Source organism: Anabrus simplex, chromosome 14 (genome assembly GCF_040414725.1).
Source record: "Anabrus simplex isolate iqAnaSimp1 chromosome 14, ASM4041472v1, whole genome shotgun sequence".
NCBI lineage: Eukaryota > Metazoa > Arthropoda > Insecta > Orthoptera > Tettigoniidae > Anabrus > Anabrus simplex.
Genome location: NC_090278.1, coordinates 57664390 through 57808568, shown reverse-complemented (window position 1 = coordinate 57808568; position 144179 = coordinate 57664390).

The following is a 144179-nucleotide window of genomic DNA, read 5'->3' as shown; positions in this document are numbered from 1 at the left end:
ATTTTTACTGCTGATCTGATAATCTAATATAAATTTACAATTACCCTCATCACTGAACACACCTCAATGCTTCATACTTCCAGCTCTGATTGCTTTGTCAAGCCTGGGACATGTTTAAGTGATACACCCTAACTGGAAATACACAAATAATTATTCAAATTCAATCAATTTATTCCATTAATACAAGAACTATAACTTATTGAAATCGAGGCTGATGGCCTAATGAACACCATAAAATATCACAGCAACGGTGGCACTCTGTAACATATTAGATTGATTTACGGAGAAAACAAGGCAAGAATGTTGTTAAAACATCCAAGCCAGATTGGAAGTAGGCTTACATATGTTTATTTACCAACTGAAACAAACATGGAAGCAGATGACAAAGTCCTGCTTCCACTAAAATGCAAGTTATCTAATGAAACACTACCGTATGTTCCCACTTGTGGACCTACTAATGGCATTAATTAACAACAACCACTACATTGCACGTTATACATTTCATATTAAAGCCCGTATTGTCAAAGTATCAACTTGTGAAAATTTAGATTTTATAATTCCACCTTTGCAATACTGTAATTGTCTTTATTATAAAGATTACATTAAATTACACTCGTGAAACATGTTTCGTCCTCTTATAGGACATCTTAAGTCACAAATACATAACATTAAGGCGAGGACACATTAAAATAAGTAAATGCAAAGTCTTTGTGTCCAGTGATGCGACGTGATAGCGTCTTGTCAATCTTCAATGTTAAAATGGTGCGGTGTGAACGTGATGTGAAGCATGAAGTCCAATTAAAATCATATGTTAAAACTGTTGTTCAAAACAACGAATTGTCAATTATAAAACACCGTATGCGAATAAAATTATGTGCATATTGTACATAAAACAGTGTTGTGGTGATGCCACATTATAATAGATTTCTTGATTAGGAGGTGGAGTTATACTGATGCAAGTTGAACCTGATTGTGTGTTGACAGGGGCCTATGTACAATATGCACATAATTTTATTTGCATAGCCACTTACGGTGTTTTATAATTGACAGTTCGTTGTTTTGAACAACAGTTTTAACATATGATTTTAATTGGACTTCATGCTTCACATCACGTTCACACCGCACCATTTTAACATTGAAGATCGACAAGACGCTATCACGCCGCGTCACAGGATACAAAGACTTTGCATTTACTTATTTTAATGTGTCCTCGCCTTATTTTTAATGTTATGTATTTGTATTTGTGACTGAAGATGTCCTATAAGAGGACGACACATGTTTCACGAGTGTAATTTAATGTAATCTTTATAATAAAGACAATTACAGTATTGTAAAGGTGGAATTATAAAATGTAAATTTTCACAAGTTAAAAAACAATCACTACAGCACAGGACGATGGTAAGCACACAGTCACATGTCTGCACAATATCCCATACTAAATGCATCAACGATTCACAGGAATATCACAAATATCAGCATCATCCATATTATTATTAATCTAATTATTAGCCATTCACTGTCAAATGAATTATTCATTAATGTGATTATATTCATTGTTAGAGATCAGAGACTTCACCTTCACAAGTTACATGTGGCTAATTATTATTATTTATTTAGCGTATGGCAACACATTGAAATATACAACAATATATAAATCATATACTAAAAAGCTATGGCCTTATTACTATTAGACATGAAACAGAGCATACAATGACAGTGTATGCACTTATATAGTGAGAAACAATTTGTCTATCCAGTTAACAGCATCTGGAGTCGACGATAGAAAGTCCTTCAGATCTACCGAGTATACAGCTGCACAATGTGTTGGATGGTCTGGGGAGTCGCTCCACAAACACAAGATGGATCAGGAATTTTGTTCCATCTGTAGAGGAAGTCATTACATACTCCATGGTTTGTACGAATCCTGTTGGCAGTTTTCCATGTACGGTACGTCGAGGCAGATCAAAACCAGCTGGTTTAGTTTGGGTATTTAAAACAGTTATAATGTCTAGTGGTGCATGTTGAATCCATTTTTTTCCCCAATGATCATTTATATTGAAGCCTGTATTGAAAAGTTCAACAGCAGATTTAATTGTTGGATGTCTAGATTTTAACCTGCCAGATATTGCACTTGGAATGTAGTCATGAATTGGAAGGTCTGGGTGATCCAATATTTTCTTATATTCACGTAACAAAGCATCCTGTCTTCTCAGTGCAGGTGGATGAATGTGACTTAAAGTTGGGAGCCAAAATGTTGGTGTAGTTTTTAGACAACCTGTAATTGTACGCCTTGTAGTATTGAGCTGGATGTCAAGTTTGCTGGTATGGTTGCTGTTCAGCCAGACTGGAGCACAATATTCTGCTGTGCTATAGACTAGTCCCAGTGCAGAGCAACGAAGTGTTGCAGCTGTTGATCCCCATGTAGTACCACACAGCTTTTGAAGGATATTGTTCCTGGAACGGATTTTGGCTCTTGTATTATTCAGGTGTTGTCGATAAGTCAGGGATCTGTCAAGTGTGACACCCAAATACTTTGGAGTAGGATTATATTTAACTGGATTTTCAGTTGTCGATTTGCCTGTTTGTTATGAAGATGAAAACATGAAGATTCTGTTTTACTTGGGCTTGGTGTGAGTCGCCATTATGGTAATACTGCCATAGGACTGAAAGATCGTCTGTCAATATCCTTTCAGTTTCCTCTATGCATTTTCTACTGATTGCAATGGCTAGATCATCTGCATAAGCAAATTTCCTGCTTACAGTATGAGGGATGTCTGCAATATATAGATTGGAAAGGATTGGTGCGAGTACAGAGCTCTGTGGAAGACCATTTTTAAAAGTTCTTTGCTTACTGATTTCCTCGCCCAGTATAACTTGGAAATATGTATCACATAGCATGTTATTTATTAATTGGGCTAGAGTTCTGCAGGGGATCACTCTTAAGAATTTTAAAAGGAGGCCCTCTCTCCATACTGTGTCATAGGCTGCTGTCAAATCAATAAATACTACAGACGTCTTCATACCATCTTGAAAGCCTGCCTCGATATAAGTCGTAAGACTAAGGACTTGATCTGTACAGCCCCTCCCTGTTGGGAAACCAGCTTGTTCATGTGGGATATGATCCATTATTTTACTGTTAATTCGGTTTAGAATCAATCTTTCCGGTAGTTTATAGCAAGCACTGAGGAGAGCTACAGGGCGATAGTTTTCTACCTTATTTGTTTCCTTTCCTGGTTTAGGAATTGCTATTATTTTTGTTCCCTTTAGCTCTTTAGGAATGCGACCAGTCTTCAGGATATCACTAAAGAACCTTGCTAACCATAGTTTGGCATATGGACCAGTATTCAATAGGAATTCATTATGTATACCATCAAACCCACAGGCTTTCCCAGCTTTTATGCTTTTAAGTGCTGTACTAACCTCTGTATGAGTTTGGCAATTAGCTTTGACTTTTTTAAGTTCCTGTTTTACCATTCTTGTATGTATTTTATCTCTAGGAGATCTTGATAAAGAGACGATTCGATCAGCAACTTGGTTAGATGATACCAGGGTTTCCCTTCTCTGAACATGTGGGCTAGCTCCAAGCTTCTTCAATAAGTTCCAAGCTTTTCTACTGGAATGTTTGAAGTCAAGATTTTTTGTAGCTTTCATCCATTTCTCCCGACGAGCTACATCAAGTGTTCTGAGCAGTTCCTCTCCAATTTCATTGTCACCACTTCTGAGAAATTCTTTATAAAGGTCCTGACTTTCTTTATTCCAACCAGGTATATACTACTTTCGATAACCTCTTGGGATATGTTTTTTAGCTGTTGATATTAGAGCGCCTACAAACCGCTTATAATTAGATCATATGGCTGGTATCCATCACAAGCACTTGTCAAGATCTTCGGAAAAATTCTGCCAATCAGCTTTCTGGAAGTTCCATCTTGGTCTAGGAAAAGATGAGATGATAGGGACCTGGATACCAAGTTCAAGGAGAACAGGTCTGTGTTGGCTTTTGGGGAAACCTTGAAGAACCTTTCTGTTGGCGTGAAGAGGTTGATTTGTAGTATCATTAGAGACAAAAATAAGGTCAGTATTGTAATCTTTGTTCCAAGCAGCTGATCGGAAGGTGGATGGATCTTTGGCATCAAAAATTAGGTGAAGGTTGTTTTCATCTGCCCAGTTTGACAAGTGTTCTCCATTTATATCATTTGAGTTGTACTTCCAGTCAGTATGATGGCTATTGAAATCACCACAGCAAGCTGATGGATGTTGATAAACTTCCAGGACATGTGATGGCCAAAGGATTGGAGGAGGTTTGTATACATTAACACTTATTAATTCACCAACTTTGATTGTAATTTTATGGATGTCATCATCTGTTGATGTTGTTAATAGACAGGTATCTGCAATATTACTACGAACATATTTTATATTACCATAATGACGATGATAGGTTATCCCTATCACATCATATCCAGGAATCCTTGCTCTCCTTCTGGCTTGATCTTCATTCTCTATATGAGATTCTTGTACAAGAAGGACGTCTATTTTATATTTTTGTAAGAGCCTTGAGATATATTGACATTTAGATGTACTGAAGCCTTCTACAGTATGTTTATCTGACAAATACGGATGTTCTGTCCTAGTTTCAATGTCTGATGGTCCTCAAAGGGACCGATATTTACTTCTGAAGAATTATCCATGTGCATTATGGCCAGGAGATCAACAACTGTTGATAGTTTGGCCGCCAATGAGTTACTGTTGCTCGCTTAGCACCACCCAGGGGACACGTGTAGGGTATTGAAGAGGTAAAGTCCTACGGAATATATTATTATGAGCATGGTGGTGAGGAATCAGAACAAATATGATTTATTATTACAGTTGGTTAGTTACCATCCAGCGATCAGCTGACATACTTGTGAACTTGTAACCAAAGCATAACTCAACTAGAGAATGTACTAACACTAGTATTTACGTGGAAATAAATCACAATACCCTAGCATGGTGAGTGGTCTGGCATAACTTTCACAAAAACTGTGCATCTCACTACACAGAAATAAGCTAACCTACAAGCTCCAAATTGCTTTAGGACCACAATACAACAAGATTTCCAAACTACACATGCGAAAGTTGATTGTCGAAATTCTTCAAATAATGTAGTATGTTTGACACTGAACTAGTCGGTGTCTGGGGACATGCCAACAAGATTTTCACCCTATCCACAGTCTAATTTAAATAACCTCTCAGTAATGACAAATCATGTACTTGGAATAATACTTATTCAAGAACACATAAAACCTGCCCTGAGGTAAAACAGTAAACATCTGGATGATGTGCAGGGACTTATACCTTAAAAGGGCAGGCTCGTCATCATCACTGGTGCCTGTGAACAATCTTATAAACCTCATTAGAGTGCCCTTTACACGAAGCATTATTTAGTTATCATCATTACTGACCTCAACAGGGTTTAATACATCATCACAAATTCATATTACTAGCCTCACATCAAGGACTCACTAACATCACTGCAGATTCATATTACTAGCCTCACATCAAGGACACACTAACATCATTGCAGATTCATATTACTAGCTTCACATCAAGGACTCTCTAACATAAGTATTTACGCAGTTACAGTTTATGATGAATAGACATAGGATTTATGTGTAAATGCCGATATGTAGAGCTCCAAAACCAATAAGGAAGTGCGTTTGAAGGCGAAATACAGCCAATTATTGAGGTTAATAATGTATTTATATACATATTTGAATATATTTGAGATTAGTGCGTACATTCTAAATTTCGTACTTATTGTGTATTTTTTCTTTTTATTATGTATATTTTAACCTGTTTTACAAGCAATCTTAAAAAATGGTAAGTAATTAATACCGTGAACTCTTTCGTCAATGAAACAGTTGAGAGGGAACAGGCACCGATCAAGACACATTTCCAAATCATACCAGAATCAGTCAAGAAGCTAAAAGCCCGTGGATTGAGTCTTGAGCGTGAAGTGTAAGGTTTCTAGTAAACCTCGGATAATGAAGATCTACCGGAATGTTCAACCCCTACATTCACTCCCGAATTTAAGTACTCTCCTGTCACATCCGTACATGTAGAGAGATCATTCTCCGCAGTGAAGATAGTTTTAAAAAACAAACGTCACGGGTTTAAAATATAAAACTTAGGAAAGACTGTTGTGCGCCCTGCAAAGCAAATTATGGTGTGCAGTGGCTCAAACGATTGAGGGACTGGCCCTTTGGTCTCAACTTTGCAACTTCCATCCAGGCTCAGTCCAGTGGTGTGTGAAGGTGCTCAATACGTCAATCTCGTGTCGGTAGATTTACTGGCACGTAAAAGAAACCCTGTGGAACTAAATTCTGGTACTTCGGCGTCTCCGAGAACCGGAAAAGTAGTTCGTGGGACGTAAAACAAATAAGACTATTACATTTAATATCTGATGAATTTAGTTCCATACTGTATCTTGATCAGGAGGTAAAAGCTTTACGTCTGATCACCTGATTGTTGTTGCTCCTTTAGCACCATCAAGGGTCACGTGTAGGGCACTTTTAGGTTAAACCTTCGGATGCGAGGACGGATACCACTTACACATTAAGCTTATGAAGGATTTGTAGAAGCTATGACATCTGCGCCAAAGAAAAGTATCCTTAGATGCAATGGGTAAAGTGAAAACTGTACAAGCAATTTCTTCAGGACAGTGACAATGAAACTGCAGATTAACTTACTCTTGCACAGTCTGCTTTTCAGTTTTTTTTCCGTTTATTCCCGTTGCATGCCAAGACCTATGGATCAATAACAAGGTTTAATCATGGGCCATACGACGTTGCATATGGGGAATGATTGCCTTTTATTTTGATGTTTTTATTTTATGTTGTTTTACTATATTCGAATTTACTGTTCTTTTGCATCCTGTAATTGGCTTAGGCTATTCCAAATTTGAACCATGTATTGGGTGGAAACCTGTGGGGTCCAATCAATCTAAATCTACTTGCTTTGTAAAAATCTTACACTGAAATGAACAATACAAGGGCCACAAGAGAAATATCCAATTGAATAAGGTGTATTTAGTTCTTGAAAAATCCTATTTTTTCAATACATTGGGCTAGAAGATACTAAGTGCTTTCACACTGGGACACCGAGTTTGTTTCTTCCCAATAGCAAAGCTGCTATTGCTATAGGTTATACAGTAACTTGTTTCTAAATATTTTCGGTAATAATAATAATAATAATAATAATAATAATAATAATAATAATAATAATAATAATAATAATAATAATCATGGGCCATACGACGTTGCATATGGGGAATGATTGCCTTTTATTTTGATGTTTTTATTTTATGTTGTTTTACTATATTCGAATTTACTGTTCTTTTGCATCCTGTAATTGGCTTAGGCTATTCCAAATTTGAACCATGTATTGGGTGGACCAGATGGGAAGATAGCCTATAATGACACTGACAATTGCCACCTTCTCGCCAAGTACTTCGAGGATCTCCTTAATTGTGAATCACCTGATACCTGTTTTGTTTACCAAGACAACATCAAGCAACCAAACTCGCAACCACCATCCAAAGAAGAAGTAATACAAATCATCCAGTCTCTGAAAAACAACAAAGCATCCGGAGAAGATTCGATAGTAGCCGAACTATGGAAGCAGGCTGGAGACAAGACTGTAAGCAAGCTGACAGAAATTCTACAAAACATCTGGGAGACCGAAACATTACCTAGTGACTGGACCACTGCACTGATTCATCCCTTGCACAAGAAAGGAGACTTGACTGACATCAATAATTATCGAGGAATCTCATTGGTACCAGTCACATACAAAATTTTCTCTAAAGCCTTATTAAATAGAGCCGAACCTCAACTAGACCCACAATTAGGAGAGTACCAGGCAGGATTTAGAAAAGGACGCTCTTGTACAGAACAGATACTCAATCTGCAATCAGTATTACATCAAGCAAAAATGGCCGGTAAGAAATACGTTGTCATTTTCGTCGACTTTACAAAGGCGTATGACTCGGTAGACAGACCTACTCTTATGAAGATTTTGCAGGAACTAGGACTTGATGAGAAGACCCATAACCTAATCAAACAGACTTTAAGCAACACCAGGTCACGAGTAAAGTTCAGAGGAGTCATATCAGAAAGTTTTGAAATTAAATCAGGAGTGAGACAGGGAGATGGTCTGTCCCCTCTCCTCTTTAACTGTGCCTTGGAGAAAGTAATAAGAGAGTGGCGAAAGGAGTTAGCTAGAATGGAGATTCCAAGTGGCATTTATTTGGGACATAAGCGCAATGAGCTCAATGTTGACTGTCTGGCGTATGCCGATGATCTGGCCCTGATATCTAATTCAATAGAAACTTCAGTGAAACAACTAAATGTTCTCAGACAACAAGCAGCAAAGGTTGGGCTACATGTGTCTCTCGAAAAAACACAATTCATCACGAACATCGGTGAATCTCCTTGTACGTTGCATCTGGAACAGGGAGAGATCAGGAAAACCAATAGGTTTAAGTACTTGGGAGAATGGTTGGAATCCAATCTCTCTGAAGGAACAGCTTTGTCAACTCGAGTTAACAGGCTTGAAATGGCCTACCAACTGACCAAGAATACGTATAATAAAAAGTGTCTCTCTCGTAATACTAAGATGAAGCACTACCAGACAGTCATCCGCCCTGAAGCCTTATATGCTTCAGAATGTCTAACATTCAACAGGAAGGGACTCATGGAAAAACTTGAAATCCAGGAAAGAAAGATAATGAGGAAGATACTGGGGCCAGTCAAGGAAGGGGACAGTTATAAAAGACGGCCTAACCAAGAGCTCTACAAGTACTGTGAAAGAATAACGAATGTAGCAAGGAAGAGACGCCTAGCATTCTATGGGCACGTCTACAGGATGCATCCTACCAGGTTGACCAACCGGATTCTCAGCTACTGGCAAAATAGGAAGACCAAGTCACCATGGTTGATGGAAGTGAATAAAGATCTACAGGAACTGGGAATAACAGAAGGAATCTTAAAGGATCGTACAGCACTCAGGAAGATGCTTAAACATAAGAAGTTCCAGGACAGATTATCAACAAAGAAGACTGGCGCCCTTTGGACAAAGGAGAGGAAGGAGCAACACAGCCTGAGGATGCGCAACTACTGGGCAAACATCAAAGCCCATTCCAAAATGCAATAGTTGAATGTCGTGGTCCTTAGCTGGCCTATACGAAACAAGAAGAAGAATAATAATAATCGTATGGCCTCAGCTACCGTGTGCAGACATTTCGATTTGACGCCATCTGGCTGTCTGCTCGTCAATTTCGATGTTCCGTTTTACTCTAGGCCCACTAGATGGCAGACCGAGTAAACCGGATCCCTCTTGGGCGTCTATGGCTGAGATTTAATGAATTTTGTCGGGTAAATGCCAAACGTATCACCAGAGATCTTTTACATGCCGACATCGTACGACATGGAGTATCGAATGGACTATTTTCCGCCCTTCAAAAATCCGACTACCGCTGTCGGGTTTGAACCCGCTATCTTGGGATCCGGAGGCCGACACTCTACCACGGATCCACAGAGGCAGCTAATAGGTAGTTTACTAACAATATCTGCCTGGAAATAAATTTTTCTCTGTATGTAAATTTTAGACATAAATATTTAAAATGGAGTGGAATAAATAATAATCACGAAAGTTTCTGTTATGTTCTATAGCACTTCTGAGGTATCCAGTTTATAGACGTGCAATTCATAATTGTCACGCATGGATTATATTGCACTACACTACAGGTGATATTTACAGTACTTATAGTCTGCACAATGTGGTTTCTCTTACAGTTGTTCATTATAATACACACAGAAGCAGATCATGTTAGATACCCTGTCTCGGCCTCACATATGTATGATTCCATTCCGAATCGCGATCGTTTTCTTGGTTTGTAAATTTTCCACCCTAGCCACCCTTTCGGTAACAAGTGGTACTCATCAATTGACACTTTGCATCAGTGGTATAAGATTCCGAAATTTTTGCTATGAGGTACTGGCTTCATCTTGCATGCCATGGGAGGAATTTGTCCATTACAAGCTTCATTTCAGATAAAAGTAAAAAAGATGCGGAGGAAAATCAAATAATATTATTATTAACTTTACGTTCCACTGACTAACATTACGGTTTTCAGAAACGTGGAGGTGCCAGAATTTAGTCCCGCAGGAGATCCCTTGCATGCCAGTAATTCTACCGACATGAGACTGATGTATTAGACCACCGACAAATACCACGCGAACGAATGGGATAGTTTGTAATGCGAGTTCGATACCTTCGCAGGTTACGGGAAGTTGATCCTGGTTCAATCCCCCGAAGGGTCTTGACCTACCAACCGGGGCCATCCGAATTACAGACTACTACGCTTACTATTTATCCGAAGCACCCTCTATACACAATCTGATGTGATCTATACTCTCTGTTTCTAGGGATAAGAGTGCGTCAGCCTCCGGATACAGTGCCCTATAGGCATGCAGTTTGCGACTACAGGGCACATAGACCAGGCAAACGCTGGGATGAGTATGGAAGCAGCTTTGATAAGAGCACTGGTCTGTGATTCAGAGGGCTGCGGGTACAAAGTTTGACCCGGAGACCAGGTGTTTTTCTCTCATTTCAGTTCTCTTCGTACCCGCACTGTTGAATACATCTAGGAAGAGCATCCACTCATGCAATGTACACAGTTCGATTCTAGTGATGTGAACATCACAGTGGGCAATTAAAGGTCTCTAGCAATAAAATCTATACACTTCAAATGTTACAACCAATCATTCAATGTTCTAAACACCTGTTGTAAGAGTCAACTAAAATCTTTACTGAAGGATAACAACAGTGTGTTCCATGTCCTCTGTAACAGGATTGAACCTAAAGATATTCGTTTTATTCATGGCTAGGAGGTTGCTTTTGTGAGGGCCGCTAGTTCTATCAGACCGAACATTTAGCTCGGAGACTGCACATTTTTTATCTCATCCCTAAAGATGGTTTCCTATTATCACATCAGGAAAATGCTGAGGATGACTATGGAAGCAGCTTTGGTAAGCGTACTGGTCTGTGATTCAGAGGGCTGCGGGTTCTATGTTTAGCACGGCGACTTCTCTTATGTCTAGGAAAGGTATCCGGTCATACAACGTATACAGTTCGATTCTAGTGATGTGAACATTACAATAGGCAATTAAATGTCTCCAGTAATCAAATCTTAAACTTCAAATGTTAAAATCAAATATTCAGTGTTCTAAACACTTGTTGTAAGAGTCGACTAAAATCTTTACTGAGACATAACAACAGTATGTATTATGTCCTCTGTAACGGGATTGAACCTAAATGAGATTAGGTCTATTCATGGCTAAGAGGTTGCTTTGGTGACGGCCGCGAGTTCTATCACACCAAAAGATTAGCTCGGGGACTGCATATTTTTTAACTCATCCCTAAATATGGTTTCCTATTAAGTAGTATAATAGGGGGATTCGGCCGCCTCCTCCTCCGCCCGCGGCGCGGGAAATTTGAATTCTGGCGGGATATTTGAATTTTTGGCGGGGAATTTGAAATTTGGCGGGAGATTTGAATTTGTAAACAAAGCCACGTGCTTTCTGACAGCTGTCATCGACAACAACGCATCGCTAACCTCACTGCTGCCATCTTGACGGGCCTAAACCTCAGTAGTGCCAACTTAACCTAACTAGCATGAGGTAAACAAAGCCACGTGTTTTTTGACAGCCACGTGATTTTTGACAGACAACAACGCATCGCTAACCTCAGTACTGCCATCTTGACGGGCCTAAACCTCAGTAGTGCCAACTTAACCTCACTAGCGTGAGGTAAACAAAGCCATGTGTTTTTTGACAGCCACGTGCTTTTTGACAGATTTGTAAACAAAGCCACGTGCTTTTTGACGGACAACAACGCATCGCTAACCTCAGTACTGCCATCTTGACGGGAATAAACCTCGGTGGTACCAACTTAACCTAACTAGCGTGAGGTAAACAAAGCCACGTGTTTTTTGACAGCCACGTGCTTTTTGACAGACAACAACGCATCGCTAACCTCAGTACTGCCATCTTGACGGGCCTAAACCTCAGTAGTACCAACTTAACCTAACTAGCGCGAGATAAACAAATCCACGTGTTTTTTGACAGCCACGTGCTTTTTTGACAGCTGTCATCCGCCATCTTTAAACTACAGAGCACCGTGCTGCCCTCTTTATCGCAGTAGCTGCAAATTCGTCACCCGTCATCGGCAGTGCTGCCATCTTGGCGGGCTTAAACCTTAGTGCTACCAACTTAACCTCACTAGCGTGAGATAAACAAATCCACGTGCTTTTTGACAGCTGTCATCCGCCATCTTTAATCTATAGAGCACAGTGCTGCCCTCTTTAGCTACTTACCTTTGAAATGTGGTGGCGGATAATTTGAAAAAATGCTTTTTGACACCAGCCATCTTGCATCGCAAACCTCAGTGCTGCCCTCTTTAGCTAGATACCTGTGGTGGCAGACAATTCCACGTGACAGCAGCCATCTTTGAGCACCGTGCTGCCCTCTATGTGGTGGCGGCAAATTGAAAAATTTCACGTGCTGGGGCTGTACCTTAATTAAGGCCACGGCCGCTTCCTTCCAACTCCTTGTCCTTTCCTATCCCATCGTCGCCATAAGACCTATCTGTGTCGGTGCGACGTAAAGCCCTCTAGCAAAGCAGCAAAATGGGAAACCACGGAAAACCATTTTCAGGGCTGCCGATAGTGGGATTCGAACCTGCTATCTCCCGGATGCAAGCTCACAGCCGCGCGCCTCTACGCGCACGGCCAACTCGCCCGGTCTGCTGCCATCTTTAGCTAGATACATTTGAAATGTGGTGGCGGCAAATTGAAAAATTCCACGTGCTCTTGTTTGGAAACAAACTCACGTGCTTTTTTTGACAGCTACCATCCGCCATCTTTAATCAACAGAGCATAGTGCTGCCCTCTTTAGTTTGAAATGTGGTGGCGGCAAATTCTACGTGCTCTTGTTTGGTAAACATAGGCACGTGCTTTTTTTGACAGCTGTCATCCGCCATCTTTAATCCAGAGAGCACCGTGCTGCTCTCTTAATCGTAGTAGATGTAAATTCGTCTCCTGTCATCCGCAGTGCTGCCAACTTTAGCTAGATACCTTTGAAATGTGGTGGTGGATAATTTAAAAAGAGAAATTCTACAGCAGCCCTCTCTCGACGCTAATTGCATAAGATGGCGGCTATACATGACTCCTTAAGGGTGCTTACGCAAGATGGCTGCTATACACAGGTTCTTATGAGACTCCTTTGGGATGCTTGCGCAGGATGGAAGGTATACATGGCTCCTTATGAGATGCCCTAGGGATGCTTGCTCAAGATAGCGACTGCTCTTATGGGACGGCTTAAGTGTCCTTGCACAAGATGGCTTGAGACGCCCTAAGGATGCTTGCGCAAGATGGCGGACACAAGATGGCGGCTATACACGTCTCCTTATGAGACGCCTTAAGGGTGCTTGCGCAAGATGGCTGCTGCTCTTAGCTTAGAGGCTAACGCGCCGTGCTAGTTCGATTCATTAAATTTGGGGCTTAAATGCAAAATGTTAAATATCTCGAAAGCGATGCATCGTAGAGCAAAACGGACAAAAATTTTTCTGCCCAGTACCTCGGTTCGCAGTACGAGGAATAAGAAAACATAGTCTAATGATGAGATCAACGGTTCGGTTCCTACTTAGGCCCTTTGGCATTCGCTCTGTTTTAGCTTGTATTGAAGCAAGAATTCGTAACATGATCAGGTTTAGCTATGGTAGAAAGTATAACGTGCCGTGCAGGTTCGATTCATTAAATTTGGGGCTTAAATGCAAAATGTTAAATATCTCGAAAACGGTGCATCGTAGAGCAAAACCTGATACCTAGGTTTGCATTATCAGGAACAAGAAAAAAAACATAGTCTAATGATGAGATCGACGGTTCGATCCCTACTTAGGCCCTTTGGCATTGGCAGCTATCTAATTCTACAAGATGGGGGCTATACATAGCTTCTTATTAGGCAGCTTAAGAGCGCTTGCACAAGATGGCTGCTGCTCTTATGAGACGCCCTAGGGGTGCTTGCGCAAGGTAGCAGCGACAAGACGGTGACTATACACAGCTCCTTATGATACGGTCTAGAGGTGCTCACACAAGATGGTGGCTGCTCTGATGAAGAAAGCTAGCTTTGCATCGTGCAGGTATCTTTACAGCACTAAACCTCATACCTTTGAAATGTAATTTGAAAAATTCTACGTGCTTTTTCTTAACAGCGGCTATCTTTAAACAATAGCGGCTATACATAAGCTGTTAAGGCCTCCTCTTATGTCAAGGCATAAACCTGCATCGGGATAGCTAGAGTGAGCACGTGCTGCAGTGATGACGTCATTATGCATGTTTAGACTTGCAAATCACTAAAGAAACATAACAAGACTAGAATCGAACACTGCACTCTATGCTGTTAACTTTATCATGTGATCGGAACATTGATTGAAGTGTTTAGAACACTAAATAAGTAGAACAGAACACTGTACTCGATACAACATGTCAGGGGATACCTTTGTTCTAAGAAGATTAGATTACCGCACATTCCTTGTAGGGCTAATAGGCTAAAGGGCTAATGGGCAAAAGGGCTAATGGGCTAAAGGGTTAGGGTGCCTCTCCTCTCTTTTCCGGGCTTGAGACCGGCTCTACAACTAGAGGCGGAGTTAACACCCTAAGGAAGGGAGAATGTTGGGAAATAATCTATACGAATATAGCTACTCGATCGACTATATACTACAGATGGATGACTTAGGTGAGGGTAAGCGCTTACTTAATAATACCAACACGACGTAATTCATGCTCTATTTCAAAAATATCTTCTTTGTACTGTGTGTAACCAGCATCATGATAGGCTCTTAGCAGTTGTAAACGTTTTACCAGTACGTTGGGGTCTTTACAGTAGCTTATATCTACATAGGGTAACAGAGGCTTGTTGTGAACTTTGAGTCTATATGCAGACAGTTGATGTGCAGGGACTTGTTTTGATATAATACGTGCTTCAGCAGTAGCGTTTCTAGGTACAAACATAACTTGTTTCGATAGCGATGAAGCGTTGAAATTTCCTTCTTCTTTACCTTGCATCTCTTCTTGAGATGTTTGCACTTCGACAGAACGTGTAGTAGGCTTAGGAAATGAAGTAAAATCATCAAGCTGTAATGGCAATGAATTTTCTTCTTCTTCTACTTTCCCTTTACTACTGTTTTGATCAACATCATTATCCTTATTATCATAATCATGATCTTACCTCTCTTTATCTTGAAGTTTGAGCTCAGTAACAGAACTTGCAGCAGGCCTAGACAACAAGGGAGAATTAAAAATCTCTCGCAGAGGTGTACTTTTTAAACATAAATCAGTGTTCGCTGGAATATGGTCGAGCTCTTTGTATTTTGTTCCCGATGAAGCTACATTACACGCGGCTTCATGACGTTGAGCGTTGTATGCGTTCTTGAACTCTCTTCTACAATGCTTGCATTGAAAAATCGTCCTACATGATATCTCATGACGTCTCCTGTGATAGCTTCGGGAAAATGCTTTTCCACACTCTTCGCAAATATACCTAGAAATAGGTTTTTCCATGACGGACTTTTATCTTCTGCTAACAGATTCTTCTTTAAATCTACTCGACATTTGTTACTCTCAACTTCGATGATGCGAACAGCTTAGCGATTAACAGTAAACTAACACAAAAGCGTATAACCAAGGTAGCAACAGTAAGGTTTAAGCCCATCAAGATGGCAAGAGTGAGGTTAGCGACGTTCTGCTGTTGGATTTTAAATTCCGCGCTATAACATGCATAAGGTGGCAGCCTTGAGGTTTACTGCCGTAAAGATGGCAGCAGTGAGGTTAGCGTCGCTCTATTGTCCTTCAAAGTGAGGTTAGGGTTCGTCAAGAAGACAGCTGTCAAAAAAGCACGTGGCTATGTTTACCAAACAAGAGCAATATTTTTTGTAGAGGACTCATTGCTACTGCGGTAGAGCTCTAAGGAGAGAGAGAGAGAGAGAGAGAGAGAGAGAGAGAGAGAGAGAGAGAGAGAATATCGCTCACTCACTCATCCCTTAATTTTGGTAAGGGGAGCTGGTTAAAGAGAGGTATCGCTCTACGTTCCCCCCGAATTCAACAAAGCATGAAAATTCTCTGAGCTTAGTCTTGCACTCTTGCGCGCGTTGGCTCGCGGTTAACTCCCGGCTATGAGGTTAGCAATGCTCACTTTTTAATTCCGCGCGCCCCTACGTCATTAAGGTGGCGACAGTGAGGTTAGGCCCTATTAAAATGGCAGTCGTGTGGTTAGCTGATTATTCAACAAGTGAACGTGGTCAGGACTTGACAGCTGTCAAAAAGCACATCGATTTAAAATCCGCGCACACGTGGTTAACACATTGCGGACCGGTCCCGAGAAAACTCGTGTTTGCCTAGCCGAGCGTTGCGGACCGGTCCCGAGTTATCTCGTGTTAGCAGCAGACCCAGCAGATTGAACTTTAGCGCTATCTTTTGAGATATACGGGAACTATTTGGAGGTCAAGGGTGATAGAACTCTGTTACGTATGGTTTTACACAATCGATTGTCGCATTTGTTTTCGAGTATTCTTCATATCGTAGATTTTCTTTGCATTTCTTGACAACATGTTTACAAAGTTCGAAGAGCCATGCAAGATGGCAGCGCCTAGCGATCGCACGTGTTTACACAAAGATGAAATTATTCGCGAATTATGTGCTGATACAGGCTCCGAATATTAAGTGATGCTGTGTATTTAGAGTTCGACGATGAAATATCTTCTAACGGAAATGTTTCAAGTGATGACGAGGCAAGGTGTGGAACTCACGTAGCGCAGAACGAGTCGTAGGTTATATTTGTGTTACAGGTGTAAATATTCTAAATATTGTAAATAATGCAGTGTTTTATGACGACTGGGTTATGGACAACAGTGAACCTAGGTTAGAGGATTTTGAAGGTGCTCCTGGTATAAAGGTATGGCCTAATGAATCTGGAAACATAGGACACGTAGCAGGACTTATGTTTGGTGAGGAATTTTTTCAGTATGTAGCTGAAAAGACAAACTTACACTATGAGCAGAAATCACATTCTCATAACTTATCCCCTAAAACACTAAAGTGGACTAATGTCACTAGCAGGGAAATTGAAATATCAATCCTCTGTGTATATTGATACGGCAGGTGAAGAAATCATGTCTGAAAGATTACTGGCCAACCGATCCCCTAATAAAAAGGCCAATATTTCCGAAAACTATGAGCCGAAATAGATTTCAAGAAATACCCTGCATTTCAACAATTATTCAGGAAGGCAAATAGAAAAATACACAATAGTCCTTCAAAAGCTATTGAAGTTCTGACAGTTTATTTGTATGCATGCACTCCAGCTTAGAGGTAGTTAGAAAGTGGCCGGGAACAGGGCTGTGCATGGGGCGAACGGCACCCGGTCCGCAATGTGTTAAGGATGGCAGCTGCCACTTGACATTTGCCAAAAGCACGTGGATTTTAAATTCCGCGCCACTATGTGCATAAGGTGGTAGCAATGAGAATTACCCTCGTCAAGATGGAAGAAGTGAGGTTAGCGATGATCTGTTGTCCTTAAATGCGAGGTTATGGCCCGTCCGGGTGACGGCTGTCAAGGCACGTGGATTTGCCTGTAAACAACAGCACGCGGTCGTGACGTCACGATCACGTGATCACGACGTCATGTGGTCAATTACCTCGTGTGTTTGGTCAACACAAAAAGCTGACGAGGTGGCTTAGAACTCTAATAGCCCTACTACTGGGTGTGTATTATGGAACATTTATGTGCGATAATAAATGCTGTGTAACTCGCAGTAAACACACTTCTAAAGTGTGATCCGAGAGGTCTGTTGAGTATCATGAAGTCCAGAAATACCTTCTACAGCAATGTTATTTCATTCAAACGGGAGATTAGGCGATGAGCTAAAGCTTCAGCGCGAGGTCATTGGGCTTTACGTAGTTCTTGCCCGAACGTATGTGGCGTCCCTCTTATGGTGCAACTTCTGGATGACACATTGGAATTTTGAGAATAGTCAAAAAATGCTCATCACAGGGCAGACTCACCAAGAATACGCTGCTTAAAAAGTAATACACCTCTGTAGGCAAGTAATTGAGGAAGAAATTATAAGCGGTGGATATATCCACGTTCCCCGGCGAGCATGAGATTTGAAGCCGCGGATCTTGATGCACTGCCCACCCAACAGTTTTTTTAAATATGATACTCTGAATATTTTATAGCATTTCTGAGAACGCGTTTGCTTTCATACCCATGTTCGTTCGCATGTGAATTTTTACACTGACACTCTGGCTGAAGGATTTGTCACAGACACTTCCAGCGTATCGTTTCTCGCCTATGAGATCGCGTGTGAAATGTTAGATCGACATTCTGCCTGAAGGATTTGCAGCAGACAATGCAGCAGTGTGGTTTCTCGACTGTCCGCATATGGACTGTTTGATTGAGTTCGTCGCAGAAGGATTTGTAATGGACATTGCCACAGTTTGGTTTCATGTCTGAGTCAGAACGCATGTACTTCAACAGTGCGCGTCTATAAGATAAGACTTGAATAGAGATAATGCAATCGTGAGGCCTCTCACTTGTCAGAGTCCCCTTGTGATCTGTTAGACTGCCTTTCTGGCTAAAGAATTTTCCTGAGAAATTGCAGCATTATGAATTCCTCCTGCATGAGTCCGCACGTGAGCTACTAGGTAGGCTTTAATACTGAAGAATTTGCCACAGACATTGCAGCAGTTTGGCTTCTCGCCTGTGTGAATCGGCACGTGCTTAGCTAGGTATCCTTTAATGCTGAAGGATTTGCCACAGACATCGCAACAGTATAGCTTCTTTCTATTATGAGTTTGCATATGAACGGTATGACTGCTTTTGTGCCTGAAGGATTTACCACAAACATTGCAACAGTATGGTTTCACATCGGTGTGTGTTTTGATATGAACTGTAAGACACCGTTTTTGACTGAAGGATTTCCCACAGACATTGCAACAGATTGGCTTCGGGTCTGTGTGAGTCTTCATGTGCTTCGAGAGTTCACTTGTAGATATGAAGAATCGTCGACAGGTGCTACAGCTATAAGGCTTCTCACCTGTGTGAGTCCGCACATGATCTGTTAGACTTATTTTCCGGGTGAAGAATTTGCCACAGAATTGACAACAGTGTGACTTTTCGTTTGTGTGAGTCCGTATATGGACAGTTAGTAACGTTTTCTGAGTGAAAGATTTGCCACAGATATTGCAACCATACGGTTTCTCGCCTGTGTGAGATCGCGTATGTGCTGTCAGATGCCCTTTCTGCCTGTAGGATTTACCACAAAGAAAGCAAGTGTATGGCTTGAAGGGTGTGTGAGTCAGCATATGCTTCGATAATGCACTTCTATCACTGAAAACTCGACTACAGGTAGTGCAGCAGTGTGGCTTCTCACCTGTGTGAGTCCGTATGTGAACAGAAAGACTGCCTTTCTGGCTGAAGAGTTTGCCACACACATGGCAGCAGTGTGACTTCATGGCCTGGCGTGTCTGTAGGTGAGCTGCTACGTCGGATGTAATGCTGGAGGACTTGCCACTGACATTGGAATGGCGTGACTTCAGGTCTGTGTGATTCTTCAAGTGTATCCACAATCCACTTGCCGATGTGAAGAAAAGGCCACAGGTACTGCAACAGTATGGCTTCTCACGTGTGTGAGTCCGCATATGATCATTAAGTGTTGCTTTCCGGCTCAAGTATTTACCACAGAGAGTGCAAATATATGGCTTCTTGCCTGTGTGAATCTGCATGTGATTCGAGAGTGCACTTCTAAGAGTGAAGGGTCGACTACAAATATTGCAACGGTGTGACTTCTCACCTGTGTGAGTCAAAATATGATCTCTGAGGTTGCCTTTCTGGCTGAAGAATTTGCCACAGACATGGCAACAGTGTGGCTTCTCGTTTGTGTGAGTGCGCATGTGGACCGATAATGTGCTCCTTCCCCTCAGAATTTTTCCACATACATTGCATAAATGTGGCTTTCGTCCTGTGTGAGTCAGCATGTGATCTTGTAGTGTTCCCTTCTGACGAAACCGCTTGGTACACACATTGCAGGAGTAGGGCTTCTCGCCAGTGTGAGAGAGCATGTGAACTGTACGGCTGCTTTTCTGGCTGAAAGATTTGCCACAGACACTGCAGGTGTATGGCTTCTCGCCTGTATGCGTTCGCATGTGAACTGTTAGATTACATTTCTGCCTGAAGGTGTTGCCGCAGATATTGCAGCTGTGTGGCTTCTGACTGAAGAACTTGACAAGGGGAATGTTTGTAGAAAAAGGTTCCGGAGGTTGATAGTTTGCGTAGCTCACCTCGCGTCTCGATCTACAGTGAAAAAATTAAAACGATGTTACCAATAGATGAACAGTCAACCCCACTACAACATGCTACTCCACTGACCGACATCTCATGCAGAGAGCTTGTTACTCAAATCATTACATTTCTTAGGGTAAACATCATATGATGTCAAATGCAGAGTGTAATTTTAAATTCGAAAACTCTCCCTTTTTACGAGGAAGTGTTGCGTCTGTTGTCTCCAATCACGATATCACGCGCAAGAAACTTCTGATGATTTAGGAGTGTGCAAGCTCATAGTCAATCTCATTTATAGAAAGCATGATAAGTGGTACAACGTGATAGGAGAAACAAAAGCTCTTTAATCCAGCAAACATTAGCCTATTGAAATCCGTATACGTGTGTGTTCTCCTACATAAAGGACAGCATTTTCTTTGGAGATTTGACCTTGTTCAAAACAACATACTTCGGTATGTGGCGGGCGAGTAATAATTTTTGTAAAAGGCCCTACTGAAATCCATATATGACTCTTCTCCTTTATAAAGGAGAGCATATGCTTTGGAGATTTGACCTTGTTCAAACAAATACATTGCGGTTTGTGGCAGACGAGTAATGAGTTTTGTAAAAGGCCCTTGTCCTTCAGGTTATTTGGGAGAATCTCAGTGTTGTGAACAGGCTTTTCCGATATTCAGCAAGATGTGCCGAACAAGGCAATTCATTTATAAATATTCATTACTGTCGCGCAGAAAAATCGTATTGTATTTCTACACTGTCACCATACCAGTGTTGCATTCTACTGTACGTAGGAGTGTGGTTACCTCTAATTACATAGCTTTGATGTGCAAACAAACATAGCCAAAATGCATATAGGCGGACGATAGGTGTAACAAGGAAGGTCATACTTAGTATTTGTACTACATCATTCTACGTCTAAATTACTGTCTTCAACAGCAACATGGAAACAAGTAATCCTGATGAAATCCTCGAAAAGCTGAAAGATAGCGTGCAATTGAGGGCTTTTTCCTTATCAATAATGCTTTCATTTTCACCTCCAAATACTGCTGTCATAGATATTACGATGGCGACAAGAAATATGACTTTGGTAGTAGTGTTTTATAACAATGTTCTGATCTCCTGAAATATCTGAAGCCAAATGCAGGCAGGCTATCACGCCTTGAGTATTCTTACAAGTGTACTTTCAACACTACAGCAAAAAGGAGCAAGAAAATCAGGGCCTGAGCTAAAATTAAAGATGACAAGACGTTGAACTGCACCGTAGTGGATATTGCTGCTATGTACAGGAAGGAAGGGTATACCTCTTATTTCAAAAACTTCAAGGACAAAGTGATTATATTTAGTGGAATAACAACATCGTTGGATAGTGTAGCACTCCTTCTCCAGAGGTGCGCCTGCAAAAGGCGTCTGATCGCCATTTCCGGAGCGGGGTAACTGCCTGTTGTCATGAGCTCTAACATGTTTCATAGCAAGCCACCGTAATATAACACCATCACATCATTATAGAAATGTCTCATCAAATCAGAACCAAGGAAAGGGAATCCCCTGGAAGGTACGCGCATTAGCAGCACACAGTCAGCGTGAAAAGTTTGCAGCGGTTTCCTTCGCACGGGCTGTGACGGCTAAACAAGCGAATTCCCCATCCTGTATGGCATCACTGAACTATGTCTGGACGAAGACGCGAATTAGCCACAGCCCTTGGGAGAAGGCATATAAGCATCTGTAATGTGCAAAAAAACATGGAGTGAGGAAAAGTAATGCGAAATGGGGTACAGTTTATAACTTACGTACAACGGAACTAAATGCACTATTAAGCTGGCATTGTTATTTCAGCAAAATTCGACGTTTCAGTCTCCGAGGTTCAAAGGTATGACAGTCGCTTGAAGTAATTCACCTACGTTGGCGATAGGAGGAATTACAACTTTTTCAATGCTATACTCCATAAACTGGCCTGAGCACGGAAACTAAAGATGCCTTCTGTGCAGCACATGACAAGAAGACCGCTGACTACGTTCTTGTTGCCGGTGATCTGAATGGACACGTCGGATGAAGGAAAGAATACCACACAGCCCATGGAGTACATGGATATGAACATAAGAAGGACGACGGCCAATGAATTCCCGATTATGCGGAAACTGATCATCGCGAACACATAGTTCAAAAAGCGCGATCACGTATTCCAGTGGCTCCCATCAAACTCACATTGACTACATCCTTGTGAGACGAAGGGATCTCAAACATGTTCTAGAGACCGTTGCAATGCAACATCGACCAGTCACCGGTAAGTAGCAAATAAAGTCACCAAGAGCCCAACACTTCGCAAGAAATGGACCAAAAGGACCAAATGGTGACGCCTGAAGGAGGTCGACGTTGTTGCAAAAGATATAGTGCTACAAATCACCATAGCTGAAGTGAGCCGGGCTAAACTGAAAGAATCCGCGTGCTCTGTTCTCTGAAAAACTAAGTCAGGGCGACGACAACAAAGCATTAACTATGACACGTGGCCTCGGAGTGGCGATGTTAAGGATGCAGTATGGTTGAACGAACAGTTGTACCACGCGTTTCTTCCTCGTTGGAATGCCTACAAAGCAGCCGACAAAGAGTGAAGGAGGTCTTTGTCATAACTAAAGGAAACCGGTAGGCAGGTTTATATGTGAAAGTTGACACGCACGAGGATGAGCGGGATATTTAACCAAATCACCTCCGCTGTTGAAGGTCCAATGACGGATATTGACATCACCGAAGTCCAGGCCATGCTGAAGGAAAGAAACCAGGGAAAGCCATTGGCCCCGAAGATTTTCCGGCAGAGTTCTGTTTCTCTCAACTATGGGATGCAACAGGCTGGGTAGAATAACCTTTTCAACCTGATCATCAAAGAAGGTCGGAGACCAAAGTATTGGTAACGGAATATCCATTTAAAATAAAGGAAGCAATGCCGAATTTTCTGAGCACAGCCCGATATGACTCGAGAGCCACGCAATGACAATTTTCGAACAAGTCGTCGACAATAGGATTAGCGATTCAGGCAAAAGTAGAATGAGTTATACGGGATGTAAGCCACTGGCGTTAGCATCCGTTCTCCTGCGTCAGTACCCGAGGTCATTGACCCCGGCCAAGGTCAATGATCCCATGGGAATGTGACCGTCCACGTGCTATTGTTTGTAAACAAAGCACGTGCTTTTGACAGCTGTCGAGATGACAGACACTAACATCACTTTTTTGGAGAAGAGAACATCGCTAACGGCATTTCTGCCATCCTGACAAGCCATATCCTCACTGCTACCATCCTAACCACGTGGGCGCGGAATTTAAACAGCTCTCAAGCTGACAGGTGCCAACTTGACAGGTCCTAACCACGTGCAATAGTTTAGCGCGGATTTTGAACATGTGAACGTGGCTAAACTCACTGCTGCCGTCTTGACAGGTACTAACCTCACTGCTGCCATCTTAACAACATGCGGCGCGGAATTTAAACAGCTGTGAAGATGAAAGCAGCCATCTTGAGAGATCCCAAACACGTGCACCTGTTTTGGCGCGGAGTTTGAACAAGTAAACGTGGCTAACATCACTTAAGCACGTGGGGCGCAGAATTGGAATAAGTAACAGCTGTCAAGATGACAGATGCCATCTTGACAGATCGTAACCACGTGCTCTTACTTGGTGCGGATTTTGAACAAGTGAACCTGGCTAACCTGAGTGCTGCCTTCTTTACAGGTCCTAACCTCATTGTTGGTATCTTAAACACGTGGGCGCGAATTCGAATAAGTAGCAGCTGTAAGATGACAGGTGCCATCTTGACAGGTCCCAACCACGTGCTCTTGTTTGACGCGGAATTTGAACAAGTAAACGTGGCTAACCTCACTGTTGCCATCTTAACCACTAGGACGCGGAATTTAATCAGCTGTCAAGATGACAGCTGCCGCCATCTTGACCAGCCCCAACCACGTGCTCTTGTCTGGCGCGGATTTTGAACAATTCTATGTGGCCAACCTCCCTGATGCCGTCTGGACAGGTCCTAACCTTACTGTTGCCATCCTAACCACGTGGACGCAGGATTTAATCAGCTGTCAAGATGACAGCTGCCATCTTGACACGTCCTAAGGCCGTTCACTCGTTTGGTGTAGATTTTGAACAAGGGAACGTGGCTAACATCGCTTCTGCCATCTTGACTGTTCTTAATCTCACTGCTGGTATCTTAACCACGCTAGGCGTGAGATTTTAATAAGTAACAGCTGCCAAGATGGCAGCTGTCATCATGGCATGCCCTGATCACGTGCACGTGTTCGGCGCCAATTTGCAGCAAGTAAACGTGGCTAACCTCACCGCCGCCATCTTAACTACATGGGGCGCCTAATTGGAATACCTTGACAGTTTTTAACCACGTTCACTTGTTTTGTGCGGATTTTGAACAAGTGCCCTTCGCGACCTCCTCTTTCCCCGGCACCATCTTGGGGTGTCTAACCTAAGAGGATTATAGTTTTAAGGCTAGCTGCCCATCTCGACGTATCCTTCCCGAATCTTGGAGGGCTCATTTCTTTGTGTCTCTATCCGACATAAACGAACAAGTCTAAACATTCATAACTATGACGATGTGATCTTATGCTTAAGGCTCTACACCCGCTATCCGACAGACTATCTCTGACAGGACTGAGCCCATGCGATATGAATATTATTCTGCTTTAATCATGCAGCAATGACGTTGACATTGTTATACATGTTTTGACTTATTTGTTAATCAAGATCACTCTCCAGTAAACTCAAGACTTTATAGATAGGATGAGCGTGAATATTTTCGATAGGTGCAAGTAGGCAAAGGGAATACAGTAAGTAGTACATTTTGAATTTAATGAAATCTGTATTGTACAATTATTTACAAAATTAAACTAACTACTACCGGTTATACATAAGTCTTGGTTATGCTATCGACAAGTTTGTTGTACTACTGTATTAACAACTTACTGCAAAGACGTAGCATGCTTCCAAAATTGTTATTCCCCCTGCAATATTCACATTAAACAAAACATTTATTGTTTATATAATTTATTGTTAAAATACTTATACAAAGTATGTTATGCTTTGAAAATAATTTTAATGGTGTTATTACCTTGTTGTTATTCATGTGTTTTCTTCCTTTCTAATCATTATCAGGTACTGTAATGAAGAGAAAAATTTCATTCGTACACTACCTATTTGGTCCATCCCAATCATCCGAACCATTTTCACTCGATACTATAATCATGTTGACAGGGTCTGCATAAAGCTACATCGATTGACATCTTCCTGTGGAGAGGAAGGATGTCCCAAAAAATCTACGACAGGAGCAGCGTACTGTATGTAGATAAAAATCCTGGCGGTAAACATTCAATCAGATGTTTTGGCATCTGATATAAGGTTCTATGTTTTTTTACAACATCTTAATAGCCTCACGTGCGTGAGATAAATAACAAGTTGCATGTTAGCATGCGAACAGCATGCACACTGACAGTGTTGTTGTTTTGTAGATGATTGTCTGTAAGAGTGTAACCTTATCCTTTCTGTTCCATAGTGTGCGATGTAGAATGACAAAATAATGTTCATGATAAAGGGCTATTCTTATTTATAATTTTGTAACAATATTCGTTAGCTGATGATAAGTAACATCACTCATACGAATAAAGAGACAATAGGATGTTGTGTTAGCAGGAATATTTTCAGATGTTTCAAATTCTAAGCGAATAGATTATTCATGATTAGAGCAGTCTATAACTATAAGCAGTGCTTTATTTTTAAATTCTTCAGTCGAAAATAGCGGACGATCTTCCTTCTGATAATACAATGATTGGAATTTACAAAACATGTCATAGAGCAAACCAAATTTATGTTTCTCAAAATTAATGTCTATGTTTTCGTAGAGATACGTAATTCCGTTGAGATATAATCTAATATTCCTTAATTTACAGTGATCAAACAGTGAACTACTTTTTTCATGGTTGAATTTACGATAGGTTTGAAATCCAAAAATACACTTAAGAAAACGGAAATTGCAACGCCATGAAGGCATTGGTCGTTTGTATTGATTTTCAAGATATGGAACGGTGCCGTGCAGATACGTAAACGATCAAAGTTTCAGACCCATTGCATTGTTGGTACAGGTCTCCCAACGTGATTGGTCACGGAGGAATCAACTCCAGTATACGGAATCTGGTGCAGCGTAGTTGACTTGCAGTCTGTGCAGCGAAGTGTTCCCTGTCAAACATGCCTCGACGACAGAGAAGAGCACGCTATCAACAATTGTCGCCGTTTGAGAGGACTCGGATAATTGGGCTGTCTGAGGCTGGATAATCGCTAAGGACTGTTGCTGCACGTGTTGGCCAACAGACATCTACGATACAAAGTGTATGGCAGCAGTGGTCAAATTAAGGTACCCACACTCGTAGACCTGGCAGAGGCCCAGCGCGACAGGCAACTGTGAGAGAGGATCGCCGCATCATTTGGATGACCCGGATGGAACCCCATGCAACAGCAGCGCAATTTCGAGCAGCTGTGGCACTCCACGTTACACAACATCAGTTGATAATCGCCTGCGTGCAGGTGGCTTACGAGCCCGTGTCCCTGCAGAAGGTGTTCCATTGACCCCACAACAGCGACGTGTAAGGCTGGCCTGGTGTCGAGGAAGATCGACGTGGGTCGACGAATGGTATATGGTCGTCTTTAGTGATGAATCGTGGTTCTGTCTTGCCCGCAGTGATCGCCGGAATCGTGTGCGCCGACGTACCGGGGAGAGGGGCCGCACAGATCTTATTGCCGAGTGGCACACAGGGCCAGCACCAAGCAGTATGGTCTGGGGAGCTATTGGCTTTAATGTGAAATCACAATTAGTGCTTGTTGAGGGCACTATGACTGGTCGACAGCACGTTGACAGGGTACTCAATCCAGTGGTTGTCCCTATGATGGCGAACATTGCTAATGGGATGTTTCAGCAGGACAATGCCCGGGTTCACGCTGCACGCATCTTCAGAGAAGCTCTCCACATCACAACCTTAGAATCGCCCGCCAGATCCCCGAACCTCAGTTCTATTGAGCATGTGTGGATATGATGGGTCGACAACTGGCCAACCGTCCTCAGCCACCCACAACTCTGGAACAACTGACCCGTGCAGTGCAGCAAGCAGGGGCCATAATTCCTCAGGAAGCGATCCAGGGCCTTATTGACTCCATGCCTCGACGAATTCACCAATGTATTGCAGCTCGTGGTGGGCACATCCTGTATTGATTGTTGTCCAAACTTGCGGTCAGAGGGACCTGAAAGTGTAATCATCGAATCACAATCGAACACTCGTCCTGCATATTCAGTTACAGCAATGTAGCAATTTCCATTTTCCTCAGTGTAATATACAAAGGCTTTTCAGTAAAATGTGATGTTTTAACAGTCCAGCTATGCTTGTTTCTAGGTGGTAACACTGGATATTCATGCAGCTCCCATTTTCGAGAAGGTATAGATAATGGTATGTCATTTTCTACAATCTTAGGCAACCGAAGTTTTTCTCGATCAGATAATGTTACATGTGGAATCCTCCACAATATACGATTAAGTGTAAATTTATAGCCTACTGGTATTTCTGCTGCATTAAGAGAATTGTATACACATCGATTGCGGATCAGAATTAGCTCTTGTTCTGCGTTGATTATAATACGTTTAAAGTTTTCTGCGAAGCCAAAAATATGTTTCAATGATGGCATACCTGTCAGAGATCCATCCTCATTAATCATGCAGCTGTTAGTAGCTTTTGGACACCATCGTGCCATCCCTAAAAGATTACTTTCTTCATTTCTAAAAGAAGGGTAGAGTTTCATAGCACTTGTAATATCAATATTCTTCGATCTATCTATTTCCGCATTATTTACTTCATGTCGCGCTTCAGGAGAGAGTAAAACTAAGCCTAATGGTGATGTTTTACAGACACAGGACGATTAAGATTTACTAAATAGCATAACCACTTTCCTATTTAAAAATAAAGACGTGAAGGACGTGTAAAGTTTGTAGATTACTACTCAATCTGTAATAATATTACTAGTAATGTTCACATGATGATCATCGAAGAGTGTTATAAGTTGATCAGACTGGTAACGTACGTTCGGTATGACTTCCCTTGGTGAAAATCCAAGCGAATCAGGTTGTGATTTGAAATCAATCTTAAATGATGACTCAATAACACATTTATGTGTGATGTTACTTACAGTAATTGATAACATGCAATTATTATTACTAAAACTCTCTTCAGTAAACTGTTCATTTAAAGTACGTTTAATGTAGTCACGAATATCCCTTACTGAATAACTGCCTGATGGTAGCGTTAGCACATACTCACCGCAATAGAACTTGTTTACACCATCACGCACATTATAGATTTTATTGTAGCTTTCAAACGACACACGTCCAAGACTATGTAGCTAATAATAATAATAATAATAATAATAATAATAATAATAATAATAATAATAATAATAATAATAATAATAATAATAATAATAATAATAATAATAATAATCGTATGGCCTCAGCTACCGTGTGCAGACATTTCAATTTGACGCCATCTGGCTGTCTGCTCGTCAATTGCGACGTTCCGTTCTACTCTAGGCCCACTAGATGGCAGACCGAGTAAACCGAAACTCTCTTGGGCGTCTGTGGCTGAGATTTAATTAATTTTGTCGGATAAGCACCAAATGTGTCACCAGAGATCTTTTACATGCCGACATCATACGACATGGAGTGTCGAATGGACTTTTTACCGCCCTTGAAAAATCCGACTACTTCTGCCGGGTTTGAACCCGCTATCTTGGGATCCGGAGGCCGACACTCTACCACTGATCCACAGAGGCAGCTTACTATGTAGCTGATAATCGAGTTCGATTGAAGTAGACGGTTTTTTCAGGTCCTTCTCCGCGTATGGTGTATGTTCCACACCAATGTTTTTAGTCCGCTCTCTGGGTTTGATATAAGAACATAAGATATAATCGTCCGCACATGCATTCATTGAATTTTTGCACAGAGTTTTTATTGGAAATAGTGTGTGCACTGCTTCTGAAATAACGTATGAGCTCAAAAGGAGGAGGTAATTCTCCATAGCTATCGAAATACCATACTTCAGATGTACGTTTTACGTAGGCAACGTAATGAGATCCTGGCCCGTTCACCTGGGCATGATGGTAGTTAATCGCACTTATACATGCCTCGAAAATAATGAATTCCAAGTTGTTTAGCAAACGTAAGAACTTCTTCGTGGGTTAGAGCTAGATGTAGCAGTGCATTGAGTAGACTTTTTTTGGAGATATGTAGATGACAAGCCCTTTTTATGGCGCTAGTTTCATGTGTACGAATTCGCCTCGTAATACAATTGCCTCTATTGTCTTGTTATGAAGTTCATTCTCTTTCAACTGTTGCTTCGCTTCTTCTACAGCCTTAACAGTTCTTGCTACAGCACTAGCACCACCCAGCAAAGAACCTAAAACTGTTAGTCCAGCAAGCATCGCGGGAAGAAATCCTCCTCGTTTTGGTACAGGAATAATTCGTGCATATTTACAAAACATTCCTCTGCACTTTGAAGAAATTTTCGCTCTTGCTGCGCGAAGTGCCTTAGTAATAACTACACGCGGATTTTATTCCACGGATAGCTATTCGTGCAGCCGCTACAACATCTTTCCATCCAACAATCTAAGTTTTCTTCTTCATTTCGGTTTGGATATCGTTGTTTCACCATTCTGGACACGACTTTACTAGCGAAGAGCAAATTATAAACTGACAGTTACTTGTTGTTTCGTTTGATATTTATATACATTGCTATCGTCTAATTTATTATTAAGTTACCATGAAGATTTTAAAGCACGTGACATTGTGGCACATCTCCTACCTAGTTCTGGTAAAACTACAAAAAGACGCCATGGAACTTTGTTTCCTTCTACTACTCGAAGTATTATATCAGGTCCATCGGGATGTAGAAGGAAAAATATTTTACTTACACTCATTACCTGTTTAAATGACGTACGCCTCGAGAATATTCATGTTTTCGCCAAATCACTCTATCAAGCGCTATACACTATTTTACAAATTGTAATGCATGATCTGGTTAAAGCTTGTTTAAATTATTTTCATTTTAATTCATATGAGCAAGTACCATCACCGGATGATGTGCTTCCCAATTCTCTTATGATCTTTGACGATGTCGAAACAGAATAGCTAAACGTTATTCGTGAATACTTTAGTACGGGGCGACATGAATATGTGGATTACATCTATTTGTGTCAAACACATTCTCGTGTGCCTAAGCAGTTGATACGCGACAAGGCAAATATTATTGAGCTTATTCGGCAAAATGAGCGCAACATGCAGCATGTTAACACTGATGTGACTTTAAACGAATGCGTGCTACATGTTCTTCATCACGTCGTTACGGCTTTTTAGTTATTGATAAAGGAAGCGACTTTCAGTATGGACGATATCGCATGTGTTTTGATCATTTTATATGCATTAACACAGTGTTACAGTCACCACGTGATCAAAAACCATCATCGTGTCAATATCCAGCAAAGTGATTACACAACATATAACCCGTGCTCGCAACAATGTACGACGAGAATTTAAAGAGCTTAAACGTATTCATGCAGACACTGATTTAATTTTGAAAACGCAACTGGGTACATCACTGAAAGAAATTTAAAATTTTACTTCATTGCCGCAGTCTACTACAAGTTTTGTTTCTATGCAAACATCATATCATAAAGAGAAGCATGAACAAGAAAGGCATGAAGAAGAAGAGAAGCCAAAACAAGAAAATCATAAAGAAGAGAAGCAGGATGAATAAGAAGATGAGGAGGAAGAACTTAACGAAACTTCACAATCTATGCGCGTTAAGTTTTTAACTACAGATGTTGCCATATGTAGACGTGAGATACTGGAATGACCCTAACTTACTGGTTGAACGATTACAACTTCTAAGAGCTTCGCAGGATGCTGGTTAGACAGGCCATGAATCAGAAATTCCAGAAATAGAGAGAATTACGACATGCGTGTATTTTTCAGTAACAGCTCGTCAAGATAAGACTTCGCCTGTAAAGATAAGCATCGCACACCTGTTACACAAACCAGTACGTCGCATTCACTGTCGAAGATGCGTTATTACACATGGAAAAGATTATCTCTGGCAAGCAGACTTAGTAGAGATGATTCCATATGCCTCTAGCAATAAGGGATATAAGTATCTACTTACAGTCATCGAAGTGCACTCTAAATTTGCGTTTGCACAACGCGTGCGTTCTATGACAGCAGTTCAAGTCACAAAGACGCATTTAAACGTATCGTTGAACAATCGAAACGCTGCCAAGGATTCTTCAAACCGATCAAGCTAAAGAGTTTTACAGCTAGGATTTTTCTTCTTACCTCAAGTTACTTGGCACTTACCACGACTACGTACAACAATAGTGTAAATACAGGAGTTCAGCGGCGTCCTCTTCCTCCAGAACCTGGACAAGGCCTGTTTCTGACTGACTAGACCGACTGCAAGCTTAACCTCACAGATGCTATCTTGGAGCGGCTTGACCTTAATTTTTACGCGCAAGAGAGCAAGCCTAACCTCAGAGCCGCCATCTCGCAGGGGCCTAAACTGATTTATACGGCGAAATGCCCTTCCCGGAGCCATCTTGCTAGATGCCTTTCCCGGCGCGGCTTTTGCATAACGGAGCATGCCTAAGTTTACAGTCGCTATATTGGAGCAGCCTAACCTCACTTTTGATACCCGGGCTGCAGGTCTAACGTTACGTTGACCACGCGTTACCCTCTCAAGACTTGGAGTAGAACTTGGAACAAGATGGTGGCCATACGTAGGCTCTTTTGGAGAAAGCTGATCTAGGGGAGACATAGGACTTCAGGAGACGGCCGTATACACGGGCTCTTATGGAGAAAGCTGGCTTCGGGGAGACACAGAACTTAAGAAGACGGCCCAGAGGCTACTGCGCAAGATGGCGGCTATACATGGGCTTTTATGGAGAAGGCTGGCCCAGGGCTACTGCACAAGATGGCGGCTATAATCAGGCTCTTATGGAGAAAGCTGGCTTCGGGGAGACGCAGAACTTAAGGAGACGGCCCAGGGGCTTCCGCGCAAGATGACGGCTATACATGGGTTCTTATGGATTTTTTTATTTCGTGTGGCTATTTCTAGCCGAGTGCAGCCCTTGCCAGGCAGACCCTCCGATGAGGGTGGGCGGCATCTGCCATGTGTAGGTAACTGCGTGTTATTGTGGTGGAGGATAGTGTTATGTGTGGTGTGAGAGTTGCAGGGATGTTGGGGACAGCACGAACACCCAGCCCTCGGGCCATTGGAATTAAACAATTAAGGTTAGAATCCCCGACCCCGCCGGGAATCGAACCCGGGACCCTCTAAACCGAAGGCCAGTACGCTGATCATTCAGCCAAACAGTCGGACGGCTCTCATGGAGAAAGCTGGCTTCGGGGAGACACAGAACTTAAGGAGACGGCCCAGGGGCTACTGCGCAAGATGGCGGGTATAAACAGGCTCTTATGGAGAAAGCTGGCCCAGGGCTACTGCGCAAGATGGCGGCTATAAACAAGCTCTTATGGAGAAAGCTGGCCCAGGGCTACTGTGCAAGATGGCGGCTATAATCAGGCTCTTATGGAGAATGCCGGCTTCGGGGAGAGACAGAACTTAAGGAAACGGCCCAGGGGCTAATGCGCAAGATGGCGGCTATAAACAGGCTCTTATGGAGAAAGCTGGCTTCGGGGAGACAGAGAACTTAAGAAGACGGCCCAGGAGCGATTGCGCAAGATGGCGGCCGCATACAACTTCCTAGAGCTAGGGCCCCCGAGACAAGAAGGTTGCTGTACATTGCTTATATAAGACTAACTAAGCAGATGGACCAGGAGCTAATGGGCTAATGGCGATATTTCTCTTCTAGGGCTAACGCTGCACAGCTGCCTCAGGGGCTCACAATTTGTAACTTATAACCTATTAGTTTTACCAGCCTAACTTTCGAGGACTGAGGTAAGGGCTACCATGCAAGATTGCTGCAATACTATGACATGGACATGTCACTGTGTTATTCCTCTTCCTAACTACATTTTCAAAGTAGCCTAAGGGCATGGAAATTGTGTCAAGATTAACTCTACCCTGGCGGTGTCGTTTTCAATTCTGTTTCGTGGTATATCAGGGTTCACTTTTCCGCTACTAATCTGTGTAGGCGCTCAAGTCTGAGCTCCTCGTACGTACTGACATCTGAACTGTGAGCTAGAACTACGAGACTCCGCCCATTAACCAATTAGAGCTCACTGCCGAACGAACTCTACCTTGTCGATTCTTGTTTTGGCGAGCCGGCCATTATTGTCTGGAGTGTGGTTTGAGATGGACGAGGATTTGGCGTGTCTCATCTGTGTGAAGTTTGCGGCGTTCGCAATGGACGTAACTTGAAGGAAGGAGTAAGAGGATTTCTCCCTTGCCCTCATTATGTGTTTCTGTTTCAACCAACGCGGGATATTCTTCTCTAGTTTGTATGCTTAATGCATTTGTTTGGTCGGCCTCTTCAGCCTGTAAGTAATCTTTTAAAAATGGCGATGGCGTCATTGCTTCGGTGAAGATTTTCGGCATTTTTAAGTATGTTATCCTCTTCAACTTCGGACAATTTAAGTATTTGTTTGGTGACGTTTGTGAACTCTAAATTTCTGGGAAAGCGAGATCTCGAAGCTCCTTTAAAAAAAATTATTATTATCATCTTTTCGTAATGTAACTTTTGTGTTGTTAATGATGAAAATTAAGATGTATTGGGGGAAGTTGAGTACTTTATGCTAATGTGAAATATCTTTGGTACGTCTTGAAATGTCTTACAGTATTGCTACCGTATCTAACACCCCAAGTAAGTTTGTTTTAACCATGTGAGTTCTGACCAAGCGGACAGCATTAATTTATTTTTCTCTGTTTCTTAATTTTGCTTGTGTTCCTAGTTCTTCGTTTTTTTCTTTCTTTTCCCTTGTTTGTGCGGACTTTCGTTTCCGTGGTTACCTGTTACCATACCTTTCTTTCTTGGGGTTTGTTGGTTTCCTTGCCAACGGCTTTTGTTTGATGATTGTTAAGTTTTGAAGGGAGAGACTTGACCCTGATCGTTGATGCTGTTGGATGTTTTGCCAAGTTCTTCGTCTTGATGTGATGATATTTAATTCCGTTTAATTTTCCTTACTATGTGTCCTTGTGATCGCGTCGGGATGATTTTAATTTTTAATATCCGGTCACTTTCTTTTCTTCCGGGTATAAAGTGTTGTGTTTAATTTTTAATTTCTATTATTTATTCCTTGGTGAGAACTCTGTGGTTCAGAGAAGTCTTTTTCTTTTTTAAAAAAATTGGTACATTGTAATGTGATGCTAATTTGAAACTGTCATTTTCTCTGGAATGTTGAGGCCTCGCTTAATTAAGAGTTTTTTTCAATTTTCTAGTGATCGATCACCGTAGATTTTAAATCAAGTTTAACTTAGTTTCCTAATTTAAGTAACTTTTCCTTATTAATTGTTCCTGCGTTGATGATTCCTTTTCCTAACATTTTAAAAATTTATTTAACTAAATAAATCCCTTGTTTTAAATTTCCTAAGAATGTGTTCTTCTTTCTTAAAGTAATTGATACCAGGTATGAATTTCTTAGTACGAGTTCTTGGTTACACTTCTTCGCCTTTTATGGTAAGTTTTCTGTTCTTGTCTAGTAATTTGTCTGTTTTGGGTGACCCTAGTTACGCTTCCTGTTTGAACTTTTCAACTAGCTTATTTGTGTACCAACTAGTTGACCCCTTTGCTGCCCTTATCGTAGTGTTCGGGTTTGACCTACGTTACGGGACAACTATATTCGTATAGACCTTAGCTAAAGGGTCGCCTCAGGGGTCAAAACTTATAACTTATAACCTATTAGTTTTATCAGCCTGAAATTCGAGAAATGAGGCAAGGGTTACCATGCAAGAGAACTGCTATACTCTATTCGTATAGACCTTAACCAGAGGGCTGCCTCAGGGGGTCACAACCTTTTACTTATGACCTATTAGTTTGATCGGCCTGACATTCGAGAAATGCAAGATGGCTGCTACACTGTATTCATTTAGACTTAACTAGTGGGCTGCCTCAGGGACTCACAACTTGTAACTTATGATATTAGATTTATCAGCCTAATATTCAAGAAATGAGGAAAAGGGCTAATATGCAAGATGGCTGTTATACTGTATTCTCATGACCCGAACTCCAGAGAGCTAACATAGGGGCTCGCAACTTGTAAGTTATGACCCATTGGTGTTATCACCTAACTTTTGGGAACTGAGGCAGGGACTACTAGGCAAGATTGCCGTTGCACATTGTTATTATTCGACTAATTTGAGGAGCTGGGCAATCGCTCATCCTTCTCACCAGCTGCCCTTCATAACGTCAGTCTAGCTAGTGGTGGTACATAAGCTTTATGGCACTAGGGCTGTGCTAGGGCTTTTCAAGTATTGGGCTAATGCGGGGGTTCATTCCTTCTAACAGCATACCCTTCCTAACATCAGTCTAGTGCAGGGGCTCTTGCGTATACGTAGACTCTTATGGGACTAACCCTAGGGGGGAGCTGCACTAGGACTCTCGAGGAAGGATAGTCGCTCAAAGCTAAAAGCATAATCAGAATGATGAGATGTAGATAAACGTATAATGTTGTTATAACCTAACTTTGTAGTCTGATAGCAGTGATAAAAGTTTATTCAGATTAGGATTTCAAAATGCTGAACCGAAAATATTCCGTGTTACACACATCATAGGGAATGGAACCCAGTGGTTACTTCTTATCAGAAGGGCAAACGGACGAAAGACTTATCCTCCTCACCGCGCACTCGACCTCTTCCTCTTCCTCCTAGAGATAAAGGGCGAATGGGCAAAAGGGCTATAGCGTTAATGGGCTAATGGGCAAGAGTGCTTATATTTTTGTAGTATTTAGGTACGTCTCATCTCTTTATCCGGGATTGAGATGGCTCTACATCTAGAGGCGGAATTAACACCCTAAGGAAGGTAGAATGCTGGAAAATAGTTTGTACCAATATAGCAACTCGATTCACTATATGCTACAGAAAGATGACTTAGGTGAGGGTAAGGGCTGGGAATGTAGGAAGGTGTTTAGGCTGTAGTCCCGTCGAGAAAAAGCTTCCAGGTAAGGTCTTTACTTTGAGGAGCTATTACTCAATAATACCCACACAACGCAATTATTGCTCTATTTCAAAAATATCTGCTTTATACTCTGTGTAACCAGCATCTTGTTAGGCTCTTAGCAGTTGCAAACGTTTTACGAGTACGTTGGGGTCTTTACAGTTTATTACGTCTACATGGGGTAACAGAGGCTTGTTGTGAACTTTGAGCCTATAGGGACTTGTTTAGATGCAATACATGATTCTGCAGTAGCTTTCCAGGTAAAAAACTTAACTTGTTTCGATAGCAAAGAAGCGCTGAAATTTTCTTTTACTTCATCTTGCATCTCTTCCTGAGATGTTTGCACGGCGACAGAACGTGTTTTAGGTTTAGAAAATGAATTAAAATCATAAAGCTCTAATGGTAAAGAAACATTGATATTTTCTTTCCCACCTTCTTCTCCTTGTCCTTTATTATCACTACTATCATCAGCCAACTCCTCATCATCATCTTGCTTCTCTTTATTTCGAAATGTGTGGTTAGTAACAGAACTTGTAGTAGGCCTAAACAACAAGGGGGAATTAAAAATCTCTCACAGAAGTGTACTTTTTAAAAACGAATCAGTATTTGCTTGAATACGGTTGAGCTCTTTGTATTTTGTTCTCGATGAAGCTACATTACCCGCGGCTTCGTTGTAAGCATCCTTGAAATCTCTTCTACAATGTTTGCATTGAAAAACTGTCCTAAAGGATATCTCATGGCATCTCTTATGATAGCGTCGAGGAAATTTTTTCCACGCTCTTTGCAAAAAAGTTATCTTGTGCTAACAGATTCTTCTTTAAAAGATACAAGTTAAATCTACTAGACTCTTGCTACTCTCTCTTTCCAAGATATGAACAGCTTAACGATTAACAGCAAACTAACACAAAAGCGTATAACTTATCTTACACTACTTATACAGGGTAGGTGTGGAGATAAGAAGGGATAGTCAAGGAAGGGGGAAGGAAGCGGCCGAGGCGTGGTTCATATGACCAGTATGTTAATATATATCCGACGAAATCAAGGTCCACGAACGGTATGAAAATGAAAGACTCTCTACGATTCACAACCTAGTGGCATCAGGGTCGGAAGGAATAAGAACTGACCAAGGGAGGTCGGATAGAACAGATGAAAGTAAGGAGCCTGGGACGAGTAAGTTGTCGCAATGCCAGTACTCAGCTAAGGAACCTGTTGTCGCTAACCCACGCTCCCGAGTTTCGAACCCCCTAGGGCCACTTTTAGCTGCCTCTTATAACTTGCACGGGGTATACAGAAAAGGGCAGCAAGCCTTAAAACTATAATTGTGTGAGGTTAGGCCCCCTCTAAGGTGGTGTCGGGGAAGAGGATATCGCGAAGGGCACTTGTTCAAAATCAGCACAAAACAAGTGCATGTGGTTAGAAACTGTCAAGATGGCAGCAGTCATCTAGACAGCTGTCCTTTTTAAAATTCCGCACCCAACGTGGTTAAGATGGCAGCAGTAAGGTTAGGACCTGTCAAGATGGCAGCAGTGAGGTTAGCCACGTTTACTTGTTCAAAACTCGCGCCAAACAAGTGCACATGTTTAGGACCTGTCAAGATGGCATCTGTCACCTTGACAGCTGTTAATAATTCAAATTCTGCGCCCCACGTGGTTAAGATGACAGTGTTGATGTCAGGACTTCTTCTCAAAAGGGCAGCAGTGAGGTTAGCCACGTTCTCTTGTCCAAAAAAGTGAAGTTAAGGTCTGTCATGAAGGACCATCTGAAATCTAAGATCTACAAAAGTGTTATCTGTCCTGTCGTATGCTACGGCAATGAATGCTGGCCAGCTACGAAGGAGGTAGAACGCCAACTAAGCAGCATGGATACGAAGATGTTTACATGAGGGGTCATTAAGTATGATCTTAAAATTCCCGAATATTTTAGATAATTTTAACCAATAGAATTTTGAGGTAATATTGTTTAAACGTAACCTTTTAAATAATGGATTAAACTGACGAAAACGGTCAGTTTTCGGACATAAAACATCCACTACTGAACACAACTGTGAATAGGTACTTCTATACTGAATAGAGTATGTGGTGTACGTACTTTGTTTCTTCTTTGATGTTCGGTACCAGCTGGTAAATTGTATCAGGTTCTGTGAATATTTCCTCCTTATTACCTTCGGAAGGCTATAAGAAAGAAATAAGAAAATTAGGATAAATGTAAGGGAATAAACTTTATAGGGCCAAACAAGAAACAGCTGAGAAAATACATTTCATATTGGAACAATAAGAGTATAATTAATATATCTCCAAATTTAAAATTATAAGAATGAAAGGAACAGTCAAATCAAATTCAAATCTTAATCACTTTATTTTCAAAAGAGAAGTCTACTCGGTGGCAAATGGTACACAAAAATACATTGTTATCAAGCACTAAATTTTAAATGAACAAGAGAAGACATTTTTCTAAAAAACCGTATTAAAGATTTTAAACCAAGAGCTCGTGCTTAAAGATTTGCATTATTTACAACATTCTACACATATCTGCTGTACTCACAAACATAATCAACTCATATGCATTATGTGGACTTACTTCGAATAATACTATACAACTGCTATAAGATTGAAATATCATTGAAATATATATTCCTTTTTACTCATTTTGGAATCTAAAAAGTATAAGGACTTCCTGCATCTTAATCAGAGTCCGTTTTGCCACCGGTAGTGATAAGAGAGATAAGAAAATAAAAATGAACACATAATTGGATAGACGTAGGCAAGGTAGCAATAGAAAAGGAGGAAATTAAAAGGACAAATACTATCTCCAAATCCTTTCCCATTACCATTCCTTGCTTCTCTTTCGCTTTCTGATGATCCCTATTTCCACGCTGACTAGGTATTTCCTTTATCCTATTATATTAACATTCCCCTGCTCCCAACTTGCTATACATGACTTGTTCCCTTTTTGTTCATTCCCATGTTCCTATATACTTTCTTTCCCAAAACGCCTCCCTGTAATATTAAATACTCGTCGCCATAAGACCTATCTGTGTCGGTGCGACGTAAAACCCCTAGCAAAAAAAATATTAAATACCCCCACATCATTCTTACCACTTTCCCAACAAGCGGACAATACTTAAATCATAACTACAGAAGTATCCATCAACCCTCTCTGCACAACACATTAAAACCATCAAGCAAAAATCAATCAATCAATCAATCAATCAATCAATCAATCAATCAATCAATCAATCAATCAATCAATCAATCAATCAATCAATCAATCAATCAATCAATCAATCAATCAATCAATCAATCAATCAATCAATCAATCAATCAATCAATCAATCAATCAATCAATCAATCAATCAATCAATCAATCAATCAATCAATCAATCAATCAATCAATCAATCAATCAATCAATCAATCAATCAATCAATCAATCAATCAATCAATCAATCAATCAATCAATCAATCAATCAATCAATCAATCAATCAATCAATCAATCAATCAATCAATCAATCAATCAATCAATCAATCAATCAATTTATATATAAAAAATAAAATCCATCCACCACCACTGATCAGCATTTAGAGCTGTCACGAAAGTGCCAGATTATTTATCGCTTGTATGTAGAAAAAGATTGTGGAAATTTATGAAGCAACTCCATTGGTAAATTATTAAAATATTAAATCCTCTTCATTTAACCCTGGAACCGGCAGACGTCGCGATCGCGACTCATTTCCATGTTACTCAACCGGCAGAGTCACTATCGAGATAGCGTCTTGACATTCAACATCATCATGTTGAAGAAGAAACTCTACTCTATAAACAGAGCACAATTCTGAAGTAGTTTAGTGCGGTATACACGTGGAAAAACGAGAACGCTTTGCAGGCGGTCATTCTGTTGTGGTTGCTGTGGTTGTCCGATGTGAATTAGCTTTCGTGGCGCAAAATGAGTGAATTGTCAGGAAGTAGTGAAATTCGTAACTGTTTGTTTGATCTGGACGGCGAAGGTCATAGTGACGTATTTTTAGAAGGAACTGACGATGATTTTGACAATGATTCGTCAGGTAGTGACGAGTTATATGAGCATAGGCTAAGTGATTTCGACACTGATACTGACGATGATGTGGAACACAATGAACCAGCCAATGATGATAATAATGATAATGACGGTAATGCAGTTGACAAAACAGAACCGAAGTGAACAAGAGTTTATCCCCCAGAGCCAGAAATAAAAGTGGAAGAGAAGTTCAAGGTTCGAAACGCAGGTATACGAAATTGCCCTCCGAGAAACAGTCCTCCTCTTACATATTTCTATTTGTTTTTCTCCAATGCTATCTGGAATATTTTAGTGACTGAAACTAATAAATGTACACAGGAAATTATTCGAAATAAAACGAATTCCGGAAATATGGGCCCGTATTCTCGTCTGCAAAGATGGGTTGACGTTACAGTATCAAAAATGAAAAAAAATCATTTCTCTAGATATGAATACGGGTCTGAACCCTAATAACAACAATGAAAAATAGTGGTGCACTTCAAAATCGCAAATATTTTCATATTTTTCTAAAGTCATGTCACAAAAACGTTTCGACTGGAAAGAAATATTCTATAACCTGTTGGTAATGGTAATTTTTGATGCCTACATACTTTCTAGTTTGAACACCGAAAAACCCATTGAACATGAGGAATTTATGGTTAGTATTGTCTAAGGTCTTGTAGATGAAGAAACTCTTCAAAACATTCCACCTGGTCCTTCAGGAGAAATGGGACATCAACTGGTACGCCTCCCGGGAAAGAAACTGCGGTTGTGCCGTGTTTGTTCGACTGCAGAAGGAAAGTCATGCACCCACTTCTGGTGCCAAGGATGTAATTGTGGTGTCCACCAACAGTACTACCATAAATAAGAACATTTTGGAGGCCTATGAAACCAGGAACAAAGAGGAGCCACCCCGAAGGTAGCGAGGATGAAGTAGACTCACGTGTTGGTGCGATGTGCTTGTGTTATTTCAGTTCTATTTTACTTTACAATGCTTCAATGTAGTGAAACCTTTCTACGTATTTTTAATCAGCATAAAATTGTGCAAATTTTGTATATAGTAAAATCGTCATATAATATTACTTTTTACGTACACGTTGCCCAGAACTTTCGGATTATTTTGGAATACTTAGCGTGTGTTGGATACTTCACCCATACTGCTTCGGGATACTAAATTGGTAAGTTTAATTTCCTACTATAGTATTCTTCGTCCTTTTCTGAATAAAATGACTAGTTATACATACAAATAAATTGAAAAACAACATTTTTTTATGAATTTTTTAAAAGTTGTTTGCAAAACTCGCCTAAATGCTTGCCGCTTTAAGTAAACCGCTTGCCGGTTCCAGGGTTAAACGAACATTTGCCAAAATTTGTGCCTTTGATTTCCAACTTATCTTCATGTTGTGACCTTTCCTACATTTAAAGAACACGACTTAAATTTATTGATCAACTAACGTCATTCCAAGCCATCTCTCCAATGACATCCGAGAATATATTGCTCAGTAAACAGTCTCTCTCCTTTATCCAAGTCTTCCCAGCACACACTTCGCAACACCTCCGTAATACAACTCTTTTGTCAGAAATCACTCACGAGGAATGGAGCTGTTTCTGTGGATCATTTCCCGTTCTGTAACCAAGTAATTCTGGTGACAGTCTAACACTATAATTGAGGCCTTGCTGAAGATTTATATGCCCCCTCCTTAAGAACCTCTAAACAACTTCATAATTACCTTAAGAGATCCGTAAACTTTAATTTCGATCTTATTTAGGAGAATACCTCAATGAAGATCTATCCTTATTACAAATACCTAGGTAGTTACAAACATCCCCACGAGGAACTTCCACCCCTCTACACAATAATAAAAAACAGAGAGGACTACTCCTATTTGGGAAACACACTACCTGACATTCCACCACATTTGCCACCATACCATTGCCCAATGTCCATCTCACAATATTGTCAAGGTCTTTTGCAGTCGTCCATAATTCTGAAATTTACAAATAGCCTTATCTCTGATTCCATTTCGTTATTCATATATATAAGAAAATAAAGGCATCATTATACTGCCCTATGATACTAAGTCCCATACCCGTTACAGGACAAAACAAGGCTCCAACGCCTCTAATGCTCTGAACTATAATTTTTAGAAAAATAGCCACCCATTTAGCCACTATTTTATCTAGCCCAATGGCACTAATTTTTGTCAGTAATTTCCCAATATCTATTCTACCAAAAGCCTTACATATCCCAATCGTGATATATCTGACCTGCTGAATCTAAAATGTCTGCTCTATCTTGCTGGAATCTACAATATGAGCTTCAGTGGAGTAATGTTTCCTAAACCAGAAACCACTTCTATCGAAACGGTTAGTAATTTTGTAAAGGTGTGTAACTTAATCAAGAAGAATTAATACCAAGAGCTTGCACCCAACACCAGTCAAGATTACTAGTGTGTAATTATTGGCTGTAAGTTTATGAAAATTTTCTTTATACGCAGAGGGTTACTACACTAAAACTTCATTCATTTGGTAGAGCTGCTGCATACATACTGTAATCAATTAAGCACTATAGATTTGGTTCTATATCTCAACCAACTGTCTTTATTACATGCCCAGAAATTTTACCAATCCCAGCAGCATTTCTCGTTTTAATTTTTTGCATCTTATTACAATGTCTCTTTCGTACGACCATGTGGATACCTCAAATTAATTTCAAGGGACTGGATGAAACTGCCATCTGGGTCAGGTACTGCAAAAGGACATGACCATACCATTCGTGACACGCCCTATGCCTCACGAGTGATAGATACAAAGCCCATTTGCTGGTGAATGACGTCTTTCAGGACTGCGATACCCATCGACTAAAGGAGTATATATATTCCCATGCTCCATAATTGATACTCCACACTGTGCCATTCCACTATTCCAGAAATTAAGCTCAACAGAATTATGACGAACGCGATTCTATGTAATGAAGTTAGACACAATGAATAAATTATATAAAATGTCAGGGAAGTTGAGAGTAACGCGAAGTCGGAATGAATGAGACCAGTGACCAAGAAAAAATTGATGTTCCGGTTGTTAAAACCAACACTGTTTCACAACTGAAAAGCTCACTCAAGGTACTGGACGTGTTCGGAGCAAGAAGCTGCATGAAGCACATGAGATATTAATGACGAGAGAAGGATTCAGGAAAAGAGATATATTTATAAAGTCTAAATAAGACTATAAGGAGGAAAATGTAAAAATATATGAAATAATACGCGTAAAATACTGAAATATAAGACTTGTAGTTATATTATGTTAGAATGCTTTGAAAACGATAACATGTCACAGCTGATTTCATAAATATATTTTGTCTTTTCAACCGAGCTTCTGAATGAAACCATGGCTTTCTAAGGAGATCTGGGTTTGACTATCTGGATGATTCCCAGCTGTACCGACATGATCCGATGACATTACGATAACCGGCCAAGCAGGGTGACCAAAACAGATATCATTCCGGAAAGCGACGGAAAAAGATGAGTCTCTTTAATAAAACAGATATGTCGATAAATATAAAAAAGGTTAGTATTTTTGTACTTAAATACCAGAGTAACAGATATGTGTTTAGAGCCTTCACAATGATTCAACTTTCTTTCAAAATGGCGCCCGGTAATGACGACGTAGTGTTTTATTCTCCGAGTAAATTAACCGTAAAATGTGACGAAAAGTGCAGAAAATATCGAAAATTAGTGAAAAATGGAATGTTGTGTGATTCATGTGATCGATGGTGGCATTATAAGTGCGGAAATTGCCCTAAAGACGTAAAAACTAATGAAAATGTTGACTGGATTTGTGAGCAGTGTGTTCGGAATGTTGTTGTTGGGGACGGCGTTGACGAAGCACCGAAAACAGTCGATGAGGAATATAAAAGTGCATTAGAAATTATAAACATTCTAAAAAAGGACAATGAGACTCTTAAAGTCGAAAATCAAGAATTAAAAGAAAGACTGCGATCGCTAGAATTTGGGACTGACCATTTTTCGAGTGATATACCGGTACAAGTAACAAACTCGAGCACGTGGTGTCAAGTAGTTCGTGGATGGCCGGCTAAGAAGAAATCTACAACTGAATTTCCGGAAATAAACATCAGAAATAGGTTTTCTGCCCTAAATAATTTAATTCTGGAAGAAAGTGATCGCGCGCGTGAAACCAAATCATCGCGATCAGTTGCCGTGCCGAGTTTAAAATTTAGGCCTAGAATTCAGATTCAAGACCCAGTTAGGCCTAAATCAGCGAAGGTAGCTGTGTTTGGTGATAGCCAAGGAAGGGGAATTGCGGGAGTGATTAACGACGAGAATATAGCAGCAACCGGAGAAATATATCCAGGAGCTTCTATCAGCAGTATTGTGGAAAACGTAGAAGCAGCAACTAGGAACTTCGGGAGCGGCGATGCAGTGCTTATCATCGGTGGGACGAACGACGTAGCTCGCGACGACGCCAAGAATGTAAGATTACAACTTAAACATACACTAGGGAAGCTGACCCACACTAACGTTTTTGTAGTGAACGTGCCCCACAGGCATGATTTGAGTAGAGACTCGTGTGTGAACATTGAAGTGGACAAGGTCAATACAGATATTGTTAAAATTTGTAAACATTTTCGGAATACTCAGGTTATTGAATGCAGCAGTTTTGAGAGATACTGTTATACAAAACATGGCCTCCATCTAAACAATTCAGGTAAACGAAAGATAGCAAATATTGTTCTAGATTTTATTAATCTTAAGATATGTACTGTAAAACAGGCAACTCCCTTGAGTTATAATACTGACCAGGAAAACTAGTAGAAAGAGCCAGCTGTACTTCAAGCTGGCTCAGTCAACTAGAAAAAGAAACTCAGGATAGTAAGGAATTTCAAGTTACCCAATTACAACAGTCAAGTTTTAGGGAGGAAGGGGGTCTGAGATTGCTCTTGGTAAACTGTCAAAGTGTAGTAAATAAACAATTAAAATTCGGTACATTGATGGAATCTTATGAGACTGATGTGGTGATAGGAGTGGAATCGTGGTTGAAAGAAGGGGTGGGTAATAGAGAAGTATTTCCAGAAGGGTACACAGTCTATCGTAGAGACCGAGGAGATAAAAAGGGAGGGGGGTGTTTATTCTGGTGAAGGAAACTTACTGTTCACATGAATGGTTTACCGATGAAAGGGATGAAATATTAGGGATAAAATTAGTTTGTGATAATATGAAGGAGGTGGGAATTATAGGAACATACAGGCCTGGAAGAGAGGAAAGAGACATGGAAATCTTTGAAAAAATAATAGATTATACTCGTAAAAACAATAATAATGATATGGTAATAATTGGGGGAGATCTAAATTTGCCTGAAATTGAATGGAAAGGAGCTGCAAGTGAAGCCCATGAACAGAAACTGGCAAATAAGTTAATTTGGGAGGGAGGATTTACACAAGTAGTACAAGAACCGACTCGTCTCAATAACTTACTAGATGTATTCTTGGTTAAACCATGGGAAATTGTTGATAAAACTGAGGTAATTGAAGGAACAGGAGACCATAAGGCTGTAATAATGGATGTAGGACTCGTACCAAAAAGGCTTAATAAGAGGGTTACACAAGACAAGAAACTGTACAGAAAAACTAAAGTTGATGAATTCGGGACTTACCTTAAACCACAATTCAGTTGTTGGATAAGTGAAGGGAGTAACGTGGATACACTTTGGGCTAAATTTAAAGGAATTATTTGGGAAGGAGAGAAGAGATTTGTACCTGTTAAGAAGGGTAAAATGACCTCAGACCCTGTTTATTATACAAGGGAAATAAGAAAATTAAAAAGAAAATGTAGAATAGTAAACAGGAAAATCAAAGAGGGTAGGGAGAGTAGAGAAACTAGAAAACAGCTAATGAGGGAACTGAATAGAGTGAAAAAGGAAGCAAAAGAGAATTATATGAATGGCATACTTCAAGAGGGTAATGACCACAAAGGGAAATGGAAAAAACTGTATTCATATATCAGGAATCAAAAAGGAAAAGGAATCCAAATTCCTACAATGGTGGGAGAAGGGGGTGAACACTATTTAACAGATACTCAGAAAGCAAACCTATTTAGTAGGGAATTTAGAGATTCAGTAGATGATTGTCAAGAGTTGGAAACCGAAACAGAAGATAGAGAGGGAGAGAGACAGAGGGAAACAAGAAGCTTCTCATTCACAAACGAAGATATTTTCAGAGAAATCCAACTGCTTAGCAAGGAAAAGCAGCAGGAAGTGATCAAATTACTGGGGAGGTATTAAAGACAATGGGGTGGTACATAGTGCCTTATTTAAAATTTCTCTTGACTATGTCATAAATAATAGTGTAATACCAAAGGAATGGAAGGAATCTATAATAATACCAATTTATAAAGGAAAGGGTGATAAAAGGAAACCAGAGAACTACAGACCAATCAGCCTGACCAGTATAGTTTGTAAAATTCTGGAGAGTTTAATATCAAAGTACATCAGAGGGATATGTGATGATAAAAATTGGTTCATGAGGAGCCAGTATGGATTTAGAAAGAAATTTTCTTGTGAGGCAGAACTGGTGAGATTTCAGCAGGACATATCAGATCAGTTGGATTCAGGAGGTCAGTTAGATTGCATAGCCATAGATGTTTCCAAAGCCTTTGATAGAGTGGAACATGGAATATTATTAAAGAAATTGGAGGGAATAGGATTGGACATAAGGGTTACACGTTGGATAAAAGCATTTCTAAATTCAAGGGTTCAGAAAGTCAAAGTAGGAAATAATGTATCTCAGGAAGAGAAAGTTTGGAAGGGAATTGCACAGGGTAGTATAATCGGTCCGTTACTTTTCATAATATACGCAAATGATTTAGGGAACAATATAACATCAAAAATAAGATTGTATGCAGATGACATAATTGTTTATAGGGAAATAAACAACACTGAGGATTGTTCATAATTACAAAGGGACGTTGAAAGTATCCAACAATGGGTTGAAGAAAATAATATGAAGGTTAATGGAGGCAAATCAACTGTTACAACTTTTACAAACAGGAGCTTTAAAACTGAATTTGAATATACTTTGGATGAGGTAGTTATCCCAAAAGATGGCAAGTGCAAATACTTAGGTGTGAGATTTGAAAGTAATTTGCACTGGAAGGGTCATATTGATGACATTGTTGGGAAAGCATACAGATCATTACATGTCATAATGAGGCTACTTAAAGGATGCAACAAAGAATTAAAAGAAAAAAGTTACTTTAGTATGGTTCGTCCATTATTGGAATATGCAAACAGTGTTTGGGATCCTCACCAAGAATACCTAATAAAAGAAATAGATAGTGTGCAGAGGAAAGCAGCAAGATTTGTAACAGGGGATTTCAGGAGAAACAGTAGTGTATCAGAAATGTTAAAGGAACTTGGGTGGGAAACTTTAAGTAAGAGAAGGGAGAAAACTAGACTTATAGGATTATATAGAGCCTATACAGGAGAAGAAGCATGGGGAGATATCCGTGAGAGGCTTCAGTTGGAAAATAATTATATCGGCAGGACTGACCACAAATATAAAATTAGAAGGAATTTTAGCAGAAGCGATTGGGGTAAATTTTCATTCATTGGGAAGGGTGTGAAGGAGTGGAACAGTTTACCAGGGGTAGTGTTTGATCCTTTTCCAAAATCTGTACAGATATTCAAGAAGAGAATAAACAGCAACAGAGAAAATAAATGAAGTGTTAGAGGGCATTCGACCAGTGCAGGTTATTGTAAATTTAAAAAATGTGTGTGAATAAATTAATTCCATCCCCTGGTCTAAGGAGTTTGGACAGCCAAAGTACGGGACTGCCTGTAGGGGTGAAGTACAGTGGGGACTTCGAGGGCCCTGGCACCGCTACGGTAGCTGTGAAGGCCCTTCAGGAACTCTGAAAAGTGGTGGCAAAAGGGGCTCTGGTTCAGACGCAGCAGGTCGTTATGCTACTTAGGATCCAGAACGGGTAAAAAACAAAAACAAAAAAATAGTAAATAAATAAATGCAATGTAAATATTAATGTTATACCAGTTGTATAGTATCATTTGAAGTAATTCCACATACTGTATATTAGTTGACTATATTTGTAAGTAGTACAGGAGATATTATAAGTAGAATTTTGTAAACAATATAAATTTATGAAGGATGAGCTGTGTGTTTAATAGAAAACATTGTTAGCGTAAATTGTATAATATTGTATTATAGGAAAAATTTTCTTCTCTTGTTATTTTAATATTTAGTGCTTGACAATAATGTATTTTAGTGTACCATTTGCCACCGAGGTAGACACCTCATTTGCAAATAAAGAGATTTTGATTTGATTTGAATTCCTCGCGTGTGATTTATTTGTGCCGAGGATATAAAGGAATAGGTGGTCTTCATCAGAAATAAAATGAACCCCTTTTTGGGAGAGTAATAACGTGCTAATAATGTTGCAATGAGATCAAAGAATTCCAATTAGCCATGTTATACTTTGTCATATGTGAGGATCTTCGATACGTAATGTCAACTGATATTGCAAGTACAGGTTATATGTTACCATAATAAGTTAGGATATATGTTAGATATGGATATTATGGCCGACTGAGGACATGTGAATGTTATTTAAGAAGATATTGATCCGATACGACGAGTACGTGAAAATGAGGTTATTTGAGCGTCAAGTGAGGTACATGTGCGAAATGTATGAAAAATATGAAGAGATACGTGATTAAAGGAGTTATGATGAAGATATTATGATGTTAAATATAGAAAGTGGAGAATATATTGAAGGAATAAGTAACACTACGACAAAATATGAGATGTAAATGTTTTATTTGAAATGTTAGGAAAATAAATATTGATGCAGAGTAGGATCATATGTTCATTATGCAATGATAATGTATTGTCCGAGAATCCATATTATATGTTAATAGTAACGTGGTAATACATACACGAAATGTTGCTATAGATTAAGATCGTCTAACGGAATCCTTATAAGATTTATTTGATTACTCACTTGGATGTTTTAACTTGATTCTTCTACTTTGAATTCACATTTTTCCTAAATAATGATGACATACGTAGGTTAACATGAATAGTTATTACTATACTGTATAACAAATATAACTGAGAGTAGACATTACATAGTGTCTTCAAATATGACATTCCCTAGGGAAAATACTGAGAATAACGTGCATATTAGGTCATTAATTGATATATTTGTGCATATTGAGAATATTATTACCTTGTTATATACGTCCTATGATGATTTGCATTTAATAGTGAATTAATGTCAAGTATAACGATGGTTATTATAATAATTTAATTTGAATAGAAGCAGGTTTGTGTTGTCGATTGAAAAACTTATCATATTCCAGAAACTTATCTGGAAATGCTGCGAAATCAAAATACTATTTTCCGGAAAAACTTGCTCTGAAGAAAATTTAACAAACCTGCTGTATAAAATGATCCTTGAGATAAATGTAACCAATAACTTGCCAAGCTTAAAATGCATTTGATAATTTTCTTTCTTAATGTTTAATTATATATAGACAATAACTAATTTCAACTGTGGTAACAACATGATCAATGAAAATAATATGAGCCTACATGGTTAATACATTCCAGAAGAACAAATATCAATCAAATTCCAAACTTAGTTCCACAATTTATCGTTCATTTGGAAGACGGGAAAAAGCTCCACATTAGCTCACCTAATGAACTGAACTTGCATATGAGGCGGTTAGGTGGATTATCGGAGTGATATGACAATTGTGATGTGCCCAGTAAATGTTATTATTATTATTATTATTATTATTATTATTATTATTATTAGATATACGTGTGTGATTGTGTGTGTGTGTGGTGCCTTAACCAGTCAGCAGTCCATTTCTTCAGGAAATCCAGGTAAGATATTTTTGTCTCAGTTAAAGTATGCCCATTAGTCAGGTAGCTTCGGTATTTCCTCATGACAATGACCTCTCTAAGAATAGCACACCCCTCACTCCTTCACAGAACATAGATGCCGGTAACCTTTTGAAACAAGAACTTTCACTATATCCTCATACTCTCCAGTGTTGTCACTTGAACAGCCTAAGCTTGCCCGCACACATTGACGAAATTCAGGCTATATTTAACAAAAATAGAGTCCATTTGATAGGTATTAGTGAAAGCTGGTCATCGCCATCAATTCCAAACAACATGGTTCGTCTTGATGGCTATAACCTCTACCGCCATGATCGTACAAATAAGAGGGTGGAGGTATTGTTCTCTACTGTAGAAATGACCTGAAGAGCCGTGTCATTTGTACCTCATCGACCGGTGAATTTCCGAGAACGGAGTTTATGTTCGTTGAAGTAGTTGCTAGTGGACAGAAAATACTTATGGGAGTGGTTTACCGACCACCTAAAGTATCTTACTTGACCGAGTTTGAAACGCACCTACTTAACTTGCTACCAGCCTATCTACATATCATTATATTAGGCGACTTCAATACGAAGAAATACGATACTAAGAAACTAGAAGACTTGTTTTCCTCATGTGACTTGACTATCCTTCCCTCTGACCCTACAAACCATGTACGTACTGCCAAAAACATTTCCCACACCTTAATAGATCTCAAAGTAACAAACAATCCTCAGAAAGTGTTATCTAACGGACAAATTTCAGTACCGGGAGTGTCCACCCGCGTACTCACTTCGCGTTCCAAAATATAAACCTAGGTATATAACGTGCAGGAATATGAAAGATATCGACATCTATGAATTAAGACACGATGCCTACAATCTTCCATGGAATAGCATTTTAAATCTGACAGACATTGATGAAAAAATAAATACATTTAATTCGTTAATACACAAACTATACAACAAAAATGCACCGAAAAGACAGATCAGAACATCCCGCAAACCTAGTCCATGGCTAACCCCTGCAGTTAAAAATATGTCTCAACGTGATGCTCTTTACCGACATTTCAAACGTACTCAGGACCCAAATGACTATGAACAGTATAGAATAATTAGGAATAAAACTAAACAAATCATCCGTAATCTTAAATTTAAATATGTTCGCGAATCAGTAAGTAACCTAAATACGGCTAGTGCCTGGAGGCATCTCCGAGCCATGGGCATAGGAAAAACACATGAACAGCTTCAGGTACCTGACATTCCACTCGACGATTTAAATGAGTATTTCACGGAAGAGAGAGCTCAGTCTAATCCGCTTAACAGACCACACGTAAATAACGTCCGAACACCTGTCCCACAAAATCGCCCCTGCTTTGCCTTTCGTATCGTCAGTACTAATGAAGTTAAGAAAGTCTTGTATTCTATTAAATCCAAAGCAAGCGGTGTCGACGAAATTCCTATTACTTTCATACATAATATTATTGGCGCTATTCTACCCATTCTCACCCATATTTTTAATTACTGTCTCAAAAACGGCACATTACCGACAATTTGGAAGTACGCCCATGTAATTCCACTTCCTAAAAACTCAGGTTCGAAACTCCTATCCGATTACCGTCCCATTTCGATTCTCCCTGCTCTCTCCAAAGCGTTATAACGGTTGGTACATGCGCAAATATTGGAATACCTTCAGGCTCACTCTCTTCTTGACCCCCTGCAATCTGGCTTCAGGAAGGGTCATAGCACAGCCACTGCCTTACTCAAAGTGACTGAGGACATCAGACAAGCAATGGACGAAAGACAAGTGACAATACTCACACTCCTTGACTTCAGCAGTGCTTTTGACACGATAAACATCCAGACATTGCTGATGAAGCTCAAATCGTTCTTCGGTAATATTGCTTTCAATTTTTTCACCGCATATCTCACAGATCCTATGCAACGTGTTACAGTACAAGATACTGCTTCTCAGTGGCGACTCCGGAAGGCAGGAACCCCCCAAGGTTCTGTTCTTGGCCCCCTTTTGTTTGTCCTCTATATAAATGATATCTCCTCTAAAATAAAGTATAATAGATATCACCTCTTTGCCGACGACCTCCAGATTTACTGCCACGTTAATATAAATGATATATCGAATGCAATAAGAGATATTAACTCCGACCTTCAACAACTCAGTGTGTACGCCAGTGAAAACTCTCTCCTCCTCAACCCCCCAAAAAACTCAAACAATTATTATCGGTTCTCAGAAATTATTAAACATCATGTATAAAAATTATGCTATTCCTCCGGTGACATTAAATGCCACCGTAATCCCGTTCAGTAAGGAAGTGAAGAACCTAGGTATGACCCTGACTGAAACTCTCGAATGGTCTGCACATGTAAGAAATACATGTAGAAAGATGTACGCGACCTTACACTAAAACGACATAAGGACATTTTGCCACAAGACGTAAAGATAAAAATACTCCAAACTTTGATACTGCCAATACTTGACTACTGCGACATTGTCCTCATTGATGCAACCCGTGAACAAACTATGAAACTTCAACGAGCATTGAACTCTGGTCTTCGATTTGTTTTTAACTTTAGTTACGATGCTCACATAACCCCTTGCGACACATTTCTTTCCTGGCTGAAACCCGAGAGGCGACGGAAATCCCATGTACGTACGTTGATATATCGAACTCAGAAAGAAAATCTACCCAAATACATCTCTTCAAAATTCCATTTATTATCCTCATTCCATAATTGTAACACTAGATCTGGCACTTCCCTCGCTATTCCCGTCAACCACTCTTCAATATATAACAGATCCTTCGTTGCGGCTGGGTCACGACTTTGGAATTCACTCCCAGCTGCTGTCAGGACCTCAAACTCAATATCGAAATTTAAGACTGCATGTAGAGATTACCTGTTGAATACCGCTGATAGTCTCGTGTGATTGTTTCGTGTGTATGATGACGTATGATAGGTTGTGTGATTGTGATTTTTATTATTATTATTATTTATTATTATCATAATTATTATTATTATTATAGTGTAATGTACATAATTTTAGCTTCTTACTCATGTACATAGATCACTTTTATGGCCATACTTATATTTCCATTTACTTTATTTCTTATTGTGTTCTCTTTTTGCATTGCTTTTTTGTTCAGTTTGTATCTTACTTTTTCATTATGACTGTCTCTCATTATCTATATGCTCCGAATTTTATTCTATTTTGTTTGTTGAAGTCTGCTTTCTTTCTTCATTATATGTTGTCCAAATCTGTAATTTTTAGCTTATGTTTGATTTTATGATAGAATAGTACATTTCTTTTATATATGTATTATCTGTAGATTAATTATGTGGTTAAGTGTAAGAGAGGGCCACGAGCCCTAACTTCGCCACTGCTAACGTAAATAAATAAATAAATAAATAAATAAATAAATAAATAAATAAATAAATAAATAAATAAATAAATAAATAAATACTTATTTCTTGAACAAATGTTAATAGTTAAGATTTGTATGATGTGATATTAGAAGTTTTCTGGTATAACAAAGTCAACTTGGAGTTAAATACTTGGATTATCGGTTCTACTGCAATTTAATGACACGTCAGATGGAGACGTCCATTAATCCTGAGCAGAGATATGAATATTTAGCGTATCAGCGTTGTCTGGATCCCACGTTTAAAATGTTAATGAATATTGAAATAATGAACCATGAAACATGGTCGGGATATCTTTGCGGAACGTATGGTGGACGCGGGAAGGGCGTAATACCTTTCTGAGTCTGTCAACAGCGTACATAGCAACAGGACGTAGTAAAATGCAGTATATTCTGGACTTCAGATGTAATGGCATCCTTCAGTCACAGAGTATGCCTGTCACTTCCCTTCATCTCAATTCGCACTTCTACAACTACCCCACTATCAGTCTGTGGGCGAGATCCTAGATACCCGAATCAACTTGGATCGAGCAATTAGACGATTCGAACGACTCCAAGTATTCACTCTTCTTTTTGTTCATTCTAAGGTAGTAATGTGAGAAACAGATATCCCGAACTTCACCTTGATGCCACAGTGTTGTTCCTGGTCTATCAGCAAGCAGTGCAACATCATCTGCATATAAGAAAGTCCTAGGAACACTCCACTACAGGTCCCATGTGGTGGTGTACATGCTGAGAAGAACGGGCAATGTAGACAGAGCCGAACATTGGTGTACACACCAACTTTCACTGAGCAGCTCTCCGTGACGTAGTACGACAGCATCTTGATCCAAATTATAAGCATTTCTGGTACAGATGAGTGCAGACCAAATCACACGGTGTGGAACACGGTCGAAAGCCGTTTCAAGGTCAAGGAAGGCAATATACACTGGCTGCTGATTCTCTCAGTGCTTTACAATTTCCATTCTGGCAGCGAAAACTGCATGAGTTGCTCCAGCACTCTTAATGAAGATGCATTGCTTAGCAATAATAGTAGTAGGGCAGTGGGGTTCACAGCGAGTTGCGTCAGCACCCGAGTTCATTGACCCCGGGTAACGTCACAACCACGTGCTCTTATTTGTACACAAAGCCACGTGCTTTTTTGACAGCTGTCAAGATGGCAGCTGCCATCTTTAAACAACAGAGCATTGCTAACCTCAGTGCTACCATCTTGACAGGGCTAAACTTCAATGCTGCCACCTTATGCACATTGTGGCGGGCAGTTTAAAAACCAGTGCATTTTGACAGATGTTAACTTGACAGCTGCCATTTTCAACCACGTAGGCGCGGAATTTTAAACAGGTAAACATAGCTAACTTTAGTGCTGCTATCTCATTGCTGGCACGTTATGCATGTGGTGGCACACAATTTGAAATCGATGTGCTTTTTTGACAGCTGCCTTTAACTTCGTAGGCATGGACTTTAAACAAATAAACATGGCTACCCTCAGTGCTGCTATTATAACAAACCTAAACCTTACTGCTGCCACATTATGCATGTGGTGTGGCGGGCGATTTAAAAAACTACATGCATTTTTGACATCTGTCAAGATAACAGCCGCCACCTTTAACCACGTGCACTTACCTTGAACATCACTTACTTCAGTGCTGTTATCTTGCCGGAGCTAAACCTCATTGTTGCAACCGTATGCACGTAATGGTGCGGAATTGAAATTGATCTTGACGGGAGTTAGCTACGCCGCGGAATTTTGAGAACATAGCGAGGCAGCCTCACTACAAGCAAGCTGCCCCTTCTCGACACGCTGCTCTGCGCGAAAAACTGCAGATTACGAGGTGCCGTGTAGCTAGCACGACGAATCCTCTCTGCCGTTATTATTGGCTTTGTAGGCCGAGGCTGCTAGATAGCTCCTGGGTTCTCATTACGTAACCTGAGTAGACCTTAATAATTAGAACAGAGTTAGGGAACGAACCTAACCTTATCTTGACAGAACATAGTCAGGGAAAGTCCTTGGCCTACTAAGCGACCACTGCTCATCTTGAAGGCCTGCAGATTTGTAACGTGTCGTATAGTTAGCACGACGAATCCTTTCTGCTATTATTCTTGGCATTCTAGACCGGGGCCGCTACATAGCTCCTAAGTAGACCTCGCACCGACCCTGAGGGCTAAGTAAAAAAAACCGACCTGGGTAAGCTGAGAAGACCTCGAATCATCCGTCAGGTCTACGTAGAAATCTATAACTTGGCCGGGAATGGAACCTAGATCTTCCAGAAAAGAGGCCGAAGTTAACAGAATTTTAATATACAGAATATTTCTCTGTATGGTACACAGTGAGAGAGTGCAAACAGCAAGTTAGCATACACAGGTAAGGAATCCTTTCGTTATCAGTAATTGTATACAGCACTTCCTCTAGACACAGTGACTTTGTGTAGGCAGTTCGCTGCGCAGACCTCTCTGCCAGAGTTGGTAAGCTGGAATAATAATAATAATAATAATAATAATAATAATAATAATAATAATAATAATTGTACCGGGCGGTACACCTCCACACCGTTTATTTAAAAGTTGCGCCAGTTGAAACTCCTCTTCTGGAGGAAGTCTGAACTTTATCTACGGTCTTAATTTCCAAATTTCTCAGAAGATGTCACTACCTGGAAATTTTTGAGTTTGTGAACTGTGTCATTTTCGACGTACTTTTGTCTTGCTTGTATTAAGAAGTGTGAACTTTCTCTTCTAGAGGACACTACTGAAGATCAACAATAGTGCACCCTAGTGCGGAGTCAAAGAACTATTTTGTTGGAGAAAATTTAATTTCAGGAGTTTGTTCTTTGTTAAATTTCTTTCTGTCATTGTTTAAGTTGGCAATATTTACCCCTTTCTTCCCCTTGTTTTGAATGTATCCAATCACGAATTTTTTCAATTAATTTCTGACCAATCTGGTGTATCTTTCCCCAACTTGTATCTGTTGCGGGGTCCTACCCAATAAAATCTTTGTGGGAGGGTGTTTTCTTTCCCCTAACGCCTAGAACTTTCTGCGAGAGTATTTAAACTGCTGATTTTAGGGTCTCCGGGCCACTTCTGTTCCATCTTTCAGTGTATTAAGTACATAGCAGGAGGCGGGAAGCGCCTCTTTCCTCGGCAGCGGTCAACAATAAGGTAATGGCCGATTAATAAATTTTTTTTCTTTGCCAGCTCAGCAGTTTAACTTTCGGGGCAGGTTCTAAGCGTTCCCCTATGTAACCTTTTCCTAAAATGTAACTTCTCTTTTCTTCTATTCTCTTGTAAAGCGACATACTGGGATAGAGAGTGTTAACCCTCTCGAGCTCCCACTCACATTGTTTGAGGTGAACTTATTTTTCGCAACCTATTCTTCAGTAATGTAAGTTAGTAGTTTCTTAAGTCACCTCTGTAGTATGGGATTAGCCCTTGCATCAGTGGCCTTAGAGCCAAAATAGGTCTTAAAGACAAAGTGTATTAGGAGTGCAAGTTCGCCTCCTCTCAAATTGTGATTTTAGAGGTCATGTATTAACTTTCTTGTCATTTAACAGACCTCAGTAGATTGGGTATTTTGCTCCTGTGTATATGTCCTTTGAGGACGGCTTAAAGGTGGAGTTCGGAGTGGCCTATGATAGGCTTGTATTTTAAGGGGAAGTTGCCCTTTTTGAAAATTGTGTTTCTGCCTCAAGGAGGCTTTTGGATGTAATTGGAAGCCGGTGTTTCTGGCATGTTTGGGGGTTTTCGGCCCCTTTGTTGTATGGTGTTCATTGTAAGGTTGGGCTCATGGCTCAAGAATTATGTTTCTGACTTTTTGAAGCCCCAAATGGGGTACCTATGTAAATGTAATTGTCAATCGTGTTTCGGCTACTAAGTACCTGTTCAATTTGTTGTTACCTAATTTTGAAAAGAAAATATAACCTTGTTAAATTTTAAAATTAATTTCACTTTAGTAGCTTGAGACCCCTTCACCACCCAGCACCTTCTTTCATGCATAACTACCACCAAAACACGGTAACAAGTGGTAGCAGAGCGTGGTTGAATGGGTCTCAATTTAGCCCCTTTTGACGGCTAAACTCTGTTTTGATCCGAACTCTAACCATTTTCTCAGTTGCTGGAAATTTTTTATTGAGGTTTTTCAAAATTTTTCTGTTATCATGCCCGGCCCTCGCGATGTTCTCCTCCTTAACTACTTGCGCAAAGAGGAGTTGATCTACGAATTAACTATTAGAAACGTGCAATCTGGAGGCACGGTTGCTATCGATACTAACAAGCTTAGAGACTCCATTGATTTGCCCATTTCCATCCCCAATTTGGGAGAGAAAGAAATTGATGACTCTCTTTCCACGATCGTCGAGAACATTACTGGGCTAGCATCGGTCGTTAGTTTTTTTGATGAAAATGATCCGTCTCCTAATCAAATTAAGCGTGTGCAAGGCAGGCTATATCATTTTTCAAATAGAGTTAATGATCTGTTGTCTCTAAAGGTGAATGACGTTCAGAGGAAGGAAGCTAATACGCTCCTTGAAACTATTTCTGAATTGTCTAGTAAAGTCACTCAATTGTTAACTGGGGAAATTCCTCCCAAATCTGATCAACCCACCATAGTGAATGTAGGTAGCGAGGAAGAGTCTCCTAAGGGAGAAGTAAATAGGAAAACCCCCACTGCTCAAACTATCTCTGCCCCATTGGACAACGAGCCTGAACGCCGTGCATCGTTGAGTAACATCCGTTCTGAATTAACTTCTTTGCCCCTGAAACCTCTACCTACTATGTCACCCGGGTTTAGCAGCTTGCCTCATCCATTGGCAATGTTGCTAAGAGGTATCTCTAAGTTTTCTGTCAACACCACCAGTGAAGTTATTTCATTTTTAAGATTTTTAGTTGAATTTCAGGATCACGCCCTTGTGTTTTCTCTTTCCCCTTGTCAAATTTTACAAATAATCTATCCTTATGCTATTGGTGTTCTCTCAGATAAGATAGTAAGAGCTATTGCTGAACAGTCATCTATTGAAGATTTTCACGCACACTTGCTTGCAAATTTCATTCCTGCCCGCGCGAGGTCATCTCTGATTCAGAAATACTATTATCGGGTACAGCGCTTGGATGAAAACTTGGCTGATTTCATACAGGACATTAAGTTTTATACTAGGGTGTTTGCCCTTCATTTTCCTGAAGATCAGATTGTGCAGGCTATTGTAGAGGGAATTTCACCTCCCTATAGGTCATATTTGTGTTTCGCGGCGTGCCCGCAAACCTTCTCGGAACTTGAAGCGTTGGCCGTCTCGGCGGAAGGAGTTAGATACGCCGATTCTTTGCGTGTCGCGAAAGAACCCCCGCCTTCCTTTAGTAACACTCGGCCTCCACCTCGCCGACCAGTCAATCCCCGTAAATGTTATGCGTGCGGGGCGCCTGACCATCTGCGCAATAAGTGTCCTCTGATCAAGTCTAGCAGGGCAAATAATGAAGCTGGTTCATCACAAGGCTGTTTTAAATGTGGGGCTTTCTCACATATCGCCAAGAATTGTCCCAATTCGAATAGCACCCCCTCCTGCTCAACTTCTGGGGTAACTTCCAACAACAATCAAAAGTGACTAGTGGCTTCGGCTGAGTCAACTAATTCATCTTCCCGAGGCTCAGCCCCTGGTAAGCAGATCGAAAATTCTGGGAACGTTCAATCTGCTAATCTGTCCTTTGAATGCCCCAAAGAGTGTCTTAAGATTGCGGCGGATACCCCCGCACCTGTTCCTTTCCTTAAGATTGAGGTAAATAACGAACCTATAACAGCTCTATTAGATTCAGGCAGTGTTTGTTCCATTATTTCGGCTGAATGGTACTCGAAATTGAAGTCTGTTTGTAACCTACCTGTCTATGACTCTTCTCCTGTGAAATGTGTTTCTGCTAATACATCTCCATTAGAAATTCTAGGTTCCTTACTGGTCAAAATTCGTATTTTTAAATTTACATGGAAAATTAAATTGTTTGTGGCCAAGCAATTGTCTTGCCCCATTATATTGGGAGCTGACTTTATTTCTCACACTGGTCTTGTGCTCGATCTCCAGTCTAGGTCGTGCACATTCAAATTTGCTTCTAGTTGTAAAATTCCACTATTAAAGTGTAATTCTGTGTCATGTTCTTCTATTTCGCCTACCCAGGATGAGATGTTGTTAGACCTTAGACATCTACCTGAGGAGCAGGCTGATAGTATTCGCAAACTGTGTCAGTCGTTTCCCGAGGTATTCTCTGATACTCTTGGCGTTACTGACCTGATCGAATACAAAATTGAGGTCACGGATTCGATTCCTGTCCGTTTTCCACCGTATAGGCTATCTCCACCTAAAATGAAGGCTCTGAAAGAAATCATCGATCAGATGTTGAAGGATGGTATTATTAGGCCCTCTAAGTCAGCGTATTCTTCGCCTATTTTTCTAGTCCCGAAACCCCAAGGGGGCTTCAGGCCTGTAATTGACTACAGGGCTCTCAATCGGAAGGTGGTGTTACAATCTGTGCCCCTTCCCGACCTTCATTCTTGCTTTTCATGGTTTCGTAAGGCCAAGTTCTTTACTATCTTGGACTTGAATCAGGCCTATAATCAAATTCCCCTTGCTGAAGAGTCTAAACACCTTACAGCGTTTGCCACGGACTGGAATTTATACGAATACAACCGCGTGCCTTTCGGGCTCCCCACGGGGGCAGCTGTGCTCACTAGGCTACTAGATAGGGTCTTCTCCGACATCAAATTCGAGTACTTATATCACTACTTGGATGATGTCGTCGTGTTTTCGGAGACCTTCGAAGAACATCTAGATCATCTGCGAGAAGTTCTGAATCGCCTTCGTAAGGCTGGGTTAACTGTCAAGTTGTCCAAGGTCGCTTTTGCTAAGCCCTCTATGTCATTCCTAGGGCATATTGTGTCACCTGATGGTGTAGCAGTCGATCATTCTAGAACACAGGCCATCCGTGATTTTAAACCTCCCAAGGACATTAAAGGTATCGCCAGGTTCATTGGTATGGTGAATTTCTTCAGAAAGTTCATTCCTAACTTTGCTAATAGAGCGGCGCCATTGAACCTTCTTCGTAGGAAAGGCATCAAATTCGAGTGGGGACCTTCTCAACAAGCCGCTTTTGAAGATCTGAAATTAGCTCTCTGTAATGCCCCTATCCTTGCTATGCCTGATTTCTCAAAGAAATTCATCGTCCAAACGGACGCGTCGTCGTCGGCGGTAGCGGCAGTCCTTCTTCAAGAGACTGAACTAGGGAGGCGACCCATCGCCTATGCATCTAGGACTCTATCGGCTCAAGAAGCCAAGTATTCCATCTATGAGCTCGAAGGGTTGGCAGTCTTATTTGCCTTAGAAAAGTTCCGTCTCTATCTGGAACATGTCAAATTCGACCTGGAGACAGATAATCAAGCATTAAGCTGGGTCTTAGGTAGGCCGCGTCGTACTGGTCGTATAGCCCGTTGGGCCATCCGTATTTCTGCCTTCCAATTCAATGTCAGGCATATCCGAGGTACCGAAAATGTTGTCGCTGATGGACTCAGCCGTATGTTTTCAGGCGACGTTGAGAACCATGAACAGGTCGACAGCCCATCACCTCCCGAGTCCATGCTATCTGAGGTTAATGCCATCCTAACAGATGTTCCCATGCTGTTTAGGGATATCGAGAAATACCAACGTGAAGATCCGACGCTGGCTCCGATAATGGAAACCCTTTCTTCTGGGGAACATGTTGTCCCTTATGTTCTGAGGAATGGAGTTCTATGTTGCCCTTCGAGGCATGATAAGATGATGAAAGTTGTTGTTCCAGCGGTTCTTGTACCTATGATCTTCAAGTATTATCATGAGACCCCATTAGGAGGGCATCTTGGTATCTTTAAAACTCGTGAAAAGATTCGTGATATGTTCATCTGGAAGGGTATGGACGGTGAAATCCGTGAATTAGTAAAGGCATGTAAATCCTGTTTGCTTAGTAAACCGACCATGTCCACTAAGGTAGGTCTTTTGTCTTCTCATCAAGCGTCGCGCCCCATGGAGCGCCTGTATATTGATTATGTGGGACCCTTCCCCCAGTCAAAGGGGAATGCCAACAAGTTCATCTTTGTATGTGTAGATGGTTTTACTAGATTTTCCTGGTTATTTCCGACTAAGCTGGCTACCGCTCAGTCCACCATTTCTTGTCTTAATACTATCTTTGCTTCTTTTGGTCCTTGTCAATACATAGTTTCCGATAATGCTAAGGCTTTTACATCTAATTTATTTCATAAATTCTGTTTTGACTTATCCATCTCTCATGTAACTACTTCTGCTTATTACCCTCAACCATCTCTGGCTGAACGGGTTAACCGTAATCTCAGGTCCGCACTCATTGCCTATCATCATGAAGATCCTTCCAGGTGGGACACGTCCCTGCATTGGATAGCTTTTGCTTTGAATTCAGCGGTTCATGAATCTCACAAGTTCACTCCAGCTTCTTTAATGTTCAAGTTTGTTCCCAACTCGCCGCTCTCTAACCTCTGGTCTCTGAATGACATTCTACCCGAGATAATAGATCCGGACAACATTAAAGATCTTTGGAAGAAGGCTAAAGCCAATCTTAAAGTGTCTCATGAAAAGGTTAGGGAAAGGTATGATCGTGGACGGAGACCCACCCCTTTGAAGGTAGGTGACCAGGTTATGGTCAAAAATTTTGTTCCCGCGGGCAAGCTTGCCCCCAGATTTCACGGGCCTTGTATCATTCTCGATTTTCTTACGCCGGTTACCTTATTGTTAAGTAATCCAGCCACCGAGAGGATATTTAGGGTTCACCTGTCCCAGGTGAAACCGGTGTAATTTTGTGTTAACTTGCTTCATATTATTTTGAAAGGATATGAAGGTTATATTTTTTTTGAGTTTCACTTTTATGGCATTCTGCCCCTTCTATAATATTTTGGTTTTAGATGTAAGCCTTTTGTAAAACCCGCCCCGATCCGTTAAACTGCCATCCTGTTCTTGCCACGGCCATTACCACGCTCCCGTCTCCTGCTCCACCTTACACTGTGGCTTAATAAGATTAAATGCCACGGATATCTACACGCCGCTGGCCCCTCAACCTCTCCATAATGCCTGTGCCTTCAAAAAGACGATGGTCCAACACAATTCTGCCGCCTAGCCTTAATGTTTCAGTGCCCCCGCAGCCGCGCAGCGCCGTGCAGCAACTGGGGAGGGGGATGGGCCCCCTCCTCTCCAGCGAGGACGACATGTGCACGGCGAGCCGGAGCTCTCCTCCCGGCCAAGGCTGATGTGCGGCGCACGACCTGCTACTGGCCCGCAGCCTGTATATGTTCACCGCGGGCGCGGCGTGTTTCAACACTCTGCTCCCCTCATAGTGCGGGCGAGCGGTATCTCAGGGTACTTAAGGGGTCCGAGCGGCCTCCTTTTGGACGCAAGCTGCAACGGCCGGTCCGGCCATCCAACTTCATCAACATCAACTACATGGACAGTTACTATAAGAGATAACTACATTTGGGAATTCAACCGCAATATCTGATGGACATTGCAAATTTTTCCTTCACTTTTAAGTAGTAAAAGCTTATCTTCAGAAATTCAACTTCTATAAACCTAAAGACTTCACTTCACCTCCAACAACAAAATTTTGGAACCGAATTAAGAAATTTCTCAAATACTTCTGCAAGTTATCTTAATATCAACATCAAAACTTGGAACTTATTTTCAAACTAAAGTTTATGTTCTTCTGTGTTACCCCGTGGAGGAACTTTTGGGGGGGGGGAGGTCTGTACCGGGCGGTACACCTCCACACCGTTTATTTAAAAGTTGCGCCAGTTGAAACTCCTCTTCTGGAGGAAGTCTGAACTTTATCTACGGTCTTAATTTCCAAATTTCTCAGAAGATGTCACTACCTGGAAATTTTTGAGTTTGTGAACTGTGTCATTTTCGACGTACTTTTGTCTTGCTTGTATTAAGAAGTGTGAACTTTCTCTTCTAGAGGACACTACTGAAGATCAACAATAGTGCACCCTAGTGCGGAGTCAAAGAACTATTTTGTTGGAGAAAATTTAATTTCAGGAGTTTGTTCTTTGTTAAATTTCTTTCTGTCATTGTTTAAGTTGGCAATATTTACCCCTTTCTTCCCCTTGTTTTGAATGTATCCAATCACGAATTTTTTCAATTAATTTCTGACCAATCTGGTGTATCTTTCCCCAACTTGTATCTGTTGCGGGGTCCTACCCAATAAAATCTTTGTGGGAGGGTGTTTTCTTTCCCCTAACGCCTAGAACTTTCTGCGAGAGTATTTAAACTGCTGATTTTAGGGTCTCCGGGCCACTTCTGTTCCATTTTTCAGTGTATTAAGTACATAGCAGGAGGCGGGAAGCGCCTCTTTCCTCGGCAGCGGTCAACAATAAGGTAATGGCCGATTAATAAATTTTTTTTCTTTGCCAGCTCAGCAGTTTAACTTTCGGGGCAGGTTCTAAGCGTTCCCCTATGTAACCTTTTCCTAAAATGTAACTTCTCTTTTCTTCTATTCTCTTGTAAAGCGACATACTGGGATAGAGAGTGTTAACCCTCTCGAGCTCCCACTCACATTGTTTGAGGTGAACTTATTTTTCGCAACCTATTCTTCAGTAATGTAAGTTAGTAGTTTCTTAAGTCACCTCTGTAGTATGGGATTAGCCCTTGCATCAGTGGCCTTAGAGCCAAAATAGGTCTTAAAGACAAAGTGTATTAGGAGTGCAAGTTCGCCTCCTCTCAAATTGTGATTTTAGAGGTCATGTATTAACTTTCTTGTCATTTAACAGACCTCAGTAGATTGGGTATTTTGCTCCTGTGTATATGTCCTTTGAGGACGGCTTAAAGGTGGAGTTCGGAGTGGCCTATGATAGGCTTGTATTTTAAGGGGAAGTTGCCCTTTTTGAAAATTGTGTTTCTGCCTCAAGGAGGCTTTTGGATGTAATTGGAAGCCGGTGTTTCTGGCATGTTTGGGGGTTTTCGGCCCCTTTGTTGTATGGTGTTCATTGTAAGGTTGGGCTCATGGCTCAAGAATTATGTTTCTGACTTTTTGAAGCCCCAAATGGGGTACCTATGTAAATGTAATTGTCAATCGTGTTTCGGCTACTAAGTACCTGTTCAATTTGTTGTTACCTAATTTTGAAAAGAAAATATAACCTTGTTAAATTTTAAAATTAATTTCACTTTAGTAGCTTGAGACCCCTTCACCACCCAGCACCTTCTTTCATGCATAACTACCACCAAAACACGGTAACAATAATAATAATAATAATAATGTTATTTGCTTTACGTCCCACTAACTACTTTTACGGTCTTCGGAGACGCCGAGGTGCCGGAATTTAGTCCCGCAGGAGTTCTTTTACGTGCCAGTAAATCTACCGACACGAGGCTGTCGTATTTGAGCACCTTCAAATACCACCGGACTGAGCCAGGATCGAAGCTGCCAAGATGGGGTTAGAAGGCCAGCGCCTTAACCGTCTGAGCCACTCAGCCCGGCTTGGTAAGCTGGAACTTTTCTCTCAACTGAATAAATTCGCAGAGATTAGGGATAGAAATTATTAGAATAGTTCGTAAAGCCGAGTTCGCAGGTTAATACTAGCTTAGGCTCTAATAGGCAGCGGCTTATTATTAAAAGAGTCTGTGTAACTGAGGCGTCAGTACCCTAGGCTAAGGGACTCTCAACTTAAGATTACACCCTCCCTGTCGAGCGAAGTAACTAAAAAGGACTATCTATGGGCAAAGTATCTCCTGCTGGTCGTAAGAGGTGAATTTTAGGTAAGGATAGAGATTTCTACTTAAGGGCTGCTTCGTGCAGGCCTTCGGGCTAAGCAGCGGTAGACAGTAACCCGGGTTCGATTCCCGGTAAGGACACTGTACCGGGCGGTACACCTCTACGACGCAAGTTCAAATCTTGCGCCAAATGAAACTCCTCTACAGGAGAAGCTCTAACTTTAAAAACTGAACTAACTCTACTGTTTATTAGAAGATATCACTGCGTGTTTTTGATTTGCTCTTGTTTTTCATTGATCATGAAGTGTGGACATTCTCTAACTGATGTCTCTACCAAAAACTATGATAACGCACTCTGGTATAAAGGAATGAACCTTCTTGGAGAAATGTTGGATTCATAAGTTTTGTCTTTACTAAATTTTGTTCTGTGCTTTGTAGGTTGGCAACATTAATCATTTCTTTCCGCCTGTTTTGAATTTAGCCAATCAGTAATTTCTGTAATTAATTTTCCTCCAATCATAGCTTTCTTCTTCAAATTTCCATGTGTAATTCTTAGTCAACCAATAAATATTGAGTGGGTGTGTCTACTCATTCCTGAAAGGTCTCAAATTTTCCACGAGGGTATAAAACTGATGATTTTCTTGTCTCCGGGCCACTTCTGTAACATCTAGCGTAGTGTGTGAATATTTAGCAGGGGGCGGGAAGCGCCTCGTTCTTCAGGCAGCAGCTCTTCAACAAGGTAATGGCCTTGTAACATCTTTATGTCTTGCTAGCTCAGCAGTTTAACTCTCGGGGAGGGTTCGAAACCTTTAATATGTAAACTATTAAACATGTAAACCCTTTTCCTGGTAAACTTCAGTTTCCTTGAACTTTAATTCGGGGATAGAGAGTGCTTTACCCTCTCGAGCTCCCCTTCATTTGAAATTGAGGTGACTACGTTTTCATAACCGTTTCTTCTCTTCCTTAATGTATTAAAGTTTTCTCATACGGGTCACCTCCCTAGCCTGGGATTAGCCCCTATGTATCGGCCTAGAGCCACTTAGGTTTTAAAATGTATATTTAGGAGTGCAAGTTCACGCCTCCAGTCCTTTCTGTACTTTCGGCCAGTAACTTAACATGATTTTTTTTCTTCATGCGAAGGCCCTGTAGGTTGGGTACATGATACCCCTGTTTCTTTGTAAGTGTGCCTTGAGGGCAGTTAGTAGTAAAGTTTGTTGTGGCCTTGGATAGGCTTGTAAAATTGAGAGCAGGTCAGCTCTTTCTGGTATTTTGGAAGGTGCCTCTAGGAGGCCTGATATTACTAAGCGGGAGCAAGAGCTCCATGTAATGAAGGGGTTTTCTGCCCTTTGGTAATTTGTGGTTGTGAACTGAGAGCCCAGACTTTGGGGCTCGTAGCCCAGAATTTGTAAAGTTGCATTGTACCTGATTTTGTTATTTCCCCTAGTGGAAACTGGTTAAATTTTTCTCTAATTTTGGACTTCTTGATCGTGTATCTGATTCAACTGGTTGTTATTTGATGTACGCTCAAAATTCTATGTCACCATTGTTAAGTTTTGGAAATATAACCTTGATTTAAATTTTAAATCCATCTTTTGGACTTATACTTAGACCCATTCCAGCCCGCACCTTCTTTCACCTCTGACTTCCACGGGTAACTCCGTAACAAGTGGTAACAGAGCGTGGTTGAATGGGCCTCAATTTAGTCCCTTTTGACGGCTAAACATTGCTTTTGATTCGAACTCTAACAATTTTCTCCGTCGCTGGAATTTTTCGTCTTTTCTAAATTTGTAAATTGTCTGTCATCATGCCCGGCCCTCGCGATGTCCTCCATCCTGGCTATTTGCCCAAGGAAGAATTAATCTATGAATTAACAATTAGAAATGTTCAATCTGGAGGCATGCTTGCGGCCGATACCTCTAAGCTTAAAGATTCCCTTGATTTGCCGATTACCACCCCAACTTTGGGAGAGAAAGAGATTGATGACTCTCTCTCCACGATCACTGACAATACTACTGAGCTAGCATCCGTAGTTATTTTTTTTGAAGGAGGGGATCCATCCTCAAATCAACTCAAAAGAGTACAGGCCAGATTGTACCATTTTTCTAATAGAGTTAACGATCTGTTGTCTCTAAAGTTGAATGACATGCAAGGGAAGGAGGCTAGTGCTCTTCTCGAAAACCTGTCTGAACTGTCCAGTAAGGTTACCCTATTGTTAACTGGAGCTGTACTCCCCAAAACCGACCAACCCACTCTGGTAAACGTAGTCAGCGAGGAAAAGCCTTCTAAAGGAGAAAAAATAGGAAATCTGTAGGAGCTCAACAAACCTCTGCCCCATTAGACAACCAATCCGAACGTCGTAACTCGTTCAATAATGCACCTTCTGAATCTGCTTCTCCGCCACTTAGGCCTCTTCCTACTATGTCACCTGGCTTCAGCAGTTTGCCCCATCCTTTAGCAATGTTGCTCAGAGGTATTTCTAAGTTTTCTGTTAACTCTACCATTGACGTTATTTCATTCTTAAGGTTTTTTGTTGAATTCCAAGATCATGCTCTTGTTTTTTCTCTTTCTGCGTGTCAAATTCTGCAGATTATTTATCCCTATTCCGTTGGTGTTCTCTCGGACAAAATAGTATGAGCCATTGCTGAACAATCATCTATCGAAGACTTCCACGCCAATTTGTTAGCTAACTTTATTCCGGCTAGGGCAAGGTCATCTCTAATACAGAAGTACTATTATAGAGTACAGCGGTTGGATGAAAACTTGGCAGACTTCATCCCAGATATTAAGTTCTACACTAGGGTATTTGCTCTACATTTCCCTGAAGATCAAATTGTACAGGCCAAATTGGAAGGAATTTCACCATCTTACAGGTCATATTTGTGCTTTGCGTCGCGTCCGCAAACCTCTGCCGAGTTGGAAGCTATGGCGGTCTCAGCGGAAGGAGTTAGATACGCCGACACCTTACGTGTCGCGAAAGAACCCCCTCCATCTTCTAGTAATTTTCGGCCTCCACCTCGCCGAACCGTAACACCCCGCAAATGTTATGCTTGCGGGTCCCCTGACCATCTTCGGAACAAGTGCACTTTAGTTAAATCTAGCGGGACAAAGAATGGAGCAGGGTCATCTCAAGGCTGTTTTAAATGCGGAGCGTTTTCCCATATTGCCAAGAATTGTCCAAATACTAATAGCACCCCCTCCTGCTCAACTTCTGGAGCACATTCCAACATCACCAATAATCAAAAGTGACTAGTGGCATCGGCTGAGTCGGCGCACCCACCTTCTTCAGGCTCAGCCCCGGTTAAATCCGATCAAATCTCAGGGAAAACTCAGTCCTCTAATTTATTGTTTGAAGGTCCCAACGACCCCTTACTTAAATGTAGTTCTGTGTCATGTTCATCTATTTCGCCTACCCAGGATGAGATGTTGTTAGACCTTAGACATCTACCTGAGGAGCAGGCAGAGAGTATTCGTAAGTTGTGTCAGTCGTTTCCAGATGTTTTCTCTGATACTCTCGGTGTTACTGACCTCATTGAATACAAGATTGAGGTTACGGATTCGATTCCAGTCCGTTTTCCACCGTATAGGCTATCTCCACCTAAAATGAAGGCTTTGAAGGAAATCATAGATCAGATGTTGAAGGATGGTATTATTCGAGCCTCTAAGTCGGCGTATTCTTCGCCTATTTTTCTAGTCCCGAAACCCCAAGGTGGCTTCAGGCCTGTGATTGATTATAGGGCTCTCAATCGGAAGGTGGTGTTACAATCTGTGCCCCTTCCCGACCTTCACTCTTGTTTTTCATGGTTTCGAAAACCTAAGTTCTTTACCATCTTAGACCTTAATCAGGCTTATAATCAGATACCTCTGGCGGAAGAATCTAAACATCTGACAGCGTTTGCCACTGATTGGAACTTGTACGAATACAACCGCGTGCCTTTCGTGCTCCCCACGGGAGCAGCTGTTCTTACACGATTGCTAGATAGGGTCTTCTCCGTCATCAAATTTGAGTATCTATACCATTATCTTGATGATGTCGTCGTATTTTCTGAGACCTTTGAAGAACATCTAGATCATCTGAAAGAGGTCCTTAATCGCCTTCGTAAGGCTGGGTTAACTGTGAAGTTATCTAAGGTTGCCTTCGCTAAACCTTCCATGTCATTCCTAGGGCATATTGTGTCGCCCGATGGTGTCGAAGTGGACCATTCTAGAACACAGGCCATCCGTGATTTCAAACCTCCCAAGGACATCAAAGGTATTGCCAGGTTCATAGGCACGGTGAACTTCTTCCGGAAATTTATTCCAAATTTCGCCAATAGAGCCGCGCCCTTGAACTTGCTACATAGGAAAGGTGTCAAATTTGAGTGGGGGCCTTCTCAACAAGCCGCTTTCGAAGACCTCAAATTAGCCCTTTGTAATGCCCCTGTCCTTGCTATGCCGGATTTCTCGAAGAAATTCATCGGCCAAACCGACGCGTCATCGTCGGCGGTGGCTGCAGTCCTTCTTCAAGAGACTGAACTAGGGAGGCGACCCATCGCCTATGCGTCTAGGACATTATCGACTCAAGAAGCCAAGTATTCCATCTATGAACTTGAGGGTTCGGCTGTCTTATTTGCATTAGAGAAGTTGCGCCTCTATCTGGAACATGTCAAGTTCGACTTGGAAACAGATAACCAAGCATTAAGCTGGGTCTTAGCTAGGCCGCGTCGTACGGGTCGTATAGCCCGCTGGGCCATCAGAATTTCTGCCTTCCAGTTTTACGTTAGGCATATTAGAGGTACTGAAAATGTTGTGGCAGATTGACTTAGCCGTATGTTTTCTAATGATGTAGAGACCTCTGAACAGGAAGACAGTTCTTCACCTCCCGAGTCCATATCGCCTGGTGTAAATGCCATTCTAACGGATGCTCCCATGTTATTTAGGGATATTGAAAAATATCAACGCGAAGATCCAGTGCTGGCTCCTATCATGGAAACCCTTTCTTCTGGGGAACATGTCGTTCCTTATGTATTGAGGAATGGTGTTTTGTGTTGCCCGTCGGGGCATGATAAGATGATGAAAGTTGTGGTTCCAGCTGTTCTTGTGCCTATGATCTTCATGTACTATCATGAGACCCCATTAGGGGGCATTTAGGCATCTTTAAAACTCGAGAAAAGATCAGAGAGAGGTTCATTTGGAAGGGTATGGACGGAGAAATCCGTGAATTGGTAAAGGCTTGTAAATCTTGTTGGCTTAGTAAACCCACCATATCCACTAAGCTAGGTCCATTGTCGTCTCACCAAGCGTCGCGCCCCATGGTACGTCTTTATATCGACAACGTAGGACCCATCCCCCAATCTAAGGGGAACGCCAACAAATTCATTCTTGTGTGTGTAGATGGTTTTACAAGATTTTCTTGGTTATTTCCGACTAAGCTGGCTACCGCTCAGTCTACTATTTCTTGTTTAAATTCCATATTCGCTTCTTTTGGTCCGTGTCAATATATTGTTTCTGACAATGCTAAAGCTTTCACCTTTAATCTCTTCCGTAAATTCTGTTTTGATCTGTCCATCTCTCATGTGACTATTTCTGCTTACTGTCCTCAACTATCTCTAGCTGAACGGGTCAATCGTAATCTGAGGTCGGCTCTGATTGCCTATCAGCACGACAATCACTCCAGGTGGGATACGTCCCTGCATTGGTTAGCCTTCGCTTTGAACTCGGCGGTTCACGAATCTCATAAATTCACCCCTGCTTCATTGATGTTCAAGTTTGTACCCAACACGACGCTCTCTAACCTTTGGTCTCTTAGTGATATTCTACCTGAGACAATAGATCCAGATAATATTAAAGATCTTTGGAAAAAGGCTAAGGCCAATCTTAAAATTTCTCATGAAAAGGTTAGGGAAAGATATGATCGTGGACGGAGGCCCACCAATTTAAAGGTAGGAGACCAAGTTATGGTCAAGAACTTTGTTCCCGCGGGCAAACTTGCCCCCAGATTTCATGGGCCGTGCATTATTTTAGATTTTCTTACGCCGGTCACATTGTTAGTGAGCAATCCAGCCACCGAGAGGATTTTTAGGGTTCACCTGTCTCAGGTGAAACCTGTGTAATTTACATGCTCATTGGATCTTTAGCATCTTGTAAGAACCCCAAAGGTTATATATATATATATTTTTTTTAAGGCCTTCTGCTCTGTGTTTGTTCATTTACCTTGTAAAACCTTCCCCATAGTTACTCTGCTGTCCTGTCAATTCGGCCATTACCACGCTCCCGTCTCCTGTTAAACCACACCAGTGGCAAATAAATAAAGTTTCCACGCCGCTGGCCCCTCAGCCCCACCACAAAGACAGTACCCTAAAACATTAATGTCCAGCACAAATTCTGCCGCCGAGATCTTACTGTTTCAGTGCGCCCGCAGCCGTGCGGCGCCGTACCGCCAGTGAGGTGGGGGTACGGGCCCACTCCACTCCAGTGAGGTCAACCAGTATACGGCGAGCCGGAACCCTCCTTCCGGCCAAGACTGATGTGCGGCGCACCACCCGCAAGCTACTCGAGGACTGTAAACAAACTTCGTATCTGCGGCGTGCTTCACCACGACTACCCCTCTCACAGTAGCGGGAGAGGTGTATCTCAGGGTACTTGAGGGGTCCGAGCGGCCTCCTCTGGATACAGGCAGCGGCGGCGGGTCTTGCCGTCAAAAGTAATCAGCAGCTAATGTACTTCTTCAGCTACATGGACACTCTATTTCTGCAATTAATAATTTTTTGCTTCAATCAACCTTTGGTGGACTTAGAAAAATATTACTTCCATGAATTAATGTTTTTGTTTCGCAATTCTACTACTACAAAGAAACTCTAAAGCTGGACTTAAACTAGTCCTACCCATCTATATCAAACAACTTAAGAGACCTCCGATTAAAAAAATTGTATTTTCCCTTCTAATCAGCAACAAACTTGGACTTTGTTTTGGGGAAAAAAAAATTCTTCTTCTGTGTCACCCCTTGGGAGGACTTTTGGGGGGTCTGTACCGGGAGGTACACCTCTACGACGCAAGTTCAAATCTTGCGCCAATTCAAACTCCTCTACAGGAGAAGCTGTGAACTTTAAAAACTGAACTAACTCTACTGTTTATCAGAAGATGTCACTGCGTGTTTTTGATTTGCTCTTGTTTTTCATTGATCAAGAAGTGTGGATCATTCCTGAAAGGTCTCGAATTTTCCACGAGGGTATAAAACTGCTCCTGTTCTTGTTTCCGGGCCACTTCTGTAACATCTAGCGTAATGTGTGAATATGTAGCAGGGGGCGGGAAGCGCCTCGTTCTTCAGGCAGCAGTTCTTCAACAAGGCAATGGCCTTTTAACATTTTTATTTCTTGCTAGCTCAGTAGTTTAACTCTCGGGGAGGGTTCGAAACCTTTAATATGTAAACTATTAAACGTGTAAACCCTTTTCCTGGTAAACTTCAGTTTCCTTGAACTTTAATTCGGGGATAGAGAGTGCTTTATCCTCTCGAGCTCCCCTTCATTTGAAATTGACTACGTTTTCATAACCGATTCTTCTCTTCCTTAATATATTAAAGTTTTCTCATACGGGTCACCTCCCTAGCCTGGGATTAGCCCCTGTGTATCGGCCTAGAGCCACTTAGGTTTTAAAATGTATATTTAGGAGTGCAAGTTCACGCCTCCAGTCCTTTCTGTACTTTGGGTCAGTAACTTAAGCTGATTTTTTTTCTTCATGCGAAGGCCCTGTAGGTTGGGTACATGATACCCCTGTTTCTTTGTAAGTGTACCTTGAGGGCAGTTAGTAGTAAAGTTTGTTGTGGCCTTGGATAGGCTTGTAAAATTGAGAGCAGGTCAGCTCTTTCCGGTATTTTGGAAGGTGCCTCTAGGAGGCCTGATATTACTAAGCGGGAGCAAGAGCTCCATGTAATGAAGGGGTTTTCTTCCCTTTGGTAATTTGTGGTTGTGAACTGAGAACCCAGACTTTGGGGCTCGTAGCCCAGAATTTGTAAAGTTGCATTGTACCTGATTTTGTTATATCCCCTAGTGGAAACTGGTTAAATTTTTCTCTACTTTTGGACTTCTTGACCGTGTATCTGATTTAACTGGTTGTTATTTGTTGAACGCTCAAAATTCTATGTCACCATTGTTAAGTTTTGGAAATATAACCTTGATTTAAATTTTAAATCCATCTTTCGGACTTATACTTAGACCCATTCCAGCCCACACCTTCTTTCACCGCTGACTTCCACGGATAACTCCGTAACGGACACGGAACCTATTCTTAGTCACTCACGGTATCCCTTGTCTGACGTAAGTAAATGTATCCTCTATGAGCTCTGAACCTACAGTATCCTTTGCTTGTTGTAAAAGGCAACTAAAAGGCACTCTTAACTTAAGAGTATGCCCCCTGTCGTACGAAGTAACTAAAAAAGGACTATCTATAGGCACGGTATCCCTTGCTGGTCGTAAGAGGCAAATTTTCGGTAACGATAGGGATTTCTACTTAAGAGCTGTAGACAGTAACACCGGTTCGATTCCCAGTAAGTACAAGGAGCCTATTCCTAGTCAACACTTACGGTATCCCTTGTCTGACGTAATAAAATGCATCACCTATGAGCTCTGCACCTACATTATCCTTTGCTTGTTGTCAAAGGCGACTAAAAAGCACTTTTAACTTGAGAGTACACCCTCCCTGTCGTACGAAGTAACCAAAAAAGGACTATCTACAGGCACGGTATCTCCTACTGGTTGTAAGAAGTAAATTCCCGGTAAGGATAGAGATTTCTACTTAAGAGCTGCTTCGTGCAGACCTTCGGGCTAAGCAGCAGTAGACATTAACCCGGGTTCGATTCTCAGTAAGGACAGAGAGCCTCTTCCTAGTCAACACACACAGTATCCCTTGTCTGACGTAAGAAAATGCATTATCTATGTGCTCTGCACCTACAGTATCTTTCGCTTGTTGTAAGAGGCGACTAAAAGGCACTCCCAACTTTGGAGCCAATTCCCAGTCAACACTCACGTTAGCCCTTATCTGATGGAACAAAATGCATCATCTATGAGCTCTGCTCCTACAGTATCTTTTGCTTGTTGTAAGAGGCGACTAAAAGGCACTCTCAACTTAAGAGTACACCCTCCCAGTCGTACAAGGTAACTAAAAAAGGACGATCTATAGGCACGGTAACCGCTGCTTGTCGTAAGAGGTAAATTCTCCCTAAGAATAGAGATTTCTACTTAAGAGCTGCTTCATGCAGACCTTCGGGCTAAGCAGTGGTAGACGGTAACCAGGGTTCGATTCCCGGTAAGGGAGGATATATTTTTACCTAAGCGCTGGTCAGCGTTCTAGGAGATAGTGCATTTAAATCCTATAGTTTATACTAGGTAAATGCCGCGGGTTGTAATCGTCGCTAGAACAGCACAATTCTTAGTTTTGCAGTGAGATAGGGCTTTCGTACCTGGCTATGTAACACATTCTGAGTTGTTTTCGCTTTTCATCCTACGTTTAACGGATTTCGGTAGATGCGGAATTCTAGACTGAGCTAGGATCGAACCTGCTTGCAGGTTATCTGGCTAAACAGCGCTTGCTTGGTAGAACCCATTCGAGAGGTATTCCTGCTTTTTGTAAAAGGTACAGTACTTCTTCAGAGCTGCGCCGCACGCTCGTCTAACTTTCCAATATGGAAATGGAACGTATACCGTCAGCACTTCCGCTCACCTTGAGCGTGAAGCAAGGAACTCGCTTGTCGAATTGTACAAGACACACACAGAGACTAAACACTTAGTAAACACGTTGTATTATCCTTCGTAAACCGCGTCGCACGATCAGCAATGCTTACGATAGATACACGACGACCCTAGGCGGACCAGACTCAGATAAGCGTCTCTTAGTCGCTTGACAATGTACTAGCAATTTTCTAACCGTGTAGCTAATTCGCTCGGATAATAATTAAGACGGTAAAGAAGCTCAGATGAATTTACGTATAGGAACTTCTGTTGGGGAGGACACTTTACCGTCAACAACAACACAAACGGAATAATTTTGTTTCTATTATGTTGTATTCAAATGAGTGAGCATTTGTTACGACTGCACGCATCACGCACGATCCGTGTACTGTATATAAACGAATAAGCAATTCTCCCCCTTCTATCACTTTGATCGAAGCTGCTTTCAACTAAGGTAGGCATACGTGCTTGTGTGTGTACTGTTTGAAAAGCATTCTGTAAAAATTAAGCGTATATATACTTAGGATTATTCTTTCTTTCTAGAACATTATCACCGAAATTAATATCTGCTGTCTCCGTTATCCCAGTGCCATCTGCTATGTGCTAAAAAAGGAAGGCCGATTTTTAATATTATTACATTTTTTGACTTTTTGTTTTCTTGACAGAAGAGCAACAACTGTTTTTGTAGAAGATTATCATTGATATCTGCCGTCTACTTCATCCTTGTACCATGTGCTATCTGCTAGAAAGTAAGTTTGAGTGTGCATGTGCACTGTCAAACAATCCATAAAAATTCAGCGTATATTTACAATTATTTTCTTTCATTTTAGAAAATCATCATCTTACCAATATCTGCCGTCTACTTTATCCCAGTGCAATCAGCTATCTGCTAAAAGTTAAGTTCAATATTTTTGTATACAGGGTGGCCCACTTAAACGTTTAAATGGAGACCCTGTATTATTTCGTGTGCAATCGTTAACATGAAAAATCAAATAAGTAATGGCGTTTGTTTCATCGCAATAGGTCAATTACATCCCGAGATATTGCAACGTGAAGTTGACGCTTGAGATAAACGAAACGCGCAGCAGTTGCACATCCCGAGAGTCCAGCGCGAACCTCACGTTCGTCTTACTCGCGATATGATTGCCGTACTACGATGCGACAGGCACTGTACTTAATGCTATTTGCACTGCTATCAAGAGGGATGAAAATAAGAGAATTTCGTTACAGTAACTTTGCTGTACGATTTATGTATATTCTGAAGTAGTACAGTACAGAGTACTGCAATGTACTGTGTAGGAAAATAAAACATGCAAGAGAGAAACCGTTATTTACATATCCTTTTGCTGTGGCAGGAAACCCTTCTTTTAGTTTCATCCCTCTGATTTCTGCCATTTCTCTTTCACCAATGAACTGGTTTTTACTATTTGTTTTACATCACACCGACACAGGCAGGTCGTATGGCGACGATGAGTCAGTAAATGACTACGAGTGGAGAGGAAGCAACTGTGGCATAAATTAGGGTACAACAACGGAAATCCACCTTCAGGGCTGTTGACAGTGGGCTCGAACCCACCATCTCGCAAATGCAGGCTGATAGTTAAAAGGCCAGTTGTTTAGTACTACAAAGAAACAGTTGCTTGAATTCCTATTGTTCCAATAATATTGAGAGGGTATCTTAATATGCAATTTCAACCAATACATTAAAAAGTAAGTTGTTACACTCAAGAAAATGGAAACTGCAACACGCAGAAGGAGTAGTGCAACACTGGTGCAATTGAACATGCAGGACGAGTGTTCGGTTGTGATTCGATGATTACACTTTCAGGTCCGTCTGACCGCAAGATTGGACAACAATCAATACAGGATGTGCCCACCACGAGCTGCAATACATTGATGAATTCGTCGAGGCATGGAGTCAAAAAGGCCCTGGATCGCTTCCTGAGGAATTGTGTCCCATGCTTGCTGCACTGCACGGGTCAGTTGTTCCAGAGTTGTGGGTGGCTGAGGACGGTTGGCCAGTTGTCGACCCATCATGTTCCACACATGCTCAATAGGACTGAGGTCCGGGGATCTGGCGGGCCATTCTAAGGTTGTGATGTCGTGGAGAGCTTCTCTCAAGATGCATGCAGTGTGAACCCGGGCATTGTCCTGCTGAAACATCCCATTAGCAATGTTCGCCATCATTGCGACAACCGCTGGATTGAGTACCCTATCAACGTACTGTCGAGCAGTCACAGTGCCCTCAACAAGCACTAATTGTTATCAAGCTAACGCATGTTGATCCTAGCTTGAAAAATTGGGGATAGGAAGTTCATATTTACGGGGCATATGCACTAGTATGTTCTGAAGAAATGATTAGCATTAGAACCACGCCGACCCTCAGGTTCAATGTCCACATCGATATCTCTTCGCACCTCGACCGACTGGTAAAAATTGCCTCCGTCTCTCGTTGACGCTATGAACCGAAGGTAACGGATCAGTGTGACTTGTCCAGACGTGCAGGATGCCTCGCAGACTTATGCACATTACTGACGACGTGAGACGATCAGCTTAGTTTAAGATAATAATCACTCTCTGTGCTCACTGAACAACACAAGCTTGTTTAATTAAAGAAACATATCTACTTAATGGTAATTTTAAACAATTACTAGTCTGTCTTCTATAATGTGTGAAGATAGATTGAGAAATCTTCTTAATGACCTAAAATAATCATTCTTCTAAGTTATTCGATCATGATTCTTATAGTGAGGGTGATATAAATTCTCGGATGTTCATGAAGTTAATGTTTTCAATAAATAACGAAAACATACGTAATGTAATAATGATGCCTAAATAAAATGATTAACCTCACATGACCTTACTTCATCGGGGATTTGAAAGGTAGGGCTTGGCCAAGAGTGCTAGCTTAAGCTATTGGGCACAGATTTGATGTGCCTGGCTTAACCTTACAAGGACGTTACAGATTCGAGTTTGAGACTCTATCCCAGGCATAACTTAATTAGACAAGATGAGACATGGTCCATGGGCTTAAGGATCTGAGCTTGGAACTGGATGGTGGCCATACACATTCTTTGAATAGGACTATGGAGATGCTGTAAGGCTTAATACGTGTGCTTTATTCATAGGGGCGTAACGCTGAAAGGTGACCTTATGTCACGGAGCTGAGTGACTGCCAAAGAAAAAAGGCCAAAGGGCTAAACGGCTACATGGCAAAAGGACAAAGAGTGTTAAATGGCAAAAGGACAAAAAGGGCAAAAAGGCTAAAGCACTGAAGTTCGAAAGGGCAAAAAGCTAAAGGAGAAAACGAAATGAGCTATGGTCTAGGGCTCAGAGCTGAACTTGGAACAAGATGGTGGTATGGAACTATGGAGATAGTGAAAGGTGCATTATTCATAGGGACATACCTTTATCAAGCAACTTCAAAGTCTTGAAGCTGAGTGGCTGCAGAGTCAAAGATGCTAGCGTGTGCGCCGATGCGTAAAGTGCTGCTCGTTTCAAGTGTTTGGAACCCAAAATTTTTGATTGTAACAATTCGTGGCCTTAGATTTGAATTGTGGAGACTCATAGTAGCTTATAATATTGCTGACACCACTTAGAGATTAAAACATTATGTTCAGAACTGTAAAACATGTTCGCACTACATATTATTGGCAATGGAACTCAGGGCCCTTCCCTTTGGACAGCTGAGTACCATGATAAGTAAATGACTGCACGTTGAAAGTGTGCTTTAAATTCAAAACACCTAACGTTTGAGCTTCGAGAAATTAAAAATCCCCACACTGACTGGATATCGAACTCAGCATTCTTTCCCTTGGACTGCTGCCTATCATAGTAACTAAATGATTGAGCATTAAATTCAAAAATACCCAACGTTCGGGCTACAAGATATAAAAATTCGCCGACCCGACTAGGATTCGAATCCGTGGCTCTTTTACTTCGGGAAGCAAAGAAGCACGTTAACTAAATAACTGCACATTAACAGTTTATGTGTTTAATAGAAACACCTAGCTTTAGCGCTACAAGAATTGAAAGTCAAAAATCACCGACCTAACATTACAGCTGCGAGCAATTAAGAAATCCCCAGGCCGTCTGGGAATCAAACTCGGCACACTTTCCCTTGAACTACTATCATATAATAACTAAAGGAATGCACGTTAAACTCGAAACACAACATTCGAGCTGCAAGAAATTTAAAAAATCACCGACCAGACTAGGAATCAAACCTGTGGCTCCATAACTCGGGCAAGAAACAAGCATGCTAACAAAACTACGGTACATTAAAAGCTTGTGTGTTTAATTGAAACACTTCAAGTTCGACTTCCTTTCGAGGTGAGGACAATAATAATATTCGCTTTGAGCCTTACTAACTACACTCCACTGTTTGAGAAGTCAGCAATAATACGATAATTTTGAGAATCCAAGCTGTTTACATGCTGAATACTCAACATTCATGCGCAGTAAGATAGTTAAGGCCAGCACTTTAGCGACTGAGCTACTGAGCTCGGCAATTAATTTCCTCAGTTGCTAAGTGCTGAAACAGTTTTCGAAGATGCTGACCTGCCGGAATTTAGTCCTGCAAGTTTTCTTTTATGTGCTAGTAAATCTAACAACACGAGGCTGACGAATTTGAACACCTTCAACACCATTGGGTTGAGCCAGAAGCGAAGGGGTTAGAAGGCTAGCGCCTCAACCGTCTGAGCTACTAAGCCCGGCAATTCAATTGTTAGAGTAAGTACCGAAAACACACACACGCTAATAATCATAATCATCATAATCTGGAGGATCCAACCCACCTCCGTACCGAATATTCAACAAGTGTACCAAATAAGAAAAAAATTAGCTGGTGCCGGAATTTAGTCCCGCAGGAGTTCGCGTCCTATCAGAATCATCTAGTTGGTAATAAAGAATGAAATCCCCGACCCAACCGGAAATTACAAAATATAGAATATTTAAAACAGCATGGATCACACACACAAAATAATAATAATAATAACAATAATAATAATAATAATAATAATTATTATTTGGAAGATCCAACACACCTTCGCACTGAATACTCTACATGCATACCTAGTAAGAAAAAGAAATCTGGTGCCGGAATTTAGTTCCGCAGGAGTTCGCGTCTTATCAGAATTACCCAGTAAAGAATAAAATTCCCAACCGAGATGGGAATCACAAAGTCTAGAACATTTAAATCAGCTTGGATTACACCTAGATGCACATACTATCTGTAATATAAAGTGCTAGTCCTGAACAATAGACGTGTTCCACATTCAGCTGTCAGAGACCAAGGGGGTTTCTAACAACTAGAGTCGCGGTAATAATGCTGACAAGGAAACAGGAAATTTCGTGTTACTGCATTCTTTGGATCTCGCTCCCTAGATGTGCACAAGAATCTGAGGGTGAGGGCACGTGTTCAGTTATTATTAGTGTTGTCCGGCTGAGTAGCTTAGATGGTTAAAGTGCTAGCCTTTTCCTTCGTCGTGTGCATGTATGTTGAGTATTCAGCATGAAAGCAGCTTGGATCATCAAAATTGTACTTATTATTGTTTGCGAACTTTTCAAACGTTCGTGTGTAGCGATTATTGTAATTGTCACACCTCAAACGCCAGTCGAACTTGAAGTGCTTTAATTAAACACACAAGCTTTTAGTGTACAGTCATTTAGTTAGCAAGCTTGTTTCTTGCCAAAGTAAAGGAGCCACCGGTCCGATTCCTACTCTGGTCGGTGATTTTTTAATTTCTATTAGCTTGAATATTGTATGTTTTGAATATAACGCACGTTCCTTTAGTTATTATGATAGTCCGTAGTTCAAGGGAAAGTGCGGCGAGTTTGATTCCCAGGCGGGCTGGGGATTTTTAATTGCTCACAGCTCTATTGTTAGGTGCCAAGTGATGCAAACTTTACAGCAGGCAATTACAAGTCCTTTAGCCATTTAAACTTCTGACTTCAGTCCTCCGGTCGTTTTGCAGTTTCTCAGCTCCATGACCTAACGTTGCCTTCGAATGTTATGTCCGTATGAATAAGCATATGCATTTAGCCTTACACCATTTCCCCAGTCCTACTAAACTATGTGTGTAGTCATCATCTTGTTCCAAGTTCAAAACCAAAAGCCCCTGGACCAAGTCTCAATTGTCTAGTTAGGTTAAGCCTGGGATCGAATCTCAAATACGAGTCGGTAACGCCCTTGTAAGGTTAAGGTGGGCATCAAATCAATGCTTGTCCCTAATCACATTGGCAGTTGGGTTCAACTAGCACTCTTGGGCGTCAAATTTGAGCCTATAATGCTAACGTCATTGTAAGGTTAAGCCAAGGGTTGAATCCAGGGCCTTTGAGGTTAGGCCTCAAGTCGAATCTGTGCCTGGTAGGTCAAGCTTTCACTCTTGGCCAAGCACTATTTTTCAAATCGCCGCCAAGTAAGGACATGTGAGGTTAAGCATGCACACTTAGTGAGCACATTCCGTGTGGCGGAGTCTTCTCACAGGGGCGTGTGGTGGCGGTGGCTCGCGAACCTGTGAATAGTATCTACTAATATCTTCTTCCTTCAGTGTTACTTAAACCACGTCCCATACCTTCCAAGGACAGTGAAGAATATCTTCAAATTATTACACACTTATACTGTAGAAATTTGTGAGTGTTGATTTAATATTTAAAAAAAACTTTAATAGTGAACAACATCAAGAGTCGTAATATATTGTAATTCTTGTGATTTTTGAGCAGTGATGTTAGAAAGTAAACGTAGTCTCCTGTTATACTTTGTGTCATTTGCCAGAAATGTTCCAAGTCCCGTCACATCTAAATATGGCTCAGATATTTAAGTGTTGCTAACACAAACGGTCCACCTCTGGATTCCCTGTGTTCACCAATTAGGGTGCAGAGTAGTTTGGGAGGCACTATATAAACATGCAAGCTATTAAGATAACATTTTATTAGTGAAAACAACACAAAGAGTGTTAAAAATCTTTCATGTTGTCACACTGTGCACAACTGTGTAACAATTACAGGGGTTAGGTGATGTCTAGATATCTCCACCAAGCACCTTGGCGAGTTTTAATACATTTATTTTTTTACAATTTGTTTTACGCCGCACCAACACAGATAGGTCTTATGGCGACGACGGGATAGAAAAGGCCTAGGAGTGAGAAACAAGCGGCTGTGGCCTTAAGTAAGGTACAGAACCAGCATTTGCCTGGTGTGAAAATGGGAAACAACGAAAAACCATCTTCAGGATCGCCGACATTGGGGCTCGAACCCACTATTTCCTGCATGCAAGCTCACAGCTGCACGCCTGTAACTGGACTGCCAACTCGCCTGGTAGTTTTCATAAATCGATATCTCTAATAATCCAGGTTACAGTTGAAAGCTATTAATTTTAATACTTGCAGGATTAATCTCTCAGTGATAATCCTAACAGTTTCCATTGCATTCGATCTAGTCCCTCCCAAGCTGTTCCTTGTCATATGACCACAGGGATGGGGACGTTCTCGTATGTACCCACTAGTACAGGAATTTTTATATAGTAAAGATTACTCCCCAATTCGTAACAGCAACGCCTGAAAGAACTTGTACAAAATTCGCACTACTGTCCAATCTAACATGCCACTGCTTGAAATGGGCGATTCCTGCAATATAGTGCAAGTAGCAATGATAGTAACTGCCAAACCTTATGTATATGGCAAAGAATCTTCGAGCAGTATCACCTGTTGTATGGCCAGGTAACAAAGCCAGATGTCACACAGCACCTAGCAGTGCATTACAGTGCTCTGTGGAAGACATACGAACTACTTGAAGAAAATGAGAATATATAAAAACTACAACGTTTCTAAGCAACTTCATATAATACTTTAAATTGAGGGTGTGATAGTAGTGGTGAATGATTTTTTGAGAGTTATTACAATTTATTACAGCTAAACAACCATCCTCTCAAATAAGTAGTGTCTCACTTGCATGGACGTTACATATACCAGAAAGGATTTTAAGAAGACTTATTGGAAGCATGAATGATAACCTCAATAAATAGTACCTAATAAAATATTACAGTGAAACCTCGTTAGAGCGTTCCTCATTAACACCTTTTCTCGCTCAGTACGTCGTAAATTCGAAGTCCCAATCCTCATCGTATTAAATCTATATAAAAATACCTCATTTACCACGTCACGAATTTTCGACATTACCGCTTAGTACGATCACATTCTTCCTAGCCCTGGCAGTGTTATTTGTCATCCCTTGTGGAAAGAACGTGATTTCGAAATCCGGTGAGAGCCCACGCCGCAGTTGCGTGATAACTGGAAAAGGCATGGAATTCTTGAAGTTCACAGAATAAATTGCACCTTCAGGGAGCCTCAGAGATGCTCAGTTTTGCTTGCCGGTCAGCAGTGAAACTGCTGAATAACACAATGAGCCTGCATGTGCTTGTATTTCACATTCGATTCAAAAGTTAGAAATGTGTTTCGTGTTTAGTTGTACAATTACGGGTAGCTAATATTTGTCGCGCAGTAGCCTACATCTGCAACATAATCGTGTGAAGTTGCCCACCCACTGGTCCGAAATAAAATGCTTCCACTAACATTCGTGTTATAACGAGTGTGATCTGCAATAATACTTCGATAATTTTATGGGCCCCATTCAAATGTTTTCATATTTGTTGTTTTTAACACTTTTCAGTCCACTATCGTTATGTTATAAGCCCGAGCGGAATAAGTTACCATATTTGTTCTCTCGTGTTTTTCACCTCTAAATACCCTCTCCTTGTGGATATACGACGTAAAATCCCCATATGTCGGAAAAATCGTATCTAGTGTTTCCATATCCCTGTTGTATGTGTTGGATATTCAGCCCGAAGGCTGGCCTTATCTTCCACAGTTCCATCAAAGGCTATAATAGACAGCTTAGACGTCACTGAAGAGGCATACTAGGGAAATAAGGATTGATGTAGTTTCCCGTTGCTTTCCTCGCCGAGCCAGAAGTTGTTATTGCATATCAGTCTGCCAAGCCTACTGAAATGCATCCACCAACCGACCCTATGGGCGATATTTTCACACCAATCACAATAGGGACTGGCTGCATAAGGAATGGCATTACTAGCATCGCTCATACCTCGGTCACTTTCATATTGTCAAAGCCAAGGATGAGAGTGAGACAGGTCAATGAAAGTAACAAGTTGCTCTAGCCCATACCAGTTGACATAGTGGCCTGTAAACACTACATCGTCAGCAAGGGCTCATATCCCTGTTAGACAATTTTTATTTGTTTATTCAGTAGTACGTTTTCTCACTTAACACATTCATTTTCCTTGTCCCCTGCAGAAACGTCTTAATGAGGTTTCACTGTATTTAAATCAACAGAATTGGTGAATATGACAAAGATCTGGCTTCCAAAAATAAAATTACCAAGTTTCATCGGAGACTATATGTCAAGGACATTTTTGAAAATATGATCACGAAAAACTAAGGCCTCATTGGAATAAGAAAAAATCAATATATCACCTCGTCTCAGAAAGTTTAGACAAAGAAAACCATAAAAACACATTGCCATGATCGAATCCAATGTCACCATACTGTACAACTGAAGCTGATTGCATCGGAGTATGTGAAGCACATCCTTGAATCCACAAATAAGCTCTGCTTAGATAATATTATCATCATCTGGACATGTTCTTTAAGGCTCGTCTTTACGCTGTTTAACCCTTCTACTCTGAGTGGGTCGAATTGAACCAGATTTAATATTCAATTGCTTGTAACTGATAAAATAAGGACGCTATATGCCCAAAACCTTGTGTACTTGTTCATCGCGTTTAGTAGTCATTGACGTGATTCAAAAAATATCGTTCAGTTGCTGACTACTCTACCTGTTGAATAAATTACTAACATGATGAATGCGACGATGGACCCATCCATTAATTTCAATGCTTCCCTGCATGCTGGTTACTAGAGAAACAATGTCTGACTGACACAGAAAGTTAATTTTACATAAATTCGATAAGCGATCCAAATAAAGGAATAGACATACAAATACTTTGTTACAGATACAAAACAGAATACAAGCACTCGAGAATCAAGCATAGTTTTTTTTTGCTAGGGGCTTTACGTCGCACCGACACAGATGTCTTATGGCGACGATGGGATAGGAAATGCCTAGGAGTTGGAAGGAAGCGGCCGTGGCCTTAATTAAGGTACAGCCCCAGCATTTGCCTGGTGCGAAAATGGGAAACCACGGAAAACCATCTTCAGGGCTGCCGATAGTGGGACTCGAACCTACTATCTCCCGGATGCAAGCTCACAGCCGCGCGGCTCTACGCGCACGGCCAACTCGCCCGGTCAAGCATAGTTTACATTACCTTATAGTCTAAGAATAAGTTCCACACCAGTGTGAAAATTCACACCAGCATAACACAAAAATGTTGCCCTCTCTCTAACGACCAAAAAAATGACTCAAGGTAGCAAACAAAGAGAACGACTTATATAGACCAGTTGAAGAGGTTAGATACAGGTAAAGTGATGACACATGGCACTAGAAATGCTGAGAACATCCATAAAGGGTGTAGAGTGTAAAATCTAAAACCGATGATGTCATCCATGTTTAATGCAGTTAATCGGCTGACTGTAGTCAGTGATATTTATCACATGTAATGACTGTAGTTCTGTAACTGTGGTAGTGTGCACATGTCAAATGCCAGGAAGAAGGCAATGGTAAATGATAAATGCGGCGGAGTGAATTGACAATGTTAAAAAGTACTCAGTTGTAGCTATAAACTAACAAGAAAGGAAGATAAAAACTATGCCTCATCAATCTCTATTCCTATGCAACCTACAAAAAAATTCAACTATTTTGGATAATACAATAGGACTACACCAATGGAAAAAGGGTTTGAAGCAGACTTCCAGCAACATATGATGACAGACATGTCAAACACTGTAGAATTCCCTATTAACCCGCCAGTGGTCGCTATATGAGCAAAATGCTCACGGTCATTGAAAATTACCTGCTCTTTTAAGCAGCGTGTAGTTTTGAAATTGAGCCCTGGTGTACCTTCGCACTGCAGTTTTGAGAGAAGGACGGATGCATTGAAACGCACATCTGTGACCTTGAGAAGGGACAGGGAGGGAAGAATTATCAGCGACCATCAACGGTGAGCATTTTGCTCCACACACGACCAGTCACGTTTGCGCTAATTTCTGTGTGTGTAATACTGTAGTTTCGCTATTGTTGTAAGTTGTTTCATAGTTGAAACAGTTCTTTGCAACTTATTGTATTCATTTGTTTTGTAATTAGTGCGTGATGATGGCTTCACGTCGTGACATTTTAGCTTGGTTTGATGAAATTCCTAGTGATCAACTCGAGAGCGAAAATAGGCATTCGGACTGTGAAAGTGAACATAGTGAACATACTACGGATACTGAACAGTCCGAGCCGTACCTAGAGAAAAATCTATAGCTGGTGAACAACGTATGTTGGAGGTAAATGAGAATTTCATATTTAGTGACAATGTTTATATAGTGAAAGATAAGGTGACAAAGTTGGGCAGACATCCACAAAGAAGAAATCCACGCTCACGTACTTGTGCTGAAAATATAGTGACTCATCTTCCTTGTGTAAATTTATTTGTAATTCCTAGTGTTCTTTATAATCATTTGAGATTTATTCTTATGTTCATTTAATGTGTTAATACATTTACGCTTGGAATCAGTTGGTATTTATTATGTAAACACATCATATCATACCGTGAGCATTTTGCTCAACGCGCAACCACTCGTGTTACTTTCATCCTAGCGACCACTGGCGGGTTAAGAAATACTTTAAAACTTGGTAGATCAAAACAAATGGAAATTCAGCATGTCCTATGCTTGAAGAAAAAAAGGATTGAAACAAAATGGGAAGTTCTGCCAGGAATATATTGAATTCATGTGATAATTCAAGTCACTTGTCCACATGAAATGAATGTGAAATGCTCATGGGAAGAAAATCACTACTAAATTCCACATAAAGATGTCATACATCTGTCAAGTTAAACAACAAAAACACTTGTTGTTTTCTGTTAAGACTGACAATGGCATAAGTCTCAACTACATCTACCATATAGCACCATCTATTCAAGGACATGTCTTCTCTATAATCATCTCATTGCAGGCTCAACAAATAGCATTTACAGCAGGCATAAGAAAATGTATCTTCAGGTGAATGTCGAAACTAACATTTACAATTCATGATGTGTACTCTGGCAGGACAGGCCACAACAGCCAATTAAAACATATGGAGTCACAATGGTAACCTACAGAATAGCATTCTTTGAAACAAGATGCACGAATAAATTCAACAAAGCTACGAAGACGCAGGAAACATCATAAATGAAGACTTCTGTGTAGATGCACATCTCAAGTGTTCTAAGTTGAATGCAGATATTTCTGAACAATTAGTGCAAAATACACAAAGGGTGCATGCAACACCAACATACCCATTCCCTAACACTAGAACAGATTACCTTGGCCCAATTCTCACAAAAACTGTGCAAGATTGAACAAGACCAGATTGCCTAGCTACCAAGGCTCTCTTCATAGAAGATACCTGATCTCACCATAACTACATTTCTCGCCTCTCTTTGTTGACTTAGATCAGACAGCGGTCAACCCCTTAACATTTACAGCAATAACGGCCCAAACTTCTTCGGAGTAGCTAAAGAAATCAAGGCCTTCCTGCAAAACAATCCTCAGAAAAACCAACTCTTCACAGCAACTGCAGGCATGGGACTGATATGGCATTTCATCCCTCCTGCAGCACCACACTTTGGTGAAATCTGGGAATCAGCTGTCAAAAGTATGATCTATCACCACAGAAGAGTGATGAATTCTTATTGCTTCACCAATAAAGAATGGACCACTCTTACAATAAAGACTCACATCCCCTCACCAAAGTTAAATCATGACCTTTTAACATTTTTTATCTAACTACATCCCATTTCCATATAGGAGAGCCAATTACTACACTCCCTGACAATGATTGTACTTCCTCTCGACCGACTATGTTCATAAACAGATTTGAAACTCCCAGCATGTCCACCTCAGATAATTATGAGAATTTTAGATTTTTCTCGGGATCCCAAAGTCATCAGCTTGTCTGGTACCAAGTTTTAAGTTTTAAGTTTCTAAGATGCCTAGAATGGTCTCATTAAATCATGTCTGTTTTAATTTTAATGCCTTAATTTATATATATATATATATATGTAGTACAGTATATATAGATCGCTCCAATTTCGTCGCCACAAGACCTATCTGTGTCGGTGCGACGTAAAGCAACTAGCAAAAAACAAAAACAAAAACAGATCGCTCCAAACTGACTTCCATTCATTAATACAGATTATATTTCACCCGCTTCCCTAGTGGTTCAAGGGGCGTCCTACTCCCAAAGTATGTTTTCCAGGTAGTAAGTCATACTTGAAAGTCACACTGGAACATACACACGTCCATTATCTTGGTCATTTTTGACAATTTATTTTCTAACCTTCTCACCCCCCTATGCCGAAGGGGGCTGAAGTTGGACTTTAAAAATCCGGAATGTTACTATTCATCCCAACGACTTGGAAAACTATGGACTCGGCAGTATATTTGAATATTTTTATATCTCACTCCCCCCTCCCCCGCCCTAAATGGGGCCAAACACTGATTTAAAAAAAATCGAGTGTGTTAGTATTCATCTCAGCGACACTATTTTCGATTATTTTTAAGTACAATCCCCTCGCCCCCACCACAAAGGGGGATGAACTTGGACTTATAAAATATCCGGAGTCTCACTATTCATCTCAGCGACCCCAACTATGGAGTCGACACTATTTTTGATTATTTTATATACCACTCTCCCATCGTCCCCCCATCACGAAGGGGACTGAACTTGAAAAAAATCCGGAGTATCATTATTCATTTCAGCGACCCCGAAAAGTATGGATTCGACACTACTTTCGGTTATTTTTATATCTCAGCCCCTTCGTCCCCTGCCCCTAAGAGTTCCTAGGGTGTCCTACACCCACGTGGTTTGTCTCCTGATACTAAAAATTCGAAGTGTACTATTCTCCCCGGCGACCCCGAATACTATGCCTTCGACACTATTTCCCCAAAGGGGGATGAACTTGGACTTATAAAATATCAGGAGTCTCACTATTCATCTCAGCGGCCCCGACAACTATGGATTCGACACTATTTTCGATTATTTTAATATATATATATCACTCTCCCATCGCCCCCACCACGAAGGGGGCTGAACTCGGACCTCAAAAAATTCCGGAGTGCCGCTATTCATCTCAGCGACCCCGGAAAGTATGCATTCGACATTACTTTCGATGATTTTTACAGTATATCCCCTAGACCCCCGCCCGTAAGCGTTGCTGGGGTGTCCTCCCCCCAAGCGGTTTGTCTCCTCATACTGAAAATCCGAAGTGTACAATTCACCTCGGCGATTCCTAAAACTATGTATTCGACACTATTTTCGATTAATTTTATATATCACCCCCCTCGCCCTCCACCCCAAAGGGGGGATGAACTTGGACTTATAAAATATCTGGTTTCTCAATATTCATCTCAGCGACGCTGACAACTATGGATTCAAAATTATTTTAGATTATTTTTATGTATCACTTTCCCATCAACCCCCCACCAAGAAGGGGGCTGATGTGAGACTTTAAAAAATTCCAGAGTGTCACTATTCATCTCAGCGACCCCGAAAAGTATGGATTCGACACTACTTTCGATGAATTTTATATCTCAGCCTCCTCGCCCCCTGACTCTAAGGGTTCCTGGGGTGTATTACCCCCACGTGGTTTGTCTCCTGATACTAAAAATCTGTTGTGTCACTATTCATCGCAGCGACCCAGAAAACAATGGACTCGATACTATTTTCTATTATTTTTATATATTACCCCTCATCGCCCCCACCCCGAAGGGAGCTGAACTTGGACGTTAAATAATTTCGGAGTGTCACTATTCATTTCAGCGAGCCCGAAAAGTATGGCTTCGACACTATTTTCGATGATTTTTATATATCAGCCTCCTCGCCCCCCCTGCCCCTAAGGTTGCCTGGGCTGTCTTACCCCCTTGTGGTTTGTCTCATGATACTAAAAATCTGGAGTGTACAATTCACCTCGGTGATCCCGAAAACTATGTATTCGACACTATTTTCGTTTAATTTTATATATCACTCTCCCCTGGCCCCCTACCCCAGAGGGGGCTGAACATGGACTTTAAAAAAAATCCGGAGTGTCACTATTCATCTCAGCGACCCTGAAAAGTATGGAATCGACACTATTTTCGTTCATTTGTATATCTGACCCCCTCGCCCTCCTCACCCGTAAGGGTTCCTGGGCTGTCTTACCGCCACGTGGTTTGTCTCCTGATACTAAAAATTTGAAGTGTACAATCCAACCTCGGCGACCCCGAAAACTATGTATTCGACACTATTTTCATTTAATTTTATATATTACTCTCCCCTCACCCCCCACCCCAGAGGGGGCTGAACATGGACTTTTAAAAAATCCGGAGTGTCACTATTCATCTCAACGACCCAGAAAAGTATGGATTCGAGACGATTTTCGTTAATTTGTATATCTGACCCCCTCGCCCTCCTCACCCGTAAGGGTTCCTGGGCTGTCTTACCCCCACGTGGTTTGTCTCCTGATACTAAAAATTTGAAGTGTACAATCCAACCTCGGCGACCCCGAAAACTATGTATTCGACACTATTTTCATTTAATTTTATATATTACTCTCCCCTCACCCCCCACCCCAGAGGGGGCTGAACATGGACTTTTAAAAAATCCGGAGTGTCACTATTCATCTCAACGACCCAGAAAAGTATGGATTCGAGACGATTTTCGTTAATTTGTATATCTGACCCCCTCGCCCTCCTCACCCGTAAGGGTTCCTGGGCTGTCTTACCCCCACGTGGTTTGTCTCCTGATACTAAAAATTCGAAGTGTACAATTCAACCTCGGCGACCCCGAAAACTATGTATTCGACACTATTTTCTTTTAATTTTATATATCTCTCCCCCATCGCCCCCTACCCAAAAGGGAGCTGAACTTTGACTTTAAAAAAATCGGGAATGTCACTATTTATCTCAGTGAGCTCGAAAACTATGGATTCGACACCTTTTTCAATTTTTTTATACCTTGCCCTCCTGACCCCCCACTCCTAAGGGAGCTACGGATGACTCAGTGACACAGTGCTCGTCTCTGGATAGTAAATCATAAGTGTACCAAGTTTGGTTGAAATTGCTCGAGTGGTTTAGGAGGAGATGTGTCATTTACACACATACACACATACATCCATTTTTATATATAGTAAGAAGATAAGATTGTGTTCTCTTTAAGCAATGCTTATTCTTTCAGTTTGTATCTTAATTTTTCATTTACATTGTCTCTTTCTTACTGTCTTTATGCTCCGAATTTTATTCTATTTTATTTGTTGAACTCTGCTTTCTTATTTCATTATACCTGCAATTTTTTGCTTATCTTTGATTTTGTAATAGAATAGTACATTTCTTTTATATATGTATTATCCGTAAATTGATTATGTGGTTAAGTGTAAGAGAGGACCACGAGCCCTAACTTTGCCAATGCTAAAATAAATAAATAAATAAATAAATAAATAAATAAATAAATAAATAAATAAATAAATAAATAAATAAATAAATAAATAACACGCAGGGTACAACTCCGTCTCACAGCATCATGGCACTCACATACTGTGTGTCGATGGTAACTCACTGTGTGTCAGGACTGCTCCGTTCACGATAATATACACGAGACATCTCCACCCTTGGTAACTGCTCCTTATCAAGTCTCTTTTCCATCGAAGCATCGGATTCCTTGAGCTCATATCATATCTTCCCCTGTCTTGTTTCTTCACGGGTAACCAGTGTGCGAGTCTACGATCTAGGCAGGCAGCTCTAGCCTTGCGCGCGGGTCACTGTATAATCAAGTACTCTTGAGTTAAACCCAGTGACTCGTCCCAAATTCCCAGCAATATGTTGAGACAGAGTTTAACGCACATTCCTTTAGTTATTATAATAGTTGTTCAAGGGAAAGTGTGCCGAGTTTGATTCCCAGGCGGCCTGGGGATTTTTAATTGCTCACAGCTTTGTTGTTAGGTGCCAAGTGATGTAAACTTCACAGCAGACAATTATAAGTCTTTAGCCATTTAGCCCTTTTGTCCTTTAGCCATTAAACACTTTTTCTCTTTAGTCCCTGGCCCTTTCACAGTTTCTCAGCTCCATGACCTACAGTCGCCTTCGAACTTTTTGACTAAAATGAATAAAGCATATGTATTTAGCCTTACACAATTTCCCAGTAATATTAAAACAATTTGTGTAGCCATTATCTTGTTCCAAGGTCAGATCCAAAGGCATCTGGACCATGTCTCAATTGTCTAGTTGGTTTAAGCCTGGGATCGAATCTCAAACAGTAGTTGGTAATGCCCTTGTAAGGTTACGGTGGGCATCAAATCCATGCTTGTCCCTAATCACATTGGCACTTGGGTTCAGCTAGCACTTCTGGGCGTCAAACTTCAGCCTGTAAAGCTAACGCCATTGCAAGGTTAAGCCTAGGTTTGAATCCAGGGCCTGTGAGGTTAGGCGTTGAGTCGAATCTGTGCTTGTTAGGTTATGCTTGCACTCTTGGCCAAGACCTGTTTTTTAAATCTCCCACCAAGTAAGGTCATGCGAGGTTAAGCATACACTCTTAGTGAGCACATTCCATGAGGCAGAGGGGCATGTGGTGGCGGTGGCTGGCGAACCAGTGAATAGTATCTACTAATATCTTCTTCCTTCAGTGTTACATAAACCACGATCCATACCTTCCAAGGGCAGCGAAGAATATCTCAAAAGTATTATATACTTATACTCTAGAAATTTGTGAGTGTTGATTTAAAATTTTAAAAAAGACTTTATTATTGAACAACATCAAGAAGACCTAATTATTGTCATTCTTGTGATTTTTCAGCAGTGATGTTATAAAGTAAACGTAGTCTCCTGTTATACTTTGTGTCATTTGCCAGACGTGTTCCAAGTCCCGTCACATCTAAATATGCTACAAATATTTAAGTGTTGCCAACACAAACTGTCCACCTCCTGGATTCCTGTGTTCATTAATTGGGTGCAGAGTAGTCTGGGGGCAATATATTGACATGCAAGCAATTAAGATAACATTTTATTAGTACAAACAACACAAAGTGTGTTCAAAATCTTTCATTTTGTCACGCTGTGGACAACTGTGTAACAATTACAGGGGTTAGGTGATGTATAGATGTCTCCCCTGAGTACCTTACTGAGTTTTAATACTTTTTTTACAATCTGTTTTACATCGCATCGACACAGTTAGGTCTTATGGCGACGATGGGATAGGAAAGGCCTAGGAGTAGGAAGGAAGAGGCTGTGGCCTTAATTAAGGTGCAGAACTAGCATTTTCCTGGTGTGAAATTGGGAAATCATGAAGAACCATCCTCAGGGCTGCCGGCATTGGGGCTCCAACCCACTATCTCCCGGAGGCCAGATCACAGCTGCGCACTTCTAATTGGACGGCCAACTCGACCAGTACTTTCAACACAATCAATATTTTTGATACTCTAGGTTACAGTTCAAGGTCATTACTTTTAGGTACCGGCAGGATTACTCTCTCCAGTGATAATCCTAACAGTATCCATTGCATTCGATCTAGTCCCACCCAAGCCGTCCCTTGTCAGATGACAACATGGATGGGGACGTCGTCATATGTATCCATTAGAACAGAAATTTTATATATTAAGATAACACCCTCAATTCGTAACAGGAAAGCCTGAAAGAACTTGTACAAAATTCACCCTACTGCCCTAACAACAAGCTAACATGCCACTGCTTGAAATGGGCAATTCTTGCAATATACCGCAAGTAACAATGATACCAACGTCCACACATTATGTATATGGCAAAGAATCTTGGAACAGTATCAGCTGTTGTATGGCCTTGGAACAAAGCCAGATGTCACACAACACTTAGCAGTGCATTACAGTATTCTGTGGAAGACATAGGAACTACTTGAAGAAAATGAGAATATTCATATAGAAACTACAACATTTCTAAGGAAACTACAACCATCCTCTCAAAGAGGAGATGTCTCATCTACATCAAGGCTTCTAAGATCTTTAAGATTTACTGGAGGCAAAAATGATAACCTCAATAAATCCAATACTTAATAATAACAGCACTGAAGCTGAGTATTACAGTGAAACCTCGTTAGAGCGTCCCTCATTAACACCTTTCCTCGCTTAGCACATCGTAAATTCGAAGTCCCAATGCTCATCGTATTAAATCTGCATAAAAATACGTGTACTTGTCACAAATTCTCGCTATTACTGCTTAGTTCGATGAAATTTTCCTAGCCCTGAAAATGTCATTTGTCTACACTTGTGGAAGGAACGTGATTTCGAACTCTGGTAAGAGCCCTGGCCGCAGTTGCGTTATAACTGGGAAAGGCTTTGAATTCTGGAAGTTCACAGAATAAATTTCACCTTCAGAGAGCCTTGAAATGCTCAGTATTGCTTGCCAGTTAGCAGTGAAACTGCTGAATAACATAATCAGCCTGTTTGTGCTTGTATTTCACATTCGATTCAAAAGTTAGAAATGCATTTCGTGTTTAGTTGCACAATGACGGGCAGCAAATATTTGTCGCATGGTAGCCTACATCTGCAACATAATCAAGTGAAGTTGACCACCCACTGGTCCGAAATAAAATGCTTTCTTTAACATTTGTTTTAGAAGGAGTGTGATCTGCAATAATACTTCGATAATTTTATGGGCCATATTCAAATATTTTCATGTGTGTTGTTCTTAACACTTTTGAGTGCACAATTTTTATGTTATAAGCCCCAGCGGAAAAGGTCTCATATTTGTTCTCTCGTGTTTTTTCACCTCTCAATAGTCTCTCCTTGTAGAGTTTCACTGTACCCGTAGATATACGACGTGAAATTCGAATATGTCGGAAAATCGTGTGTACTGTTTGCGTGACCTAGATTTAGCATACACCCGCATTTAGCAGAAGAAATTTCCAGTACTGAAAATTATTCCATAAGAGGAATACACTTTTATAACCGATTTCACGTCATTCAAAATGGGTAAAACTCCTTTCAGCGTTCAGGAAATGCTAAAATTCTCAAATATTTATTTCTATTCATTTTAGTTATGGGAAATTAAGAACCTATGCAAAAAAAGTTATAGCTTGCTAAGCATGGTTCACGGCAGGAGAGGAATTTAGTGAACAGCCACTTAGGGCTGAAGTGAGGTGTTCGACTCCAATACCCATCAAACCGTGGCCCAGATGGCTATATATTCAGCAGCTAACTCAGAAACACTCGAGGAGGTGTCAAACGAATATCTCAATAAATGTGTGACATGAATATGGCAAAAAGTATTTATTTGATCTTAACTAGCTTGTGTACTGGAATTTTACCTCCCCTTGTCATCCATTGTTTGGAACGGCTGTTAATAGGTGTGATCTACAATGTCAATATATTTAACTCTGCAATTTTCCATTATGATATTGAGCTGGGCTGGGGAATGGAGATAAATACTCCTGGTTAATGTGCTTGAAGATTAAGGCTAAGCCTAAATTTTTCAATATATTTCCAGTTATTACCTTTTAATTTTTATTTTATTTAAAGCCATGTGAGCACTAACTTGCTGTGTGTGTGTGTGTGTGTATGTACCTTTCAAAGATACCAGAATACGTTAATTTTGGATAACATTAATTTGGATAGTCTACAGTAAAAATGTAAGTAATTTTACTTCCTAAAACTTTTGGTGAATATCTACTGCCGTGGATTAGTTGAAGATATTACTGTATATTGAAGTAACAAGCCATTGCTCGTCATGTGACATTACTAATATTAGGCCTACTGATCGTAAGAAATTCCAGCAACTACTTTTACATCCACCTAATGAATAATCTTCTCAACAAACAATTGTAATTAGGTTAAAAATATCACATTAACATTGTCTAGATTTTTATCAACACCAAATCGAGAGGAAATTTGGACCTATGAGTATTAATGTTGTTCTAAATGTTTCATTCAGATTATCGATCATGTTAAATTTTCGCCTCCATATTTTTTCCTCGGTTTTGATGATGATGATTATTATTATTATTATTATTCTTAAATTTTGGTTGGTGTATTTCATTCTGTTTTTCCTTGTTCTTCTTATGTGATCTCTAATTGTGCTGTAATTTTGTATTTTGCCCTGTGTTGGTTTATTTATCATTATGGGATCATTCTTCTTGCTGTTCTGAGGTCTAATTTCAATTATGCCTCACACACACATTATGCTGTTTCCAAAGCCCCTCACTTTAAATGATAAAATAATTTCGGTCACCTGTTAAATACTCTGTAAAGTGAAATCTTAGTTCAATCCAAATATCATCCAATGTATTAATAATAATTATTATTCATCTTCTGTATCTAGGCCTTTCTTGGGAATTGAAATTTGTTTCTCCTGTTCTTAATTCTCCTTTGGTTCATGCTCACATGTCTTATTCACATCCGTGTTTTGTTTTTTCTTCCATTATTTATTTGTTGTGTTGCTAAGTTCTTATCTCTTATCTTGTGGATGTTTTAATTTTGGCAGGCCTTGCCTGTTATTGATGAATGATAGCTTGGCTCGGGTAGCTGTATGCTTCAGTTCGTGTATCATTGTTCTGTTAATTGTGGACCATTAATATTGTTTTTCTCTTGTAATATTGTAATTGGTTTGGGGAATTTTTCTACCATGTATTATTGTCATTTAAATTTATTTATTTATCCATGTGATTTTATTTGCTGTTCAAGTCACATTTTGAGTTTGTCCGTGTTTCCGTAATTGTTTAAACATTCGTGTAAGAATGAATTGAAACTAAGTTAAGTTCAATTCAATCAGATTAATATTTAGTTACTGGCCAGTATTCTAATTTTTTTAGAAAGGTATACCTTAACATTAAATATTAATTTTGTAAAAGGGTCTCAGGTTCATAGTAATAAACTAGAAAGGTGTCGACCTTTCAGTATCCTTATTGCTTCATAGAAATGGTTGAATTTTATATTATTTAGTAATTTATTCAGAGTTATTAGTTATCAAATTTCTTGCAATTTTATTCATTTGAAATGGTAATTCAATTGTGAATATTATGAAACTGAACTCTTTATTCATTAAGTAAATATTTAACTCCAATTCTAATTGCATCTCTTCACTTGGTAGTGTTGGTTACTTTGACCTGTCAACTAGTTAAGTGCTAATTTAAGATCTTGCCCTCTTACCTGCCTATTATCCTGGGCCCCTTCCATGTTTTATGTTTGTATGCTGCTGCCCCAAGTAGGTAATTTTGTGCTTTGATGTTTTTGTTGTTTTACTGTATTGATTTTTGCGTCCTTGGCCCATTGCAAAATGGGCATTGAAATACCCCATAACAACATAGTCATACTGAAAGAAGACGACACAAATGCTATGCAGTGGACGATGGCAGTGATCAAATGTGTATCCTGGTAGTGACGGATTCATTCATGTAACGAATGTTCAGGTGAGTAACGGTCAACATACAAGGACTATTCACAAACAGTATCAGTTATGGAGTATAAAACAGAAAGGCTCTCATTCTTGAAGCGTTTATTTATTCATTGCAAGTTTAAGTAATACTATAAGTTACAATACATTAGTAACACCACAGACTGTATTAGGAAGAATACTTTTGCTTGCCACAAGAGGGCTACAATGTGTGTAGTATAAAAGTGATAGCTCGCAGTAAGCAAGCATATCCCCTGCAACTCATACCTACAAATAATTATATTATCTACAAATCAATAATTAATATAATCAATAAGATTACAAAGGTGTTTCGTTTGGATGCAACCAATAAAGTATCCAGTAGCAGTAAAAAGGAATGTATCTTATAGCAACTCTGTGTTCGAAAATATTTACGAAGTCAAAAGTATTAGTATGAATAATACCAGGTCACAAGTGATAACACGGCACTGGTCTTTCGGGTAATCCTAACTGCTACACAATACATAAAGCAAGATCATGGAACAATTTGAAGGAAAAGTGAAAATTAGGTAGGTAAACAGTCAATGTCATAAAAAAGTATATTTTCCATAGTACTATCAGTCGTATGCATTGAAATGAAGGGTCGACCACTGATATCTGTTGAGTCATTTTTAAAACTATTTTGATTATCTGCAGATGGATTATCAAATTATGTACATTACCTCAAAAGTGTCTTCCTGTGTTGACCCTGGCTCTGTTAACTCTGATTTAACTTCTTTTTTCAGAAGTACCATATTTGATACATGTTCAATATTTTCCTGTGAAAAATAAGACATATTAAGTATGCATATAACACATATCTACAAATACAGTCACCAACAAATGAACATGCTAATTCATTATCTGCCAGTATTACATTTACTTTCAAAATTTCACTTATGTTCAAGAAAGATTTCTACCATCAGAGGATTGTTAATACCAAAGGATGTACTGAGAATGGGCTTCCTCACTCCTTATGTCAGAGAAAGAATGGGACTGGAAACCAAATATAAAATGAGATACATTTTCTAGCCATATCAGGAGATATCCCAGAAGAGATGGAATTGGGGCCATCTCGCACAGAATTTGGAGGGAAGCTGCTATAGACATAAACACAAAATCGAATGTACTGTACTGGTTAAAGATATGGAATAAGGAATAAGGGCTTGAGATTCAACAAAGGGGTGAATGGTCCTTATGGAGCAGGTACAGAGAGGTATACGCTGATCAAAATAATAGCTGTTTTTTAAGAAAAAATTTATTCATTTCATTGAGTAGGATATGCATTTCCCCTATTATTTGCTTCATCAAAAAATACTTTAATAAACGGACTCAATTTCGTCTTGAAGTTTTAATACCAAATTAATTGTGACGAATGCCTGTCTTTCCAGAATGAATTTCATTTCAAACTACCTCTTCCTTTAAAAGTTCTTAAAATTCTTTCTTGACCTCGTTTGAATTATGGGAAAAGAGAAAATAATCTAATTTAAATTAAGTTCCCTTCACTTCAAACTACAGAAGTTTTCCCTTGTCTTTTCTAAATGTTTAACACTTGAAATTGCGAAAGTCTCCTCTAGAGTCCCTTTAAACATTTAACACTTCACAAAATATCGCAAAATGATTCGGTTTACAAAAGTTCGTTCTTGGAGTTTCCTTCCGAATTGAAGTTTAAATACTTTGATTATACTGATTAACAGTAAGAGTCAATAAATTGTTTGTTGAACCGCTATCCAGAATCACTGATTCTAATATTCCACTAATGAAAAGTTAGCCTTGTGGAATTCCAAAACAGTCTGAAACAAGGCTGGATTGTAAGGATATGAGAATCTGCGAGCAGCATGTTTGGCAGCCGGTGTCGTGATGTTATCACCCGTAAGTAGTATAATACAGGGATTCTGCGGCCTCCTCCTCCTCCGGCTCTCGGGAGAGGCCTCCTCCTCCCGCGGGAAATTTGAATTTTGGCGCGAGATTTGAATTCGTAAACAAATCCACGTGCTTTTTGACAGCCACGTGCTTTTTGACAGACAACCACGCATCGCTAACCTCACTGCTGCCATCCTGATGGGCCTAAAGCTCAGTGCTACCAACTTAACCTAACTAGCGCGAGATTTGAATCGGTAAACAAATCCACGTGCTATTTTGACAACCACGTGCTTTTTGACAGCTATCATCGACAACAACGCATCGCTAACTTCAGCGTTACCATCTTGACGGACCTAAACCTTAGTGCTACCAACTTAAGCTAACTAGCGCGAGATTTCAATAGGTAAACAAATCCACGTGCTTTTTTGACAGCTGTCATCCACCATCTTTAATCAACAGAGCAGCGTGCTGCCCACTTTAGCTACATATCTTTGAAATGTGGTGGCGGATAATTTGAAAATTGCTTTTTGTTAGCAGCCATCTTTAATCGACAGAGCACCGTGCTGCACTCTGGTGGCAGGCAATTCCACGTGACAGCAGCCATCTTTCATCAAGAGACCACAATGCTGTAGGCCTACTCTTTAGTTGATATCTGGTGGCGGCAATTGGAAAAATTCTACGTGCTCTTGTTTGGAAACAAAGCCACGTGCTTTTCTGACAGCTGTCATCTTGAGGACCCTAACCTCACTTTGAAGGAGAATAGAGCGTCGCTAACCTCACTGCTGCCATCTTTATGGCGCTAAATCTCAAGGCTGCCACCTTATGCATGTCGTAGCGTGGAATTTAAAATCCAACAACAGAACATCGCTAACCTCACTGCTGCTATCTTGAAAAGTTCAGTGTTCCAAACACTAAAAACTATCGAGCAGATACTGATTTCTGTTAGAAAAACGCAACTCATTGCACCTCGGGGATTTTATTAGGTAATTCTGATAAGACGTGACCCCTAGGTTCCATTCCTTGTTCTGAACGTAAAACCATTTACCAATAAAGATTAATTTGCTACACTTAACAAATTAGAAGCGTTCTTGCTGATAGCGATCGATGAGGGTGTTAAAATGTGCCTACTTCAGCTAACTCCTTCTAGGATGAGGGCGTGGTAAGGTAGTGGAGGATAAGGAGGAGGAAGAGACCTTTCATCCTTTTTGCCCTTCTGATAAGACGTAACTCCTGGATTCCATTCCTTATCACGATTATTTTTTTCGGTTTAGCATTTTGCATAGTATTCCTCTCCTACACAAGCTACATGCTTGTAACCCATGCCAACAGATTAAAACAATAATATGTTTCCGAACTGATATTTTATGTTACATGTTTATGCGATAACTTGTTCAACTGCTAGGGACTTAAATGTAAGCGGTGTATTTCTTATAGCACCAAGTGTTCTGTTTAATTTTATTTTCCGCATGAGCTGCAAGCTTGTAACCCATGCCAACAGATTGAAACAATAGGTTTCCGAGATGATATTTCACGTTACATGTTTATGCGATAACTTGTTCGACTGCTTTTCGCACAAGACAAATGATAGAAGGAAAACCATTTCAAGTTGTACTTTTGCTGTATCGTTTACCGAGCGAGTTGGTTACCCAGTAAGTGCACTGCCTTATGCATAAGATCGCGTTGTATGTTCTATTTTAGTGTTCTGAACACATCAATCAATGTTCTAATCACATGTTGAAGTTAACGGCATCGAGTACAGTGTTCGATTCTAGTATTGTTATGTTTCAATCTAATCTTCTTAGAACAAAGTCATTCCCTGATATGTTCTAAACACATGTTGTATCGAGTACAGTGTTCTATTCTAGTTTTCATCACTTATTTAGTGTTCTGAATACACCAATCAATGTTCTGATCACATGTTGAAGTTAATGACATCGAGTACAGTGCTCGATTCTAGTCTTGTTATGTTTCAATCACTTCTTTTGTAATCTGATCTTCAGGTATCCCCTACCATGTTCGAAACACATGTTGTATCGAGTACAGTGTTCTATTCTAGTCTTGATCACTTATTTAGTGTTCTGAACACATCAAGCAATGTTCTAAACACATGTTATATCGAGTACAGCGTTTGATTCTAGTCTTGTTATGTTTCTTTTATCATCTGCAAGTCTCAACATGCATAATGATGTTATCGCTGGACACTCTTGCCTTCGCGATGCAGGTTCGATATTATTCGATAGAGCAAAGCCTTGACATAAGAAGAGGCCTTAACAGCTTATGTATAACCGCTATTGTTTAAAAAAGCACGAAGAAGTTTTTTAATTACCCACCACCACATTTCAAAAGTATGAGATTTAGTGTTGTAAAGATAGCAGCACGATGCTCTGTTGATTAAAGATGACCGCTATCAGAAAAGCACGTGGAATTTTTCAAATTACCTTCTACCACGTACGTAAGGTAGTAGCTAAAGATGGCAGCACGGTGCTCTGTTAATTACAGAAAGCAGCTTGTCAAAAAACCACATAAAATTTTTCAAATTTCCCTCCATCGCATGCATAACAGCAGCCATCATCTTGCGCAGTAGCCTCTAAGCTAACCTTCTTCATAAAAGTAGCCGCCATCTTGTGCGAGCACCCCTAGGCTGTCTCATAAGGAGCTATGTCTAGTCACCATTTTGTGTCCGCCATCTTGTGTAAGCATCCCTAGGGGGGCTCAAGCCATCTTGTGCAAGCACCCTTAAGCTGTCTCATAAGAAGCTATGTATAGCCGCCATCTTGTAGAATTAGATAGCCGTCGATGTCAAAGGGCTTAAGTAGGAATCGAACCGTTGATCTTATCATTAGACTATGTTTTTCTTATGCTATCATGTTCCTGATACTGCGATCCTAGGTATCGGGCAGAAGAAAATTGTGTCCGTTTTGCTCTACGATGCACCGTTTTCGAGATATTTAACATTTTGCATTTAAGCCCCAAATTTAATGAATCGAACTGGCACGGCACGTTATACTCTCTACCATAGCTAGACCTGATCATGTTACAAAAACTTGCTTCAATACAAGCTAAAACGCACCAAATGCCAAAGGGGTTAAGTAGGAACCGAACCAATGATCCCATCATTAGACTATGTTTTTCTTATGCTATCATTTTCCTGATACTGCGAACCTAGGTAACGGGCAGAAAAATTTTGTCCGTTTTGATCTACGACGCACCGTTTTCGAGATATTTAACATTTTGCATTTAAGCGCAAATTTAGTGAATGGAACTAGCACGGCGTGTTAACATCTAACCTAGCTTTCTTCATAAGAGCAGCGGCCATGTTGTAAAAGCGCCCTTAATGCGTCTCAGAAGGAGTCGTGTATAGCCGCCATCTTGTGTCCGCCATCTTGCGCAAGCATCCTCGGGGCGTCTCAAGCCATCTTGTGCAAGCACCCTTAAGCCGTCTTATAAGAGCAACCGCCATCTTGCGCAAGCGCCCTTAAGGCGTCTCCTAAGGAGCCATGTATAGCCGCCATCTTGCGCAAGCATCCCAAGGGGTCTCATAAGAACCTATGTATAGCAACCATCTTGCGTAAGGACCCTTAAGGAGTCATATATAGCCACCATCTTGTGCAATTAGCATCGAGAGATGACTGCTGTAGAATTTTTAAAATTATCCGCCACCATATTTCAAAGGTATGTAGCTAAAGAGTGCGGCACTGAGGTTTGCGATGCAAGATGGCGGATGACAGCTGTGACGTAGAAATTGTCTACTACTACGATAAAGATAGCAGCACGGAGCTCTGTTGATTAAAGATGGCTGCTGTCAAAAAGAATTTTAAAATTGTCCGCCACCACATGTTAAACGTTTGTAGCTAAAGAGAGCAGCACGGTGCTCTGTTGATTAAAGATGGCGGATAACAGATGTCAAAAAAGCACGTGGGTTTGTTTCCAAACAAGAGCGAGTAGAATTTTTCAAATTGCCGCCACAACATTTCAAAGGTATGTAGCTAAAGAGTGCAGCAAGGTGCTCTCTTGATTAAAGATGGCGGATGGTAGCTGTCAAATAAGCATGTGGCATTGTTTCCAAACAAGAGCACATGGAATTTTTCAAATAGCCGCCACCACATATCAACTAAAGAGTGCAGCACTGTGCTCTCTTGATGAAAGATGGCTGCTGTCACGTGGAATTGCCTGCCACCAGAGTGCAGCACGGTGCTCTGTCGATTAAAGATGGCTGCTATCTAAAAGCATTTTTCAAATTATCCGCCACCACATTTCAAAGATTTGTAGCTAAAGAGGGCAGCACGATGCTCTGTTGATTAAAGATGGCGGATGACAGCTGTCAAAAAAGCACGTGGATTTGTTTACCGATTCAAATCTCGCGCTAGTGAGGTTAAGTTGGCACCACTAAGGTTTAGGCCCATCAAGATGGTAGCCCTGGAGTTAGCGATACGTTGTTGTCGATGATAGCTGTCAACAAGCACGTGGCTGTCAAAAAAGCACGTGGATTGTTTACCGATTGAAATCTCGCGCTAGTTAGGTTAAGTTGGTAGCACTAAGGATTAGGCCCGTCAAGATGGTAACGCTGAAGTTAGCGATGCGTTGTTGTCGATAATAGCTGTCAAAAAGCACGTGGATTTGTTTACCGATTCAAATATCGCGCTAGTTAGGTTAAGTTGGTAGCACTGAGGTTTAGGCCCGTCAAGATGGAGGCAGTGAGGTTAGCGATGCGTTGTTGTCTGTCAAAAAGCACGTGGCTGTCAAAAGCACGTGGATTTGTTTACAAATTCAAATCTCGCGCTAGTTAGGTTAAGTTGGTACCACTAAGGTATAGGCCCGTCACGATGGCAGCAGTGAGGTTAGCGATGCGTTGCTGTCGATGACAGCTGTCAAAAAGCACGTGGCTTTGTTTATAAATTCAAATCTCGAGCCAGAATTCAAATCTCCCGCCAAAATTCAAATTTCCCGCGGGAGGAGGAGGCCTCTCCCGAGAGCCGGAGGCCGCAGAATCCCTGTATTATACTACACCCATAGTACCACGTTCAACTCTCTCACTGAGACAACGTCCCATATCCCTCGTTGAAACCACGTCTCCAATCCCGCGTTGAAACCACGTCATAAATCCCATGTTGACAGGTAGACATGAATATTATAGGCACTCGTCAGGTTTTAACCCGTTTCGGGTGGGTTTAAAAACACGAAACAGTTCAACTGAGTAGTAATAATTATCGAGTGTCCTATCGATTTATGAATCAGACTAAGAACACAGTATCGTCTTAAGTGCACACTAGCAGTAAATTATTGATAATTATTGTTCTGGAAATCGTTGTTTAAAATAGCAGTTGGAGGATTCGTACAAGTGTTTTCACACGCAGATCACAGTTTACTCAAAATGACGAAATGTTATATCTTGCGAATGTTTACAAGTCCTGATTGCGGTAGAGTAGAATGCGGTACAACATCACGCACTCGCGACGAAAGATTAAATACGTTGATAGTTCAAAATTGTTATTAGAAGAGTATTTCAAATCACTATTATGAGATAGCCTGCTTTAGCAAACGAGACATTATTTTACAAGAAAATGTCCTTAACTAGCACACGTTTATCAGTTTTATATGTTTTAAGTTATTCTGTCTAGAAGAAAATTATAGGTTTTAAATAGTCAAGTTCACTCGAGTTAAAGTCCAAAATGTAAAGTTACTATCACCAGCACTGCTAAACACTTTAAAAATGGTGACATTACCAAGTCATCGTAGTAAGAATAATTGAAAAATGTCCATGTCAGACACTTTTCACTGGACTACAAGTCCGAAGACAGTTCAAGCAGAGTACCGCTACGTGATGACCAAGTTCGACTTTCAACGTGTATATTCGCGTTCAACAGCATGCTTACGTGATTGCTGTGAGTTGAGAACTGTCTGACCAGGACAAATGCCTGCTCTTTTATATCGCGTAACTGTGTTAGCTTCCCCCCTTCTGATAAAATTGCATTTTTTACTGTGGAATAACTTTTAAATCCGTGGGCCGATTTTAATAAAATTAACACATGTTTATGTTTAAATTATGGACTACAACAAGGTGTAGGTTATTATTTGGTATCTCCACGGGATAAAATGTTAGTGAAAGTAATTCTCGGATGTTCTAAAGCTATCATGCTTTGTTCACGTGATCATGACGTCAGTCTCCAACGTGGAAGTTCTGACGTAGATAGCTCGCTGTTTACCTGCCTGAGCCGTGCCGCTGCAGTTCTTTGCACGTCAGGCCGTATCGTTGCAGTTAATTGACATTACACAATAATGTTCCAGGCCGTTAATGTTTCCTTGTACATGTTCCTCCCATAATGGCTAAAGAAAACTCTTCAAAGGATTCTTTTGCTCTTTTTTGTTTCTGCACATATTTCCTGAGGTTGGAGACCTTGTATGTACCCTCTAGTGTACCATCCACCCTTGCTATCGTCTGATGATGCCTTTCAAAAGAGGAGGTAGATCATTTTCGAGAACCAATCTCTCGTTAAGGGCACGAGCATCAAGATATAACCTAATAGTGCCTTTAGGCTTACGAACAACTGCCAGTGGATAATATAAGGCGTAATGCAAGGCGAAATGTTGCCATATTCCTTCGTTTGCTGGATAAGGACTCTAGCTTCGTCTCTAAACTTGTCTGGAATCGGATACGGCTTTCTTTTAAGCGGAATGATCAGTTACAATAAGGTGATATTCGAAACCCTTAATTTCACCGAGTTTGTCATGAAATACACATCGATAGATGTTGTATACCTCTTGTCTAGCTTTTTCTAATCTGGTTACGAGTTCTGGGTCTTCAGCCAAACTGGTTAAGGATATAAAATTCTCAGGACCGGCTATGGAGTCTTCGTCAAGTACGGACTCTTCTTTATCCTCTTCTGGTTCACCTTTCGTAACAACCATTGCTTCGGCTAGTGCATCCTCGCATTCAGCGGGTAATACATAGTCACTACCGACCTCTCCGGCAGGGGTTCCAACATCTTAAATCTCCATGTCCCCATGATCCACCAATAGTAGCTCTAGAGAATCGGCATTGCTCAAACTTACAAGATTGGCATCTTAATTTATGGTTCCTCCAGACTTCATCATAAAGTCTGACCCTAAATTAATATTAAAGATGATACGTGCTATAACCAGAAAAATATGGTCAAATGACTTTCCATTGATGTAAAATTCTACGAAAGCTTGCATCCTACATTTGACATTTTATCTGGAATTATTCCCTAGACCTTCAGTTATGCAACTGGTATTAGCAAAATATCATTATTATTCTTCAAAGATTCAATCAGTTTATCAGATGTAAGTGAGGACTGCGCTCCAGAGTCAATTACATTGATTACATTTAATATCATGAATAGAGTTGTCTTGTGCTCTGATATGCTGTTGGTATTCCAAAGATGGGGTCATCGTTAGGTCCTTTCCTTCTCTGACGTATTCTCTTGTTTCTTTCCACCTTCGTTCTTGGTCTTCTCTCCTAGAATCCTTTCTTTTCTCCTGGAGCTTCCTCCTGTTTGCTCCAGGAAGGTCTGCTTCTATAGGGAACTTCACCACGATTCTGGCGACTTGGAAATCCACGATAGCTAGTGAGAGGGGTTGTGTTATTCCGCCTCTCTTCTCTAGGTTTTACGTTCTCTCTATCAGGCGTCTTGATCTCGGCAGACTTGGTAGAAATATCTGTAAACCTGCCCCCTTTAGGAGATAACTGGTTGTTAGCAGTTACAAGTATCTCTTGTACATGGGACGGGAATTGCAAAGTTATGATCTGGATAAGTTCTTTATCCGGCAGTGGAGGATCCAGAAATTGCATTTTCTTATGTTGTATGAGAAGATAATCACAGTATCGGGACGTGCTGACTGAAGAATTATACTTTCTGGAGTATAATTGCACTTTTACAAGATGTTAGGTTTCCGTGTCCAAAAAACGGTTTAGAAGAGCTTTCTTAAAATCCTCATAGGTATGAAAACTACTCTTAAATGCGATGAACCACGGGAGAGCTCTGCCTTCCTGTAACTTAAGAGACTGTACGGACTTGTCTATCCTGACCTATTCTGTTCTCCTGGAAATAGTCTTCAACGTTACGTAAAAATTCCCCGCCTGTGTACTCATCTCGTCCGGAAAATTTAGTTGGCTTGTCTTCTTTAATCTTAATAAGAGTTGTTGTATATGAGAAATCCTTTAATACACAACGGCTTGATGAAAATAATAGGTTTTCCTTTTGCTTAATTTGTGTCATATCTTCAGATATACTTTCTACTTTAGACTGAAATACAATGTCTAAGGATTTGATTTCAGCTTGTAGATCCGTTTAGAGATACTTAACATCTCTGCAAAAGGCTGCTATTTGTACATGTGTGTTTTCTAACTGTCCAGCGAAACGCTCATCAAATTCTCCTTGGGTAGTTTTAATAAGTCGTATTTCGTTACTGATTTTACTAATATCATACTTTACTGAATTTGGGTCATTTGAATCTAAGATTAATATATATGGATGTGTGATTCTTGGAATTCCGAAATGAGTTCCTTTAATTCGGAAGCGGACGATTGAGCTGATAGAACTGTTCTAATGTCACAATCTACAGACTTTATCACCTGTGCTCTAATTTCTTCTTTGAGAATTTCAAGATTCTCAACAAATTGGGTTTTTATTCACTGAGTTTGGCTTCGAATTCAGCACTGGAGTCGGAAAATCCCTCCTCTATTCGTGCACCTGCTTCCTTGAATCTTTGCTCTAAAGTTGGTATTTGATTCATTGAGCATATTGTTAATGGTCTTGTCTGCTTCAGCAAAACTTCCTCTCTAGAGCGGATTGAGCTTCGACAAACCTAGACTCCATCTTATCATTGGTGTTAATTACTTCGATAGCTAATTCTTCCATCTTAGAATTGGTGTTATTTGCATGGATAGTTAATTCTTCCAACTTAGCATTGGACTGATAAATTTTAATATTAACTGTGTGCTGGACACTACCATCTGAGTGTTAATTCTATCTATCTTGGAATTTTAGTCTTTAATAATCAGCCTAAGTGCTTCAATGGCTGCGATTAAGTTATCCGTGTTGATAGCGAAGTGATTAACCACCTTAAAATATTTAAAGTTCAGTGAAGCTCCAATAGCACGAAGTACTAAAGGGGTAATCAATTTTACGCTCGAGTGTTGGAATAAAATCTGTCCATGCTGAAGTTACTTCGTGTTCATAGTTATTCATATAACTCCAATTGATACCTAGCACGCCTGCATTATTTTGCATGTCGCAGCTCCAAATCGAGGAATATTCACGTTCGTGCGCCATCTATACATTTATTTGGCGTGGCTGAAATCGAGGCCCCTCGCTGGGCGCCAACTATATCCTTCCCTCTCTGTACCCGGAAAAGATATGGAATAAGGGCATGAGGGGTGAACGGTCCTTATGGAGCAGGTACAGAGAGCGGTGTACGCTGATCGAAGTAATTTTAAAACAAAATTTATTCATTTCATTGAGTAAGACTTGCATTTTCCCTATTAATCACTTAATCAAAAATATTTTAACAAACCGACTCACTTTCGTCTTGAAGATCTAATATCAAATTAATTGTGACGAATGTCTGTCATTCCAAAATGAATTTCATTTCAAAGTACGTTCTCTTCCTTCAAAAGTTCTTAAACTTTTTCTTGAACTCGTTTGAATTACGGGATAAGAGAAAATGATTTAATTTAAATTAAGTTCCCTTCACTTGACAATATGGAAAATTTCCCTACAATGTTTTCTAAATAATTCTTTTGCTAGGGGCTTTACGTCGCACCGACACAGATAGGTCTTATGGCGACGATGGGATAGGAAAGGCCTAGGAGTTGGAAGGAAGCGGCCGTGGCCTTAATTAAGGTACAGCCCCAGCATTTGCCTGGTGTGAAAATGGGAAACTACGGAAAACCATCTTCATGGCTGCCGATAGTGGGATTCGAACCTACTATCTCCCGGATGCAAGCTCACAGCCGCACGCCTCTACGCGCACGGCCAACTCGCCTGGTTTCTAAATATTTGACACTTGAAATTGCGAGTCTCCACTAGACTCTCTTTAAACATTTAACACTTCACAAAATATCGCAACATGATTCGTCTTAAAAAGTTCGATCTTACAATTTATTTACGAACAGAAGTTTAAATATTCTGATAATACTGTTGGAATATTATGATTTCCAGTAAGAGTGAATAAACTGTTTGTTGAACTGCTATCTAGAACCACTGATTCTAATATTCCACCAATGAAAAGATAGTCTTGTGGAATTCAAAAAGAGTCCGGGAAACACTCATATCACCAGTAATCTGGAATTCATGAATGGATTGTGAAGTTATGCGGTTCAGCGAATAGTATGTTCGACAGCCGGTGTCGTGATGTTATCACCCATGGTACAACGTTAAACTCCCTCGATGAGACCACGTCGCATGTCCCTCACTGAAACGTCTCCAATCCCGCATTGAAACCATGTCTTCAATGCCATGTTGACAGGTAGACACTCGCCAGGTTTTAACGCGTTTTTGGCTGGATATAAAAACACAGTTCAACTGACTAGTAACAATTATCGAGTGTCCTATCTGACCTGTTTCAGATTTATGAATCAGACTACGAACACAGTATCGTCTTAAGTGCACACCAGCAGTAAATTGTTCATAATTATTGTTCTGGAAATCGTCGCTTAAAATAGCAGTTGGAGGATATGTACAAGTGTTTTCACACGTAGAGCACAGTCCATTCAAATGACAGAATCTTATTATCTCGAGAATATTTACAAGTACTGACACACTGAGATCACAGTCTATTCAAAATGATGAAATGTCTCGCGAATGTTTACAAGCCCTGATTGCGGTAGAGTAGAATGCGGTACAACATCACGCACTCGCGACGAAAGATTAAATACGTTGATAGTTCAAAATTTTTAATTAGACGTGTATTTTAAAGCACTATTATGAGATAGCATACTTTAGTAAAAGAGATAATATTTTACAAGAAAATGCCCTTAACTTGCACACGTTTATCAGTTGTAAATGTTTCAAGTTATTCTGTCTAGAAGAAAATTATAGGTTTTAAATAGTCAAGTTCACTCGAGTTAAAGTCCAAAATGTAAAGTAAGTTACTATCACCAGTACTGTTAAACACTTTAAACATGGTGACATTACCAAGTCATCGCAGTAATACTGAAACATTTCTAAGTCCGACACCTTTCCCTGGACTACAAGTCCGAAGACAGTTCAAGCAAAGTACCGGTACGCGACAACTAGGTTCGACTTTCGACGTGTATATCCGCGTCAACAGCATGCTTACGTGATTGCTGTGAGTTGAGAACTGTCTGACCAGGACAAATGCCTGCTCTTTTATATCGTGCAGCTGTGTTAACTTTCCTCCCATTCTGAGAAAATTGCATTTCATTACTGCGGAATGACTTTTAACTCCGTGGGCCCATTTTCATAAAATTTAAATATAATGCCATTTAAATAATGGGCTACAAGATAGTTTAGGTCATTATTTGATATCTCCACGGGATAAGAAGTTAGTAAACATACTTCTCGTATGTTCTAAAGCTATCATGCGTTGTTCACGTGATCATGACGTCAGTTCCAATCGTCGAAGTTCTGACGTAGATAGCTCGCTGTTTGCCTGCCTGAGCCGTGCCGTTGCAGTTCCTCGCACGTCGGGCCGTATCGTTGCAGCTAATTGACATTACACAATAATGTTCTAGGCCGTTAATGGTTCCTGGTACAGTACTGTTTTCATAGGTCCAATCATATCAATCAAATCTTGGAGATTGTTTAAACCACTTACAAGTGTTAAAACTGTTCTAAATCCTTCTTTGTTCTCAGCACAGAGTTTGGTTTAGAGACAGATTAAAACATCTTGAAATATCTGAATCACATTCTCTACTGTGGTTTTGCTGAGATCACAGGGGCTACATGCTGCATTGATACAATTCTGTTTCAAACAGCATATTTCAATGCTTGCAAGTGTGAAAATAAAAAAACGAGCAAGGAAGAAGAAGGCAGGGAAAGATGTGACGTAGCGCAAACTCAAAGCAACTACAAATGAAACATTTTACTACTACAAGTAAGTTATGCAGTGTTCTGCGAAGAACTGCGGGGATGAGAACACCATCAGCAGTGTTGTAGTGTACATCTGCAGTTTCAGAAGATTTTTCATGAACTTTTACAAGACCTTTAAATTTCTCACATGGATTCTTAATACCTCGTCTGTAGGGAAGGAGGTGGGGGAGGGGGTGTGATCAAAAGCTTACATTCTAATATAGGTTAATTTTTAATAAAAGTGTATTCAAGCATAAAATTCTAGAATATACTGACTTAACCTATTCAATATAGAAGAAAGAGAACAGTACCTGATGTAAGGAAAGGATGAAAAAGATGCACAAAGTGGAGAGGAAAATAACTACAAAGAGGAAAGAAAAATTTATTTATAATGTGCCTCAGAATCCTCAAAGTGTCAGAGCCCACTAAGAAGGGGCACATTAAAGAAAATTTTCCCAGAAATCATATATCCTAGATTCCTTACACATGGATCTCTATGCTACATAGACACAGACATGTATTTAAGGAATAAAGCGGGCTAATCACTATTTTGCCTTTCTAAATGAATTCAATGTCTGAGCAAAATAATTATTTTGACAGAAATCAAATTCAGATTTAAACTCTCATATTCCATAGGCAAATCTGCTTTTCCCTTAAAACAAATATCTTACAGCAGTTTGTGGTTGTGAGGTAACCCAAAGAAATCATACCTGTGTTGACATTCTGTTTAGCAGACTGGTGTATCCAGTCTCAAAAACACTAAAAAAAGATATGTGATTCAACTTCTACACTAACTAAGACAGGAGTAATAATTTTTAACATGTGGTGTTAATGGTGGTACAGTAATATAGGATGATATTACTGTTTTAAAAAAGTATAATGGGCCAACCATCCTCTACTTTAATCAGAGGGGCAAAATAGAAGAGGTGTGACCTCTAAACCAAAGTAAATTTGATACAGACAGAAAAAAATAGAGACTGATCCAACCCAAACCTTAACACCCTCACTATCAGTTCCCAATAATAGCACACATTTCTTTAACATAATTTTGAGACCTGTACAACTTAGAAGCAGTATCATTATAAGAAATATCAAATCTAGAGTTCCTGATCAGGAGTGCGCTCATATGGCAGGTTCAAGTTTGACACAGAACATAACAAGAAATATCAAAGGTAGAGATCTTGAACAGCAGAATGCTCACATCTTTGATATGTTCAGACACCTTTACCTTCTGTGGTGCCTCTAAATTACAACTCAATAAACACACATTTATTCTGAGAATAGTGTGCATTTACTACAGAATTTTGACTTTAATTATTATTGCCAAGTCACAGTTATTCACTGATCATCTCCCTTTCAACTTTCAAGGCTTTCAAAGACTCTGAGGTGCCAGAATGATGCACAGGAATTCACATTCATGCTAATACAACTACAGGCATATCCTGGGATAATACAGCTTCTTCACAGACCTCTAGACCGAACCCAAATCACACTCGCCAACACGAAATTAGCATGTCATCAGTTTAACATCTGAGCTATCAGATGAAGAGCCACTGAACTGAAATCCACACTCAGAGGATAGTAATAATAAATAATAATAATAATCGTATGGCCTCAGCTACCGTGTGCAGACATTTTAATTTGACACCATCTGGCTGTCTGCTCGTCAATTTCGACGTTCCGTTTTACTCTAGGCCCGCACTAGATGGCAGATCGAGTAAACCGAAACTCTCTTGGGTGTCTATGGCTGAGATTTAATGAATTTTGTCGGGTAAACACCAAATGTGTCACCAGAGATCTTTTACATGCCGACATCGTACGACATGGAGTGTCGAATGGACTTTTTTCCGCCCTTCAAAAATCCGACTACCTCTGCCGGGTTTGAACCCGCTATCTTGGGATCCAGAGGCTGACACTCTACCGCTGATCCACAGAGGCAGCTTCAGAGGATAGTAATGGACTTTGATTAGAGTAACAACAGACAAAGCAAGGAAAGATGATGAAAATACCTTGCTTCTTCTCAAAACAATTCCACAGCATCTCCGCCTTTATCAGCGTGTTTCCTTTAGATGAGCTATACTCACAGCAAACTGCCAAGGCAGAATTTACTACATGCTCACCCAACATTAGTGACATTGTACAGAAGTTTAAATGATGCAAATCTTACCTGGAATTTTTTTGGAGGAAAATTATGTTCACCATGCGAGCCAGGGACCTACTGTCCATAACCTAATTCAATCTAGCACTCACCATTTTCCATCACTTCAGCAACTACTAGCACTTTAATTGGCTGACATATGATAGGAAATGATGTCAATCCCACAAAGATTTCATTACCAAACCATGCAGAATAAATTCATAACCACACACCCTTCAGAAATCAATTTCAATAACTAACAGAGGTAAACAATTAAACAACACAGAGTCAGTCAATGGGTACTTAACACATGAAATGCCCTGAAGACTCGATCTTGAGACAATGCCTATCACAAATTTGTCACTAGCTGGACCTAACCTAGGCTCCTTCACTATCAAGCCCACAACAATAATTCAGCTTTTTGCCACTATCAAACAAAGAATGCACTGCCATCCACTAGTAAATGCTAGAGGCAAATGTCAACTCAACGGCCCTAATCTGGGGGCTTATGCCACAACTACTGTTGTTTGTAGTTCCTAAGAGTTGACCAAATTTATTAATAAGAATTTATTGCAGCCAGATGGCCATATAATGGGATACAACAATAGGTTTCACGGTTACAAAGTAAGCATGAAATATTGTCACACAACATACTGCGATTTACAGATGCTCGAGGCAGTTTACTCTTTGCTATAGTCAACTATGCTCTTTTCCCTTTTACTACACAGTGTTATGTGGTACCAAATTTATTCAGCTACTAAGGGTTAAATTCTGATCTCTATGAATTTATCTGGAATGGGACTTACAGGTGATGCATTTCTTGTTCCTTCAAGCCAGGCTGGTTCCTCTTTGATGTTTACTTCCAGGTCCATTTTACACTGCCACTGAAGTAGTTAGAAGGTACTGGGATAATTGATTACTTTCAATGACCTTACACTGAAACACAGGCCAGAAAAATATATTACATAATTGCTGTCATTGCTACTTACATTATTTGTCAACAGACTAAGCAACAAACTTGTAATTCTATAATTTTAAATGATTGTTGACATTGTGATCGTACCTATGGGACTTCATGTTTTCTATGACGGATGTTATGATCATAGCTAAAGACCTCCAGTTTTAAATGTCTTCTAATACAATGATCACTTTCCATAGGATATCTAATTTAACATATCTGTCGATATCGAGATCATAGTCCCCTGGTTTTACATTAAAACTTAAATTATTAATAGCTATATAACATACAGTTCCATATGGAACAGAAACCACAGCATGTTGAATTTTCTTTCTAAAAATCCAACATACGATGATTGTGATTGAAATTCACAAAATTTCTTGAAAATTCAGTGACTAATTCATTTGCATATCACTCTGAACTCCTTGGTCCATATCTTGGAACCTTCCTACCATTTTTATCCTCTGCACTGCACTCCAGTGCCTTGAGATTTGTTCTATCAAAACTTTTCTTCTTAGGATCAAATTCCCTCAAACCATTCTCCTCTCATCAAGCTGATTCACTAACTCTTTATTTGAGACGTGTTCTACACATCTGATCTTCAACAACTTCCGATAACACGGCATTTCAAAGGCTTCCACTCTGTTTTTCTTGGCAGCAGTTATTATCCATGTGTCACCTTCACCTCAGTGCAAACATAATAATTAAGGTTTTCATTCCGTTTAATCTAAAGAACGTGATGTAGAAAATATGCGAGTTTAGGCAGGATTTAGTGATGATATTTACAGATATTGAGGAAGCATGTGGCTGTGTACCAAGTTGTCTTCAAAGCACTATTAAAAAAGAAGGCAGGGAGAGGAGAACTAATTATAAAAGCCAAAAATGAAAAATGAGGAATCAATATGAAGACAACTATAGGACAAACAAAACAGTTCAAAGTAGAAACACGACTTCAACAAGGATGTGTATTATCCCCTCTACACTTCATTACAGTCATGGATGAAATCCACAAGTGGGAACCAATGAGGCAAAGGCCTCACTCTTTACAGATGACTTTGTAATATGGGGAGAAGATGAAATGGAAGTGCAAGAACAAGTTAATGTATGGAATCAGGAGATAGAGGAATATGGTAATAAAATAAGTGGGGAGAAGTTCATGGTTATAGTGGTGACAAGTGGTAATAGAGAGGAAACTGGAAATATTGAAGTAAATGGAAGACCATTAGATGTTGAGTAAAGTTTCAACTATTTGTGGAGAAAAATAGCAAAAGATGGAGAGAAAAATTACGAAATTGGAAAAAGAACTGAACAAGCCAATGTGTTTTATCAATGTGTGAGATGTATAGTCTGAAACTGGGGCATCCCACAGGAATGCAAAAAAATTTTGCACCCTACGTATTACACACCAATTTTGATATATGCTGCAGACACATGGACAAGAATAAATCATGATGAAGGCAGAATCCAACAGGCCAAGATGAAATTCCTTGGATGAATAACAGGGAAGACGTGAAGGGATAAAATCAGAAACATAGAAATCAGGGAGAGAATTGGAATCCCTAACTTAAACTGCAAGACAAGATAGAGACCAGTAAGCTTAAATGGTATGGACACATGGTGAGAATAGAAGATGCTAGTGTTCCAAAGTGAGTGTTTACACAGAAAATAATAGGAGAAAGGCATCAGGGAATGCCCAGAAGGAGGTGGATGGACACGGTAAAGGAGAGATACACAACTGAGGATGTCCTTCATTCACAACTCTACCCAGAAGACTGGAAATGGAAAATGAGGAAAAATAATCTGTTGAACTGAAGACACATATTTATACAACACTGCTATTAGCTCATTTCATTGAACAATGCCACCAACCTTTAATTAAGTCTACTTTCATTATTTGTCTGTGCATGTCATGTCTTCTGACCTAGGGGAGCTTACCAGTGCACCCCTTGAAAGGAGTTCTGTGCAAAACAATTGGTTTAAATATTTAGCAGGTTTTTGTTCCCCAGGTGGTACAAAACTTGTCTGTGTTGAATACCTTGAGGGATGCCTCACAAAATTCATTTCACCCAATAGTAATGTTTGCTAGTCAATGATATCTTACTGTAAAAGTAAACACACTACGCTAACAATGAATACTACAATGTTTCACACATGTAATACGACCTTCGTTCCTGTGGCCAACTGCATAAATTCTTACTCATTACCAGGAAACCGACTTCACATCTATTGAGGAAACTATGATCAACTGTACTTTGTATATTGCAACGTAGGGGCCACAACTAAAGTGTGCCATGTTTACTTGTTCTGGCCATCACTGGTTATTCTATTAATATATTACTGGCTTTGCTAGCAAGTAACTGCCTTGTACAGTTTCCAGAGCCTGAATTTAGTGGTGAAGATTTTTCTTTCATTCTTGGAAGAGGTTTAATTTTGCACTAACATATCGAAGGGAAAGGGCTAAGGTTAGGAAGATAGGAGAGTTAATTAAGCCTAATTAATGAGAAAATGGGGAAACCACGGAAACAATTTCTGGGCTGCCCATCGCGGAATTCGAATCCATGCAATCTCACCGCCACTCACCCATGAAGAAGATATTTTACACACCAATAATTATCAGGAAATATGTTTAGAAGGAGAGGCATTCTACTGATAAATAAAACATGAGGACTAATTATTGGATATAGCTGTGTTGTGGGGTAATGATGTGATACAGAAGAATCTCCATAAACCACTTATATACCAAGAATTCTACATATTCAGATAATATTCCAGATATCCTAAACGGAACAACTCTCAAGATTTCGAACCCTACTACCATCTTTCGCAGCCAAAGTAAAACTCAACATTCACAGCTTCACTTTTAAATCGCACACAGAGGTAAATAACACATTAACACAATAATTAAAATTATACACTATATCTTGTAATTTCTTTCTGAAACTATCACCCGCGTAGCTCTTCAGAAAAATTCCTCATTCCTCTGAATTTAATTGCACGGTACATTGTTACAACACATGACTTGCCGGCACTTGTAAGGCAAAGGCCTGGAGTTTTCAAGTAGAAAGCTAGTTATAGAAGTATACACTTTTAATGCTTAAGTAAGCGTAAAATTTAAGAAAAATTCAAAGTATTAAATATAAAAATATGTAGGCTGGAATGCTGAAACAGAAAGATTAGTATTAACTTATTAAGGTTCTCAACTGAGATCTGTAAGTTCGGCAAAAGTAAATTATTGAAACTTCAACATTACCGCCAATATGTTAGAGGTTGTGAACACAGTGTAAAATGATAGAAATCACAATTCCTCAATAAAGATTATCTGTAACACAATGAACGGAATAAGCTGTACAAATGGCCAATACGCGTCTCATACCTCACACTTCAAAACAAAACCGATGATTTTAATGTAGTGCAAATTTAATTTCTATCATTCAGTACAATAGGCTGAATTTACAAAAGGATGTATTACCGCTAACAACTCCCAAGTACTGGGTATAATGTCCGGCTATATCTGGCCCACAGAGGATCTATAATAGAAAATTAACATCTCCGGGTATAAACAGACCAGAATACACAAATCCGTCATTAGTTGCTGCAGGGGAGAAAAATAATACGACAGCCGGTCCATCGACGTGATTCGATCTACCAGAATGTCTGTAGTGAGGTAAATACCAGCCTTACCATCTACTACCGGAATGTCTGTCGTGAGGTAAATACCAGCCTTAGCATCTACTACCAGAATGTCTGTAGAGAGGTAAATACCAGCCTTAGCATCTACTACCAGAATGTCTGTAGTGATGTAAATACCAGCCTTAGCATGTACTACCAGAATGTCTGTAGAGAGGTAAATACCAGCCTTAGCATCTACTACCAGAATGTCTGTCGTGAGGTAATTACCAGCCTTAGCATCTACTACCAGAATGTCTGTCGTGAGGTAAATATCAGCCTTAGCATCTACTACCAGAATGTCTGTAGTGAGGTAAATGCCAGCCTTAGCATCTACAACCAGAATGTCTGTAGTGAGGTAAATACCAGCCTTAGCATCTACTACCGGAATGTCTGTAGTGAGGTATATACCAACCTTAGCATCTACTACCGGAATGTCTGTAGTGAGGTAAATACCAGCCTTAGCATCTACAACCAGAATGTCTGTAGTGAGGTAAATACCAGCCTTAGTATCTACTACCAGAATGTCTGTAGTGAGGTAAATAGCAGCCTTAGCATCTACTACCAGAATGTCTGTAGTGAGGTAAATACCAGCCTTAGCATCTACTACCAGAAAGTCTGTAGTGAGGTAAATACCAGCCTTAGCATCTACTACCAGAATGTCTGTAGTGAGGTAAATACCAGCCTTAGCATCTACTACCAGAATGTCTGTAGTGAGGTAAATACCAGCCTTAGCATCTACTACCAGAATGTCTGTAGAGAGGTAAATACCAGCCTTAGCATCTACTACCAGAATGTCTGTCGTGAGGTAAATACCAGCCTTAGCATCTACTACCAGAATGTCTGTCGTCTTAACAAATCACTCGTGGACTTTAACGTCGCTCTGAGTGACATGCATTACGACTGCTCGACTCTTCAATCGACAATAGTGAAATACTGCACCACATTTGTTACTTTCCGCCAAGATAAGCAAAATATCATTACTAGTGGGAGCAGGAGAGGTTGGTTTTTAACAGAGGTGAACTCTGCTTCCGGACCAGTGCAACGATCCGACCTAGCGGGAAACTGGGAGTGTGTAGCTGTGAAAGCCAACCCCTTACCCTGGGCGAGCGCTTTACATAGTCTGCTGTTACCTGCCCACGGACGAGGTGAAAGTACGGCTGACAGACTTCCGAGAAACTGTGGCTCGAATCAATCGCGTCGCAAAACAAAATGACAAGTTTGCAGTTTTTCAACACGAGTAAATAACTTATTGGACCTGGCTTTCGTGTCTGAAAAAAGTCATTAATAATACCCTGTGTGAAGCTACAAAACAATTAGTACAATCAGATCATTCCGCGCTTGAGCTCAGACTTCATATTTCACGTGTTCCTAGTTTACCGCAGACTACAAAAGCATTATTCGTATGGACAAAAGCAGACTTTTCTCATCTACGAAATATCTTATCCCGCTGTCCGTGGAACTTGCTCGAATCCTGTCCATCTCTTGATGCCGCAGTTGACTTGTTTTATAACATACTGCACAGCGCTCTTAAGGACGCCGTACATTCCCGCATAATGAAGACTAGGCATCTTCCCTCTTAGTATATAATTCCGAACTTACAGACAAAATGCGGGCAAAGGAAAGAGCAAGGAAACAAGCTGCAAGGTCTTCACTTCTCCCAAATTACATCGAATTCGCGACGCTAAGAAGGGAATACAAAGAAACGCAGGGGAGAAAGTATAGGGATTATGTCGGGTCTGTTGAGGGGTGTATTATCAGACATCCTAAAAGATTTTGGAAATTTATCAATTGCAAATCAAAATCTAGGCGGCTACTCTCTATGATGATTAATGGAGACAAGGAAATTAGCTTACCGGTACTGAAATAAATTCTGGATAATTTTGCTGACACTTTAAAAACATTCCATCCTTCCAGTTTTCCCTGTAATTCTCACATCGAACAATTCGGGGAAATTAACTTATCATCAGTGGTAACTTCGGCATCGGAACTCTGCAACATCTTGAAGTCGATACATACGAGAAGGCATGTGGTCCAGATCACATTCCAGGAATTGTGTTTACATAAGTGTGCTGAGGAGCTGGCAACCCCACTAGCCACGATAATCAACCGGTCTCTTCGTACAGGCAACTTCCTGTCCGAATGGAAGAAAGGATATGTTATTCCAGTCCTCAAGAAAGGTGACAGATCTGTATTTGTCAATTACAGAACAGTAGTTCTTCTTTCACTCATTTCCAAAGTAGCGGAAAGAGTCATGTACAAAGCCTTGTACAGTGCAGTCAGCAGTTTAACTAATATTAACCAGCACGGTTTTGTCCAGAAACGCTCAACTACCACCAATCTTGCTGCGTACTCCCACTTCATATCTAGCGCTCTGGACAATTGCAAGCAGGTTGATGCCTTGTACATGGACTTTTCCAAGGCTTTCGACTCTTTGAAGCATAATGCTCTTCTGACTAAGTTGTCAGCATATGGCGTTCATGGAAGCTTGCTTGAATGGTTTAAGCGCTATCTTTACGACAGGAAGTATTCAGTAAAATACGAGGGTATCATTTCTCGTCATTATCAGCGCATATCTGGCGTTCCATAAGGTTCACTGCTGGGACCTTAGTGTTTCCTTCTATTTGTTAATGATCTGCCATCACAAGTTCATTCCAGCAGCTACCTGCTCTATGCTGATGACCTTAAACTTTACAGGGTAATTGAAAAGATGTGTGACTGTGCATTGTTACAGTCTGATATAAATAATATTAGTGATTGGTGCAAAAAGTGGCATTTAACACTAAATATTTCAAAGTGCAGTGCGATATCCTTTACGAGAAAAAATCGCAAGTCAATTATCATATAAAGGATCAAGAAGTGAAGCGTGTTAATAAAATTAACGATCTTGCTGTTATTTTTAGCAATCAAAATGATCTATATGTCAATGCGCATGTGTTAAATGTCGTTAACAAGGCATTTAAAATGTTAGGCTTGCTCAAAAGGAATTGCAGGAGTTTTAAATGTTATCCCTTTGAAAACCCTGTATTTCTCGCTTATACGACCTAGTCTCCAGTACTGCGCTGAAGTGTGGATTCCCTCACAACAATACTTAGTTAATGCGTTAGAGCGAGTACAGATCAGAATCTCAAAATGGATCCGTAAAAAGTATTTTTGTATCACGCTGTCATCGACAAAAATGTGTATTGAGTCTCTTAGAACTAAGTGCAGGTATGTGAACGCACAATTCATACACAAACGTACCAGTAATTTCCTTGACTGTCGCAATTTACTCCAGTTGCTACCAATTCATGTTCCCGCCACACCCGACAGGCTGTCGCTCTTAACTTACCCAGGTGCAGAACGGAATCATACAGGGACTCTTGGTTTATGCAGGCCACCATAGTGAAAGAATTATTGTCGTCAAGATAGACACCAAACCAATGCCCACCACAATAGTGGAGGTCTATATGCCTACTAGTTTAGCGGATGATGAAGAAATCGAAAGAATATATGAGGAGATAGAAGATATAATACAATATATAAAAGGTGACGAGAATCTAATTGTGATGGGAGACTGGAATGCAGTGGTAGGCCAAGGAAGAGAAGGTAGTGCAGTAGGAGAATTTGGATTGGGACAAAGGAACGAAAGAGGAACTCGGCTGGTTGAATTCTGCACTGATCATAATTTAGTCCTTGCCAATACTTGGTTCAAACACCACAAACGACGGCTGTATACGTGGACGAGACCTGGAGACACTGGAAGGTATCAAATAGACTTCATTATGATTAGGCAGAGATTCAGAAACCAGGTGTTGGATTGTAAAACTTTCCCCGGAGCAGACGTGGACTCTGACCACAACTTGTTGGTCAAGAAATGCCATCTGAAGATGAAGAAATTGAAGAAAGGAAAGAATGCGAAAAGATGGGATCTAGACAAGTTGAAAGAAAATAGTGTGAGGGATTGTTTCAAGGAACATGTTGCACAAGGACTAAATGAAAAGGCTGAAGGAAACACTACAGAGGAAGAGTGGAGAGTCATGAAAAATGAAGTCAGTAGGGCTGCTGAAGAAATGTTAGGAAGGAAGAAAAGATCAACTAAGAATCAGTGGATAACTCAGGAGATACTAGACCTGATTGATGAACGACGGAAATACAAGAATGCTAGAAATGAAGAGGGCAGAAAAGAATACAGGCGATTAAAGAATCAAGTGGATAGAAAGTGCAAGGTAGCTAAGGAAGAATGGCTGATGGAGAAGTGCAAGGATGTCGAAGGCTGTATGGTCCTGGGAAAGGTAGATGCTGCATACAGGAAAATCAAGGAAACCTTTGGAGAAAGGAAATCTAGGTGTATGAATATTAAGAGCTCAGATGGAAAGCCACTTCTAGGGAAAGAAGACAAAGCAGAAAGATGGCAGGAACATATCCAACAGTTGTATGAAGGTAAAGATGTAGATAATTTGGTTCGGAACATGAAGAGGCTGTTGATGCTGATGAAATGGGAGACCCAATTTTGAGGTCAGAGTTTGACAGAGCTGTGAGTGACCTCAATAGGAACAAGGCACCTGGAATTGATGACATTCCCTCTGAATTACTGACTGCCTTAGGAGAAACCAGCATGGCAAGGTTATTTCATTTAGTGTGCAAGATGTATGAGACAGGAGAAGTCCCATCCGATTTTCGGAAGAATGTTGTTATACCTATTCCCAAGAAAGCCGGTGCTGACGGGTTTGAAAACTACCGCACCATTAGTTTAGTATCTCATGCCTGCAAAATTTTAACACGTATTATTTACAGAAGAATGGAAAAACAAGTTGAAGCTGAGTTGGGAGATCAATTTGGCTTCAGAAGAAATGTAGGAACACGTGAAGCAATCCTGACTTTACGTCTGATCTCAGAGGATCGAATCAAGAAGGACAAGCCCACATATATGGCATTCGTAGATCTAGAAAAGGCATTCGATAATGTTGATTGGACCAAGCTATTTATGATTCTGAAGATGATAGGGATCAGATACCGAGAACGAAGAATTATCTACAATCTGTATAAATATCAATCTGCAGTGATAAGAATCGAGGGCTTTGAAAAAGAAGCAGCAATCCAGAAAGGAGTGAGGCAAGGCTGCAGTTTGTCCCCTCTCCTTTTCAATGTTTACATAGAACAGGCAGTAAAGGAAATCAAGAAGAAATTTGGAAAGGGAATCACAGTTCAAGGAGAGGAAATCAAAACCTTGAGATTTGCCGATGATATTGTTATTTTATCTGAGACTCCAGAAGATCTCGAGAAGTTGCTGAATAGTATGGATGAAGTCTTGGGTAAGGAGTACAAGATGAAAATAAATAAGTCCAAAACAAAAGTAATGGAGTGCAGTCGAACGAAGGCAGGTGATGCAGGAAATATTAGATTAGGAAATGAAGTCTCAAAGGAAGTAGATGAATACTGTTACTTGGGTAGTAAAATAACTAACGATGGCAGAAGTAAGGAGGACATAAAATGCAGACTAGCACAAGCAAGGAAGAGCTTTCTTAAGAAAAGAAATTTGCTCACTTCAAACATTGATATAGGAATTAGAAAGATGTTTTTGAAGACTTTCGTGTGGAGCGTGGCATTGTATGGAAGTGAAACATGGACGATAACTAGCTCAGAAAGAGAATAGAAGCTTTTGAAATGTGGTGTTACAGAAGAATGCTGAAGGTGAGATGGATAGATCGAAACACGAATGAAGAGATACTGAATCGAATTGGTGAGAGGAGATCGATTTGGCTAAATTTGACGAGAAGAAGAGATAGAATGATAGGACACATCTTAAGACACCCAGGACTTGTTCAGTTTGTTTTGGAAGGAAGTGTAGGTGGTAAGAACGGTAGGGGTAGACCAAGGTATGAATATGACAAGCAGATTAGAGCAGATGTAGGATGCAATAGTTACGTAGAAATGAAAAGGTTAGCACAAGATAGGGTGGCATGGAGAGCTGCATCAAACCAGTCTATGGATTGATGACTCAAACAACAACAACAACAACAAGTTCCCTGAATGAAATCAGCGGGATGGTGGATGTATTTCACTCGTCAGCTAGTGAAATTCGCAGACATCTTATGTATCTTGTTCTGTGCATTTGGTAAGTGAAAGTTATACTTCCATCGGTCATTTCAAATGTATAAACACACTTCTGTTTTCATTTCTTCCTTATGTGTTTTGTAAATATATACATATACTTTATTATATATTGCTTAGTTCTCGTTAGTAGTAGTAGTAAGTGCTGTTAATATTCTTTTAATTTGAATGTATTATGTCATCTGCAATTGGAGAATAAACATCTCTGTTGATGATAAATAAACAAATCAAATCAAATCAGATCAATTGCTCTTATCGTCATTAAAATAATTGTTAACTCTCTAATTCGACGCTAGGAGGCTCCCCAACTTAGGAGCCGTTTTCAAACTCACATGGAACGGAATCTTCATAAATCACCGGGCATGTTTTCCATCCGCAGGCGACCTGCGCGTTGTAATGCCCATAGAAAATACACGAACTTACGAGCCGTTTTCAAATTTACAAAACGGAAAACCATCTTATGTGCTGTCGACGGTGGCATTCCGAGTCCGGCTCCATGGCTAAATGGTTAACGTGCTGGACTTTGGTCACAGGGGTCCCGGGTTCGATTCCAGGCAGGGTCCGGAATTTTAACCTTAATTGGTAATTTCTCTGGCATGGGGACTGGGTGTGTGTGTCGTCTTCGTCATCATTTCATCCTCATCACGACGCGCAGGTCGCCTACGGAAGTCAAATCAAAAGACCTGCACTTGACGAGCCGAACATGTCCTCGGACACTCCCGGCACTAAAAGCCATACGCCATTTCATTTCAGTGGGATTCAAAACCACTATCTCCCGAATGCAAGCTTACACCCGTGCGCCCCTAACCGCATGGCCACCTCGCCGGTGTTATCCTTATTACGACACGAAGGACACCAATGGGCGTCATTTCATAAGACCTTGGCCTAATTGCACCGCCAACTCGCCCCGGTAGATGGATAGATAACTAGCCTACCGTGTTATCATTATTACAACGCTCAGGACGCCAACGGGCATCAATTCAAAAGACCTGGCCAAACTACACTCAATTATCATTTTAGGTGCAGTTTTATATGATTGTAGTGAAAATAGGTAACCACGGAAATTTATCTTTAAAGCTGATAACAGTAGGGTTTTTAAAACCTAAACGCAAGCCCACTCACACAGTTATAGAGGGAAACCTAACTACACGCAAAAATCACGATCTTGGGAAGGGCGTAGTTTAACGGACAGATAACCAGCCTTTCGAGTTATCCTTATTACGACATGCACGACACCTACGAGGCGTTGAAAAACAGAACTGCACCGATATAATATTCAAACTATACACAATTACTATCTTGTGCACAGTTTCTACAGTTAGTTACAGTTAGAACGTCAACAGGCAAGGAGACTGTCTACATGATTTCTACCTTCGGCTTAAAGTTCTGCACACACAAAAAAGAAATAACTAAATTTATTATTATTATATCTGGCTTTACAAATGCGCGAGCAGTCGTCAGTCCAATGCAGGTATGTACACCCCTAAGAGAGTCACATCCGGTCGGCCATACCAAAGCCAGCATGCCCGCTTCCTGTTTGCTGCTGCTGTGTGCTCTGAACGCCGTAAAAACTACCAGTATATCTGTGTGTTTTAAATTAAAATCCATAAAATAATATAAAATACATACCTTGTGTACAAAGTGAACGCTGCTCAGCACGAAGGCCTGCAGATTACGAGACCGGGGCCGCTATCTCACAGTCAGATAGTTCCTTAATTCTAATCACGTAGGCTGAGCAGAGCTGGAACCAACCCTTAGGTCCAGGCAAAAATTCCTGACCTCACCGGGAATCGAACGGGGGCCTCCGGGTAAGAGGCAGACAATATTAATAATGGTAATAATGATAATAATATTATATTTGTCAGTGTAGACAATTTATAATTTACAATTTATAAGCCTTGTCATTCTTCTTGCGTTTTACTTCCCCTGTGGGTGGAGTGCACCCCCTGCATGTCGTAAGAGGCTACTAAGAGGGAACAACTCTCGTCTTGTCAGCCCAAAAACATATCCACGATCCTATGATTTTCTGCGCAGCGGGGGAAAATGTATGAATGCGAAGTTTTCTAGAACTTGTTATGCGATAACTCTGCCTTTGTAGGTGAATAATTGAATGGTGTGTGGCCTCTAAGGAGGCCTGGCGCAGGTCTTTCGAGTTGAAGCCATATAGGCGACCTGCGCGTCTGTAACGATGGGGCCAACCTGTAATGAATTCTAATGACGAAGACAGCACACACACCCAGCCCTTGAGCCATTAGAATAGACGAATAAAGTTTAGAATCCCCGCGACCCGGCCGGGAGAATCGAAACCGGGACCCTCTCAACTAAAGACCAGCAAGACCAGGAAGTTTGTTCTCCGGTTTCCTCTGTCATCATTCATTCCAACAAAACTCACCAATGTCATTTTATTTTATATGCCAGTCACTAATCATTGCACAGCTAAAAGCCTGCATACGAGGTGGGGGTTTAAACCATAATATTGTTAGGTCTAAAGATAGATTTCCGCGGTTTCCTATTTTCACTACAGTCATATCGTGATAATAAATTAAGAAGCCATTTCTAAGTAATAACAGCATGTAGCATCTTCTCGGTGAAGGTCTGGTGCAGGTTTGTTTTATTTAACACCCTTGTAGGTAACGGGCATGTCGTGTTGAGGTTGACTCAACCAGCACGCTAACGATTACGCCGTAAAATCCCATGTTAGCAACAGTTCTCGACCGGGGTCAGCACTTAATCGCGGTCAGCACGACGATCGTTATTCTTTGCTTTCTAGACCGGAGTCGCTCTCTCACTATCAGAGGATAAACAGCCTTATAATTGCAGGTAAAAATCCGTGACCTTGTAGGGAATCGAACCTAAATCGAAGCTAAAAGATAACAGGGAGTATCTGTCCTCCGCCCCTACAAAATCCCACGTAAAGTAACTAGGGATTTGAACGACGGAATCCAGCGGTGTCAGAATCGACTGCAGTGGCCAAGTGTTATGCGGCGAGAGGATTAGTCGTGCTGACCACACTACACCTCGGTCTCGGAGAGGGACTACAGGGAATGTACATAACAGAAACTACTCAGCTATAGATTTTCCACCGATAGTAAGATAGCGACCGAGATCAGGTCTCGGGGTTAAATCCCTTGGCAGGTCAGGATACCCGATAGAGAGGTAATCGAAACTGAACCGTGTCAGAATCAATTAATAATTGTATATTTTTATGGTTTTCATATTTTTTCGATGACACCGTGATGCAAATGTGATAAACATTTTAATACAATTCTCAGTACTGTATGGAATCGCTACTGTAGGTAAGTGAAAGGTGCTGTACTTGCATGCAGACACGGGTAAACGCAGTATCTCGTTTATTTCTTTTGATGGCTTCACACAAAGCACACACCCTCATACGAAAATCTTTAAATATGTCATGTTTGTGGGTTACTGTAGTCACGTTCTAGTTCGTGAACTATGGACAACGGCTGAGTGGCCTTGTAAGTGGTCCTGAGAGTCGGGATACCAGTTGCTAAGGAATGGGAGTGGGCATCTCGGACATATTCGGGTAAGGGGAGATAACGAGGAAGAGATAGGAGATTATAAAGTGTACTTGATGGATGTTAGAAAGGGAAGGGCAGAGTCTGGGGTAGGGCTCTTTATCAGGAATACCATTGCACGCAACATAGTTTCTGTTAGGCACGTAAATGAGCGAATGATGTGGGTAGATTTGTCAGTTGGAGGAATTAGGTCTAGAATAGTGTCCGTGTATTCACCATGTGAGGGTGCTGATGAGGATGAAGTTGACAAGTTTTATGAAGCATTGAGTGACATCGTGGTCAGGGTCAACTGCAAAGATAGAATAGTACTAATGGGCGATTTCAATGCGAGAGTTCGGAATAGAACTGAAGGATACGAAAGGGTGATTGGTAAATGTAGGGAAGATTTTTACGTAGATGAAAGAAACAGAGCGAAACAAATAGTTGTTGAATCCAAAAAGAAGTCGTGGGAAACTTTTGATAATAACCTGGAAAGGCTAGGTCAGGCAGCAGGGAAACCCTTCTGGACAGTAATAAAGAATCTTAGGAAGGGAGGGAAAAAGGAAATGAACAGTGTTTTGAGTCATTCAGGTGAACTCATAATAGATGCCAGTGAATCACTGGAGAGGTGGAGGGAATATTTTGAACATCTTCTCAATGTAAAAGGAAATCATCCTGGTGGTGTTGCGAACAGCCAAGCTCATGGGGAGGAGGAAAATGATGTTGGTGAAATTATGCTTGAGGAAGAGGAAAGGATGGTAAATAAACTCCATTGTCATAAAGCAGCAGGAATAGATGAAATTAGACCTGAAATGGTGAAGTATGGTGGGAAGCCAGGGATGAAATGGCTTCATACAGTGGTAAGATTAGCATGGAGTGTTGGTAAGGTACCTTCAGATTGGACAAAAACAGTAATTGCACCTATCTATAAGCAAGGGAACAGGAAGGATTGCAACAACTATCGAGGTTTCTCACTGATCAGTATACCAGGCAAAGTATTCACTGGCATCTTGGAAGGGAGGGTGCGATCAGTCGTTGAGAGGAAGTTGGATGAATCCCAGTGTGGTTTCAGACCAGAGAGAGGCTGTCAGGATCAGATTTTAAGTATGCGCCAAGTAATTGAAAAATGCTACGAGAGGAATAGACAGTTGTGTTTATGTTTCGTAGATCTAGAGAAAGCATATGACAGGGTACTGCGGGAAAAGATGTTCGCCATACTGAGGGACCATGGAATTAAAGGTAGATTATTAAAAACAATCAAAGGTATTTATGTTGACAATTGGACTTCAGTGAGAATTGATGGTAGAATGAGTTCTTGGTTCAGGGTACTTACAGGGGTTAGACAATGCTGTAATCTTTCTCCTTTGCTGTTCGTAGTTTATATGGATCATCTGCTGAAAGGTATAAAATGGCAGGGAGGGATTCAGTTAGGTGGAAATGTAATAAGCAGTCTGGCCTATGCTGACGACTTGGTCTTAATGGCAGATTGTGCCGAAAGCCTGAAGTCTAACATCTTGGAACTTGAAAATAGGTGTAAGAAGTATGGTATGAAAATTAGCCTCTCGAAGACCAAATTGATATCAGTAGGTAAGAAATTCAACATAATTGAATGTCAGCTTGGTGATACAAAGCTTGAACAGGTAGATAATTTCATGTATTTAGGTTGTGTGTTCCCCCAGGATGGTGATATAGTAAGTGAGATTGAATCAAGGTGTCGTAAAGCTAATGCAGTGAGCTCGCAGTTGTGATCAACAGTATTCTGTAAGAAGGAAGTCAGCTCCCAGACGAAACTATCTTTACAACGGTCTGTTTTCAGAGCAACCTTAATTTACGGGAACGAAAGCTGGGTGGACTCATGATATCTTATTCGTAAGTTAGAAGTAACAGACATGAAAGTAGCGAGAATGATTGCTGGTACAAGCAGGTGGGAACAATGGCAGAATGGTACTCGGAATGAGAAGATAAAGGCTAATTTAGGAATGAACTCGATGGATGAAGCTGTACGCATAAACCGGCTTTGGTGTTGGGGTCATGTGAGGCGAATGGAGGAGGATAGGTTACCTAGGAGAATAATGGACTCTGCTGTGGAGGGTAAGAGAAGTAGAGGTAGACCAAGACGACGATGGTTAGACTCGGTTTCTAACGATTTAAAGATAAGATGTATAGAACTAAATGAGGCCACAACACTAGTTGCAAATCGAGGATTGTGGCGACGTTTAGTAAATTCACAGAGGCCTGCAGACTGAACGCTGAAAGGTATAACAGTCTATAATGATAATGTATGTATGTATGTATGTATGTATGTATGTATGTATGTATGTATGTATGTATGTATGTATGTATGTATTATATTCCCCTTATGTTTCCACGTGTAAGTATATATTGGTAATCTCAGGTAAACAAATATGTGAATGAAGAATTAATCTCGTATGTTTGCTATATCTAAGTAATTTTTACTGTGCACAGTAATAAAATACGTACCTGTGTAAAGGCTAGATCACAGCATTTGCTTTTCGTACAAATATTACTTTCTATGTAACAATCAATTCCGTATTTTGTGTCTTGTGTTTTTTATGTTAGAGCGTGTAAGCAAATTAAATGTCTGCGTGTGCGTATAACACTAAAGAAGTGTACTAACGAAATTCAGAAGTGGTGTAGTTTTCTCACCTAATGCAGAGCGTTTGCTATCATGTATAGTCTATTGTTATTTTACACATTGCTTTCCACTACACAACAGAGAGTCTCAGTGTTCGATTCTATGCATGTAATAGTAATTTTTTTATTCAGTCACCTTGACTATGTGTTTGTGCCATGAATCATGTGTAGACTGCTTGCGAAATAAGGAGTGAGGTAGTTTTAGTAATTTATTATTCAGGCATTAAACAGGCAGATCAGGGTTCGAATCCATGTCTGTAGTAGATTTATTTCTGGTACGGTAACTATGTGATGCATGTAATAGTGATTTGTCTTATTTTGGCGTCAAACAGAGAAATCAAGGATCGAATCCATGTCACTTCCAGAGATTTTTTATCTGTCACGGACACTATGTAGTTGTGAGCTCGCGAAATAAGGAGAGAGGTAGTTTGCCGTTCAGTTTCAGAGTTCGAATCCATGCGTGTAACTGTTTATTACAAAAATACATGCATATTTGTAATTAATGAGTAAGGTAAAATAACAACAGACTATATATGTTCTAATCACAATGTTGTTGCCATCGTGCTCTTAGTAGAGGGCACAGCACAATGCATTTCCGGTCTACTGTAACAGGATTAGACCTGCACGGATTGGTTGTGTTCTGTCGACTTGTTTAGTTCGATAAGGAGTGGGAGGTCACGCTATGACGTCAGATGGTGACGGTACTCTACACCATGCTTACGAGTTTAATATCATAACAATAACGTAAGTATGTCTGCAGCTTAACGGGTTAATAGGTGTTTTTAATGTACAGTTAACATGTAATGGTAATTTATTAGATTATTTAGTCTGATCCTGTCATCCGTTATTCTTTGCAAACTAGACCGGGGATCGATACTAGATAGCTCTTGAACTGTATTAATAATAGAATTATGATTTTCGTTTTGTTCGAAAACCGTAAATGTAGATGTACATTATTGTTCATTACATTATTCATTTTATCTTATTATCTTCTCCGCGTTATAAAAGGCATCCGGAGGAGGAGGAGGGAAGACACCTAGAGACAGACGATAAGAAGAAGGAGGGAAGGGGTCAGACGAAGAGGAGGAGGCCGTCTATGTGTCGGATGGAGACGTAAAGTTTTAAGTAGACCTTACGATAACACAGGTGCGCCACTAAGTAGAGACGCGGTTTAGGTAATGGAAGAGGAGGTGTGATCATAGTTATTGTACGTCGGATGGAGACGTCAAGCCTCCAAGATGGTGTCAGGAAGGGGGATTTGGCAACATGGCGTCGTGAAGGGAATCTGGCCTAAAAACTAGGGCGGTGTAAGGTTAGACCCCTAAGATGGCGTCGTGGAAGGGCATCTAGCAAAATGGCGTCTGGAGGACGATCTAGCCTTAAAACTAGGGCCCTGTGAGATTAGGCCCCACAAATTGGCGTCGGGGAAGGGAGATGTAGCAATATGACGTCAGAAACGGCATCTGGTCCTAAAACCAGGTCCAGTCTAGTTAGGCGCCAGCGTCTGTGAGGTTAGCCTTGCACTCTTGCGCGCCTCAGCACTCGGTCGTGTTACAGCTGTCAATAAAAAGCATATGGTGTGTGGCTAAATCCCGTCAAGTTGACAGCTGTGATGTTAGAGTTGTTTTATTCAAAATTCCGCGCCACATACCTGCTAAAAGCACGTGGTGTGTGGCTAAGTACCGTCAAGATGACAGCAGTGAGGTTAGGGTCGCCCACTGTTTCCAATTCCGCGCCCCACACCTGTCAAAAATCACGTGGGGTGAGGTTAGGAGCTGTCAAGATGACTTCTGTAAGGTTAGGCCGCTCACTTATTCAAATTCGGCGCCAAAACATGACCACGTGGTCGAAAGTGATGTTAGGAACCAAACATAATTCCATTTCTCGTGAGTGAGAATGAGGACTATGTTCTCTTTTTATAAATTAAAAATGATGATATGCCATCAATTCCGTTGACTTTTAGGTGACTAGTGAGCTTGCGTTCGGGAGATAGTGGGTTCGAGCCCCACTGTCGGCAGCCCTGAAGATGGATTTCCGTGGTTTCACATTTCACACCAGCCAAATGCTATTGCTGTATCCCAATTTAGGCACGGCCGTTTCCTTCCCATTCCTTTGTCGCCATAAAAAGAACAATCTGCGTAGGTGCGACGTAAACTAACTTAAAAAGAAGGAAGAGGGCAGTAGTATAATGCGACAGTTCGGCGGCCACCACCACCACAGTCTCCCAGAGGACTCCTCAACCACCACCACAGTCAGAGGCCTTCCAAGGGGCTTCCTCCACCACAGCCAGAGGCCTCTTCCAGTGCTGCCAACTTAACCTTACTAGCGCGAGATTTGAATTGGTAAACAAAGCCACGTGCATTTTTTGACAGCCACGTGCTTTTTGACAGACAACAACGCATCGCTAACCTCAGTACTGCCAATTGACGGGCCTAAACATTAGTGGTACCAACTTAACCTTACTAGCGCGAGATTTGAATTGGTAAACAAAGCCACGTGCTTGTTTTTTTTTTTTGCTAGGGGCTTTACGTCGCACCGACACAGATAGGTCTTATGGCGACGATGGGATAGGAAAGGCCTAGGAGTTGGAAGGAAGCGGCCGTGGCCTTAATTAAGGTACAGCCCCAGCATTTGCCTGGTGTGAAAATGGGAAACCACGGAAAACCATCTTCAGGGCTGCCGATAGTGGGATTCGAACCTACTATCTCCCGGATGCAAGCTCACAGCCGTGCGCCTCTACGCGCACGGCCAACTCGCCCGGTACGTGCTTTTTGACAGACAACAACGTATCGCAAACCTCAGTGCTGCCATCTTGACGGGCCTAAACATTAGTGCTACCAACTTAACCTTACTAGCGCGAGATTTGAATCGGTAAACAAATCCACGTGCTTTTTGACAGCTGTCATCCGCCATCTTTAATCTACAGAGCACCGTGCTGCCCTCTTTATCGCAGTAGCTGCAAATTCGTCACCTGTCATCCGCAGTGCTGCCATCTTAACGGGCCTAAACCTTAGTGCTACCAACTTAACCTCACTAGCGCGAGATTTGAATTTGTAAAGAAAGCCACGTGAATTTTTTACAGCTGTCATCCGCCATCCTTAATCTATAGAGCACAGTGCTGCTCTCTTTAGCTATTTACCTTTGAAATGTGGGGGTGGATAATTTGAAAAAATGCTTTTTGACAGCAGCCATCTTTGAGCACCGTGATGCCCTCTTTAGCTAGATACCTGTGGTGGCAGACAATTCCACGTGACAGCAGCCATCTTTAATCAAGAGAGCACCGTGCTACCCTCTTTGTGGTGGCGGCAAATTCGAAGTGCTTTACAAACTCACGTGCTTTTTTCTGGCAACTGTCATCCGCCATCTTTAATCAAGAGAGCGCAGTGCCGCACTCTATGTGGTGGTGACAAATTCCACGTGCTCTTGTTTGGAAACAAATCCACGTGCTTTTTTCATCCGCCATCTTTAATCCAGAGAGCACCGTGCTAAACTCTTAAGTTGAAATGTTGTGGCAGACAATTTGAGAAGCCGCACTCTTGCGGGCAATTTCGTCAGCTGTCATCCGCCATCCTTAATCAAGAGAGCGCAGTGTCGCACTCTTTAGTTGAAATGTGGTGGCAGCAAATTCTACATTCGCCATCTTTAATCTACAGAGCGCCGCGCTGCACTTTGTGGTGGCGGACAATTTGAAAAGCTGCCAAGAGAGCATCGTGTTGGCATCTTTATTCTTTGACATGTGGTGGCGGCAAATTCCACATCCGCCATCTGAGAGCACCGTGCTTCGCTCTTGATCGTAGTAGCGGACAATTTAAAAAGAACATGTCAAGGAATACCTTTGTTCTAAAAGAAAACAAGACTACAGTTCTGAACGGCTTGCGTAAGATAGCGATTGTTATAACCTCCTTTTCCCTGCTCTGTTAAAGCATAGCTTTATCGAATACTTGAAGATTATATTACAAAATAAGTGATTAAGAATATAATCGAACACTCTACTCGATACAACATATGATCAGAACATTGAATGATGTGTTTGGGGTGCACCTTCGTTCTAAGAGAATCGAACCCGAGACTGCCGGGTGAGAGGCAAGCACACTAAACCAAACCGTAGGAGCCGGCAATTCTCTTTCTGTATAATAATTTCGTGTAGCTATTTCTAGCCAAGTGCAGTCTAAAAATAAATCCTAGTCTTGTTACATCAGGAAGGGTAACTGGCTAAATCCTGGTCTTTCAGCGTCAGGAAGGGCAATCGGCCGTAAAACATTTTCTTGCGATTTAAACTCTTGCGTCAGGAGGGGGCACTCGGCTGTAAAACATATTTTTAATCCCGGCCCTGTTACGTTAGGAACCACATCTAGCTGTAAAAACAGGAGCTCCAAACATTTACAGTGTTAAGCTTTAGGAGCAGGCTATGTGCTCACACCAGGTTACATTTTTGTTCCGCTGCTTAGAATACTGTCTTTGAAGTTGTACCTGTGTAGTTAGAGCGAGGTAAGGAATGCATGCGTTGACTGAAATTGTACACTCGTCTTCCGGCTGTAGTAACCTTGAACGAAGACAGTGTGTACATGATAAGCTACTTGTAACTCACGGAACATTTTCTTAATCGTGTTAGTAATTCCTTCTGGTGTAAGTTCTTAAGATAAAATTATGATTGTACGGAGAGGGAATAACCTAGTGCTAGCACATAGCCTACTCCTATCGAAAGAGCCTGCACAGTGCCGGTACATAGCCTACTCCTACCGATGAAGCCTGCACACAGCTTATAGACTCCATCCGACAGATGAATCGCCATCAACATCTTGTACTCACAATCATTTTCGAAGGAGTCTGCACAAGGTTTAACGTCCCCATCAACAGCGTTATATACCCTTACTTAATGCTGGCTTTTTGCACACCCTCTGGTTATTCGAAACTACCTAAGAATGTAATATACAACAGTAGGGAGAGGGTAAAACCCTGTGCCGTCACATAGCCTATTCCTACCGAAGAAGCCTGCACACAGCTTATCACCTCCATCCGACAGATGAATCGCCATCAACATCTTGTACTCACAATCATTTTCGAAGGAGTCTGCACAAGGTTTAACGTCACCATCAACAGCGTTATATGCCCTTACTTAATGCTGGCTTTTCGCACGCCCTCTGGTTATTCGAAACTACCTGAGAATGTAATATGCAAGAGTAGGATCGCCTCCATCCGACAAATGAATCACCCTCAACACTCTTGCACCCGCAATCATTCTCGCTACTTCGGGAGATAGCGGGTTCGAACCCCTACTGTCGGAAGCCGTAAAAAAAGCAAATGCTAGGCGAGGGACCTGCGCGATCGTCATAACGTGTAATTACATGATCTAGCCGGATGCGGTCTTAGGTCAATACCTTTAAGTGCCTACAGGTAAGGAATACCGCGGATGTCGGCTTCTTGCTTAGCTTAGTACCCTCCCGTTTAAGTCCAGAGGTCGAGGATCGCGCGCTAACTTTCTAAGGCTCGATCCACTGCAGAACTCTTAAATTCTGACACCTCGGCATCAACAGCAGGTTCGATCCCGGCTTAAATACGTCAGCCTGCAGAACTCACCGTAAGGCACTCAGGAGAGCTCTTGTTGCATAAACATTTAGTTCCAACTGTACTGCAGTTGTCAGCGACTTTCACATCCGCTTGGTAACAAGCAGCATATTTACTCGCTGCAGTCTGCGTGAAGCGCTCACAGTTCTTTGTGTGTGTTTATTACGTGCACATCCCCCGTCTAAGTACTGTCTGCTGTTAATATTATTCTTCAGCCTTCAACTTAAGGTAAGCCTGAACTGTTAGTTACTGTTTGCAAAGCAACTTCTTCGCTAGGTAATAAACATCTACATTCATACATTTTATTTTATTTTTTGGCACAACTAGAATATTATCATTCGAATTACAGGCTTGAAAGTACGCATTATATTCATCCGAGTAACAGTCTGCAGCGCGAATATTTTAAGGTATGTTTCGAACTTTGAGTTGTAAAGATAGCTAGGCTAGCTGATGCACCCTACACTACATTCATATATGTTTGTTCTTTTTAGGTACGACCAGAATATTATCATTCGAGTTTCAGGCTTGAACGCGCGCATTTTATTCATCCGAGTAACAGTCTGCAGCACGTGCATTTTTAAGGTATGTTTCGAACTTTGAGTTGTAAAGATAGCTAGGCTAGCTGACGTACCCTACACTACATTCATATATGTTTGTTCTTTTTAGGTACGCCCAGAATATTATCATTCGAGTTTCAGGCTTGAACGTACGCATTTTATTCATCCGAGTAACAGTCTGCAGCACGTGCATTTTTAAGGTATGTTTCGAACTTTGAGTTGTAAAGATAGCTAGGCTAGCTGACGTACCCTACACTACATTCATATATTTTTGTTCTTTTTAGGTACGACCAGAATATTATCGCTTGAGTTTCAGGCTTGAACGCATGCATTTTATTCATGTGAGTAAGAGTTTGCAGCGCGTACATTTTAAGGTATGTTTCGAACTTTTTCTATCGCAACTTTAGTCTAATCTCTATTGATAAATAGTTGTTTTCTTCAATCTGCACGCTATAGAAGAGGTTAATCTTATAATTTCAAACTCACAGCAATGTCTGTCCTCTATAGGTTGAAACTTGGTTTCTTCCTAGCATTGCAACTTTAGTCTATTGATAAATAGTTGTTCTCTTCAATCCTCATGCTATAGAAGAGGTTAATCTTATAATTTCAAACTTTCAGCAATGTCCGACCTCAATAGGTTGAAACTTGGTTTCCTCCGAAATCGTAACTTTAGTCTAATGATAAATAGTTATTCTCTTCAATCAGCATGCTGTAGAAGAGGTTAATCTTATAATTTCAAACTTTCAGCAATGTCCGACCTCAATAGGTTGAAACTTGGTTTCCTCCGAACATCGTAACTTTAGTCTAATGATAAATAGTTATTCTCTTCAATCAGCATGCTGTAGAAGAAGTTAATCTTATATTTCAAACTTTCAGCAATGTCCGACTTCAATAGGTTGAAACCTGGTTTCTTCCGAGCATAGCAAATTTAGTCTAATCTCTATTGATGAATAGTTGTTCTCTTTAATCCTACATGCTGGTTAATCGTTAGTAATTAAATTTTCGTTTTTTCTTTGCGATTCGAGGAAAGGATATTGAGTTACTATATTTTTAACAAGAGTGCTTCGACTTTGTTAGGTATAGAACATTTATCTCTTTCTCTTTGCTTTTAAAAACTTACAACAATGTCTGACCTCTAAAGGTTGAAACTTGGTTTCTTCCGCACGTTGCAACTTTAGGCTAATCTCCGTTCATAAATAGTTGTTCTCTTCAATCTTTCATGCTGGTTGATCGTTATTAATTAAATTTTTGTTTTTTCATTGCGACTCGAGGAAAGGACAATAAGTTACTATAGTTTTAAGAACAAAAGTGCTTCTGCTTTGTTAGGTATAAAACATTTATGTCTCTCTGCCTGCTTTTTTAAATTTACGACTATGTCTGACTTCTATAAGTTAAAACTTGGTTTTCTTCCGCACGTTGCAACTTTAGGCTAATCTCTATTCATAAATGGTTGTTCTCTTTTCAGGACTTGAAGTCAACATGTTTCCCTGCTCGCAGTGCGATGTAACTTTTACAAGACGAGATGCCCTTATACGTCATTTAAAAATAAAACATAGTAAGGCATCTACTACGTTCTCCTGCGAGCAGTGTGAGGCGACGTTTACGAGGGTAGATGCCCTCACGCGTTATGTTAAATCAAAACACCCTAGCATAACATCCGCTTTATGTGATGTTTGCGGGCTGTACTTCGCTAATGTAGAGCAATACCAGGCTCACTTAGCAGAGGTACATCAAATATCTACTTGCCCTCAGGTAGTAGGGAAAAAGCGTGCAGCTGTAGAAAGTACTAGTAGTAGAAAACCTAGGAAAAATGAACTTCAAACTATTTATTGCGAACACTGTAACACTGATGTACCATCTTCACATTTTCAGGGTCACTTACGGAGTAATGCGCATAAAAATAATGCTAGTAGAAGTGGCTGTAATGCAAACATCGAGGAAATTAATACTGCATTTAAAAGCAGGAATTTTAGTTGTAGAATTCGCGCCAGTCAAAAGTTTCAGAGCACTTCAAACTTTTTAAATTGTGGTCAACCGGATGTACAACAGCTTCTCGCTAAAACTTTGTCCAATCAAAATTTATTTAAAGTTAATTTTGAACTTTTCGCCTTGTACATTAAAAGCACGGATGAATCCGAAATAACGGACATTAAATCATTTAATACGAAAAATTTCGTCATAAGTCAGTCAACTAATTTTGGTGATGTACTTAGGGATGTCTCGAACATTATTTCAACTAAGAGCGAGGAATTTCAGGAAAAGGAATCAGGGTGGACTTTAGTTGAAATAATGTATCTAGAAGTTAACATCAATAAGTACAATCCCATGTGAGGTTCATCGTACATCGAGCTGCCGACATGGATTCAGCGAAAAGAAGCTGTTGTAAACATCCAAAACAATGATGAGGCATGTTTTGCATGGGCGGTGATGTCGGATTTAAATCCTGCGAAATCAGACGTAGCTAAGAGAATATCATCATATCCACACTATTCAACGCAGCTAAATTTCGATAGTATAGAATTTCCTGTACAGTTAAAAGATATTAAGCGCTTTGAAGAACTAAATAATAACATTAGCATTAATGTGTATGGTGTAGAGAAAAGTCTGTAGTAGGCCCTCTGTATTATACATGTCATAAGAAGAGTACTCATGTTAACTTACTCTATATCGAAAACAGTGAAAATAGCCACTTTTGCTGGATTAAAAATCTGAGTAGACTTGTTGGTAGTCAGTTGTCAAAACATGATGGTAAAAAGTGGCTATGTGATGGATGCTTGCAGTATTTTAAAACTGAAGATTAGTTAACGAACCATTCCAAGAATGACTGCAATCATGTACGTACAGAGATACCTACTACGGGCAATGATGTTTTAAAATTTACAAATTTTCACAAGCAGATGTGGGTACCTTTCGTGATTTATGCAGACTTTGAAGCCATCCTTACGCCATGCAGCACATGCTCACCTAATCCTGACAACTCTTTCACTAATACTACGCACATGCATGTCCCGTATAGCTTCGCGTATTACATCAAGTGTAGTTAAGATAGTACGCTTAACAAGTTAGAGCTATATCGAGGACCTGATGCTGCTAAAGTATTTTTAGAAAGACTTGACAGTGATGCAGTACGTCTTGGTCGTATTCTACATAGTAATATTCCTATGAAACCACTCACCGAAATTCAGTTAAATGATCATGAACGTGCTACAAAGTGTAGTATTTGTGATGGGGAATTTTCCGAAAATGACCCTAAAGTTTTTGACCATGATCATTTAACTGGTTTCTACAGATGCGCCGTTCATAATAGCTGTAATCGTAAGTACAGAGTTCCAAAATTTATCCCTGTAATTTTTCATAACTTATCTGGTTACGACTCAGATGAAAAAGTAGATATAATCCCTCAGAATAAAGAGCGGTACATTGCATTTGCAAAGTCTGTAAAAGTAGATGAGGAGCATTCTATAAAACTGAGATTCCTTGACTCGTTTCGCTTTATGGCGAGTAGCCTCGATAAACTTTCTAGTCATTTACAGCCAGAACAATTTACGGAAATTCGACGCGTTTTTGCTGAAGAAGCGCAGTTTAATTTACTTCGGCGTAAGGGTGTTTTTTGTTATGAATATCTTGACTGCTTAGAACGCCTCGAAGAACGTGCTTTACCATCGAAACAATCCTTTTACAGCTCGCTGAATTCAGCGGATATTAGTGATAATGACTATTTACATGCGCAACATATCTGGGAGCAGTTCCACATTCAAACGCTAGGTGAATACGCCGACTTTTATTTAAAGACGGATGTACTTTTGTTAGCTGATGTTTTTGAAAATTTTCGCTGTGTTTGCAAGAAAACCTACAGCCTTGACCCATGTCAGTATTTTACAGCGCCTGGGTTAAGTTGGGATGCGATGTTAAAATACACGCAGGTGAATTTGGAACTGCTAACCGATATTGATATGGTGCACTTTATAAAATCGTCTATTCGAGGCGGTCTAAGTCAGTGCAGCGGGCGGTATTCTAAGGCAAATAATAAGTACATGCCGAGTTTCGATTCTAGTCAGGAATCTCAGTATATTGTTTATCTCGATGCTAATAATCGGTATGGGTGGGCGATGAGTCAGCATCTACCGGCGAGTGGTTTCCGCTGGCTAACGCAGTGCGAAATTGATGCTTTACAGCTGCACGACCTAGGCGATGAAGCTGATAAAGGCTATTTCCTCGAAGTTGACTTACAGTATCCTAAAGAGTTACACACTTCTCATAATGACTTACCGTTCTGCCCTGAAAATATGAAGTCCCCGTACATCGCATCTGTGCCGGTCGGCACACGATTTTAGCCTTTCCCTACTACATTTTTGGCTTCGGCTAAATGCCATTGAAAAGTATGTTATTTGGAAATCTTTTTCCTATTCACTGTTATTGGTGTACTGTGCGACTAATGTCGCTGAATCTGTCTGTATTCTGTCCATCTGTCCGTGGAGTACTTTAATGTTTAATTGTTGTACGTCACCGTATTCTCTTTTCCTTCTGGTCTGCTGTCGGGCCAGCTTTGGAGCGAGTTTGTCTTGGTCTGGTAGCGAGCCTTAGACTCTGTTGTGGTACCTCGCCTTGTAGCGTGTTTGATTCGATTGTCGGGAGCCATGTTGAAGACAAGCTTCATGTTGTCGCTCTGCATAAGAGTGTCTACCCACCGCAATATGCCTGGGTAATCGTATATTGAATATGGGCCTACGGCCCTGAAGTGATTTCTTTTAATTTCTACTTTTCCTTCTAATATGTGGTGACGTGGATTATTTATTTAGCTTATTATGAGCTCCTCAAGAATGTAAGTAGCTGTTTAACTATCTGACGTCATACGTTAGCTGGACCTCATGGATCAACTGTAAGTTCTGTTGTTCAAACATATTTGATTTAAATTTTCTACTGGACCTAAATTGCATCTTCTAGAAATCCAATACTGAATTTGTGAACATTACGTCGCTCTACGATCTCCTTTTCTGGTAATCCTTCATTTCGTGCCTACTTGGATATTTCATGTTTAAAAAAACTCTGCTTACGGACTATGCAGTTAAAACAGAATCTCCATTGGAAGAATACTTTTCGACATGTGTTAAAATGCTAAAAGACCTTCTATTTCAAAACGTATGGAAGTGGTTGAATTAATGTAAATTTAAATTTTACAGGGGAAAACATGTAATGTTTAATTGTATGAGATTGCGAGACTATCTCTGAGGATCAGATTGTGTTTTCTGCTTAATTTTACTCTTTGTGTTTATTTTCCTTATTCCTCGCGTAACGCTTTCTCGTGTTATGTTTCCATGGATTCCGTCACCCATAGTAATGTTTGTTTCTGATTATTGAAAATTGTTGATGATTTTTTAAAATATTAATTGCCAACGCGCGTGTTTTTGTTGTCTGATGTGGGCTATTGATTCTGTTTACTGATTATCTGTGATTTAATTCTGGGAGCTTTTCCTTTGGATTGACCTGTTAGGCGTTTCATGCACATTTGAAATATTGTGTTCCCACTCTGTGCTGTTTGGTGCTCCTTTCCCTGTTTCCTAATGTTTGACTTTGCTTTTGTTGCGCCGTTATCTCCCTCGAAGCTATCTTTCCTTAAGAGTCTTTTCGCTGTTCGCGTTTTTTTTGGGCGGGGTTTGACGTACGCCTTCCGAATTTTTCTCCTAGGCGTGTTAATTGGTTCCCTCTTTCATCTGTTGTGAACTGGTTCCAGTGAATAATCTCGCGGTCTCGCCTTGCTTGATGTACAATTAACTTCCGGAGTAGGAGTTTAAAAGGTGTATCATTTTTTAAAATTTTCATGTAAATCTGCATAAACTTAAGATACCTTCTTGAGCCCTTCTGACGGTCAGAAAAGTTGTGACCATGTTCATTCTTGATTTTAAAGTATCTTGTCAGATTTTCTTTTAGTTTTTTCTTTATTACTTTTGAAATCCAACCACGTCACTCTTTTGCTAGTCTCCACTAATTTCCAAACATAATATATTTGTTAAATAATTTTGTTATTTGAATTTACTTCAGAGTTTATTTTCTTAACCTATCTTTAAGCTATTCTTTCAAAAGTTTTTTTTTAGAGGTGCACCTCCCCAGACATTGTAAGTTTGTTCTATTGTCATGTGTTAATTAAAAAAAATTGGGAATTGAGAAATATAGTTTAAGAAAAAGGAAATTAAGCAGTGTTTTTCTTTCTTTCTTCAAATACTTACCACCACAAAAACCGCGAGGTTTCGGTCCGAATTGCCTCTGTTTATGGGTCACTGTCTGCATTGGGTGAGTATCTACGCTTCCTGTTAATTATTTTTCTTGTTTGTGTTATTTCTTGTCTTGTTTACTTGTACCAGTAATTGCCGGTACGAGCTGGTTCAGCATCAACGACGAAAATGCTAATTGCTAATTTGTGTGATAAATCTAAGTATATCATTCATTACCGAAATTTAAAACAGTGTTTGCAGCATGGTTTGAAGTTATCCAAAATTCATCGCGTACTAGAATTTAATCAGTCATCGTGGCTAAAGCCATATATCGATCTGAACCATAATTTCAGAACGAATGCGGTTAACGAGTTTGAGAAAGATTTCTACAAGCTCATGAATAACAGTGTGTTTGGTAAGACTATGGAAAATGTTGACAAACGCGTTGATGTAAAGTTGATTACAAACTGGGAAAATATTAAGAAAAGATATGGTGCTAACTATTTAATAAGTAAACCAAATTTCCACAGCTGTACCATCATACATGAGAATTTAGTTATTATACAGATGAATCGTGTTAGGGTTAAGTACGACAAACCTACCTACGTCGGCTTTGCAATAGGCTACTTGAATTGGCTAAAACACTCATGTATGAATTCCATTACGATTATATGAAGAAGTACGCGCATAATGCGCAATTGCTCTACACAGATACCGATTCGTTTATTTATCAAATCAAAACTGATGACTATTACAATGATATAAAGCCAGACTTGGGTAGGTTTGATACTAGTGACTATCCTGCAAATAATCAATATCATCTACCGCTAGTGAACAAAAAGGTTCTAGGTAAAATGAAAGCTGAATGTGCTGGAAATATTATCGATTCATTTGTAGGTACTAAATCCAAGTCATATTGCA